Source organism: Bufo bufo, chromosome 3 (assembly GCF_905171765.1).
Source record: "Bufo bufo chromosome 3, aBufBuf1.1, whole genome shotgun sequence".
NCBI classification, from domain to species: domain Eukaryota; kingdom Metazoa; phylum Chordata; class Amphibia; order Anura; family Bufonidae; genus Bufo; species Bufo bufo.
This window is the reverse complement of record NC_053391.1, coordinates 446,759,541-446,869,051: the sequence shown is the minus strand read 5'-3', so window position 1 is coordinate 446,869,051 and position 109,511 is coordinate 446,759,541. Positions and strand designations below refer to the sequence as shown.

The following is a 109,511-nucleotide window of genomic DNA, read 5'->3' as shown; positions in this document are numbered from 1 at the left end:
GTGACAATAAAATATACACTTTCCAATGCAGAAAAAAGAAAAGTTATTTGATAAATAAGTGAAAAGTGCTTTAATAGGTAATTTCTGCTCACCTATAAAGCCCATAGGGCCACAATATTATCTGCATTAACATACAGTGTCTTGCAAAAGAATTCACCCCCCCTTGACTTTTTTCGTATTTTTTTGTCTCACAACCTGGAATTAACATGGATTGTTTGAGGATTTGCATCATTTAATTTACAGAACATGCCCACAACTTAGAAGATGTTTTTTTTTTTTTTATTGTGAAGCATACAACAAACAGCACAAAATAATAGAAAAAGTCAATGTGCATAACTATTCACCCCCCTAACGTCAATACTTTGTAGATCCACCTTTTGCGGCAATCACAGCTCCAAGTCGCTTTGGATAAGTCTCTATGAGCGTGCCACATGTTACCACTGGGATTTTTGCCCATTCCTCCTTGCAAAACTGCACCAGCTCCTTCAAGTTGGATGGTTTGCGCTTGTGAACAGCAATCTTTAAGTCTGACCACAGATTTTCTATTGGATTGAGATCTGGGTTTTGACTAGGCCATTCCAACACATTTACATGTTTCCCCTAAACCACTCAAATCACGCACAGAGTGGTACAGGTTTTGCTCAAGAATATCCCTGTATTTAGCACCATCCATCTTTCCCTCAACTCTGACCAGTTTCCCAGTCCCGGCTGATGAAAAACATCCCCACAGCATGATGCTGCCACCACCATGTTTCACTGTGGGGATGGTGTTTTTTGGGTGATGTGATGTGTTGGGTTTGCGCCAGACATAGCGTTTTCTTTGATGGCCGAAAATTTTAATTTTAGTCTCATCAGACCAGAGCACCTTCCTCCATACATGCCTTTTTCGCAAACTCACAATGTGCCTTTTTGTTTTTAGCTGAAAGTAATGGCTCTCTTCTGGCCACTCTGCCATAAAGCCCAACTCTATGGAGCGTACGGCTTATTGTCGTCCTATGTACAGATACCCCAGTCTCTGCTGTGGAACTCTGCAGCTCCTCCAGGGTTACCTTAGGTCTCTGTGCTGCCTCTCGGATTAATGCTCTCCTTGCCCGGTCCGTGAGTTTTGATGGGCGGCCGTCTCTTGGCAGGTTTGCTGTTGTGCCATGTTCTTTCCATTTGGTTATGATAGATTTGATGGTGCTCCTGGGGATCATCAAAGATTTGGATATTTTTTTATAACCTAACCCTGACTTGCACTTCTCAACAACATTGTCCCTTACTTGTTTGGAGAGTTCCTTGGTCTTCATGGCAGTGTTTGGTTAGTGATGCCTCTTGCTTAGGTGTTGCAGCCTCTGGGGCATTTCAAAAAAGGTGTGTATACCCCCCCCCCCCCCCACACCCTCTTTCCTTCTGTGTCCTATATGTCTTGTACGAATTGGGAATTCATTTGATACAACTGTATGCCAGATACTTTCGCTCATAAGATTGCAAGCTTATGGCGAGTTTAATATTACTAGGAGGTGATTTTCTTCCTTATTTAAGGTCCCTGGTTATACCCGGGACGATACAAGTTTATGTAGTTATATTACTTTGTAAATTTATAATATGGCTGTATTATATGGGTCCTGCGTGACCTATTGTTGGGCTTGGCCCATACCACGTGTTCTGCTTTATTTTGCTGTAACATGTCACTTGGATAAGAAAATTGGAAAAAGTCAATAAAATCAGATTACAAAAAAAAAAAGGTGTGTACAGTACAGACCAAAAGTTTGGACACACCTTCTCATTCAAAGAGTTTTATTTATTTTACTGCTTTGCACACTCTTGGCATTCTCTTGATGAGCTTCAAGAGGTAGTCCCCTGAAATGGTCTTCCAACAGAGATGCTTAGCACTTATTGGCCCTTTTGCCGTCACTCTGCGGTCCAGCTCACCCCAAACCATCTCGATTGGGTTCAGGTCCGGTGACTGTGGAGGCCAGGTCATCTGGCGCAGCACCCCATCACTCTCCTTCATGGTCAAATAGCCCTTACTTTCAAAGTTTTCCCAATTTTTTGACTGACTGACCTTCATTTCTTAAAGTAATGATGGCCTCTCGTTTTTCTTTACTTAGCTGCTTTTTTCTTGCCATAATACAAATTCTAACAGTCTATTCAGTAGGACTATCAGCTGTGTATCCACCTGACTTCTCCTCAACGCAACTGATGGTCCCAACCCCATTTATAAGGCAAGAAATCCCACTTATTAAACCTGACAGGGCACACCTGTGAAGTGAAAACCATTTCAGGGGACTACCTCTTGAAGCTCATCAAGAGAATTCCAAGAGTGTGCAAAGCAGTAATCAAAGCAAAAGGTGGCTACTTTGAAGAACCTAGAATATTACATATTTTCAGTTGTTTCACACTTGTTTGTTATGTATATAATTCCACATGTGTTAATTCATAGTTTTGATGCCTTCATAGTCATGAAAATAAAGAAAACTCTTTGAATGAGAAGGTGTGTCCAAACTTTTGGTCTGTACTGTATATCTAATGACAGATCATGTGACACTTAGATTGCACACAGGTGGACATCATTTCACTAATTATGTGACTTCTGAAGGTAATTGGTTGCACCAGAGCTTTTTATGGGCTTCCTAACAAAGGGGGTGAATACATACGCACATGCCAATTTTTTGTTTTCTTTTTCTAAACAATAGTTTTATTTATATATTTTTCTCATTTCACGTCACCAACTTAGACTATTGTGTTCTGGTCTATCACATAAAATTCAGATTAACAAAACATTGAACTTAAGTCTGTAATGTAACATAATACGAAAAAAGTCAAGGGGGGTGAATACTTTTGCAAGTACTGTACAGGGCATCCATAGAACTTAGCAATTTTGATGCCATTTCTCGCTCGTATCATTGGGGGACACAGGACCGTGGGTATAGCTGCTTGCTGCCACTAGGAGGCGACACTAGGCTGAAAAGTGATAACTCCTCCCCTGCCGGCTATACCTCCTCCAGCCTGGAGAGAGCATATCAGTTTTTAGCTTAGTATCGTAGGAGGCAGACCTCCCTGCTTTTGCAGGGCGGCTTCCCTTTCTTATTTTTTATTTTATCTTTTCCCATTTAGGTAGGGGAAACAGAGGCGCTTGCCCCTCTGTCTACCCCGGGAGCTAGAACGGTGTCGGATTCCCTCACCGCTCGCCCTCCCCAAGAAGCAAAAGTGGACCAGGGAAGCCAGTTCCCCTGCTTCCCGCCAGCCAAAGGGTCACCTGACTCCAGCGAGACCCTCCACCATTCCAGTCTCCTGCCACTTCGGGTGACAGCTGCTGAAGAGGTGACTGGTACTCTGAGAAGGGGTGAAGAGAAGAAGATGAAGATGGGGTGAGTAGTCCGGATTGGGTAAGTATTCTCAGCTCTCCCCCCCTCCTCCTCCCCCCTTGGTCACCTCGTCCTAAAATAGAGGACATTTTTGCCCCACGTTACCTCAGCCCCAGATGTACGTTTTGGGCCTCTGTCCATATCTGGGGCCTGGGTTCCCCTATCTAGCTCTTTAAAGGGGTATTATCATCTGGGTAACATGTTTCGTCGTCCCCCCCCCCCCCCCCCCCCCCCCGAGGCTTTTCCTAAATATAATCCTTTTTCTAAATCCTATAGGTTTTTAATAAAATTTAAAAATCATATAACATTGTTTATAGTCTCTGCCCATGGATACGGCCATCGATCGCCGGCCGCATCCATGGGCCACGCCTGCGCACCGCTTATCCTGGTGATCTAGTGGCCGGCCTGTATTAGATGATGTGAGCGCGCACGTCGGGCGGCCGCGCATGCGCAGATCAAGTATACTTCGTGCCGCGGCTCCAAACAAAGGAAGATACTTATGCGCAGGCGCCGAACACTTCGGTGGATGAAGAGAAGAGTCGGACGTCTTTCGAACAGCCAGTGCAGGACATGGGTAAGTATTATTTGTAAATGCCCCACCAATTCCACCAACGATTTACTAATAAGAGCATCATCAATGGGGGCATTATTCTTACTGGGGGGGGGGCACTAATGGGGCATTATTTTACCTGGGGGCATAACTGGAGGCATTATTGTGGCGAAACCAACCTCGCCACTGGGTTTTGGAGGGTCCTGGCTACTAGCCTCTTGCCCCAGGATTATGGGCCCTCTCATCAGCCAGGCCTCATTTGTTCACAAAGGACTTGGACTAACTTGAACTCCTGGTCTAATTCATGCCATTTTGGGATGCTAAATGTCTGTGTATTGAAAAGGGTGGGACATTGTATACGTTGAGTAGGGAGGTCTGTTACATTGTCTCTCTGTGTGTATTGGCGATGTCCTTTGTCCTGAGAGATAATTGAATTACTTCTCGGTTGTCTCCAGGACAGAGGATATTGTGTATTCGCCTGCCTGTGATGATTGCATCAACCCAGTGTGAGGTAATTCTATCACGGGCAGAGGGGAGGATTTTGTGTGGGAGTGTCTGAGTGTATTGTACGTGGTTATTGGCTCTTTTTACAAAACCCTGTGGGTGGTAACCTTGTTGGAAGATGTGTATAAAATGCTTGTGTGTTAAAATAAAGAGGTTGCTTTTATACCTTCATGAAGTTTTGGCTCATGTTTGGGGAATGCAATAACTACACTCTTGGGGATTGCTATATCACAATACTCCCCTGAGTATAAGCTCTTGTAAGAGCTTGTTCATGGTTCCTGCTCTCTGCATTTAGGAGAGGTTCACCCACTGGAGCCTGGAGCCTTGTCGTAGGTCCAGGGTGGGTAGGAGACGGCGAGACCTCCACCAAGCTTCGGCGGTTCGTGGGGTCTGCAGTGCTGACGGTGTCAAGTGGAGTGCTTGGAGTCCTCTGGAAGCACTAGGAGCAACTATCGACGGAGGTACCCGGTCGGGGTGCTAGGCGTTCCGTTACAATTATTATAACTGGGGGGGGCACTAATGGGGTCATTATTTTAACTGGGGGCATAACTGGAGGCATTATTCTAATGGGAAATGCAAATGTGATCGCACACTACATCCAGCACTCTGCCTTCCATGCTGGATGAGACATTGGTGTACATTTTGGCCAAAGCGTAATAAGCCACTCACCGCGTCAAGGTCGTCTCATTTGAGTGGTCCCTAACTCTTGTTCCTACCTGTTTATGGGCCATGACAGCATCCCTGGATCCGATGAAAGCTGTAATGGCACCGGACGGGGTTAAAAGCAGAGTGTACTTGGCTTGCATGCTGACCTGCATTCCCTAGACTTTATGTGGCTGTCATGGCCCATAAACAGGTAGGAACAAGAGTTAGGGACCACTCAAATGAGACGACCTTGACGCGGTGAGTGGCTTATTACGGTTTGGCCAAAATGTACACCAATGTCTCATCCAGCATGGAAGGCAGAGTGCTGGATGTAGTGTGCGATCACATTTGCATTTTCCGTTTGTATATGTATTTCGCCATAGTGATCTGCACCTACAGGCAGGTTGTGCGGGCTCAACCCCCCACAATTATTCTAATGGGGGCATTATTTTACCTGGGGGCACAACTGGAGGCATTATTCTTACTGGGGGGGCACTAATGGGGGCATTATTTTTCCTGGGGCACTAATGAGGCAGTATTATTCTTAGGGGCACTAAAGGGGGCATTATTTTACCTGGAGGCATAACTGGAGGCATTATTCTAACTGGGGGGGCACTAACGGGGGCATTATTTTACCTGGGGGCACAATTAGAGGCATTATTCTTACTGGGGGGCACTAATGGGGGCATTATTTTACCTGGGGGCACAACTGGAGGCATTATTCTTACTGGGGGGTACTAATGGGGGCATTATTTTACCTGGGGGCACAACTGGAGGCATTATTCTAACTGGGGGGGCACTAATGGGGGCATTATTTTACCTGGGGGCACAACTGGAGGCATTATTCTTACTGGGGGGGGCACTAATGGGGGCATTATTTTTCCTGGGGGCACTAATGGGGCAGTATTCTTAGTGGCACTAATGGCATTATTCTTCTTGGGGGCATTCTTCCTGGGGGCACAACTGGAGGTATTATTCTTACTGGGGGGGCACTAAAGGGGGCATTATTCTTCTTAGGGGCACTAAAGGGGGCATTATTCTTTTTTGGAGCACTAATGGGGTCATTGTTTTAACTGGGGACACAACTGGAGGCATTATTCTTACGGGGGGGCACTAATGGGGGCATTATTTTTCCTGGGGGCACTAATGGGGCAGTATTCTTCTTAGGGGCACTAAAGGGGGCATTATTCTTTTTGGGAGCACTAATGGGGGCATTATTTTACCTGGGGACACAACTGGAGGCATTATTCTTACTGGAGGGGCACTAATGGGGGCATTATTTTTCCTGGGGGCACAAATGGGGTAGTAATCTTCTTAGGGGCACTAATGGGGCATTATTCTTTTTGGGAGCACTAATGGGGGCATTATTTTACCTGGGGACACAACTGGAGGCATTATTCTTACTGGGGGGCACTAATGGGGGCATTATTTTACCTGGGGACACAACTGAAGGCATTATTCTTACTGGGGGGGCACTAATGGGGGCATTATTTTTCCTGGGGGCACTAATGGGGCAGTATTCTTCTTAGGGGCACTAAAGGGGGCATTATTCTTCTTAGGGGCACTAATGGGGGCATTATTCTTTTTGGGAGCACTAATGAGGGCATTATTTTACCTGGGGGCACAACTGGAGGCATTATTCTTACTGGGGGGCACTAAAAGGGGCATTATTTTTCCTGGGGGCACTAATGGGGCAGTATTCTTCTTAGGGGCACTAAAGGGGGCATTATTCTTCCTGGGGACACATATCTGTCAATAAATACTGTGAGGAGGCACATATCTGGCAATAAATGATTGAAGGGGCCACATGTCTGGCAATAAATACTGTGAGGGGGCAAGAATGTTGGCATTAGTAACATGCGGTAGCACTTAGGTGAAATGTCATAGATTTCACTACCATATATTGACATGAATAAGTCTTATTGGACCAGCACAGTGCCCCGTGCTAGTGATTTCACAGGGGCAGTCAAAAAGTCTTAGTAACGTGATTATTTTTATTTTATTTTTAACAAAGGGACTTTTTTCTGAATCCAGTGGACCATCTCACCATCGCCAGAAACACTCTGGAAGAGGTAGGACCAATTTTTATTATGAATGGTAAAGTTTAGACAAGCATTGGGCTTAGGGCTCTCCCCTAGCGAATGCCATCCGGGTAAACAAGAATATGACGTTGTGCTGGAGTGCTGGTATAATTACACAATGCTATGTGGCTGGTATGTAATTTTTTAAAAGGCCGGTTTTAATACCCAGTCCGGCACTGCAGATTTATATAATAGAGGGACACAGAGGGGAGGACATTATGCATTCCAGGGACAATTTTTAACAACAATATAGAGTGGAGGGACCAAAAGGGACTCTTGTATAAAATTTAGAAACAGCCAGGGGAGGACTGGATGAATTTGAGTGCCCATGGGTAAAAAAACTATGCATACTAGGGACAAAGTGTGACCCCAGTATGGATTGTCATGTCCACTGTAGGAGAACACTATTCATTAAAATGCAAACTACGGAGCACTATATGCATTGAAATAGACACTTGGGCCAATTCAATTGACTGAATGGACTATAGGGACAGTTATATGTAATGGAGGGCTCTTTGGGGTGGTGGAAGTTGGTAGACAGAAGTTACGCTAAACTACATTCTATGGAATGTATTGACGCTGGGGGGGGTGACACTCTGGAATCTATTGACGCTGTGGGAGTGAGACTAAGGAATGTATTTACACTGTTAACAATTCAATGGAGTTCAGTGTAGATTTTATGAATGTAATGAACAAAATTTTGGATTTTAATTCAATGAATATTGATAATATTACTATAACAAATAATATAAATTTTTCTTTTTTTTTCTTTTTATGCAGGATCAAGATTTCTGTGATTCCGACTCACTTTAGAGTGTGTCAACAAGTTGAGTTGTGAAACAAATCCACTAACTGACATCGGTTGCAGAAAGAATTACTCCGGTTTCCTGCTTTTTAAAGGTAAGTTATTAAAATGTTTGTCGGTCTGATTGCGCACTAACGTGTGCACTATGTGACATTATTGTGGACCGGTATTACGCAATTTCAGGCCCCAATGCACGGGCAACATCCCTGCGGAGGCCTCTTACCAATCCATAACCATTCTACTTGATAAGGCCATGTTCACATCACCCCATTTCCCCTTTTCCGTTCCTCTGCTCCGTATAGAATCTTAAAAACTGAAAGGATGGATTCTGCAGATAACTGAGACAGAACTGAGCCAAAATAACACATAGACTATAATGTGGTCCCTTAGGGGTCCGCTCAGAACATGATTTTTTAACATAGACTAAAGTACTTCATGTAGCACTTTCATATCACAGCAAAAAAAGGCCTAAGTCCATAGTGAATTTTGTTTGGTCTAGGCACGGTTAGAAACACAACTAAAGCACTCTGTGGTGCTTACGCACTGCATCTTCCGGATCGTGGACCCATTGTAGAGAATGTGTCCGCGGTCCATGATGCGGTCTACATAAGTCCATTGACGGTCTATTTTATCAATTAGGAGTTTATCAATAGGATAGCAATTGTATCACCAGTAAAGACAGACTTTACATACAAAGACAGTTATGTCCGCGGGGCCTGCCGACAGTTGACTCCAGCCCCTCCACCAACCCCGCACTGTCACCCACATTGTGTCTTATAAAGCAATTATTTATTGCAGCATTTTTTGGTCAGTAAAATCACCTTTTTGCAATTGCCAATTATCACGATTAGATTGCTTTGGCGATATATAACGTGCAGGCTTACAATTTATATTGTGTATTTGTTTCTCAAGTAAATTTTTTAATAATATTTATTTGGTTTATTTATATTATAGATAACAAAATTTACAATTTGAAAACATGCCCTCGTGCATAATCAAAGGTTGTTCACACATCTGGAGGGATAAAGTAAAAAATATTATAATGCATGTTTTTCCAAAAGATCGTCGAATAGTCAGAAAATGGATTGAACAGGCACCCCAGCATTTTCCAAACGTAGAAGAATGGGTTGAAAAAATCATGGAATAAAAAAAAACACATGACAATTATCGACTTTGCTCTAAGCACTTTGATTTTTTTTCTTACGAACCTGGTTTATTACGCCAAAAATTACGTCCAGATGCAATTCCCTCCATTTTTCCAAAAAATATGGACACTACAAAGGAGTCATCAGATACAAATGAAGGAACAGCAGAAGAAAGCCAATCGACCTCTGAATCATTCCAGAGTTTGGACTTGCGATCGGATACCCCTTCTGAACATATTTCAGAAGAGACAGTGAGTGGAGAAAATCAAGGTGCAGCTGTAAGAATGCCCACGTTGCAGACTACACCATCTGTGAGAAGGAGAACTAAGAAAATAAAGGTTGCAAATATGCCTTCTACACAAGTTCGGTCTGATGCTGTTATTTCAATGTAATTTTTACTGGTGAAATGAATTTGCTTGGAAGCACAATCCAACTCCACCTTCCATTGACTGCTACTATAACCGATACGGATTTGCAAATTGAAACTCCAAGTCAGCCATCAAAGAAGGACAAATCAACCAATACAGACTTGTGTTGGTTCAAAGACCATAATACATTTTTTTTAGATACAAGTTTTGTAAGAAAAGTAAATATTGGCAATCAGACCAACAAAATAAGGCATCGTCAACGTGGAACACAGTGCCGTTTATTGGTGGACAAGCTCAAAATTGGGAAGGCAACATTTAAAAAAAAAATGTTACCATCAGTGAAAATACAGCAATGGAAACAGAGAAAGCACACTTGAATGAATCCAACATTTTGGATAATGGGCACAGTGAACTTTCTTCGGAAGAAGATAAAGAACATTCAAACCAATCCAAAAAAAGAAATAATGATTCCATGAATGAAGACATAGAAGCCATAGACAGATCACCATTTATTTTTTTTGTCCACCCCAGTGTGTGAAGGCAAAAATGTGAACAAAGTAGAAATAAAAAATATGTCACCTTTAAATATAAAAAAAAATACAATTTTACAAAAAATAGAGATGACAAAAACATATGAAGTCCAAGATGAAATACATGAAATAGAAGAAGATCCACAGTTTAATCCACTTGACCATCCAGAATCCGAGGAAGAGGAAGATGAGGATTTATCCGCATTTATTGATGATTTTGAAGATGAAATTGAACCACTAGATGAAGTAACAATAGATCCTGATCAAATGGATATTATCTGTGGAGATCTAAAAGACCCTGTTTTAGATTAAAAAAAATTATTGTTTTTCAAAGTTGCCTTGAAGGTTTGGTCTCTATGATTCCTTGCCAATACCGAAAAACCTGTGGATCAAAACTTACTCATCTGAAGATCAGGGAGATTGGATCGGCAATTAATCTGGATGTAAAATGTGTACGTGGACACATTCAACAACTGTGGACCAGCCAGCCGAGAGTAAATCGAATTGCGGCTGGCAACCTTCTATTGTCCAGTGCTATTGTTCTAAGCGGTAGCCATTTCACTAAAATAAAAAATGTCTTTCAGCTGATCAATGTGTCGATGATATCACAGGCGACACATTACCGGAACCAGCCAAAGTATATATTCCCGATGATAAGTGAATAGTGGCAACAGATCGGCATGTAGGCATACGCAAACTAATAAGAGAAGAATATCCCAGGATCAGGCATCAGTTCGATGTATGGCATCTGGCCAAGTCTGTTGGACAGAAGCTACTAACTGCTTCCAAAACAAAACATTGTGCATCACTGTCACCATGGATACCATCGATTAAAAATCATCTTTGGTGGTGCTCAAGAAACTGTGACGCAGACCCAGCTGAATTGATAGCCAGATGGAAGTCCATTTTACAACACATACTCAATATTCACGAATGGGAATCAGACAATACCTACTCAAGGTGCCATCATGAAACCGGGATAACGGATACAAAGTGGCTCACAAACGACTCCGCTGCATATGATAAACTAAAAAGCATTATTATTAATCAGTCACTTTTGAAGGACATTCAACATTTTTTTTGCCACACCAGTGAATTGGAGGTTTTTCATTCGAGTGTACTAAAGTATCGCCCAAAAAGGGTAAAATTTTATTATGATGCCATGGTTGCTAGAACCACGCTAGCTGTTTTGGACCACAATTCAAATGTGGGCAGAGTACAGGCTGTTTTAAAAGAATTTGTAGACACAGAGGGTGAGGAGCCACAGAAGAGATACAGATTCAAGTACAGTAAAGCGAGAAAAGCATGGGTGGTGAAAATCCTATATGAACCACGTTCTCAAGAATTTCTACTGCCAATACTAAATAAAATTCTGGAATTTGCAGAGGGAAAATTCAAATCGACATGGCAATCAGCCTTGCCAGCTTTACCAAAAAATATTGCACCAATTGAATATCCTCCAAAGGAAAACTTGGTTCGAAGACATCTCTTTAGAAAATAAACATTTTTGTCAAGTAAATTAAATATAAGGCTACTTTCACACTAGCGTTCGGGGCTCCGCTTGTGAGTTCCGTTTGAAGGGGCTCACAAGCGGCCCCGAACGGATCCGTCCAGCCCTAATGCATTCTGAATGGATGCGGATCCGCTCAGAATGCATCAGTCTGGCTCCGTTTGTCCTCCGCTCCGCTCAGCAGGCGGACACCTGAACGCAGCTTGCAGCGTTCAGGTGTCCGCCTGGCCGTGCGGAGGCAAACGGATCCGTCCAGACTTACAATGTAAGTCAATGGGGACGGATCCGTTTGAAGTTGACACAGTATGGCTCAATTTTCAAACGGATCCGTCTCCCATTGACTTTCAATGTAAAGTCAAAACGGATCCGTTTGCATTATCATGAACAAAAAAAAAAATATATATATATATATATATTTTTTTTTTTTTTTTGTTCATGGTAATGCAAACGGATCCGTTCTGAACGGATCTAAGCGTTTGCATTATAGGTGCGGATCCGTCTGGGCACATACCAGACGGATCCGACCTAAACGCAGGTGTGAAAGTAGCCTAACATTACTATTCTAATTTTTCTTATTTTATACTTGTTGATTTGAAGTTTATTTTAAAATAAACATGTTAATTACGTTCACAATAAAGCTAAATTTCTTTACAAAATTTGGTTTTTCTGTATTTTTTTTTTTTTTTTATGTCGTGTGGGTATGCCACCATGTGTGAAATCCATCGCATGCGCAGATCCGTTTTGGACGCAGCACAAAGAAATAAAGATCAGCGCCGGGCAGCCGCGCTATTCCTTTGTGCCTTCATCTGCAGGAGCAGAGAGGGGTAGGAGCAGATGTAGCACAATGCTAGTGCTGGAGGGGGAGACAGATGTAGCAGTGCTGTATAAGAAGTTGATCAGCCACAGTGCTAGTGGTGGAGACAGATGTAGCAGAGCTGTATAGGTAGCGTTTCATCCAAAATGCTCGTGGTGGAGGGGGAGACAGATATAGCAAAGCTGTATAAAAAGTTGTTCAGCAACATTGCTAGTGTGGAAATGATTATATATATATGTAGCAGAGCTGTATAAGCGGATGGTCAGCCTCAGTGATGGTGAAAGAGAGAGAGATGAACTCGAACTGTATGAGGCTGTTCAGCAACATTGCTAGTGTGGAAATTACTATATATATATATGTAGCAGAGCTGTATAAGCGGATGGTCAGCCTCAGTGATGGTGAAAGAGAGAGAGATGAACTCGAACTGTATGAGGCTGTTCAGCAACAGTGCTAGTGTGGAAGTGACTATATATATATATATATATATATATATATATATATACACTCACCTATAGAATTATTAGGTACACCTGTTCTATTTCTCATTAATGCAATTATCTAGTCAACCAATCACATGGCAGTTGCTTCAATGCATTTAGGGGTGTGGTCCTGGTCAAGACAATTTCCTGAACTCCAAACTGAATGTCAGAATGGGAAAGAAAGGTGATTTAAGCAATTTTGAGCGTGGCATGGTTGTTGGTGCCAGACGGGCCGGTCTGAGTATTTCACAATCTGCTCAGTTACTGGGATTTTCAGACACAACCATTTCTAGGGTTTACAAAGAATGGTGTGAAAAGGGAAAAACATCCAGTATGCGGCAGTCCTGTGGGCAAAAATGCCTTGTGGATGCTAGAGGTCAGAGGAGAATGGGCCGACTGATTCAAGCTGATAGAAGAGCAACGTTGACTGAAATAACCACTCGTTACAACCGAGGTATGCAGCAAAGCATTTGTGAAGCCACAACACGCACAACCTTGAGGCGGATGGGCTACAACAGCAGAAGACCCCACCGGGTACCACTCATCTCCACTACAAATAGGAAAAAGAGGCTACAATTTGCACGAGCTCACCAAAATTGGATTGTTGAAGACTGGAAAAATGTTTCCTGGTCTGATTAGTCTCGATTTCTGTTGAGACATTCAAATGGTAGAGTCCGAATTTGGCGTAAACAGAATGAGAACATGTATCCTTCCTCTGATGGCTACTTCCAGCAGGATAATGCACCATGTCGCAAAGCTCGAATAATTTCAAATTGGTTTCTTGAACATGACAATCAGTTCACTGTACTAAAATGGCCCCCACAGTCACCAGATCTCAACCCAATAGAGCATCTTTGGGATGTGGTGGAACGGGAGCTTCGTGCCCTGGATGTGCATCCCTTAAATCTCCATCAACTGCAAGATGCTATCTTATTAATATGGGCCAACATTTCTAAAGAATGCTATCAGCACCTTGTTGAATCAATGCCACGTAGAATTAAGGCAGTTCTGAAGGCAAAAGGGGGTCCAACACCGTATAGTATGGTGTTCCTTAAAATTCTTTTGGTGAGTGTATATATATATATGTAGCAGAGCTGTATAAGCGGATGGTCAGCCTCAGTGATGGTGGAATAAAGAGTTGTAGCAGAGCTTTATATGCGGACCGTCAACCTCAAGGATGGTCGGAGAGTATAATAAAGATGTAGCTGTGCTGTTTAGGAAGCCCTTGAGCCAAACTTATGATAGGAGACTGGATGTCAGGATTCGAACCCGTGACCAGCCATGTTACAGGCGGTAGCTCTAGCCACTAGGCTACCAACCCCTTTGGACTTTTCCTTCTACTGAACTCTTTGATCTACCTTGTTAATCTCGGTGATTCCTTGCACCTGCTACTTCCTCTTTATAAGCCCAGCCTCTTGCACCTGACCCCTGCTGGTTATTGTTCTTCTGAACTTGATCCTGCTGTATCTACCGCTGTTCCTCTGTTGCTACTACTACCAACTCGACTGCTGCCGACCTCGGAATCGTCCCTGACTACTCTCTTGCCTGATCCTCTACTACCGTCTACCTGTCTGCTGCCAACCTCGGAATCGTCCCTGACTACTCTCTTGCCTGGTCCTCTTCTACCTGTCTGCTCTCGACCCGGACGCCTCCACCCCGCCTCTCTCCTTGTGGTCTCCCGCTACTGGACTCCACCCGGTACACTGCCCGGTGCCTTCCCACGCAGGTGAGCTAGCACCCTTAACAGAATAACCAGCCCTTAAAATGGAGTCCGCGATGGCCACCCTGCGCAAACAAATCTCCGAACTTCAGGAGTTTGGCGCCACTGCCCAAAAGGAAATGGCTCAACTTCAAGGCGCAATCCAGAGCCAACAGAGGGAAATTATCGACTTGCAGCGTCAACTACTAGACGTATGCGGCGCGGTTTAACGGCGATCGGCGCTAATTTCGGGGGTTCCTCAACCAGTGCCGTATCTACTTTCAGATGCAGCCGGGCTCCTTTTCCTCAGACAGAAAGAAGATCCTGTTCATCATCAACCTTCTAACTGACGAGGCCCTAGCATGGGCATCCCCATATGTGGAATCCCACAGTCCCTTATTGAATAACCTAGACAACTTCACTGCAGCCATGAGCCAAGACTTTGACGACCATAACCGTTGCGCGACTGCCGAGGCTAGGCTGCACAGTCTACGGCAGGGAAGACGCTCTGTAGCCGAGTATACCTCCGAGTTCCGCCGCTGGGTCACCGACACCACCTGGAACCCAGCTGCCCAGAAAAGTCAATTTCGCCGCGGACTCTCCGAACTTATAAAGGATGAGTTCGCCTGGGTAGACGCCCCAGACGATCTGGATGATTGATGACTTTTGTGTAATCTGACAGCAGTGCAATGCTTCTGTCAGAATGCACATCAGTGCTGCAGCTGGTTGATCGCTTGGTCCACCTAGAAAGTAAAAAAAAAAAACAGGCAGCAACGCAATAAATTTATTAACATTAACTTTATATAACAGTGCTGGTACTAGGTCCAGGATGGGCTGCGATGCTGATGTATGCCTCACCACGTAATCCGACAGCGCCAGCCCCACTCTGCTGCCCTTGAAGCGGATCCTGCGCAACCTGTGGTCTAGCAACATGGGGCCGGGTACGCCTGGTGGTATCAGGGACCTCAACCTCATCGTCCGAACTTTGGGTCAGACTGCCACTGCTTTCTACAGGTTCGTATTCTGACCCGCTGGATTCGTCAGATGAGGGTTCCCATTCCTCATCTGACTGGGTCAGAAGCCTGTAGGCCTCTTCAGAAGAATACCCCTTCCTTAGGGGGTATTCCCTGAGACTACCCAAGAAAAAAAAGCAAGCCTGTCGTACAAATGGGAGGCTAGTGAAGTACATGAAGCCGCTGCGATTGATTAAAAAATATCAAAACTGGTTTTTTTTATCGCCGCAGCGCTTGTGTAGTGATTGTGTAGTAAAAATTTTGTCACTGCGGCGGGGCGGGCGTGGGTGAACGCACGTGTGGGCGACCTGGGCGCTAACTGAAGCTAACTACCTACCAAAGGGGCCTAAACTAACCTAAACCTAACAGTCAATACTGGTGAAAAAAAAAGGTGACAGTTTACACTGATCACTTTTTTCCCTTTCACTAGTGATTGACAGGGGTGATCAAGGGGTTAATTGGGGTTATGGGGGGGTGATCTGGGGCTAAATGTGTTGTGTATGGTTTACTCACTGTGATCTGTGCTCTCTGCTGAGACCAACCGATGAAAAGGACCCAGCAGAGAGCACAGAAGCCATTTAACACATTATATTTATAAATATAATGTGTTATATGGCGGGTGTTTCGTTATTTTAAAAGACCAACTCCTTGTGCGCCTTTTGCCGACCCGCACTGCGCATGTGCGAGCCTCATATGCGCTTCATCTCGTGTCTCGCGAGATGACGCGTATATGCGTCCAAGAGGAATAACCCGGCCGCCCGCAGGACGCATTCCTGCGTTAGGCGGTCGGGAGGTGGTTAAGTCCTGTGGCTTGCGCCTATTCCTCCCTGATGCGGGGTCCGTGACCGCTATCTGACAAGGCGCATTCCTATAATTCCGGGGGCCTCACGTTATCCGACCTGCGGGCTGGGCAGCCGGTATGCAACCAGGGCGCCTGACAGTGCCGCTCCGGACCCTCTGCTCCCTAGCCGGCTATTCATTCGGCCGGTCGCCGAAAATTTAGGCCCCGGCTTCTCTTCGGGCCTACCTGTACTCGGCCCGCGCTGTTTCTTGCGGCCCACGGGGTGGACTCCCGCGGCCGGTGGATGCAAGCAGGCACATCCCGCACATCGATCCAAGTCGCTCTGTTTGAAGCCGACCTGCAGTATGTCCCGGTTGGCCGTGCGCCGAACTTTATGTCCCGGCTTTGCGGCCTACAGGGCCGCAACTTTCATTCCCGTTATGGAGGGGGCGGGTTTGTCCCCCAGGTGCGAATTCTTCCCGCCTAGCTGTCCCCCTCCCCAGGTGCCTGCTGAGCTCTGCCTCCGGTCCTCTAAGTTGGGTTATCCCTTCATGGTAAGCCGCCTCTTTGCAGCTGGCACTGGATTATCCAGTGTTTTCTCTCTGCAGGCCAAATACCTTAAGTTTAAGGAATTTAACCCCTCAGGGGGCATCACAGGTAGTCCAGCCCCCCTCAGCCCACATCACCGCAGGACTACCCTGATGTACTGTTATGGGGGATCTGTGGATGACACACTGTTATGGGGGATCTGTGGATGATGCACTGTTATGGGGGGATCTGTGGATGATGCACGTTATGGGAGGATCTGTGGATGATTTTGGGGGGGAAAAAGTGTGTCTTATAAAGCGAAAAATACGGTTTATATATATACAGTACAGACCAAAAGTTTGGACACACCTTCTCATTCAAAGAGTTTTCTTTATTTCCATGACTATGAAGGCATCAAAACTATGAATTAACACATGTGGAATTATATACATAACAAACAAGTGTGAAACAACTGAAAATATGTCATATTCTAGGTTCTTCAAAGTAGCCAAAGTAACCACCTTTTGCTTTGATTACTGCTTTGCACACTCTTGGCATTCTCTTGATGAGCTTCAAGAGGTAGTCTCCTGAAATGGTTTTCACTTCACAGGTGTGCCCTGTCAGGTTTAATAAGTGGGATTTCTTGCCTTATAAATGGGGTTGGGACCATCAGTTGCGTTGAGAAGTCAGGTGGATACACAGCTGATAGTCCTACTGAATAGACTGTTAGAATTTGTATTATGGCAAGAAAAAAGCAGCTAAGTAAAGAAAAACGAGTGGCCAAGGTCAGTCAGTCAGCCGAAAAATTGGGAAAGTAAGGGCTATTTGACCATGAAGGAGAGTGATGGGGTGCTGCGCCAGATGACCTGGCCTCCACAGTCACCGGACCTGAACCCAATCGAGATGGTTTGGGGTGAGCTGGACAGCAGAGTGAAGGCAAAAGGGCCAACAAGTGCTAAGCATCTCTGGGAACTCCTTCAAGACTGTTAGAAGACCATTTCAGGGGACTACCTCTTGAACTCATAAAGAGAATGCCAAGAGTGTGCAAAGCAGTAATCAAAGCAAAAGGTGGCTACTTTGAAGAACCTAGAATATGACATATTTTCAGTTGTTTCACACTTGTTTGTTATGTATATAATTCCACATGTGTTAATTCATAGTTTTGATGCCTTCATAGTAATGAAAATAAAGAAAACTCTTTGAATGAGAAGGTGTGTCCAAACTTTTGGTCTGTACTGTATATATATATATATATATATATATATATATATAAAAGAAAAACAATGGCGGCACCGGAAGAACAATACAGGAAGGGTGCTATGTCCTGGGATGTAGCAGCTTACCACGTCAATAGTAGATGAAAAACGGACAGCACTCCAAGTAAAAGTAGATGGTGTTTATTCACCCATGTGGATGGCCATCCACATGGGTGAATAAACACCATCTACTTTTACTTGGAGTGCTGTCCGTTTTTCATCTACTATATATATATATATATATATATATATATATATTAGTACAAGAAAAATGGCGGCACTGGTGGAATGAATATGGAGAGTAGGGTGCACGTCCCAAGGGGAATAGGCTTCTTACCCCAATGTATAAATCCGGAAAAACGAGCGGCACTCCGTTAGATTAAGAAAAGTGAACCTTTAATCACCCAGGTGGTGCAACGTTTCGGCTCTGCTCTTGAGCCTTTTTCAAGCAGCACTAGTCCAATAGCAAGGGTGCTAAATCCTCCCAGCCGCAGGCTCAACAGCTAACAGATAGATATAAGTTCAAAAGATGAGGCAGCACTCCAGAAGTAAAGTGAAAAAATAATGGATCCTTTATTGACCCCTCTGCAACGTTTCAACTGCTCAATGCAGTCTTTATCAAGCATAAAACATGGTGTCTCACAGGGATATATATACCCAGAATACATAGCAGCAAATAAAGTGACAATCAATTAATAAACAATGCAATCATAAAAATAAGTGTTAAAATACATACAATATCTTCATACAGTGATCAGTGTATCAATATTATTAATTGATTGTCACTTTATTTGCTGCTATGTATTCTGGGTATATATACCCCTGTGAGACACCATGTTTTATGCTTGATAAAGACTGCATTGAGCGGTTAAAACGTTGCAGAGGGGTCAATAAAGGGTCCATTATTTGTTCACTTTACTTCTGGAGTGCTGCCTCATCTTTTGAACGTATGTATGTATATATATATATATATATATATATATATATATATATATATATACACTGCTCAAAAAAATTAAGGGAACACTTAAACAACACAATGTAGCTCCAAGTCAATCACACTTCTGTGAAATCAAACTGTCCACTTAGAAAGCAACACTGAGTCACAATCAATTTCACATGCTGTTGTGCAAATGGGATAGACAGGTGGAAATTATAGGCAATTAGCAAGACACCCCCAATAAAAGAGTGGTTCTGCAGGTGGTGACCACAGACCACTTCTCAGTTCCTATGCTTCCTGGCTGATGTTTTGGTCACTTTTGAATGCTGGCGGTGCTTTCACTCTAGTGGTAGCATGAGAAGGAGTCTACAACCCACACAAGTGGCTCAGGTAGTGCAGCTTATCCAGGATGGCACATCAATGCGAGCTGTGGCAAGGTTTGCTGTGTCTGTCAGCGTAGTGTCCAGAGCATGGAGGCGCTACCAGGAGACAGGCCAGTACATCAGGAGACGTGGAGGAGGCCGTAGGAGGGCAACAACCCAGCATCAGGATCGCTACCTCCGCCTTTGTGCAAGGAGGAACAGGAGGAGCTCTGCCAGAGCCCTGCAAAATGACCTCCAGCAGGCCACAAAAGTGCATGTGTCTGCTCAAACGGTCAGAAACAGACTCCATGAGGGTGATATGAGGGCCCGACGTCCACAGGTGGGGGTTGTGCTTACAGCCCAACACCGTGCAGGACGTTTGGCATTTGCCAGAGAACACCCAAGATTGGCAAATTCGCCACTGGCGCCCTGTGCTCTTCACAGGTGAAAGCAGGTTCACACTGAGCACATGTGACAGACGTGACAGAGTCTTGAGACGCCGTGGAGAATGTTCTTCTGCCTGCAACATCCTCCAGCATGACCGGTTTGGCATTGGGTCAGTAATGGTGTGGGGTGGTATTTCTTTGGAGGGCCGCACAGCCCTCCATGTGCTCGCCAGAGGTAGCCTGACTGCCATTAGGTACCGAGATGAGATCCTCAGACCCCTTGTGAGACCATATGCTGGTGCGGTTGGCCCTGGGTTCCTCCTAATGCAAGACAATGCTAGACCTCATGTGGCTGAAGTGTGTCAGCAGTTCCTGCAAGACGAAGGCATTGATGCTATGGACTGGCCCGCCCGTTCCCCAGACCTGAATCCAATTGAGCACATCTGGGACATCATGTCTCGCTCTATCCACCAATGTCACATTGCACCACAGACTGTCCAGGAGTTGGCAGATGCTTTAGTCCAGGTCTGGGATGAGATCCCTCAGGAGACCGCCACCTCATCAGGAGCATGCACAGGCGTTGTAGGGAGGTCATACAGGCACGTGGAGGCCACACACACTACTGAGCCTCATTTTGACTTGTTTTAAGGACATTACATCAAAGTTGGATCAGCCTGTAGTGTGTTTTTCCACTTTCATTTTGAGTGTGACTCCAAATCCAGACCTCCATGGGTTGAAAAATTTGATTTCCATTTTTTTATTTTTGTGTGATTTTGTTGTCAGCACATTCAATTATGTAAAGAACAAAGTATTTCAGAAGAATATTTAATGAATTCAGATCTAGGATGTGTTATTTTTGTGTTCCCTTTATTTTTTTGAGCAGTGTATATATATATATATATATATATATATATATATATATATATATACACACAATAATGTGTTTATTGTAATATTTTAATTTTTTATTATTATATAAGAAACATATACAAAATCAGAAAAATTCAAAGATCCATATTACATAGATCAATAATGGAATAACATTTTGCCCCGATACCCACCCCCCACCCTTTGGAGAACGAGAGAAAAAAAATAAAACACCACATCCGGCCCTAGTTCAACCATTTTTTCCATATTTTATAAATTTTTTCTGCTCTCTCACTATATCTCTCGGACACCCCTTCCAATTTAATCAAATTAGCAACTGCTTCTTGCCACTGTCCCACTGTAGGGGGATCTACATTTACCCATTTCTGAAGTATGAGAAGTCTAGCTTGAAATAGTACTTTACCTAAAACCAATTGTATCTCTTTATTTAGTTTAAGATGTTCTGTAGCCCCTAATATACAAACTACTGGGTCTTTAAAGACTTAAACACCCAGAAATACTAATACAATTTCTGCAATTTCTTTCCAATACCTAAAAAGTTTAGGGCATCTCCAAAAACAATGTATAAGATCCGCCTTCTCTCCTTTGCATTTTGGGCACTTATCAGAAGTTCTCACACCCATTCTCTTTAGCGCCCAAGGAGATCGATGTAGCCTATGGACTATAAAAAACAGAGAGATCTTATGTGAGGCCCTTTCCAACACTATAATATAACTTCTGAGAGCATCATTCCATTTTTCTTCCGTAAGAGACGGGAGCTCTTTTTCCCATTTTCCTCTGGCAAGTATTGTAATCCGTTTTTTTTTTCCCCTTCCATCAAGATCCCATATCTTTTTGCCGTTGTTCCTCTTTTTTCTCTTCCATTAGTAAATTTATCTATTCTATCTGATTGTTCCTTTCTATATTTATCTAAATTCGCCGATGTCCTCACAGCATTTTTAAGCTGAAAATATTTATAAATATCCTTTTGGGGGATCCCAAACTCCCTTACTAAGGTGCCAAAATCCTTCAGTTTATCTTCCTCAAATTCTTGACCGGGATATTTCACCCCCTTTTTATCCCAGTCTATGTAAGACCTAATCATTTGCAATTCCTTTAAATTAATATTTTTCCAAATAGGTGTATACTGCAAATAACCTTTAATATCTAATATTTTTTTAACTTCCACCCATATATATTCCATTGAATTCAATATTCTATTTTCTGTGGTATTTTTCCCAAGCGTTCCTGACTCCAAAACCTCTAAGTGATTCATTTCCCCTCTCCACCCCATTTTTGTTAATTCCTCCCTTCCCGCTAAACCATTTAAACTTCCCTTTATCTGACTATATTGTGTTATTAAATAATTAAAAAAAACAATTAGGAACTGCTAATCCACCCTCTCTTACTGGGAGCTGAAGCACTTCTCTCTTTAACCTAGGTATAGCACCTTTCCAAATAAAATCCCCCATTAAACTATCTAATAACCTAAGGATTTTCTTTGGCAACCTTATTGGGGCATTTTGTAAAACATACAGTATTTTTGGGAGAAAAATCATTTTTATTAAATTCACCCGACCCTGAATTGACAACGGTAATCTTTTCCAAATATGTATTTTAGTTCTAAGTTTTTTTTATTAAGGGGAGTACATTTAACTTTTCGTATTCTTCTATATTTCTAGAAATTTGTATACCTAAATATTTAAAACTCTTGTGTTTCTCAAGCACATGCACCCTTGAGCCATTCTGTAATTGAATAATAATGGGAAGAGAGGGCATCCCTGCCTGGTGCCCCTGTAAAGGGCAAAAGGCAGGGACAAGCTCCCATCCACCATCACCCTAGACCTCGGATTGGAGTATATAAGTTGAATCCATCTTATAAATCCCTCCCATAAACTGCCCATAGATACTCCCACTCAATACAGTCAAATGCCTTTTGGGCATCCAGTGAGAGTATGGCTTTCTCACCAGTTTCTGTTTTATTAGCTTCAATATTAAGGTACAGCCTTCTTATATTTGAATATATCGTTCTTCCGGGTATAAAACCTGTCTGATCTTCGTGAATTATACCTTTAATCACCTTAGAAAGACTACCCGCCAAAACCTTTGCCAGAATTTTTACATCCATATTTAACAGAGATATTGGTCTATATGAACCAGGGTCTAGTTGTTCTTTACCCTTTTTTCAATGTAAAGTCAGGAGTCCCTATTATACCATCGGATCAGAGTTTTCTCCAATCCGATGGTATATTTTAACTTGAAGCGTCCCCATCACCATGGGAACGCCTCTATGTTAGAATATACCATCGGATTTGAGTTAGATCGTGAAAACTCATATCCGACAGTATATTCTAACACAGAGGCGTTCCTATAGTGATGGGGACGCTTCAAGTTAGAATATACTACGAACTGTGTACATGACTGCGCCCTGCTGCCTGGCAGCACCCGATCTCTTACAGGGGCTGTGATCCGCACAATTAACCCCTCAGGTGCCGTACCTGAGGGGTTAATTGTGCGTATCATAGCCCCCTGTAAGAGATCAGGTGCTGCCAGGCAGGAGGGGGCACACCCCCCTCCTTCCCCAGTTTTAAATTCATTGGTGGCCAGTGTGCCCCCCTCCCCTGTATTTAACTCATTGGTGGCCAGTGCGGCCCCCCCTCCCTCCCCTGTATTACTGTACATTTATTGGTGGCCAGTGGGCCCTCCCTCCCCTGTATTTAACTCATTGGTGGCCAGTGCGGCCCCCCTCCCTCCCCTGTATTACTGTACATTCATTGGTGGCCAGTGGGCCCCCCTCCCTCCCCCTCCTAATTAAAATCCTTCCCCCCATCATTGGTGGCAGCGGAGAGTTCCGATCGGAGTCCCAGTTTAATCGCTGGGACTCCGATCGGTAACCATGGCAACCAGGACGCTACTGCAGTCCTGGTTGCCATGGTTAGTTAGCAATTTTAGAAGCATTATACTTACCTTCGCTGTCTGTGACCGGCCGGGCACTCCTCCTACTGGTAAGTGAAAGGTCTGTGCGGCGCATTGCTCATAGCACAGACCTGTCACTTACCAGTAGGAGGCCGGTCACAGACATCGCAGGTAAGTATAATGCTTCTAAAAATTGCTAAGTAACCATGGCAACCAGGACTGCAGTAGCGTCCTGGTTGCCATGGTTACCGATCGGAGCCCAAGCGATTAAACTGGGACTGCGATCGGAACTCTCCGCTGCCACCAATGATAGGGGGGGGATTTTAATTAGGAGGGGGAGGGAGGGGGGGCCCACTGGCCACCAATGAATATACAGTAATACAGGGGAGGGAGGGGGGGCCCACTGGCCACCAATGAATGTACAGTAATACAGGGGAGGGAGGGGGGCCGCACTGGCCACCAATGAGTTAAATACAGGGGAGGGAGGGGGGGCACACTGGCCACCAATGAATGTACAGTAATACAGGGGAGGGAGGGCGGGGCCGCACTGGCCTCCAATGAGTTAAATACAGGGGAGGGAGGGGGGCACACTGGCCACCAATGAATTTAAAACTGGGGAGGGAGGGGGGGGTGCCCCCTCCTGCCTGGCAGCACCCGATCTCTTACAGGGGACTGTGATCCGCACAATTAACCCCTCAGGGGGCAGTCATGTACACAGTTCGTAGTATATTCTAACTTGAAGCCTCCCCGTCACTATGGGAACGCCTCTGTGTTAGAATATACTGTCGGATCTGAGTTTTCACGAAGTGAAAACTCAGCTCTGAAAAAGCTTTTATGCAGACGGATCTGCGGATCCGTCTGTGTGAAAGTAGCCTACGGCCATGGATCACGGACGCGGATGCCAATCTTGTGTGCATCCGTGTTTTTTCACGGACCCATTGACTTGAATGGGTCCGTGAACCGTTGTCCGTCAAAAAAATAGGACATGTCATATTTTTTTTACGGACAGGAAACACGGATCACGGCCGCGGATGAACAACGGTGCATTTTCCGAATTTTCAACGGACCCATTGAAAGTCAATGGGTCCGCAGAAAATCACAGAAAACGGAACAACGGCCACGGATGCACACAACGGTCATGTGCATGAGGCCTAACACTGACATGGAAAAGGATCTAGGAATTTTTATGAACAGCAAACTAAGCTGCAAAAACCAGTGTCAGGCAGCTGCTGCCAAGGCCAATAAGATAATGGGTTGCATCAGAAGGGGCATAGATGCCCGTGATAAGAACATAGTCCTACCACTTTACAAATCACTAGTTAGACCACACATGGAGTACTGTGTACAGTTCTGGGCTCCTGTAAACAAGGCAGACATAGCAGAGCTGGAGAAGGTCCAGAGGAGGGCAACTAAAGTAATAACTGGAATGGGGCAACTACAGTACCCTGAAAGATTATCAAAATTAGGGTTATTCACTTTAGAAAAAAGACGACTGAGGGGAGATCTAATTACTATGTATAAATACACTGCTCAAAAAAATAAAGGGAACACTTAAACAACACAATGTAGCTCCAAGTCAATCACACTTCTGTGAAATCAAACTGTCCACTTAGGAAGTAACACTGAGTGACAATCAATTTCACATGCTGTTGTGCAAATGGGATAGACAACAGGTGAAAATTATAGGCAATTAGCAAGACACCCCACAATAAAGGAGTGGTTCTGCAGGTGGTGACCACAGATTACTTCTCAGTTCCTATGCTTCCTGGCTGATGTTTTGGTCACTTTTGAATGCTGGCGGTGCTTTCACTCTAGTGGTAGCATGAGACGGAGTCTACAACCCACACAAGTGGCTCAGGTAGTGCAGCTTATCCAGGATGGCACATCAATGCGAGCTGTGGCAAGAAGGTTTGCTGTGTCTGTCAGCGTAGTGTCCAGAGCATGGAGGCGCTACCAGGAGACAGGCCAGTACATCAGGAGATGTGGAGGAGGCCGTAGGAGGGCAACAACCCAGCAGCAGGACCGCTACCTCCGCCCTTGTGCAAGGAGGAACAGGAGGATCACTGCCAGAGCCCTGCAAAATGACCTCCAGCAGGCCACAAATGTGCATGTGTCTGCTCAAACGGTCAGAAACAGACTCCATGAGGGTGATATGAGGGCCCGACGTCCACAGGTGGGGGTTGTGCTTACAGCCCAACACCGTGCAGGACGTTTGACATTTTCCAGAGAACACCAATATTGGCAAATTCGCCACTGGCGCCCTGTGCTCTTCACAGATAAAAGCAAGTTCACACTGAGCACATGTGACAGACGTGACAGAGTCTTGAGACGCCGTGGAGAACGTTCTGCTGCCTGCAACATCCTCCAGCATGACCGGTTTGGCATTGGGTCAGTAATGGTGTGGGGTGGCATTTCTTTGGAGGACCGCACAGCCCTCCATGTGCTCGCCAGAGGTAGCCTGACTGCCATTAGGTACCGAGATGAGATCCTCAGACCCCTTGTGAGACCATATGCTGGTGCGGTTGGCCCTGGGTTCCTCCTAATGCAAGACAATGCTAGACCTCATGTGGCTGGAGTGTGTCAGCAGTTCCTGCAAGACGAAGGCATTGATGCTATGGACTGACCCTCCCGTTCCCCAGACCTGAATCCAATTGAGCACATCTGGGACATCATGTCTCGCTCTATCCACCAACGTCACATTGCACCACAGACTGTCCAGGAGTTGGCAGATGCTTTAGTCCAGGTCTGGGAAGAGATCCCTCAGGAGACCGTCCGCCACCTCATCAGGAGCATGCACAGGCGTTGTAGGGAGGTCATACAGGAACGTGGAGGCAACACACTACTGAGCTTTATTTTGACTTGTTTTAAGGACATTACATCAAAGTTGGATCAGCCTGTAGTGTGTTTTTCCACTTTAATTTTGAGGGTGACTCCAAATCCAGACCTCCATGGGTTGAAAATTTTGATTTCCATTTTTTTATTTTTGTGTGATTTTGTTGTCAGCACATTCAACTATGTAAAGAATAAAGTATTTCAGAAGAATATTTAATTAATTCAGATCTAGGATGTGTTATTTTTGTGTTCCCTTTATTTTTTTGAGCAGTGTATATCAGGGGTCAGTACAGAGATCTCTCCCATCATCTATTTATCCCCAGGACTGTGACTGTGACGAGGGGACATCCTCTGCGTCTGGAGGAAAGAAGGTTTGTACACAAACATAGAAGAGGATTCTTTACGGTAAGAGCAGTGAGACTATGGAACTCTCTGCCGGAGGAGGTGGTGATGGTGAGTACAATAAAAGAGTTCAAGAGGGGCCTGGATGTATTTCTGGAGTGTAATAATATTACAGGCTATAGCTACTAGAGAGGGGTTGTTGATCCAGGGAGTTATTCTGATTGCCTGATTGGAGTCGGGAAGGAATTTTTTTTTCCCCTAAAGTGGGGAAAATTGGCTTCTACCTCACAGGTTTTTTTTTGCCTTCCTCTGGATCAACTTGCAGGATGACAGGCCGAACTGGATGGACAAATGTCTTTTTTCGGCCTTATTTACTATGTTACTATGTTTATGTACTATGTAATGTCCTGGTATATAGAGATGTATCTGTAGATACCAGTGCCTTGTACACGAAAACTAGTGAAAGTTTTTAATTTAGTTAGAGAAATTTATTCAAGTGATAACAGGTGCTCTGTAGCACACTGGTGAAGGTGTCAGTCTTCCATACAGAAATCATGAGTTAACTTAGTAATCACAAAAATGTAATGGAGCTAAATACATTACAATAAACATATTTTTACATATATACTACATACAATATATATATAAATATATATATATATAGAATAAAGAATGACACCGCAGCACGTCCGTTTAGTGAAAAAAGTAGGACCCTTTATTCACCTGTGCGACGTTTCAGTCCGCTTACTGGGACCATTTTAAAATGGTCCCAGTAAGCGGACTGAAAAGTCGCACAGGTGAATAAAGGGTCCTACTTTTTTCACTAAACGGACGTGCTGCGGTGTCATTCTTTATTCTATATTGCACACCTTGGTAAGGTGTTGTCGCCGCTGGCACCCTAACAGCTTTACTAGGAGTGCTGCCTTGAATTTTCCTATATATATATATATATATATATATATATATATATATATATATATTGAGAGAGCTAAAATGTGTTTAAATTTGACTTATCTGTAGATTTCAGTGCACTGTACATGAATACTAGAGAAGGTTTTTAGAGAAATTACTCTGTCAGTGACTTCAAGCCTGTGGCTCAGCTGGTAAGATTTTTGGCTCCAATACAGAAGGTCCTGGCAGTGACAATTTGGATAAAAGGGAAATAAAAGTTTTTAAATGCACAGGGGTCTTCTCAAGCATTATTATAATGGTGGAGGCCCTAGTTATATGGGGGAATAACTTTCATTTTAACCCCTTCCCAACCTCTGCTATACATTTACAGTGGAAGTTAGAACTTCAAACATGGAAGCTAAGCGGCCGCCATAGCTGCTGGGTGCATGCTGCTTTATACAGCAGACACCCAGAGGCATTGTCTGGGATCTGCAAATCATGGACATTTAAAGAAGCATTTCCACAAAATGTTTTCTTCTCTGACCTGTTAGAAAGATAAATGATGTAATCTGTAGTGAAGGTAATTTTCTTACCAGTATTTCTGAGTTATTCCCTTTCTTCTTATCCTCAGCTGTGTCATGTGACCAGCACTCTGACTTTTCAAATAACACAATATCTTATGTGTGGACAGGAAGCCAGTTTCTCTATGTATTTCTATGGAATACATAGGACATTTAAAGAGGCACTCCCACAAAACTTTTTATTCTCTGACCTGTTAGAAAGGTACATAATGTAAACTGTAGTGAATGTAATCTTCTTACCAATGACTGTATTTGTGAGTTATCCCCTTTCTTCTGATCCTCAGCTGTGTCATGTGACCAGTACTCTGACTTTTCAAATAACACAGCATCTTATGTATTCCTGTATTCTATATGTATTCCTATGGAAGCCTCAATGGTCAGTCTCAGGAATGAATATAGAAGTTACTGACTTGCTGTCCGGTGTCATTTGGAGATCAGAGTGTTGGTCACTGGTAAGAAGATTGCTTTCACTGCAGTTTACATTATGTACCTTTCTAACAGGTCAAAGAAAACATTTTTTGTGGGAATGCTTCTTTAAGGGTACTTTCACACTTGCATTGTTTGATTCCGGCAGGCAGTTCCGTTGCCTGAATCATGCAAACTGTATGCAAAAGCATGTAATTTTTTCTGACAGATCAGGCATTTTTCTGACTGATCAGGATCCTGATCAGTCAGAAAAATGCATTGCAATACCGGATCCGTTTTTCCGGTGTCATCAGGCAAAACGGATCCGGTATTGATTGTTTTCACATTTTTAAAGGTCCGAGCATGCGCAGACCGGAATACCGGATCCGTCAATGCGGCAATTTGAATGCCGGATCCGGCACTAATACATCCCTATGGAAAAAAATGCCGGATCATTCAGGCAAGTGTTCCCGTTTTATTCGCCGGAGATAAAACCGTAGCATGCTACAGTTTTCTCTTTTGCCTGATCAGTCAAAATGACTGAACTGAAGACATCCTGATGCATCCTGAACGGATTACTCTCCATTCAGAATGCATGGGGATATGCCTGATCAGTTATTTTCTGGTATAGAGCCCCTGTGACGGAACTCTATGCCGGAAAAGAAAAACGCTAGTGTGAAAGTACCCTTACGCCTTCACATGCTGTGGTCAATTATGACCACGTCATCTGAGGTATTGTTCTCCTGGAGGTCTGCACTCCTGAGGCTGAATGTGCTGAGATCAAGGTTTCCTATGACAGTGTTGGCCCTTTGGAAGACTCCGGTAAATCATTGCGGTCTATGAAGAAGCAATTAGATGATCACATGTTAGAGTCCCCTAGGGAAAAAATAAGTGGAAAAAAGTTTTTTAAACTACAAAAAAATTCAAATCAGCCTCTGTATTAAAAACAAATAAGAATAAAAAATATGAATTATTGTCCTTGTTGCACACACAATGCCTTTACTATTAAAATCGAAACTTATTTATTCCGTACAATATATGCTGTAATGGAAAAAAAAAATCTAAATTGTGGATTTGCTGTTTTTTGTCACTTTATCTAAAAAAAACGGAATAAAAAGTGATCAAAATGGCACATAAATTTCAAAATGGTATCAATAAAAATGACAGATTGCCCCTCAAAAAAAGGGGCGCAAACTACAATATCAAGTACAGTTTTTACTGTGTCCATCTCAGTAAGGCCTCATGCACACGACAGTTGTTTTTCTCCGCCTCCGTTCCGTTTTTTTTGCGGATAGGATGGAGACCCATTAATTTCAATGGGTCAGCAAAAAAATGCTGATAGTTCATCCATTTGTGTTCCGCGTCCGTTGTCCGTGTTTCCCTTCAGCAAAAAAAATAGTGCATGTCCTACTTTTTTCACATTTGCGGACAAGGATAGGCATTTATTACAAGGGACCCGTGAAAAAAAACGGATCCTCCAAAAAAAACGGATGTTATATCCGTTTTTTATTTGCGGAAGCACAATTTGCGGACGCAAAAAACAACTGTCGTGTGCATGAGGCCTAAGGCTGAGTTCACATTTCAGTTATTTGGTCAGTTATTTCCATCAGTTATTAGGAGCCAAAACCAGTAGTGAAGCATACTCAGACATAAGGTATAATGTAAAGATTTCCTTCTGTTCTTTATTTTTGACCCGCAGCTGGTTTGGGCTCACAATAACTGATGGAAATAACTGACCAAATAACTATAGTGTGAATTCAGCCTAAGGCCTCATGCACACGACCGTTGTTGGGTTCCTTGTCCGTTGTTCCGTTTTCCGTGATTTTCTGCGGACCCATTGACTTTCAATGGGTCCATTGAAAACTCGGAAAATGCACCGTTTGTCATCCGCGTCTGTGATCCGTGTTTCCAGTCCGTGAAAAAAATACAACCTGTCCTATTTTCTTCACGGACAACGGTTCGCGGACCCATTCAAGTCAATGGGTCCGTGAAAAAACACGGAGGCACACAAGATTGTCATCCGCGTCCGTGATCCGTGTCCGTTTTTTTTCTATCATTTTCAAGGCAAACTTGACTTAGATTTTTTTTTTCACTTTTCATGTCTGGTGATCCTCCAAAAATCAAGGAAGACACACGGAAAAAAAAACGGATCACAGAACAACGGAACCCCGTTTTGTGGACCGTGAAAAAATCGTGTGCATGAGGCCTTAATGTGCCAAGGTGGACACACACGCTCAGCATTGATTCTCTGCTCCAATGGCATTTATCTAAAGACAACAATTTTTTTTTTTTATCATGATTGAAGTTAAACTAAGATAAAAGTCTTTGGAGTAGAAATGTATAATTTATGAAATCTGTGAGAAATCCATTAATCATTTTACCTGCAGTGAGGGGCTGGCCAGAGGAACACACAGTTTAGATGCATGGGGTAAAGCAAATTTTTTATTAGACTCAGAATACAATAAAACTCAAGTATTATACTGTTATACCTTAACACATGCATAAGAAAAATACGGTAAGTCGCTCAATCACGGAACCTGTCACCTCTACTGTGCTATCCTCGTTGAGGGCAGCATAGTATACTGACAGACCTGCTGCATTCAGTGGGCTGTCACTTCTGGGCTAGTAATTAGTACTTTTACAGTACTGAAAGGGCGAACCGCACAAATCATGCCAGCGTTAGGAGCCATGACTAGCAGGATTCATGTTACGCATAAGAAAGAAACCTGCCAGTCATGGGTAGAAGGTGGGGAATGCTAACCCAGAATGGACAGCCCCTGAAATCACTGGGTCTGTCACAATACAATGCTGCCCTGAGTGAGGGCAGCATAGTAAAGGTGACAGTTTGCCTCTAAATTTATACGGGTGACATTTGATCATTTAACAGAATTTAGGATCTATTGAAATATCTAGATTATCATTTGCTGTTTTACGCAATTTTCTGTGTGTTTTTAATTTTCTGCACTTTGGAATCATTTCCTGATGCTTCATGGAAACAGCCAACAAAATGCTGTTGACAAATCTGAATTCATATTATTTGTATTTATTTGGCTCTTCAATTGCTGTGAATGGACTGCTCTGCATTGCGTCCCATCCATTAATACATGAATTTTCAATGAAAAAAAATAAGCTATTCAGTATAAAATGATGGTTTATATTAATATATTAACAGAGCAGCAAGAAAGCTTCGATTTTAAATTTACCAAATGTTAGACAACGGTGGAGAAAGGAATAACAGAAAGGGCACAGAACTGCTTCCATGTGAGAAATGTCGAGGCAGCTTGTACAGAGCCTGTACAGATTACTGTCCGTGTCCACTGCAGAATATAGGTAAATTCCAGTTAATACAAGCCATGTCTTGCATTTTACTAAAATAAGGTGTTTCTTCTTCTTCGCATCCACACTGGACCTTGCACCTTCTGACTGAGCTGTCTCGTCTTCGTAGAAACAGAATTGTTATTCTTGTTAACAGCATTAACACATATTTCTGTTCTTGGTTTCATTTTTTCCCAAAATTCTTCACTGCTGCAAAACTGTAAAGAATATGCAACACTCCATATAAATGCTTGACAGTATACATTACATAATGTGTGAAAATCAGTTCTTTCTACGTGTTTGTGGTGTTGTGTGTTGTTGTGATTTACATGAACAATTGTGGCCTATATATTCCATTAGTCAATAGTCCATGTTTACACTGCCCATATCTTTGTACACACTGGTCCAGATTTACTCATCTTATAGATGGTGTAAGCTTATACAGGCTGCCAAGACCTGGACCAGATTTCTCACACTTTTGTCTGACTCAATACCAACTATTGGTTGTCTTTCTTTGAGATAGAATTCAAAACAATGCTCCACCCTTTCTGTTAAAACTGCAGCCTTTAAAACAATTCAGGAAAAAAGTAAAAAAATCGTAGTTGCTCCAAAATTGTTCCACTTTTTAGACAGATTCTAGGCCCAGACACTTTAGTAGATTTGGGCCAATGTATTAGACATACAAAGAAGGAGTATGCATGATAGTATTTTTTTTATCACATTTATAACCGTTTGAAACCATCTACTTTTCTACTAAAATATTGCTTGGGATAAGTTGTCTGAAAGTTGTACACTTTCAGACAACTGCAAATGGGGGCCCTTCCCTGAACTGGTTGCAAGGATCCCCCTGCCAGGAATCCCCTTCAATCTGCTGATTGAGGTTTTAAAGAGAAAAGAAAGCATACATTTAGCACAATATATGTGTTATGGAGGTACATGCGCAAATACTGATGAAAAAAATGCTTAATATTCAAACAATGAATTTTTTTTTAAGAGGCTTAGAAATCACCTACAACAGAAATGTATTAACAGCTAGAAATCATTGATAGAAAGCCTGGTTGAAGCATTTTCTGTTTTTAGCACTGGCTAAAATATTATACTGTATTTAAAGGGGTTCTGAACCCAGACATAACCTGTTCTTCACCGCTCCAGCCCCTCTGAGATGAGCATCGGGTTTAGCTCTGAACCCAGTCAACCCCTTAACTTAAAAGTTACATTTAAATAGGAATTATACGTTCAACAATTGTTGCACACAAGTGAATATAAAACTGTAATATATCACAGAGAACAATGCCTCTTTTTCCACTTATGAGCTATACCCTCTTCCCCCAAGCTAATAAATCACCTTCAATTAACAGCTAAAAAACATCTTGAGAGATGAGATAGGGAAGGAGGAGGAGTGAGAGCTGGAGGGAGACAGAGACACAGCCACACATAGAGACTCTGCTGCAGCATCTGGTAACTTTTCTGTCTCACCCCAGTACCTGATTCACATCTATCTGATCAGTACTGCAGTATGATGCTTCTGAGGGTGTGCTGAATATAGATTGAACAGCAATATCTCCTCTGTGTGTGCTGTTTATGTATCATAGCAGCTTGTCTCCACCTACTGGAGCTGAGCTCAGGCAAAACATACAATTAGATATGGAGCCAAGAGAGGAAACCAGTGTTAAATGCTGAACACAACTCAAATAATGGTCATAAATAGAATTATTTCTCATTTACACACACAACAGCTTATTCTGAAAAGTCACCTTAAATGATAAGTCTTGCTTTCCTTTCATCCAATCCAATCAGCACGCTCCGCTCTTAGCCAGGGAGAAGAAGATCCAGTTCTCGCGAGATTCGCGAGAACTGGAGCGATTTCATCCATCCTGAGCCACCACCTCCGACGCTGCTCCAATGCTCGCCACGGGAATCCAAGATGGCGCCGGCTCAGGATGGATGAAATCGCTCCAGTTCTTGCGAATCTCGCGAGAACTGGAGCTTCTTCTCCCTGGCTAAGAGCGGAGCGCGCTGATTGGATGCTCGGGAGAACTTTTGCAGGCCCGCCCAGTTGAGCCGAATGGCTCATTAGCATAGAAGGCGGGAAATATTGTGGGGGGGCACCGCGGACAAACAGGGGGCCGGCAAGTAAGGGTATATCTTTAGTTTAACTTGCATTTTCAGATGAAAGGTCCTCTTTAATATTTTTATCAGAAATATATTTCCACATCTTTACTTTATTTTGGCTGTACTTACAAAAAATTTTTACTTTTTTTTATTTTTATTTAGGAGACTTACCATTTCAACATAAATTTGAAAATTTTTTAAGTACATATTTTTTCCTGCAACAAGCCAAGTTTGTAGTGGCTTATAATAATAGAACGCCCCCAAAAGTGACCCCATTTTGAAACTAGACCCCTTGACGTATTCATCTGTGGGTGTAATGAGTTTTTTGACCTCCTAGTCTTTTAAAGAAATTAATGCTAAGAAGGTGAAAAGAAATAAAATTTTAAATTTTTACACAAAAGTGTCAATTTAAAGGGGTGTAGTAAGCATGCTGAGTGTAAAATTATTATAGGATGAAATAATGAGTATAAATGGTTTTATTCAAATTATTAATAAAATCTTTACAGGAAATTGGAGAAAAAATATTTTTAGATGGGTAACCCTGTTACTGTCTTAGAAATCCGCCGCATTCTTATCTTTGTGGCGCGTACAGATGAGAAGTGAAGCTGTGCACTTATAAGGGAGGCAGATTTCTAAAAAGGCATTTGCCTGTCTTGCCAAACTGAAAAAAAAGGAAAAAAACTGAACTGTAGTGAAAGGCAACAAGTCCAAGAAAACTGAGCAAAATGTCTCCAACTATGTTGCAAATTCCAGTTTGTTCACAAGATACAAGAACATCGATAGGGCTATAATGACAAGCTGGCATTCAAGGACAGTGACTGGTCGTACAACGTCTCTTTAGCCCCATCAATCCCTATATGAGGGACGAATGTGCTAAGTGACTCGGTGCACCATAACAGGCCCCTGCCCGGCAAGGTAGAAACCGCTATGCATCCAGGGCCGGACTGGGGATAAAAACCATCCCTGGAAAAAGTTGCACACCAGCCCCACAGCATTGCGTCATTATTTACTTGTTTATAATAGGAGAAAGCATTCATTTTAAAACACGTGTGTAAACACGAATATGAACTTTGCCCCACGATAGCTCTTTTGTAGAACCCCCATAAAAACTTACAGTTACTTGACTTGGCCCTTGGGGATCTCGGACGCCACTTCAACACTTTGGTCGGGGGCTCGGCGGAGCTGATGTTGTGCTTTAACCTAATGAGAAAGATTTCATAATAAGGATTCGGAGAAAGGGCAGAGGGATAGTAGAGCAGGGAGAGGCTGGTGCTGCTACTAGGGGGTCATACCATGGGGGAGTAATAAAGCCCACCATAATGCCCCCCCAGTAGTAATAATTCTCCTTATAATATGCAAAACATACCCCTTTGTAATGCCCCCAGTTGAGCTAATGTTCCCATAATGTGCCAATATAAAATACCCCTTCTCAGTGCCCCCGTAGATGACCCCCATAGTGCTCCCCCCCTTCCCCATAGTACCCACCATAATGTGTCCCAGTATAAAATGCCCCTATACAGAGCCCCCATATAAAATGTCTTCTTTTTTAGCCTCAGTAGATGCCCCTATAGTGCCCCCCAATAATCTGCAGTAAGATGTGCCCCCAATCATGTGCCAGTAATAAGAGCCCCCCCACCATCATGTGGCAGTAGCCAGAGCCCCCCATATCATGTGCCAGTAGCCAGAGTGCCCCCAATCATGTGCCAGAAATAAGAGCCCCCCACCATCATGTGCCAGTAGCCAGAGCCCCCCATATCATGTGCCAGTAGCCAGAGCCCCCCATATCATGTGCCAGTAGCCAGAGCCCCCCCATATCATGTGCCAGTAGCCAGAGCCCCCCCATATCATGTGCCAGTAGCCAGAGCCCCCCCATTATCATGTGCCAGTAGCCAGAGTGCCCCCATATCATGTGCCAGTAGCCAGAGTGCCCCCATATCATGTGCCAGTAGCCAGAGTGCCCCCATATCATGTGCCAGTAGCCAGAGTGCCCCCATATCATGTGCCAGTAGTCCCCCCATATCATGTGCCAGTAGCCCCCCTTATGGGCCAGTAGCCCCCCTTATGGGCCAGTAGCCCCCCTTATCATGTGCCAGTAGCCCCCTTGTGTGCAAGTAGCCCCCCTATGTGCCAGTAGCCCCCCTTATCATGTGCCAGTAGCCCCCCTTATCATGTGCCAGTAGCCCCCTTATCATGTGCCAGTAGCCCCCTTATCATGTGCCAGAGCCCCCCCTTATCATGTGCCAGTAGCCAGAGCCCCCCCATATCATGTGCCAGTAGCCAGAGCCCCCCCATATCATGTGCCAGTAGCCAGAGCCCCCCCATTATCATGTGCTAGTAGCCAGAGTGCCCCCATATCATGTGCCAGTAGCCAGAGCCCCCCCCATATCATGTGCCAGTAGCCAGAGCCCCCCCATTATCATGTGCCAGTAGCCAGAGTGCCCCCATATCATGTGCCAGTAGCCCCCCATATCATGTGCCAGTAGCCCCCCTTATCATGTGCCAGTAGCCCCCCTTATCATGTGCCAGTAGCCCCCCTTATCATGTGCCAGCCCAGTAGTCCCCCCTTATCATGTGCCAGCCCAGTAGTCCCCCCTTATCATGTGCCAGCCCAGTAGCCCCCCTTATCATGTGCCAGCCCAGCCCAGTAGTCCCCCCTTATCATGTGCCAGCCCAGTAGCCCCCCTTATCATGTGCCAGCCCAGCCCAGTAGTCCCCCCCTTATGTGCCAGCCCAGTAGCCCCCCTTATCATGTGCCAGCCCAGCCCAGTAGTCCCCCCCTTATGTGCCAGCCCAGTAGCCCCCATTATCATGTGCCTGGCTGCCTGCCCAGTATTGTACCTATATAAAAAAAAATATAAAAATAATACACTTATACTTACCTCCAGCAATGCGATGCGATGCAGGCCGCCTCTTCCGTCTGTGTCCCTCGCTATACGGCTCAGCACTAAGCCGGCAGCCTATCAGAGGAACAGGAGGGGACACACCTCTCCCTCCTCTGCCGCAGCACAGGCATCTGTATTGCAGTCCTGAGGACGGCAATACAGATGACTATGGAGATGAGCGCTTCTGCAATGGAGGCGCTCATCTCCTGCTCTGCCCTGCCGCCGGCCGCGGCCGCCCCCACTTGTCACCAGGGCCGCGGCCTTGCGGCACTCAGGCTTGCCGGCCCACCGGGAAATTTCCCGGTATCCCGGCAGGCCAGTCCGGCCCTGTATGCATCCAATCAACCAGTAACTTACAGACAGGCTCGGACTGGCCCACAGGGGTACAGGTGAATACCCTGGTGGGCCCCTGAGCAAGGTGGGCCCCTAGTCTCCCACCCCCTGCACAAGTGACACATAACACAGTAGACTTATTGCACTACATACATATATATATTCCATGTACAGCACCTCAACCTGCCTATGTTCATATAAAAAATGCGATAGATTATTAAAGAAACTCCCCAGTTTATTATTATAGACACAATCAGAGCTGAGATGACTTCTAGGTATAGAGGGAAGCTGCCAGTGTCCACTTCTCCCCAGGACCTGCCTTCTCAAAGTAGCTGCAGGGACCCCCATATTCCATCATCTAGTAGAATCTTGCTGCTGTGTGAGCAGGTAATATTTGAATGTATCTGTACGGTGGGCCCTGTGGGGATTCGCTCTGGTAGTTAGCATAAGCGGGCGCAGTACTTTAGTGTTTATTCACACATGGTGCCAAAAACAAAACGTCACTTTTGCAGTGTTGGTGTTACTTCACACCCAATGGCAAGTTAATATAACAGAAAGTCACCTTGGTGGCAGTTCTGCCTCAGAAAGTCCAAATACAGGTTTTAGGCAGCCTGTTCCCCTGACACACGGGTCTCAGCTTTCCAGCCCAGCTCAGGCCTTAGATCCCAGAACGCAGACATGGCTTCTGAGCCCAGTTGCCTATTTAAGTACAGCCAGGTGCTGCCAAAATAAGGACCGGCACTTAAAATCCGGTCCGGTATTTTACCTCACCTGGGTGTAAATCAGCCCAGCAGCATATCCTGGAAGGAAAATACCTGTTTTCCCAGACCAAACCTCTCACTGTGTCACAGCCCCCAAAAATACATTTTACTGGTGGGCCCTAGGCACCCCAGTCCGACACTGCCTACAGAATATACAGTGTCCAGAACCGTATGTAGGAGCAGTAATGGATCACTAATTCCCAAAATTATGTCAATATTTCTAGACGTGTTGTGGGGTGTCTACAAAAAAAAAAATCTTAATAAAGCCCTTAGGCCCCTTTCACACGGGCGAGTATTCCGCGCGGATGCGATGCGTGAGTTGAACGCATTGCACCCGCACTGAATCCCGACCCATTCATTTCTATGGGGCTGTGCACATGAGCGGTGATTTTCACGCATCACTTGTGCGTTGCGTGAAAATCGCAGCATGCTCTATTTTGTGCGTTTTTCACATAACGCAGTCCCCATAGAAATGAATGGGGTTGCGTGAAAATCGCAAGCATTCACAAGCAAGTGCGGATGCGGTGCGATTTCCACGCACGGTTGCTAGGAGATGATCGGGATGGAGACCAGATCATTATTATTTTCCCTTATAACATGGTTATAAGGAAAATAATAGCATTATGAATACAGAATGCATAGTAAAATAGCGCTGGAGGGGTTAAAAATAAATAAAAAATAATTTAACTCACCTTAATCCACTTGATCGCGCAGCCCGGCATCTCCTTCTGTCTTCATCTAAGCTGTGTGCAGCAACAGGACCTGTGGAGACGTCACTCCGGTCATCACATGTTCCATCACATGATCCATCACCATGGTAAAAGATCATGTGATGGATCATGTGATGACCGGAGTGACGTCACCACAGGTCCTGTTGCTGCACACAGCTAAGATGAAGACAGAAGGAGATGCCGGCTGTGCGATCAAGTGGATTAAGGGGAGTTAAATTATTATTATTTTTTTTTTAACCCCCTCCAGCGGGTCTACAGAACACCGATCCCAAGCCCGAACTTCTGTGAAGAAGTTCGGGTTTGGGTACCAAACATGGGCGATTTTTCTCACGCGAGTGCAAAACGCATTACAATGTTTTGCACTCGTGCGGAAAAATCGCAACACACCCGCACATTTTCCCGCAACGCCCGTGTGAAAGAGGCCTTAGTGTACTGGTGAGGAACAACTCAATCACTAGAGATCCTCCAAATAAAAAAATATTATGCCAATATCATGATACAGTAATGTGAATGGAATTAATAGCTTTGTGTGGCAGGACATGAAATTAGGAAAATTAAAAAAACAAATCAGAAAAGGTAAAATTTGTTCCAATGTCTGGGGAAAAAAAATTAGCTCCACAACCCATCCCAAAAGGATCCCTCCCTCCCTCCCTAGAAAGCCCACAAACTAAACAGAAAATGAGAATAAATTGACTTCCCGAAAAGACCCCCCACCCACCCTTTTTGGTATTAAAGAGGACCTTTCACCATAATAAAACCTCTAAACTAACTATACAGACGTGTAGAGCGGCGCCCAGGGATCTCCCTGCACTTACTGTTATCCCCGGGCACCGCTCCGTTCTCCGGTTATAGCCTCCGGTATCTTCATAGTTAGGCTCCACCCAGGGGAACCTGACGCCGTCTCTTTCTCCTATGCTGTAGCGCTGGCCAATCGCACCGCTCAGCTCATAGCCTGAGAGGTTTTTTTTTCTCTCAGGCTATGAGCTGAGCGCTGCGATTGGCCAGCGCTACAGCATGGAAGAATGAGACGCCGGCAGGTTCCCCTGGGTGGAGCCTAACTATGAAGATACCGGAGGCTATAACCGGAGAACGGAGCGGCGCCCGGGGATAACAGTAAGTGCAGGGGGATCCCTGGGCGCCGCTCTACGCGTCTGTATAGTTAGCTTAGAGGTTTTATTATGGTGAAAGGTCCTCTTTAAATAAAATTAATAATTAGCAACCGTATGGTACGTCTCAAAACAGGGGTAATTGCAGAGGCCTGGTTGTAATGGGCAACTGGGGCAGTAAATTCGGGTGTCCCTCCTCCTTCAGTATTTGCTACACACCTCACATCGTTTCTGAGGATATGTCTTGCTGGTAGTGGCAGGGACGGGGTGAGGGAAGTAGCGTTCTGAAAGTCTTCGAGCATCCTCAGATTCAAAGGCTTGCTCAGGTGCGGGGGACTCAAACAGGAGACTCTCAACCACCTTCTCCTGGAACTCAAGGAAGTTTAGGGTTCCTTGGGCCTACAGACCCTCCTCACTCATACATCGCAGTCTGCGATGCTGCAGCATCGCAGACTGCGAAGCAAATTGCCAGCATTCGCCCCATAAGACGCAGGGGCACTTTTCCCCCACTTTGGGGGGGGAAAAAGTGCGTATTATGGGGCGAAAAATACGGTATTATAGGTAGCAATCTGAATGCTACCTTTTTATACCAGGCCCTGTTTTTTCGCTTCACCTGGTAGGGTTGAAGCACCTGGTCTGAGAGGTCTACACCTCCCATAAATTTATTGTATTCTGTAACACAGACCGGTTTGTGCTCGTCAGCAGTAGCCCCCCTCTCCCTAACTGCCACTGTGGTGTCTGCGTGCATGGTGGTGAGCATGTAGACATCCCTCCTGTCCTTCCACTTCACTGCAAGCAGCTGGTCACTTGCAAGGACGAATGATGCTCCTTTCTCCAAACGCTTGGACACCAGCAGTTGTGGGTATCCCACTCTATTTTTATGGACTGTCCCACAAGCCCCTGTGTTTGCAGCATGGAGGGATTTATAAAGGGGTATACTAGTGTAAAAATTATTGTGTACACGTTGTACCCTTTGTGAAGGCAATAGATCCCACACAATTTTTCCCAATGTCCCAATATTTTCAGGGCACCCTGGGGGGTTAAGTTGGTAGTCTCTGCCATCATATACAGACAGACCACAGATGTAGCCAGTTGTGCTCACACACAGTGGCGTACATAGAAATCATTGGGCCCCATAGCAAAAATCTGAATTGGGCCCCTAACCCCACCCACTACCCACCCGTGGCCCATTCTACTACTAATTAAACCGTTAGGGATAAATAACTAAAAAACGAACAAAAAAATAATATTTTCCCATAAGGTTTTGCTCTGGAAATTATTAACGTATATTTAACCCCTTAAGGACTTAGGACGTATCGGTACGGCATGGGTCCCGAGTCCTTAAGGACCCATGACGTACCGGTACGTCATAACTTGAAATCTGTATTCCGGCGCCCCAGGGGTTAATCGGAACGGGATTTCGGCTGAAATCATTCAGCCGGCATCCCGTAACAATGCAGGGGGGGGCTCATTTGACCCCCCCGCATCGGCGATCGCAGAAAACCGCAGGTCAATTCAGACCTGCGGTTTGCTGCGCTTTGTGCAGTTTCTGATCCCCGCGGGCCCTGACCGCGGGGATCAGAAGCTTTAGTGTCCCTAAAATATATATTTTACACCCCCCCCCTGCACCCCTGCATGATTTTTTGCCGGCGGGTGGTGCAGGGGGGGGAGTTGTGGGCGGTGGGGGCGGTGCGGGAGGCGGGCGGTGCGGCAGGCGGGATCGCGATCCCCCGCCCGCCTCCCCTTGTATAATCGTTGGTCTCTAGTGGGTATACCAGGGTGCCATCACATTGCTGGCACCCTGGTATAAACGGCTGACATCGATGATGCGATGTCAGCCGTTTAACAGAAAGAGGGAGCTCCCTCCCTCCCTCTCCCATCGGGGGGCTGCTGTGCCTTTGCAGCCCCCCCCCCGATGGAGAGGGAGAGAGCCCCCAGACAGCCCCCCTCAGCCCTGTGCTTACCCTTCCCCGTCTGCGAAGTTCTGACAACTACTGAGCAGACGGGGAAGGTTCCCATGGCAACAGGACGCCTCTCAGGCATCCTGCTGTCCATGGTGCTGAACAGATCTGTGCTAAAGGCAGAGATCTGTTCAGACAAAGTGTAAGTAAAATACAATACTGTACAATATATATTGTTCTGTACTGTATTATACAGACATCAGACCCACTGGATCTTCAAGAACCAAGTGGGTCTGGGTCAAAAAAAAAGTGAAAAAAAGTGAAAAAAAAGTAAAAATCCAAAAACACATTTATCACTGATTAAAAATGAAAAAAAATAAAATTCCCTACACATGTTTGGTATCGCCGCGTCCGTAACGACCTGATCTATAAAACGGTCATGTTACTTTCCCCGCACGGTGAACGCCATAAAAATAAAAACTATTAGGAAATTGAAATTTTGCTCACCTTACTTCCCAAAAAAGGTAATAAAAGTGATCAAAAAAGTCGCATGTACGCCAAAATAGTACCAATCAAACCGTCATCTCATCCCGCAAAAATCATACCCTACCCAAGATAATCGCCCAAAAACTGAAAAAACTATGGCTCTTAGACTATGGAAACACTAAAACATGATTCTTTTGGTTTCAAAAATGAAATCATTGTGTAAAACTTAAATAAATAAATAAAAAGTATACATATTAGGTATTGCCGCGTCCGTATCGACCGGCTCTATAAAAATATCACATGACCTAACCCCTCAGGTGACCACCGTAAAAAAAATTAAAATAAAAACGGTGTAAAAAAAGCAATTTTTTGTCATCTTACAAACGGAAAATGCAAATGTGATCGCACACTACATCCAGCACTCTGCCCTCCATGCTGGATGAGACATTGGTTTATATTTTGGCCAAAGCATAGTAAGCCACTCACCGCGTCAAGGCTGTCTCATGAGTGGTCCCTAACTCTTGTTCCTACCTGTTCATGGGCCATGACAGCCACATAAAATCCAGGGAATGCAGGTCAGCATGCAAGCCAAGTACACTTTGCTTGTAACCCCGTCCGGTGCCATTACAGCTTTCATCGGATCCAGGGATGCAAGTACCAACATGCATGCTGAACCTACCATATACTTCTCCTGGAGCCAGATGGCTAATGGTAGGTTCTATACAAGCAGACTCAGTTTTATACTGACTTTAAAACCAGCCTCAAGGACAGATTAACTGGTCAGGTGTGCAATGACTCCAAGGAGATCGCCACGCCTCCAATATATACTACAAAGAAAAAAAATAAGGGGTTGGGTCAGCACAACCTGCTGCAGGTGCACATCACTATGGCGAAATACATATACAAACGGAAAATGCAAATGTGATCGCACACTACATCCAGCACTCTGCCCTCCATGCTGGATGAGACATTGGTTTATATTTTGGCCAAAGCATAGTAAGCCACTCACCGCGTCAAGGCTGTCTCATGAGTGGTCCCTAACTCTTGTTCCTACCTGTTCATGGGCCATGACAGCCACATAAAATCCAGGGAATGCAGGTCAGCATGCAAGCCAAGTACACTTTGCTTGTAACCCCGTCCGGTGCCATTACAGCTTTCATCGGATCCAGGGATGCAAGTACCAACATGCATGCTGAACCTACCATATACTTCTCCTGGAGCCAGATGGCTAATGGTAGGTTCTATACAAGCAGACTCAGTTTTATACTGACTTTAAAACCAGCCTCAAGGACAGATTAACTGGTCAGGTGTGCAATGACTCCAAGGAGATCGCCACGCCTCCAATATATACTACAAAGAAAAAAATAAGGGGTTGGGTCAGCACAACCTGCTGCAGGTGCACATCACTATGGCGAAATACATATACAAACGGAAAATGCAAATGTGATCGCACACTACATCCAGCACTCTGCCCTCCATGCTGGATGAGACATTGGTTTATATTTTGGCCAAAGCATAGTAAGCCACTCACCGCGTCAAGGCTGTCTCATGAGTGGTCCCTAACTCTTGTTCCTACCTGTTCATGGGCCATGACAGCCACATAAAATCCAGGGAATGCAGGTCAGCATGCAAGCCAAGTACACTTTGCTTGTAACCCCGTCCGGTGCCATTACAGCTTTCATCGGATCCAGGGATGCAAGTACCAACATGCATGCTGAACCTACCATATACTTCTCCTGGAGCCAGATGGCTAATGGTAGGTTCTATACAAGCAGACTCAGTTTTATACTGACTTTAAAACCAGCCTCAAGGACAGATTAACTGGTCAGGTGTGCAATGACTCCAAGGAGATCGCCACGCCTCCAATATATACTACAAAGAAAAAAATAAGGGGTTGGGTCAGCACAACCTGCTGCAGGTGCACATCACTATGGCGAAATACATATACAAACGGAAAATGCAAATGTGATCGCACACTACATCCAGCACTCTGCCCTCCATGCTGGATGAGACATTGGTTTATATTTTGGCCAAAGCATAGTAAGCCACTCACCGCGTCAAGGCTGTCTCATGAGTGGTCCCTAACTCTTGTTCCTACCTGTTCATGGGCCATGACAGCCACATAAAATCCAGGGAATGCAGGTCAGCATGCAAGCCAAGTACACTTTGCTTGTAACCCCGTCCGGTGCCATTACAGCTTTCATCGGATCCAGGGATGCAAGTACCAACATGCATGCTGAACCTACCATATACTTCTCCTGGAGCCAGATGGCTAATGGTAGGTTCTATACAAGCAGACTCAGTTTTATACTGACTTTAAAACCAGCCTCAAGGACAGATTAACTGGTCAGGTGTGCAATGACTCCAAGGAGATCGCCACGCCTCCAATATATACTACAAAGAAAAAAATAAGGGGTTGGGTCAGCACAACCTGCTGCAGGTGCACATCACTATGGCGAAATACATATACAAACGGAAAATGCAAATGTGATCGCACACTACATCCAGCACTCTGCCCTCCATGCTGGATGAGACATTGGTTTATATTTTGGCCAAAGCATAGTAAGCCACTCACCGCGTCAAGGCTGTCTCATGAGTGGTCCCTAACTCTTGTTCCTACCTGTTCATGGGCCATGACAGCCACATAAAATCCAGGGAATGCAGGTCAGCATGCAAGCCAAGTACACTTTGCTTGTAACCCCGTCCGGTGCCATTACAGCTTTCATCGGATCCAGGGATGCAAGTACCAACATGCATGCTGAACCTACCATATACTTCTCCTGGAGCCAGATGGCTAATGGTAGGTTCTATACAAGCAGACTCAGTTTTATACTGACTTTAAAACCAGCCTCAAGGACAGATTAACTGGTCAGGTGTGCAATGACTCCAAGGAGATCGCCACGCCTCCAATATATACTACAAAGAAAAAAATAAGGGGTTGGGTCAGCACAACCTGCTGCAGGTGCACATCACTATGGCGAAATACATATACAAACGGAAAATGCAAATGTGATCGCACACTACATCCAGCACTCTGCCCTCCATGCTGGATGAGACATTGGTTTATATTTTGGCCAAAGCATAGTAAGCCACTCACCGCGTCAAGGCTGTCTCATGAGTGGTCCCTAACTCTTGTTCCTACCTGTTCATGGGCCATGACAGCCACATAAAATCCAGGGAATGCAGGTCAGCATGCAAGCCAAGTACACTTTGCTTGTAACCCCGTCCGGTGCCAGCTGTAATGGCACCGGACGGGGTTACAAGCAAAGTGTACTTGGCTTGCATGCTGACCTGCATTCCCTGGATTTTATGTGGCTGTCATGGCCCATGAACAGGTAGGAACAAGAGTTAGGGACCACTCATGAGACAGCCTTGACGCGGTGAGTGGCTTACTATGCTTTGGCCAAAATATAAACCAATGTCTCATCCAGCATGGAGGGCAGAGTGCTGGATGTAGTGTGCGATCACATTTGCATTTTCCGTTTGTATATGTATTTCGCCATAGTGATGTGCACCTGCAGCAGGTTGTGCTGACCCAACCCCTTATTTTTTTCTTTGTAGTATATATTGGAGGCGTGGCGATCTCCTTGGAGTCATTGCACACCTGACCAGTTAATCTGTCCTTGAGGCTGGTTTTAAAGTCAGTATAAAACTGAGTCTGCTTGTATAGAACCTACCATTAGCCATCTGGCTCCAGGAGAAGTATATGGTAGGTTCAGCATGCATGTTGGTACTTGCATCCCTGGATCCGATGAAAGCTGTAATGGCACCGGACGGGGTTACAAGCAAAGTGTACTTGGCTTGCATGCTGACCTGCATTCCCTGGATTTTATGTGGCTGTCATGGCCCATGAACAGGTAGGAACAAGAGTTAGGGACCACTCATGAGACAGCCTTGACGCGGTGAGTGGCTTACTATGCTTTGGCCAAAATATAAACCAATGTCTCATCCAGCATGGAGGGCAGAGTGCTGGATGTAGTGTGCGATCACATTTGCATTTTCCGTTTGTATATGTATTTCGCCATAGTGATGTGCACCTGCAGCAGGTTGTGCTGACCCAACCCCTTATTTTTTTCTTTGTAGTATATATTGGAGGCGTGGCGATCTCCTTGGAGTCATTGCACACCTGACCAGTTAATCTGTCCTTGAGGCTGGTTTTAAAGTCAGTATAAAACTGAGTCTGCTTGTATAGAACCTACCATTAGCCATCTGGCTCCAGGAGAAGTATATGGTAGGTTCAGCATGCATGTTGGTACTTGCATCCCTGGATCCGATGAAAGCTGTAATGGCACCGGACGGGGTTACAAGCAAAGTGTACTTGGCTTGCATGCTGACCTGCATTCCCTGGATTTTATGTGGCTGTCATGGCCCATGAACAGGTAGGAACAAGAGTTAGGGACCACTCATGAGACAGCCTTGACGCGGTGAGTGGCTTACTATGCTTTGGCCAAAATATAAACCAATGTCTCATCCAGCATGGAGGGCAGAGTGCTGGATGTAGTGTGCGATCACATTTGCATTTTCCGTTTGTATATGTATTTCGCCATAGTGATGTGCACCTGCAGCAGGTTGTGCTGACCCAACCCCTTATTTTTTTCTTTGTAGTATATATTGGAGGCGTGGCGATCTCCTTGGAGTCATTGCACACCTGACCAGTTAATCTGTCCTTGAGGCTGGTTTTAAAGTCAGTATAAAACTGAGTCTGCTTGTATAGAACCTACCATTAGCCATCTGGCTCCAGGAGAAGTATATGGTAGGTTCAGCATGCATGTTGGTACTTGCATCCCTGGATCCGATGAAAGCTGTAATGGCACCGGACGGGGTTACAAGCAAAGTGTACTTGGCTTGCATGCTGACCTGCATTCCCTGGATTTTATGTGGCTGTCATGGCCCATGAACAGGTAGGAACAAGAGTTAGGGACCACTCATGAGACAGCCTTGACGCGGTGAGTGGCTTACTATGCTTTGGCCAAAATATAAACCAATGTCTCATCCAGCATGGAGGGCAGAGTGCTGGATGTAGTGTGCGATCACATTTGCATTTTCCGTTTGTATATGTATTTCGCCATAGTGATGTGCACCTGCAGCAGGTTGTGCTGACCCAACCCCTTATTTTTTTCTTTGTAGTATATATTGGAGGCGTGGCGATCTCCTTGGAGTCATTGCACACCTGACCAGTTAATCTGTCCTTGAGGCTGGTTTTAAAGTCAGTATAAAACTGAGTCTGCTTGTATAGAACCTACCATTAGCCATCTGGCTCCAGGAGAAGTATATGGTAGGTTCAGCATGCATGTTGGTACTTGCATCCCTGGATCCGATGAAAGCTGTAATGGCACCGGACGGGGTTACAAGCAAAGTGTACTTGGCTTGCATGCTGACCTGCATTCCCTGGATTTTATGTGGCTGTCATGGCCCATGAACAGGTAGGAACAAGAGTTAGGGACCACTCATGAGACAGCCTTGACGCGGTGAGTGGCTTACTATGCTTTGGCCAAAATATAAACCAATGTCTCATCCAGCATGGAGGGCAGAGTGCTGGATGTAGTGTGCGATCACATTTGCATTTTCCGTTTGTATATGTATTTCGCCATAGTGATGTGCACCTGCAGCAGGTTGTGCTGACCCAACCCCTTATTTTTTTCTTTGTAGTATATATTGGAGGCGTGGCGATCTCCTTGGAGTCATTGCACACCTGACCAGTTAATCTGTCCTTGAGGCTGGTTTTAAAGTCAGTATAAAACTGAGTCTGCTTGTATAGAACCTACCATTAGCCATCTGGCTCCAGGAGAAGTATATGGTAGGTTCAGCATGCATGTTGGTACTTGCATCCCTGGATCCGATGAAAGCTGTAATGGCACCGGACGGGGTTACAAGCAAAGTGTACTTGGCTTGCATGCTGACCTGCATTCCCTGGATTTTATGTGGCTGTCATGGCCCATGAACAGGTAGGAACAAGAGTTAGGGACCACTCATGAGACAGCCTTGACGCGGTGAGTGGCTTACTATGCTTTGGCCAAAATATAAACCAATGTCTCATCCAGCATGGAGGGCAGAGTGCTGGATGTAGTGTGCGATCACATTTGCATTTTCCGTTTGTATATGTATTTCGCCATAGTGATGTGCACCTGCAGCAGGTTGTGCTGACCCAACCCCTTATTTTTTTCTTTGTAGTATATATTGGAGGCGTGGCGATCTCCTTGGAGTCATTGCACACCTGACCAGTTAATCTGTCCTTGAGGCTGGTTTTAAAGTCAGTATAAAACTGAGTCTGCTTGTATAGAACCTACCATTAGCCATCTGGCTCCAGGAGAAGTATATGGTAGGTTCAGCATGCATGTTGGTACTTGCATCCCTGGATCCGATGAAAGCTGTAATGGCACCGGACGGGGTTACAAGCAAAGTGTACTTGGCTTGCATGCTGACCTGCATTCCCTGGATTTTATGTGGCTGTCATGGCCCATGAACAGGTAGGAACAAGAGTTAGGGACCACTCATGAGACAGCCTTGACGCGGTGAGTGGCTTACTATGCTTTGGCCAAAATATAAACCAATGTCTCATCCAGCATGGAGGGCAGAGTGCTGGATGTAGTGTGCGATCACATTTGCATTTTCCGTTTGTATATGTATTTCGCCATAGTGATGTGCACCTGCAGCAGGTTGTGCTGACCCAACCCCTTATTTTTTTCTTTGTAGTATATATTGGAGGCGTGGCGATCTCCTTGGAGTCATTGCACACCTGACCAGTTAATCTGTCCTTGAGGCTGGTTTTAAAGTCAGTATAAAACTGAGTCTGCTTGTATAGAACCTACCATTAGCCATCTGGCTCCAGGAGAAGTATATGGTAGGTTCAGCATGCATGTTGGTACTTGCATCCCTGGATCCGATGAAAGCTGTAATGGCACCGGACGGGGTTACAAGCAAAGTGTACTTGGCTTGCATGCTGACCTGCATTCCCTGGATTTTATGTGGCTGTCATGGCCCATGAACAGGTAGGAACAAGAGTTAGGGACCACTCATGAGACAGCCTTGACGCGGTGAGTGGCTTACTATGCTTTGGCCAAAATATAAACCAATGTCTCATCCAGCATGGAGGGCAGAGTGCTGGATGTAGTGTGCGATCACATTTGCATTTTCCGTTTGTATATGTATTTCGCCATAGTGATGTGCACCTGCAGCAGGTTGTGCTGACCCAACCCCTTATTTTTTTCTTTGTAGTATATATTGGAGGCGTGGCGATCTCCTTGGAGTCATTGCACACCTGACCAGTTAATCTGTCCTTGAGGCTGGTTTTAAAGTCAGTATAAAACTGAGTCTGCTTGTATAGAACCTACCATTAGCCATCTGGCTCCAGGAGAAGTATATGGTAGGTTCAGCATGCATGTTGGTACTTGCATCCCTGGATCCGATGAAAGCTGTAATGGCACCGGACGGGGTTACAAGCAAAGTGTACTTGGCTTGCATGCTGACCTGCATTCCCTGGATTTTATGTGGCTGTCATGGCCCATGAACAGGTAGGAACAAGAGTTAGGGACCACTCATGAGACAGCCTTGACGCGGTGAGTGGCTTACTATGCTTTGGCCAAAATATAAACCAATGTCTCATCCAGCATGGAGGGCAGAGTGCTGGATGTAGTGTGCGATCACATTTGCATTTTCCGTTTGTATATGTATTTCGCCATAGTGATGTGCACCTGCAGCAGGTTGTGCTGACCCAACCCCTTATTTTTTTCTTTTGTCATCTTACGTCACAAAAAGTATAATAGCAAGTGATCAAAAAGTCATATGCACCCCAAAATAGTGCCACTCAAACCGTCATCTCATCCCGCAAAAAATGAGACCCTACTTAAGATAATCGCCCAAAAACTGAAAAAACTATGGCTCTTAGATTATGGAGACACTAAAACATTTTTTTTGTTTTAAAAATGAAATCATTGTGTAAAACTTACATAAATAAAAAAAATTGTATACATATTAGGTATCGCCGCGTCCGTGACAACCTGCTCTATAAAATTACCACATGATCTAACCTGTCAGATGAATTTTGTAAATAACAAAAAAAAAAAACGTGCCAAAAAATCTATTTCTTGTTACCTTGCCGCACAAAAAAGTGTAATATAGAGCAACCAAAAATCATATGTACCCTAAACTAGTACCAACAAAACTGCCACCCTATCCCGTAGTTTCTAAAATGGGGTCACTTTTTTGGAGTTTCTACTCTAGGGGTGCATCAGGGGGGCTTCAAATAGGACATGGTGTCAAAAAAACCAGTCCAGCAAAATCTGCCTTCCAAAAACCGTATGGCATTCCTTTCCTTCTGCGCCCTGCCGTGTGCCCGTACAGCGGTTTACGACCACATATGGGGTGTTTCTGTAAACTACAGAATCAGGGCCATAAATAATGAGTTTTGTTTGGCTGTTAACCCTTGCTTTGTAACTGGAAAAAAAATATTAAAATGGAAAATCTGCCAAAAAAGTGAAATTTTGAAATTGTATCTCTATTTTCCATTAAATCTTGTGCAACACCTAAAGGGTTAACAAAGTTTGTAAAATCTGTTTTGAATACCTTGAGGGGTGTAGTTTCTTAGATGGGGTCACTTTTATGGAGTTTCTACTCTAGGGGTGCATCAGGGGGGGCTTCAAATGGGACATGGTGTCAAAAAACCAGTCCAGCAAAATCTGGCTTCCAAAAACCATACGGCGCACCTTTCCCTCTACGCCCTACTGTGTGCCCGTACAGTAGTTTACGGCCACATATGGGGTGTTTCTGTAAACTACAGAATCAGGGCCATAAATAATGAGTTTTGTTTGGCTGTTAACCCTTGCTTTGTAACTGGAAAAAAAATATTAAAATGGAAAATCTGCCAAAAAAGTGAAATTTTGAAATTGTATCTCTATTTTCCATTAAATCTTGTGCAACACCTAAAGGGTTAACAAAGTTTGTAAAATCAGTTTTGAATACCTTGAGGGGTGTAGTTTCTTAGATGGGGTCACTTTTATGGAGTTTCTACTCTAGGGGTGCATCAGGGGGCTTCAAATGGGACATTGTGTCAAAAAAACAGTCCAGCAAAATCTGGCTTCCAAAAACCATACGGTGCACCTTTCACTCTACGCCCCGCTGTGTGGCCGTACAGTAGTTTACGGTCACATATGGGGTGTTTCTGTAAATGGCAGAGTCAGGGCAATAAAGATACAGTCTTGTTTGGCTGTTAACCCTTGCTTTGTTAGTGGAAAAAATGGGTTAAAATGGAAAATTAGGCAAAAAAAAGAAATTTGCAAATTTCATCCCCATTTGCCAATAACTCTTGTGCAACACCTAAAGTGTTAACGAAGTTTGTAAAATCAGTTTTGAATACCTTGAGGGGTGTAGTTTATAGAATGGGGTCATTTTTGGGCGGTTTCTATTATGTAAGCCTTGCAAAGTGACTTCAGACCTGTAGTGGTCCCTAAAAATTGGGTTTTTGTAAATTTCTGAAAAATTTCAAGATTTGCTTCTAAGCCTTGTAACATCCCCAAAAAATAAAATATAATTCCCAAAATGCTACAAACATGAAGTAGACATATGGGGAATGTAAAGTAATCACAATTTTTGGGGGTATTACTATGTATTACTGAAGTAGAGAAACTGAAAGTTAGAAATTTGCTAATTTTTCTAAATTTTTGGTAAATATGGTATTTTTTTATGCAAAAAAATTTACTTTTTTGACCCAATTTTAGCAGTGTCATGAAGTACAATATGTGACGAAAAAACAATCTCAGAACGGCCTGGATAAGTCAATGCGTTTTAAAGTTATGAGCACTTAAAGTGACACTGGTCAGATTTGCAAAAAATGGCCAAGTCCTTAAGGTGAAATAGGGCTGAGTCCTTAAGGGGTTAAGTAGACATGGTTCCATACGTATGCAGCCTACTACTGACAATATAAAGCCTTAAAAGGGTATTCTCGTTTCAAACTATTCCCTATCCACAAGATGTGTACACTGCTCAAATATCTCTGGAATTTCCATAGAAATTAATAGAACGGCCGTGCACATGTGCGACTGGCCCCTCTGATCATTACAGGCTTCAGGGGATACAGGGCCTCCATTCTCGTGGATAGGGCATAACTTGAAAGAACCTGAATAACCCTTTAAAGTAGGGATGTCCAACCTGCAGCCGTCCAGCTACTGCAAAACTGCAACTTCCATCATGCAACAGCTGTAGGAACGCAGGTTGGACATCCCTAACTTAGAGTACATGTAAACTAAATGAAGTTTATTAGAAACTATTTTAAGTGACTTAGGCTACTTTCACACTTGCGGCAGGACGGATCCGACAGACTGTTCACCATGTCGGATCCGTCCTGCGGCTATTTTGCCGTGCCACCGGACCGCCGCTCCGTCCCCATTGACTATAATGGGGACGGGGCGGAGCTCCGGCGCAGCACGGCAGTGCACGGCGAGAGCCGCTGGACTAAAAAGCCTGACATGCAGTCAATGGGGACGGAGCGGCGGTCCGGCGGCATGGCGAAATAGCCGCAGGACGGATCCGACATGGTGAACAGCCTGTCGGATCCGTCCTGCCGCAAGTGTGAAAGTAGCCTAAATGACTTTTTCTACGATTTTTTTATTTTTTTTGTATGAGAAACAGGCACCTGAAATTCAAGTGCCTATAGTGCTTAACAATCCATACTTTCGTACACCGCTGATATGACAGTGGTGTACAGAAGTACAGATTTCACTAGGGCTGCAGCGAGTGATGTACAGCACACATCACTCTTCCTGCCTGTCTGCTAAAGCCTGGCACAGTGGGCACAGGCAGGAAGAGCGATTTATATGCGAGTAGAGCTGAAGGAGGGCAAGGCAGGAGCTTGCATAGCATCGTTCCTCCTGCTTGTGCCCACTCTGCACAACACCCCCCTCCCCCTCCATGAACTCTTCTTAATGCTAATGTGACAGAGTTCACTGTAATGGGGGGGGGAGCTGCTAGGGCATCGTTGTCTATATAAGCATCAACAGCAAGCAGTGTTAATGGGGGGGGGGGGCTGCTTGAGGCACATTGTTCTGTATATGATAAGATTATGTAGAGGACAGTGTGCCCCCCCTCCCCTCGAACTCTGCTTGCTGCTGCCCCCTCACACTAACCATTCCCCCCTCCCCCACACTTCCCCATTAACTTTTTTTTTTACTTTTGACGGTGCACAGCTGCACACTACTTACTTCTTCTGTAGCTGTGCAGGGCACGCTCTCTGGACACATTACCAGTCTCTGGGGATTGGAGTTATAAATCACTGAGCCGGGCAGGCAGCGCAGTGGAAGACAAGTCTAGCATCCCGCCCGCTCAGTCCTGTCTCTGTCTACTGAGCTAGGCTAGCCAATCAGCATCAGGCTATTAACGCTGCTAAATGCTGATTGGCCGGTTCAACACCCAGCAGACAGACAGAGGAAAGCGCACTGGCATAGGCTGGCTGGGCACTGTCTGTCACTGCAGGAGCCGGCAGGAAGATTGATAAAATAAGTAAGGGGAGGGGGGCCCTGAGCACAGGGGAAGCAGGGCCCGTCTGAGCCCCAGATAGGGAGAAGTGATAGTGGAGCCACAGCAGCTATGTCAGTGTAATTAGGGGCGGGGCCTTCCATCCACTCCAGGCCCCCCCCCCTTCACGGGCCCCATAGCAGCCGCGTGGTCTGCCGCTATTGTAGGTACGCCACTGCTCACACACCTTATATAATTTTACCCCATATCTGGCACGCTTGGAGGGAATAAACTGACGGAAGGAAAGGCGGCCTTTAAAACAAAAAAAGGATTCATCGACGGATAGATTTTTTTCAGGGGTATATAATTTTAAGAATAAATCCGTAAGGAGGGAAATAAGGGGTCTCAATTTATTTAGGTGGTCGTAGGCTGGGTCAGTTCTGGGGGGGACTAGGGAATTGTCAGAAATATGCATAAACCATAGAAACATAGAATGTGTCGGCAGAAAAGAACTATTTGGCCCATCTAGTCTGCCCAATATACTGAATACTATGAATAGCTCCTGGCCCTATCTTATATGAAGGATGGCCTTATGCCTATCCCATGCATGCTTAAACTCCTTCACTGTATTTTCAGCTACCACTTCTGCAGGAAGGCTATTCCATGCATCCACTACTCTCTCAGTAAAGTAATACTTCCTGATATTACTTTTAAACCTTTGACCCTCTAATTTAAAACTATGTCCTCTTGTAGCAGTTTTTATTCTTTTAAATATTTTCTCCTCTTTTACCTTGTTGATTCCCTTTATGTATTTAAAAGTTTCTATCATATCCCCTCTGTCTCGTCTTTCTTCCAAGCTATACATGTTAAGGTCCTTTAATCTTTCCTGGTAAGTTTTATCCTGCAATCCATGTACCAGTTTAGTAGCTCTTCTCTGAACTCTCTTCAAAGTATCAATATCCTTCTGGAGATATGGTCTCCAGTACTGCGCACAATACTCCAAATGAGGTCTCACTAGTGCTCTGTAGAGCGGCATGAGCACCTCCCTCTTTCTACTGGTAATGCCTCTCCCTATACCCAAGCATTCTGCTAGCATTTCCTGTTGCTCTATGACATTGTCTGCCTACCTTTAAGTCTTATGAAATAATGACCCCTAAATCCCTTTCCTCAGATACGAGGTTAGGACAGTATCGCAGATTTTATATTCTGCTCTTGCATTATCTTGCACTTATCAACATTAAATTTTAGTTGCCAGATTTTTGACCATTCCTCTAGTTTTCCTAAATCCTTTTCCATTTGGTGTATCCCTCCAGGAGCATCAACCCTGTTACAAATCTTTGTGTCATCAGCAAACAGACACACCTTACCATCGAGGCCTTCTGCAATTTTGCTGATAAAGATATCAAACAATATGGGTCCCAGAACAGATCCCTGAGGTACCCCACTGGTAACAAGACCATGGTCTGAATATACTCCATTGACTACAACCCTCTGTTGTCTGTCCCTCAGCCACTGCCTAATACATTCAACAATATGGGAGTCCAAGCTCAAAGACTGCAATTTATTGATAAGCCTTCTATGTGGGACAGTATTACTGGCCTATAGTTTCACGATTACTCCCTACTACCTTTCTTGTGAATGGGCACAACATTTGCTAATTTCAAATCTTTTGGGACGACTCCTGTTACCAGTGATTGGTTAAATAAATCTGTTAATGGTTCTGCTAGTTCACCGCTGAGCTCTTTTAATAGCTTTGGGTATATCCTATCAGGCCTCTGTGACTTATTCGTATTAATTTTAGGCAGTTGACTTCGAACCTCTTCCTCTGTAAAGACACATGCATCAGAAGATTCATTAGTCTTCCTCCCTGAGGTCCTTTTCCTTCATTTTCCTTTGTAAAAACTAAACAGAAGTATTCATTGAGGCAGTCAGCTAGTTCTTCTTCTTCCATATACCTTCCTTCTTTTGTTTTTAATTTGGTAATTCCTTGTTTTAGTTTCCTTTTTTCATTTATGTATCTGAAGAATGTCTTATCGCCTTTTTTCACTAACTGAGCTAATTTCTCTTCTGCCTGTGCTTTAGAAGCTCTTATAACTTGTTTGGCCTCTCTCTGCCTAATCTTATAAATTTCTTTCTGCTATCTTTTTGTTTTTAATGATTTTGGTCACTTCTGCTGAGTACCACAGTGGTCTCTTCCTTTTTTTGCTTTTACTGACTAGCCTAATGCAATTATCTGTTGCCTTCAATAGTGCCACTTTTAAGTAGTCCCATTTCTCCTGGACTCCATTGAAACTGTTCCAAACCGAATAGGGACTCGTATACCACTAATCAAATTTTAGAAAAGTAAGTTTTTCTAAAATCTAAAACTTTTGTTTTTGTGTGGTGTGACTCAGTCACTGTACTTATAGTAAACCACACTGACTGGTGATCACTAGATCCAAAGCTTTTCTCCGCATTAGGGCTTCATAGCGGTTTTGGGACATAACTGCTGCAAACACAGGGTGAGTGAGTGGTACTCACAGCCCAATACGATCGGACAGATGGCTTTTTTTTTACAATGCCCATGTCCAGGGTTAGCCCCAAAAATGTTTTAATTTCAGGGACACTTGTGGGGGTCCACCGTCTTATATAGATAGACTATGGCTTTTGTACAGCAAACTGTGTGTCATACAGATTAGTTTGCTGCACAATTAACTCCAGGATTTTATCGTCCACAAATAAATGAAAAAAATCATAAAGGGTAAAATTGGTGATGTCCACATTAAATTGGGGAGTGGATTAAAATTGGGATACTTATTTATTTTTTTCACAGTAAATTGCACAAATTGCACAGCCAGGACAGAAATCTGATCTCTCTATCTCCTCACAGAACAACTGCACCGAGGGGAGAAAGAAACACAGCCCATGTCCTGGTTATGTTTAGTAAATATAATGGATGTGATCTCCATGATTGGTTTATCATGGAGATCACATGATCAGGGACCATTACTATTGGTCCCTGATGGTTACTGTGCTGAAGGCAGATATTCAGCACAGTAACCAGTGCGCATGTCTGCTCCATTTTGTTTTTGTATTTTTTTACTGGGGGTGCTCCTGCCCTTTATTAAATACATTGGGGGGCATATTGCCCCGATCAGGGTGCTGCCGGACCTGATCAGGGCATAATTACTTATTATCTCTCCTCTACTGAGGAGAGAGACATACTGCAGGGGCAGCGGCGGCCGGCTTATAGTGTGTGCATGCGCCGGGACGCCGCCGTCATCTTTCTTGAGGGCGGGGGGAGAGGATCGGGAGAAGCTGGGGCACCCGAGCCCTGCACTGGAGACTTTCTCCCTCCTCTCTTACATGAGAGGAGGTAGAAAGTTTACTGCCGGCAGCTCTGATCATTGCGATCACGTGATCAGAGACTGCTTGTCACGGTCTCTGATCACTGCCCCGAGCCCTCATCTACCTCCAGTAGCTGCGAGCATGGAGCTCCAGCGCTTGATTGAATTGCTAATTTGGGCTAAAGCCCAAGGCCGCTTAGTGACCACCGTAAAAATACGTATGGGTAGTCACTAAGGGGTTAATATAACACAGACAAGCCCTTGGAGGAGGTGTTAGATATCTTCCTTATAAACCCAATATACAGGGTTACTGGTGTTAACCACCTCCTTACCATAGTGTTTACCCACCTTCATTACCGGGACAGTTTGTCAGTTTTAGCAATGGGCCTGGCAATGGCCAAATAACTATTTCATTTCTGAGCCAACCTACATGTATTTGACATTACTTTTCACAGGACAATATTTATTTTTCTAAATTTTTTTGTTATAAAAGATTTCAAGACAAAACATTTCTAAAACCATCACTGTATGTTTGTACTGTGAAAAAGGACACTATTTGTGTAATTTATCTACTGGTTGGGCTCACCGCAAGACTTAAAAATGACTTTTGGCGGCCTATTTTTATTTTGCTGGTCCTATAACACCGTACTGGTAATTGAAAGAAAAAGAAAAATGTGTATATTTACACACACACACACACACACACACACACACACACAAAGTCCACTATTGCTAAAACTAATACATATATTTTTTTATTTTGTGTACTGTAACAGGCAGTGGGTGTGGACCCACTGTGCCAACTAACCAGTTTGACTTTGGGCTAAACCTAAGGGTGTTGTTCTGGCTGTTCCCTGATATTCACCATTTAACAGGGATCTGGACTTCACCACAGGGAACCAACCAGGCCGCTACCGCCTGTAGTAGTCCTGGTGTTGTTGGTTGCTGACCCATGGTGGTGAGAAACACTAAGGAATTAGGCAGAAGACATAGTCTGAATACAGTCTGGGCAAGCTGAGTACATGCATATTCCAGATAACAATTCCAAGTTTAGGGCAGGCTGCAAGGAGCAGAATAGATAATTAGGCTAGGTACGGTACATGGGTGGTCAGACGAGAGATCACACCTTAGCTAGCTCAGGCGTGGAGGTGCTAAATAGGAAGGTTGATCAGTTCCTTAATCAGCAGCTGGGCTTGGAGCACTGGGAAGGGATTAACTCTTGCAGTGCTAAAAGACAGTTCACTGAGCACTAGTCCCAATTCACACAGGGGAGGGTACAGTGACGTCCGCTCCTGCCCAGGATACTATTCAGGATCACAGTCAATGTTATAGTCAGCAGGGGTTGCTCTCACATCAAGGATCTTCTCTGAGCATGCCCATTCCAGATTTTCTTCACTGTAAATACCTGTGACAGCGTGTCACAGGATTCACATGCTCGAGACCCCTTTAAGGGTCTTCACTGTGACCGCAGCTGTCTAATGACAGCCGGCAGATCGTAATGTAACCCAACGCTTTTGTACGTCGATACATATAGTCGTGCAGCAGTAAGCAAGTGGTTAATATACCCTTCTGAACTTTCAAATTGCAACACTAAGAAGGAAAAGTTGTGGAATTATGGCAATCACAGGATCAATAGTCATGTTAATCGTATGCAAATGATAGAAAAAGGGTAACATGATGTTCCAGATATGCTCAATGGGAGACAATTCTGGAGAAGCTATATGCTATGCTAGCATGTTTAAGCCACATAGGCTCCTCACAGTAGCACAAGCAATGTGTGGCCTAGCATTGTCCTGTTTAAAAAAAGGCTCCTGGGACACTTTGGAGCAATGAACGTACTACTGGTTCCACGACCAAATCAATGTAGCACTGAGCTGTTATTGTACCTGAAATGAAGACTAGAGGGGTCTGGGTAGAATACCTTATGCCACCCCACACTATAATCCCAGGAGTGGGACCGGTATGATATTTCTTTGTAAAGCCTCTTCATGGCACTGCCCATGTGGTCCCCAGACCCGTCTCTGGCTATCACTGCATCTTAGACGAAAGTAGGACTCATTGCTGTAGAGGACTGACCTCTATTATTGCCTCCATTGCAGTCTTGCTGTGCACATGATAGCCTATAAGAGCGGTGGCGTGAGTCCAAGGAAACACCTGTAGATTGACGTCAAGCTTGTAGCCCAATATTGTGCAAACACCTTCTGATGGTTTATGTAGAAACTTTTTGCCACCCTAGGCTTGAGATATCCCATTTCTCTTGCAGTACAGAAATGGATCACGTGGTGCCATTTTTCTAATCAGATGATCTGTACGTGCAGAAGTTTGCCTATGTGCACCTTTTGCTGTCATTCCAGTTCATTGTTCTCCCAACCACCAGACACACAATGTTCAACAGTACTGGGATCTCAGCCTAGGAATGCAGCGATCTACTGGAGTAATAAACCAAGGTCTCTCAATTCAAGCATTCTGTCCCTCTCAGTTTGCGACAAGAATTGATAACTGTCATGTCAACTAACAGGAGGTATCACACAATCATTCCACACAAGTTCATCTATTTTTTGAGGTTTCACGTGGCTAAACATTTTTCCATTCAAATCTAATTTTTATGCCCCATACATGCCAGATATTGGAGCTAGGTACTTGAAAATGTGATCATCTGCAGATGTTAGCGACATCTGTTACTTCCTTGATTTGCATAATCTTACAGCATGTCCTTATTGGTTATTGGAGTTTCAAAGTTAAGGAGTGTAGAATGTTGATCCAGGGATCTGTCCAATTGCTAGTGTGGGACCCACTTTATGGTGAATTGGGTATTTGCATTTTGCAGTGTTTTTTTGTCTTCCCCTTTATCAACTTGGGTTTGTAAGGATTAAACAGTTGAACCTTATAGACTTAGGTCTTTTTCTACCGATTACCTATGTAGCATCTTACAAGCTTACCTTGTGGAATGTTTTGCATGTTTCTGACAGCTGCTTAATGTCTTGTGTATCAAGGAATAATAAGATACGTATCTTGAGGCTATCAGGTATCCGAACAATGAAATCAAATTGTCCTCTGCACAAATTTAATACATATTCTATTGTGTCCTTGCCAAAGATCTTTTCTAATGGTCCTAGTTAAAAAAAAAAAAAGCAAAAACAAAAAAACTATTAATAATTTAACATGAAACTGAGACAAGGAAAAATCATTTTTTTTCAGAATGAACTATGTTCTTAATAAATTAAATATTGATATGGTACTATGTAAAGGTTACCCTTGCCCTGACCCACCAATGTAATTTTTGTCAAAGGATAAAAAAGATTGTTCAATGAGGGTAAAATCACCTCAGAGTATAACATTATTACTATATGTGTAACTTGCATTTAAAGAGGACCTGTCAGCCTTTAGTCATGTCTGTTCTAAGAAATATTTTAAGGATCAAGTATTTTTTAAAACTATGCATTGTGCGGTTTCCCCATGTCAGTAGGACACATCCCTTCATACTGGCACTAACAAATCAGTGATGATAGTGTCAGACTGTGTAGGACATACCCTGCTGACAAGGGGAATTGCAACCAAGTTTTCAGCTTATTTACACATTCCCAAGGGGAAAAACTGAGGAATGGCAGTATTTGCATGCTCCAATATTGTTATTTGGGAATACAAGTATTTATTAAAACATGGCATGGGGCTGACAGGACATTTGGAAAGTTGATCACCATTGGTCTTGGTTCTATTAATTTACAGTAGCCACTATGCATTCTGGTAGGTAGCATTTTCCGGGCATCTCCAAACTCAAGTTATGCAATCATACTGCCAGAAATGTGACTCCTCATTCTAGAGAACAAATTACTACTGTGCTTTATATCACTCAACCCAATAGCTAGCATTGTGCATGGTGATCTTCGGCTTGGGCCCAGTGGCTTGATCATAGATATCCATCTCCTAAAGGCAATCTGGAACTCGTAGTGAGCGACTGAACAGAAGATATGTGATTTTTGCATGACATGTTCTTCAGCAATTGGCTACCACATGGTTTAACTCTTTGTGGCTGAGCTTTTCTAATTCCTAGATATTTCCACTTCACAGAAACACCACTTGAGAAAGATCTAGGCGCTCAGATATTTTACAAACTCACTTTTGGTAAACATAGCATTTTATGACAGTGCCACATTTAGAATCACTGCATTGCACACAGCTGTCCTTGACAAGTGTGGAAAACCACTAGCATTCATCACTATTTCCAACCAAATCCCATGGAAACCATTGCAACTTTATATACTAACTTCCTATTCAGGAAGAACCAATATCTTTGAATACCCAGTCTTGTCTGGTGCATAAAGCATCATACAAGTTGAGGCCTGATATCTAACCATCTGCTATCTTGCTTCCAGCTCTGTACTGGGGCACAAAGGAATACTTTTTCACCTTTTTCTAGCCCATCTCACAGGCTCATGAAGACTTTTAAAGGACCAGGGGCCAAATACTTCCATTAACCCTTACCAAAGAATGCTAAACCGACTCTTAAGAAACCACCTATCTCACCAGACCTCCTCAAAGAGTGTTATACAGACCTCCTTTTTATTTTGCCTGCACCGAAGATCTTAGACACACCATGCTGTCCTGTCGCCCTAGTAAACAGCTACAACAAACAAGAGTCTTGATAGCCACCTATTACTCCTCTGGGCAGTCGTTATGTAACTGCCTTGCTCTTATTCTGGGTTGGTTATTACCTAGGTTTGCTAGTTGATTAGAGTGGAGTTTTGATTGCTGATCCTATTTACACTACCGGAAAATAAAAAAAAAAGAACACATGGAAAACTTAATGTGATTGAGCTGAGATTGACTAAGTTTAAACTGTTAGTGGTGGTTGCTCAATGATCACACAACCAAGTTGGTGCAGCCTTTATTTTAGGTTCGGCAACAGGATATATGTTGAATTCCATTAATACTGGGTGATATTCTCCCTTTCTGCGATACAGGATGCCACTCTGGCATGGTAACAGTCATACAGATTCTGGATATACTCTTGTGGTATGTCATTCCAAGCTTTTTATCTTGGACTCGTAGTTCAACCAAGGTGGTTGTTGGCTGCTGTGCATGAAAGATCTGTTGCCCTATCCAGTCTCAGACATTCTCAAGAGCTGGTGATCAAGCTGACCAAAGCAATTTCCCCACCAAGTAACTGGTACAACAAGTGAGTTGCATATTGAGGGCAGGCTATGGAGGATAGAAGCCTTTCAGAGACACATAGTAGCACAGTAGAGTGGGCTCTGAGCCAACAGTCACTTTGGTTCAGCCCTACTTTGGTTCATCTTCAACTCAGGTTTTAGAACAGCAGAAGAAAGTTATGCCAATTAATAAAAATATTTGTTTAACTGCAATATCTTTGTCAATCTTCACAGTTCCTCTTACATATGTGCAACACTTGCGTGGAAAATAGAAGGCACCAGGATGCACGAATGAGAGGAAGGCAAGCTGGTGGAGGTGTGGTGTGATGCTCTGGGCAATGTTCTGCTGAGTAACTTTGGGTCCTGGCATTCATGTGGATGTTACTTTGTGACATACTGCCTAAGTAAACATTGTTGTAGATCAAGTGCAATCCTGTATGGCTAAGGTATTCCCTAATTGTAGTGTCCTCTTGTAGGATAATCTGCCCTGCCACTCTGCAAAAATTGTCCTTAAAGAACATTAAAAAGTTCAAGCTATTGACTTGGCCTCTAAATTCCACATATCCAAATCGGGAAAAAGAAGTTCAATCCATAAAGGTACCATCTCTCAACTTACAGGACCTAAAGGGTCTACTGTTAACATTTTGGTGCCAGATTTCACAGGCCATCTCCAATGGTCTTATGGAGTTTATGACTTGAAGGGTCAGAGATCTTCTGGTGGCACCAGTGGGACCTACACAATATTAGGCAGGTAGTTTTAATATAATTGTTCAATGGTTTATACCAGTGATGCCCAACCTACGGCTCACGGGCCAAGTGCGGCCCGTGAAGCCGTGTCATGCGGCCCGCGCAGTAACAAGACTTTATCAGCTCAGGGCGTGCTGCGAACGGCACAGGCAGCAAAGCGATGCTGCCTGTGCCTGCAATCTCCCTGCCTAGCACCGCCTCCTAGCTAATTTATTCACTGCACTTGCCTCTGTGAAATTAAAGAGAAGCGCCGTAATCTCTCACAGGCGCACTGGCAGAGGCATGGAAGTGCGCATGCACTGTCTTCCTGGCCTCTGCCAGTGCGCCTGTGCGAGATTACGGCGCTTCTCTTCAATTACACAGAGGCAAGTGCAGTGAATAAATTAGCTAGGAAGCGGCTCTGGGTGGGGAGGAGATCTGTGGATGACACTGAGGGGGAGATCTGTGGATGACACTGAGGGGTGAGGAGATCTGTGGATGACACTGAGGGGTGAGGAGATCTGTGGATGACACTGAGGGGGGAGGAGATCTGTGGATGACACTGAGGGGTGAGGAGATCTGTGGATGACACTGAAGGGTGAGGAGATCTGTGGATGACACTGAGGGGGGAGGAGATCTGTGGATGACACTGAGGGGGGAGGAGATCTGTGGATGACACTGAGGGGGGATAACTGTGGATGACACTGAGGGGGGAGGAGATCTGGTGATGACACTGAGGGGGATATCTGTGGATGACACTGAGGGGGATATCTGTGGATGACACTGAGGGGGGGATCTGTGGATGACACCGAGGGGGGATCTGTGGATGACACTGAGGGGGGATCTGTGGATGACACTTACGGAGGGATCTGTGGATGACACTTACAGGGGGATGTGTGGATGACACTTACGGGGGGATCTGTGGATGACACTTACGGGGGGATCTGTGGATGACACTTACGGGGGGATCTGTGGATGACACTTACGGGGGCATCTGTGGATGACACTTACGGGGGCATCTGTGGATGACACTTACGGGGGGATCTAGGGAGGGGTGTGGGGATGTTGGGGTGGGAGGTCCTGGAGGGGTGTTTGGGTGGGAGCTCTGGAAGGGGTGGGAGGTCCGATAGGTATGTGGGGGTGGGAAATACGGGAGGGGGGCCCAAATTTTTTTTTTGCTATGAGGCCCAGTCATTTCTAGCTACGCCCGTGATTTGTAAGATTGGGCGGGTACTGGAGCGATAGAGCGCCCTGCTGTAGGAGAAGCTGGCTGGAGATGAAAGGAGGAGGGGCCAGGTCCTGGTGGTGTCGGGCACACGGCACAAGCATGGAGGTGGAGGATCTGACTGAAGCCTAAAGACCAGACATCAAGGTAGACCTGCAGAAGAAGGAGACAGCGCAGTATGTGATGTATACATGTGTGTAATGTGAGTAGTGCAGTGTGTGATTACACACATATATACATCACATGCCCCCTCACAGTAATAATGCCAAGATATGTGCCCTTTTCACAGTAGTAATGCTCACACATGCCCCCTCACAGTAGTTATGCCCAGATATGTGCCCCCTCACTGTAATAATGCCAAGATATGTGCCCTCTTCACAGACGTAATGCTCACACATGCCCCCTCACAGTAGTTATGCCCAGATATGTGCCCCCTCACAGTAGTTATGCCCAGATATGTGCCCTCTTCACAGTAGTTATGCCCTGATATGTGCCCTCCTCACAGTAGTTATACCCTGATAAGTGCCCCCTCACAGTAGTTATACCCAGATATGTGCCCCCTCACAGTAGTTATGCCCAGATATGTGCCCCCTCACAGTAGTTATGCCAGCTATGTGCCCTCTTCACAGTAATAATGCTCACTCGTGCCCCCTCACAGTAGTTATGCCCTGATATGTGCCCTCTTCACAGTAGTTATGCCCTGATATGTGCCCTCCTCACAGTAGTTATGCCAGATATGTGCCCTCTACTTAGTAATGCTCACACGTGCCCCCTCACAGCGTTTGCATTTCTTTCTGGCAAAGCTACCTGTTTCTGGCCCGCAAAATTTATACCAAGTCTAGTGCGGCCCTCAGACGAAAAATGGTTGGGCACCACTGGTTTATACATACACTGCTCAAAAAATAAAGGGAACACTTAAACAACACAATGTAACCCCAAGTCAATCACACTTCTGTGAAATCAGGACAATCCCTATAAAGGAGTGGTTCTGCAGGTGGTGACCACAGACCATTTCGCTGTTCTCATCCTTTTTGGCAGTTGTTTTGGTCACTTTTGCATTTTGTCATTGCTCTCACCCCTAGAGGTAGCATGAGGCGGTGTCTACAACCCACAGAAGTTGCTCAGGTAGTGCTCATCCAGGATGACACATCAATGCAATCTCTGGCAAGAAGGTTAGCTGTGTCTGTCAGAACAGTGTCCAGAGCAAGGAGCAGAGACCAGCAGACAGGACAGTACACCAGGAGACGTGGAGGGGCCATAGGAGGGCAACAACCCAGCTGCAGGACCGCTACCTTCTCCTTTGCACAAGGAGGATGTCACGGACACTCCCGTGACAGGGGCCAGGAGATCACAGAGACTGGCAACACGTGGGTTAATCTGAATGGTTCCTTGTGGATCATTTGTGTTGTTTTGGTAATGACCGCACCTCTGGCAGGTGTTGGTTTGGTCATTTAACTTCCCATGTCAGCCATGTCTGGATTTCCGTGAACTTAATTGGATTACTGTCCGTAAACCTTACCCTCTTCCTTTGATTCCCGATTTGTTTAACCAGATTATTGGCGCCAAGGTGTTCTCCAAGTTGGACCTAAGGGGGGCATATAATCTGGTTAGGATCAAGGAAGGGGATGAAAGGAAGACTGCTTTTAATACTCCTGAGGGGCACTTTGAGAACCTGGTCATGCCTTTTGGGTTGACCAATGCTCCTGCGGTGTTCCAACACTTCGTGAATGACATTTTTCCTCACCTGGTGGGGAGGTTTGTAGTCGTGTATTTAGATGACATTCTAATTTATTCTCCAGATGTGGAAACACATCAGGATCATGTGAGACAGGTGTTACAGATCCTAAGAGATAATACATTGTATGCAAAAAGTGTGTTTTTGCTGTACAGGAGGTGCAGTTCTTGGGCTACCTGTTGTCATCTTCGGGTTTTCGAATGGATCCAGAGAAAGTCCATGCTGTATTGGACTGGGATCGACCCGAAAATCTGAAGGCTCTTATGCGGTTTTTAGGGTTCATCAACTATTACCGAAAATTTATTCAGAATTATTCGACAATAGTAAAACCCTTAACTGACATGACTAAGAAAGGGAAGTATGTCTCGGTGTGGTCTGATTCGGCGTTGTGAGCCTTTTCTGCGATTAAGGAATGCTTCGCTTCTGCCCCTATAATGGTGCATCACAACCTTTCATTGTGGAAGTGGATGCGTCCGAGGTGGGGGTAGGAGCAATTTTATCGCAAGGCCCATCACCTGGTAAATGGCGACCATGTGCATTTTTCTAAAAAAAAAAACTCTCTCCCGCTGAGAGAAATTATGATGCGGGTAAGAAAGAGTTACTGGCCATTAAGTTGGCTTTTGAGTAGTGGCATCATTGGTTGGAAGGGGCGATTCATCCAGTCACGGTGTTTACTGATCATAAAAATATGGCTTACCTGGAGTCGGCCAAAAGACTGAACCCGAGACAAGCCAGATGGTCATTTTTCATTAGATTTAATTTCACTGTCACCTATCATCCTGGGGTTAAGAACGTCAAGGCCGATGACTTGTCACGTAGTTTTCCTGGAGGTGGTGATTTTGAAAATCTGAGTCCCATACTGTCTAAAGGGGTGGTAATATCCGCTCTTTACCCTTACCTTGAGGTGAAGGTGTGAGAGGCTCAGTGAAACTGGTGGCCGTGGTGGCATAAGTGTGTTAAGGACTATGTGTCAGCCTGTACCACCTGTGCACGTGCTAAGGTGACACATACTCGGCCTTCCGGATCTTTACTTCCGTTGCCTATTCCGTCCAGACCATGGACTCATGTATCCATGGATTTTATCACTGATCTACCAAACTCTTCAGGACAAACTGTTATTCTGGTTGTAGTTGATTGCTTTACTAAAATGGTGCACTTTATTGCTTTGCCGGGCCTACCTAATGCTAAAACACTTGCACAAGTATTTGTTGACAACATTGTAAAACTCCCTGGCATTCCCTCTGACGTGGTCTCAGATCGTGGGACTCAGTTTGTTTCCAGATTTTGGAAAGCATTCTGTACAGACGGAGCGCATTAATCAGAGTCCGAGATGTTTTGTATCTGAGAACCAGGAGGAGTTGTCTTCCTTTTTGTCTTTGGCAGAGTTTGCCATAAACAATCGTAGTCAGGAGTCCACTGGTGAGTCGCCATTTTTTGTGGCATATGGGTTTCACCTGCAGTTTGGCACATTTTCTGGTTCTCTTACTTCTGGTATCCCTGAGGAAGAAAGTTTTTCATCATCATTGTCATCGATATGGTGAAAATTTCAAAATAATTTGAAGAATATGGGCAACAAGTATAAACGTGTGGCTGACAGCAAACGTATGAATGGTCCGGACCTAAGAGTAGGTAATTCTGTGTGGCTGTCCACAAGAAACATTAAGTTGAAGGTACTTTCTTGGAAATTGGGTCCAAAATTTATTGGTCTATATTAGATCACTGCCATCATTAATCCTGTAGCGTTTCGTCTTGAACTTCCTGAAAATTCATAATGTGTTTTACAAGTCTTTGTTGAACAGATATGTTGACCTTTGGAGCCGTCTTCCTTGCCACCCTCTCCTGTCATGGTTGATGGTAGTTTGGAATTTCAGATCGCCAAGATAATCGACTATCGAGTTTTCCGTGGATCTCTTCAGTATCTTGTCCACTGGAAGGGTTATGGACCAGAAGAGAGGATGTCCGACGTGAATGCCAGTCGTTTGGTGAAAGTCTTTCACAAGTCTCACCTGGATAAGGTTGGTCCTGGGTGCTCGGAGGTCAACCGTAGAAGAGGGGATACTGTCACGGACACTCCCGTGACAGGGGCCAGGAGATCAGAGACTGGCAACACGTTGGTTAATCTGAATGGTTCCTTGTGGATCATTTGTGTCTGTGTTGTTTTGGTAATGACCACACCTCTGGCAGGTGTTGGTTTGGTCATTTAACTTCCCCTATTTATTACTGCTTACCCCTTCTAGGGGTGCGGTTTATAGCTTCAGTTTCTGGACTCTGGGCTAGCTGGTTGTTAGTTCTCGGTTGAGCTCCTGGCGCTGCCTTTGCTCCACATGAAGTTAAGTGTCGTCTTTACTATTTGTATTTTGTTTGTTGTATTCCCCTGTCTGTTGTATCCAGGCCTGAGGGAGACTCCTGTGCATCCTACTGGTGGAGGAATAGGTTGTCTCAAGTCCTGTCATTATACCAGGGCCCTACAGGGTGTGTTAGGGATATAGGTTACTGTGTATGAACTTTCCTACCATCAAGGTCAGTTCATACTGATATTTAGTCAGGATTTGGATTAGGGTTGTTCTAGGAGGTGACCTTCTCCTTTACCCTAGTTTCCAGGCCTGGTTCCTATCCCCTTCCCTCCTGTGCTCGGTGTGGAGTTTTCCACCCACACCGCATCCGTGACAGAGGAGCAGTGCCAGAGTCCTGCAAAACCAACAACAGGCCACTAATATCCATGTATCTGCTCAAACTGTCAGAAACAGACTCCATGAGGGTGGTATGAGGGCCCGACATCCACAAGTCGGTGTTGTATTTACAGCCCTCTATGCAGGGCGATTGTCATTTGCCAGAGAACACCAAGGTTGGCAGATTCAACATTGGCGCCCTGTGCTCTTCACGGATTAGAGCAGGTTCGCACTGAGCACATGTCACAGACGACACAGAGTCTGGAGATGCCGTAGAGAGTGTTCTGCTGCCTGTAACATCCTCTAGCATGACCGGTTTGGCAGTGGGTCAGTAATGGTGTGGAGAGGCATTTCTTTGGAGGGCCGCACAGCCCTCCATGTGCTAGCCAGAGGTACCCTGACTGCCATTAGGTACCGGGATGAGATCCTCATACCTATTGTGAGACCATATGCAGGTGCAGTGTGCCCTGGGTTCCTTCTGATGCATGGCAATGCTAGGCCTCATGTGGCTGAAGTGTGTCAGCAGTTCCTGCATGATGAAAGCATTAATGCTATGGACTGGTCTGCCCGTTCCCCAGACCTGAATCCAATCGAGCACATCTGGGACATCGTGTATTGTTCCATCCACCAACGCCACATTGCACCACAGACTGTCCAGGAGTTGACTGATGTTTTAATCCAGGTCTGGGAGGAGAACATTCACCACCTCATCAAGAGCATGCCCAGGTGTTGTAGGGAGGTCATACAGACACGTGGAGACCACACACTACTGAGTCTCATTTCCTTGTCTGGAGGCATTTTCACTGAAGCTGGATCAGGCTGAAATTACATTTTCGACTTTGATTTTGAGTATCATTCCAAATCCAGACCTCCATGGGATATTAAGTTTGCTTTACATTGATAATTTTTATGTTTTACTAGCAGAAGGACCCGGATTTGCACGAGTATATTTCATCTATTACATTTAATGTTTGTGTGTGTTGTTAAAAGATATCGACCGAATCCCCCATAAAAGTGACCTCTACAGCACCTCGCCCCTTTAACAGTGAATTCTACAGTCCCCCACCCTATAACCCTGACCCCCTTACAGTGCCCCACCACTTTAAAATGGGACCTCCACAGCAGCCCACCCCCTTAACTTTGACCTTCACATCAGCCTGCCTCTTTAACAGTGAGTTTCACAGCACCCCACTCACTTGACAGTGACCTCCTCAGGGCCTGCCCCCTTAACAGTGACCTCCACAGTAACCTGCTCCCTTAACAGAGACCTCACAGTAGCCTGCTCTGCCTTAACAGTATTATCCACAGTGAACGCCTCTTTAACAGTGACCTCCACAGTGCCCGCCCCTTTAACAGTAACCTCCACAGCACCCTGCCCCTTTAATGCTAGGGCTACACGATGACATGTGTCGCGCAATATTTTGTCGAAACAATTTTTATAAGATGGATTTTTCTGCGACTGCCATGTCCAATACCATAGACGATCATTATAAAAATTGTCGCTCAACACATGTAGCAGTGTAGTTGTGCCCTATGTGTCGTGCGACTTATTGTCGTGCGACACATGTCGTCGTGTAGCCTTAGCCTAAAGCTTACCTATAGCAGTGAAGAAAAATAGCTGGGTTGTTATGGAAACCTTTAGTAAAACTGTGTGTACGTGTAGACTAAGGGCCAGCGAACTTCTATTGGCTGATAAGGGACATGTGACCGAGTGTATGGCAGTTGGGATATGAAGAGAAAGACTTGCAGGCTTGTATTGGCTAATGCAGATAATTTTGGGGGAATATCTAAGGAACGGTACGTCCTAGAGAGCTGAGACCTGGTCTAAAATCTTCCCGGACACCTGATGTACCTGTGTGCCAAATTTGGTGAAGATCGGTCCAGTCGTTTGGTCGCGCATAAAGAACAGACAGACAGATGTCAGGACAGACAGAAACTCATTGTGTACTGGCATATTACCTCGACAGTATTCCTTCCCAGATAGTAAGTGATATGTGTACCAAGTTTAGTAGAAATTGGTCGAAGAGTTTTTGAGTTACAGAGCAATATGTGTGTAGCAAAAACAGTTGGAGCATACAAACTCCATGCATCTGCTGTGTAGGGGTGTATGACCCCCACAAGTTTTCTTTCCAGGTAGCAAGGGATGTGTATACCAAGTTTCGTTGAAATCGATGGTTGCATTTTTGAGTGATCGCGGAACATACATACACACATATATATACGTCCTTCTTTACATATATAGATTGTTCTCAGCGAATTCCACTATGTAATGAATAAAGATTTGCAACTGGAATATTTCATTCATTGAGATCTAGTATGTGGTATTTTAGTGTTCCCTTTATTTTTTGAGTAGTTGTATTTCAAAGTAACAAATAGTTGTAATTTTCTGAATAGTAACTGATGATTACAGTAACTGCACATGCAGGGAGTAGACCAAACAATGCCCAGGCTTGCCTGAGTAATTTATTATTTGCCATTAGAACCTGGTTAGGCTATTTGAATAGACAAGAAGAACATATTTTCTTGAATAAACAATGACCGCTCTTGAAGTTATAACTGTGTTCATTATAATGTAGTGCGTATGAATACTGAGGAAGAAATTTGAGTCACTGATGTTGTAATTTTCTGCTTTAATCGTTGCACTATGGTAACAGATACACTAGAGATATGTGGCTAACGTTATACACAAAACTACATGATTCACTTGTCAAATGCTCATTCAAAGTATGTTGTGCTTGGCACTTAAATAATAGCTTAAATTAATTCAAGGATGAACAATACAATTTACACCTGAGCTCTAGGTACAAGCCAACATCTTCCAAAATGCAGAATCTTTTGGACAGTGTTAAAGTATTATGATTCACCTAGTAGCTGAGTAACACGAATGTCGTCCTCCAAATTTCTTGATGTTTTTAACGTTAAATTCTATTCATTTCTGGAATTGATTGAATATTTAGATCTACAGTTGTATGTATTCATCTCTGTTAAAACTGGAGTAGCATCCCAATCCAGCCACATTTTTTAGTGGGTAAAAGGGACAGCGTTCGGCTATCTCAGGAGCTCCCATAAAAATGAAGTGGCTGTCTGCTTCGTTCATTTAAGGAGGCTTCCTGGGGCACGGTGGGGGTCCCTGCAGAGCATAACTTAACATAACTGGAATACCTCTTTAAAATGTAACTGAGTTTCCCCCAAAAAGTTTGCATAATGGCTCTGCTTCTTTGTACAATCATAACTATGAAGGAACGTGTCTTTTTTGGGCTTCTCTAAAATCGTTTTCAGCCATATTATTCCCCGTTTCAGCTGCACAGCTAGAGGCATGTCACACAGAAGCAGGGGGTGTATCCCTTCTGTGAAATCTGCCTGCACTGCTGTGACATCCTTTCCCTTTCTTCTCACTATGTTTGTTTTTATCTCCGAAACTCACAGAACAGATAAGGAGTGGGAAATCACACTTACAGAAAGGCAGGAGGCTCCTGTGAACTCAGAAGTAGTGTAGACGCAGTTCTTTCAGGCACAGGAACTCAGCTAGCTCTGACATGCCCCCTTTTGCTCTCTACCTACTCTTACTAAGGACGGATCTTGCCTGACAACAGGCAGCGGACTGAAAATTAGGTGGAAATGAGACCCCTAGTGACCAAGGCTATACAGCTTTTTTTCAGGTGGATGCAGGCATATTTTTTAAATGAAGTTATTTTTAAATTTGCTAGGTGCACCATTCTCTATTAAATTAAATGAAATTGAGTGAAAGTACAGTGACTGTTTAAGTTTACTATAAACAAAAATTTCTACATTTTATCTTGTGTTTTACCATTTAGTCTGTACTGGTGACATGTATTTTTCCTTCCCATAAAATTACATTTATCAGTGTTAAACCTCATTTGCCACTTCTCTGCCCAAGCCCTTAATCTATCAAGATCTATTTCTATCAGTATATTGTCCTCTTCTGTGTTAATTACAGTACTTTACACAGTTTAGTGACTGTGACCCAATCTGAGTGTGTACCAATAATAACCACCCTCTGTTTTCTATCACTGAGACAGTTACTTACCCACATACAGACATTTTCTCCCAGTCCAAGCATTCTCATTTTATATATTTTTATATACTAACCTTTTATGTGGTACAGTGTTAAATGCTTTGGAGAAGTCAATATATACGACATCCTTTGATTCACCACAGTCAAGTCTAGAACTTACCTCCTCACTATTTAGATTAGTTTAACAGGATCAATACCTCACAAACCTGTGCTGACATGGCATTATACATGTAGGTGGATATTTATCAAGGCTAGTGTTTTCTTTGCAGGTTTTTATTTATAGGGTTTGCAACCGGCAGAAAACTGGCATGAGACGAATGATAAATTCCCCCACTTATTTTCAAAGAGATACCTCAGGATAGCATTTGTTAGAAAACCTTCAAACAGTTTACCGATGACAGATAATAGACTTACCGGCCTTTAGTTTCGGGGCTCAGTTTTTGACCCCTTTTTGAATGATGGCACCATATTTGTTAAGTGCCAGTTTGGTGGAACAGACCCTCTATTACATTACCCAATTCTCTATGGAGGTGTATGCCATCAGGATCCGGTGATTTGTCTATTTTAATATTTGTAAGCATTTGTCTTAGTAGATTTAGTATTCTGCGGTCTATTACAGTTCCACATGGTGTAACCCAGCTTCCCCAGGATCCTGAAAGGCAAATCTGCATCGATATGGCACTATTTAGGAGTGAGGTGGAAGATTTAAGCTTTTTGCCATTTATATAATTAAAGAACATTTTAGGGTTAGTTTTATTCTCAGTGGCAATGAGCCTCTCTGTCTCCAGTCTTATCGATAGTAAGGGCCTATGGACACGGTATTGTTTGCTCAAAAACCCTGTATGGGTCCATTGTACCATATTCTCCAGTAAAAGCAATGTCTCTGGGGGAGATTGGCTGCGTGATATGGTATGAAATAGAGCATGCAAGGATTTTTTTATTTCGTGGTGTGAGCTGAGTACTTGTTGAGTTATCATTTCTCAATGGATTTATATAGGTGAAATAAAATCATTGTGGTCCATATAAAGTTGGAGGCATACAGAGTTACGCTATGGGACCATAGAAGGATATGGTAAAAATATTATGGATCCATAATACAACAGTGTAATGCTACTTTAACATCTGTGTTTTCAATTCCGGTTTTGAGATCTGGCAGAGGATCTCAAAACCGGAATTAAATGATTCAGTTTTGTCCCCATTCATTGTCAATTGGACAAAACTGATCATGATGCATATGTATACATCTGTTCCGTTTTGTTGTGTTTTGGTGTCGGACATCTGCGGTTTTGAGTCCGGTTTGGGAAATGGAACAAACCAGATCCGGCATGAAAATCAATGTAAGTCAATGGTGCTGGATCCGTTTTTTTTTTTCTTGTTAGCAATTTGTTCAGCTTTAATTTAATACAACCGGATTTGGCCAAAATGGATGCATCTGGATGTATTAAATAGCATGGATCAGTTTAATTCTGGTTTTGAGATCCTATGCCGGATCTCAAAACCGGAATTGAAAACACAGATGTTAAAGTAGCATTACACTGTTGTATTATGGATCCATAATATTTTTACCTCAACAGAGAGTGGGTGGTTCGTTAATGGAAAAGGGCCTAAGATGCGTCATAATTTTGGCTCAAGTTCTGGCGTAAAAATCTGTCTCAAATTAAGCCAACCAATAATTGGTATCTAGTCAGTGAAAAGTGTCTATCCCTGCACCAGCCTGACGAACTGTGATAAACCTGGTGCAGGTCTAGACAGCCTGTCTAAGCTTATGCCACCTTTAGGGTTAATCAATCTGGGCCGCTGTGTTCTAATGTTTTTGTTATATTTCACATAATGTAGTCTACTTCAACTTACTGTGCATCAAACTTTCTCTTAAAAAATCATTGTGCGTTTTCTTTACTTCTCTTGGTAGAATTTTCCAATGTTCAGCCCTGGCTGAAATTTTCCAAGATCTTAAGGTAACCTAGAAAGGAATTACATGCAGACTTCCAAATGTTAGTTTTCATTTAGTGAAAGAATGAAATAAAAAGTCATCATGTAGATGCTGCAATGTCAATAGCAAATGGTGTACTGAAGCACGTATTTCAGATTATATGATGTACTTGGTTATAAAATGCAGTAAACAGGGATTTTCATGCAGCAATGTTGTGTTAGAGGGTTTTTCACCACATATATACTATACTCAGTAGCATAACCTCAGCAAATTTTTGAACGGGCCTTCCCCCAGCAACTTCTTCACAATCCCCTCCTCCTGTGCAATCCCTACTCCTGCAGCTAGTCAAGATCACGCTTTTAGACCAGGCCAGCAGCTGTTCTGTCCGTTTATTAGGCTTCGTTCACGTCACCGTTCAGCCTTTCTGTTCTCCTGCTCAGTTTAGGAGCAGGAGAACGGAAAGGACGGATTAGGCACATAACGGGACGTGAACGCATTGCACCCGCACTGAATCCGGACCCATTCATTTCAATGGGGCTGTGTACATGAGCAATGTTTTTCACTTGTGCGTTGCGTGAAAATCGCAGCATGTTCTATATTCTGCGTTTTTCACGCAACGCTGGCCCTATAGAAATGAATGGGTCTGCGTGAAAATCGCAAGCATCGGCAAGAAAGTGCGGATGCGGTGTGATTTTCACGCATGGTTGCTAGGAGATGATAGTGATGAGCAACCCCGGACCCCATTAAAGTAAATTCACTGTATTATTTTCCCTTATAACATCGTTATAAGGGAAAATAATAGCATTCTTAATACAGAATGCTTACTAAAATTTCGATTGAGGGGTTAAAAAAATTATAATATTAACTCACCTTATCCACTTGATCGCGCAGCCGGTATCGTCTTTTTTCAGGACCTGCAAAAGGACCTGACGTCACCACGTGGTGAGCGCGATTATGTCATCAAAGGTCCTTTTGCAGGTCCTGAAAGAAGAAGAAAGAAGACGATGCCGGCTGCACGATCAAGTGGATAAGGTGAGTTAATTTTTTATATTTTTTAACCCCTCAATCGACATTTTAGTAAGCATTCTGTATTAAGAATGCTATTATTTTCCCTTATAACCATGTTATAAGGGAAAATAATAAAATCTACAGAACACCTAACCTAGACCCGAAGTCTTCAGTGAAGAAGTCCGGGTTCAGGTCTGGGTATCACATTCAGTTTTTTATCGCGCGCGTGCAAAGCGCAGCATTGCACCCGCGCGATAAAAACTGAACAACGCAATCGCGGTCAAAACTGACTGAAATTGCGTGCGCACTCGCGCAGGTTTCCTGCAATGCACACGAGACGCTCCAGAGCAAATCCGGGACGCCCATGTGAAAGAGGCCTAATAGAGTCCGTTAGGATTCCGCTCAGAGGAAGATTTTTGAAGTGGAGACAAAAGTCCGGCATGCACTACTTTTGTCTCTGCTCCAAAATCATCTTCTGAGCGGAAACCTAACGGACCCCATTATAGTCTATGGGGTCCCTAGGATCCATTCGGCTCAGTTATGTGCCAAATCCGTCCTTTCCATTCTCCTAAACGGAGCAGGAGAACGGAAAGGCTGAACAGTGATGTGAACGAGTATATAGTTGTCACTGTATATAATGTCATGGTATAATACTGTTGCAGTGAGCCCTGACAATAAAATCTTTTAGTCCTCCGCCTGGATGGACCCCTTCTAAGTTTAGGCCCTGCAGCAGCCGCTTCTCCTGCTTCCACTATAGCTACTCCCCTGACTGTACTTATTGCCTCAGACGTATAACTAGTCTTCCCTGCGATTCCATATGGTAACCTCCCCCCCCTTCGTAGTTAAAGAGGACCTTTCATCAGTTTAGCCCTAGTTTAATTATGGTCTTATCTCATAGGACGGCCCCCACTGATGTCATGGCACATTTTTTTCCCCAAAGACCCCCCTGTTCGTCCACTGTTGGCCCCATTGTTTTCGGCACCTTATATTATAATGAGCTGACTCGGTTATACTAGGCGGAGACTCGCAGTTTCGCTGGGGGTGGTTCTTATCTCCCTGGCTGTGTGCGCATTTAATCAGAGCCCACTGCTCTTAGGCAGGGAGAATGAACTCCTCCTGGCTAAGAGCGGTGTGCTCTGATTGGATGCGCTCACAGCCAGGGTGAAGAGTACCGCCTCTAGCGAAACTGCGAGTCTCCGCCTAGTATAACCGAGTCGGCTCATTATAATATAAGGAGCTGAAATCAACGGGGCCAACAGCGGACGAATGGGGGGGTCTTTAGAAAAAAAGAAAAGTGCCATGGCATCAGTGGGGGCCGCCCTATAAGGTAAGACCATAATTAGACTAGGGCTAAACTGATGAAAGTTCCTCATTAACTCCCATTTTTAATAAATCAGAAAGAGCAAACGGTAACTTTTTTTTTATACTAACCATGCCTCAAACTCTCCCCAATGCATAACCATACTCACCCAATCCCACCCAGTCCCCTTAGGGTTATGGGTGAATAGCTTAACCCCTTAAGGACTCAGCCCTAATTCACCTTAAGGACCAGGCCATTTTTTGCAAATCTGACCAGTGTTACTTTAAGTGCTGATAACTTTAAAACGCTTTGACTTATCCAGGCCATTCTGAGATTGTTTTTTCGTCACATATAGTACTTCATGACACTGGTAAAATGAAGTCCAAAAAATTCATTTTTATTTATAAAAAATACCAAATTTACCCAAAAAATTTAAAAAATTGCAAATTTCGATGTTTCAATTTCTCTACTTCTATAATACATAGTAATACCTCCAAAAATAGTTATTACTTTACATTCCCCATATGTCTACTTCATGTTTGGATCATTTTGGGAATGATATTTTATTTTTTGGGGATGTTACAAGGCTTAGAAGTTTAGAAGCAAATCTTGAAATTTTTCAGAAATTTTCAAAAAACCCAATTTTTAGGGACCAGTTCAGGTCTGAAGTCACTTTGCGAGGCTTACATAATAGAAACCACCCAAAAATGACCCCATTCTATAAACTACACCCCTCAAGATATTCAAAACTGTTTTTACAAACTTTGTTAACCCTTTAGGTGTTCCACAAAAATTAATGGAAACTAGAGATACAATTTCAAAATTTCGCTTTTGGCAGATTTTCCATTTTAATAATTTTTTTCCGGTTACAAAGCAAGGGTTAACAGCCAAACCAAACTCAATATTTATGGCCCTGATTCTGTCGTTTACAGAGACACCCCATATGTGGTCATAAACCGCTGTACGGGCACACGGCAGGGCGCAGAAGGAATGCCATACGGTTTTTGGAAGGCAGGTTTTGCTGGACTGTTTTTTTTTACACCATGTCCTAATTGAAGCTCTCCTGATGCACCCCTAGAGTAGAAACTCCATAAAAGTGACCCCAACTAAGAAACTACACCCCTCAAGGTATTCAAAACTGATTTTACAAACGTCGTTAACCCTTTAGGTGTTCCACAAGAGTTATTGGCAAATGGAGATGAAATTTCAGAATTTCAATTTTTGGGCAAATTTTCCATTTTAATCCATTTTTCCCAGTAACAAAGCAAGGGTTAACAGCCAAACAAAACTCAATATTTATGGCCCTGATTCTGTAGTTTAAAGAAACACCCCATATGTGGTCGTAAACAGCTGTACGGGCACACGGCAGGGCGCAGAAGGAAAAGAATGCCATACGGTTTTTGGAAGGCAGATTTTGCTGGACTGTTTTTTTTTACACCATGTCCCATTTGAAGCCCCCCTGATGCACCCCTAGAGTAGAAACTCCAAAAAAGTGGCCCCATTTTAGAAACTACGGGATAGGGTGGCAGTATTGTTCGTACTAGTTTAGGGTACATATGATTTTTGGTTGCTCTATATTACACTTTTTGTGAGGCAAGATAACAAGAAATAGCTGTTTTGGCATCTGACAGGTTAGATCATGTGATATTTTTATAGACTAGGTTGTCACGGATGCGGCAATACCTAATATGTATACTTTGTTTTTATTTATGTAAGTTTTACACAATTATATAATGTTTTAAACAAAAAAAAATCATGTTTTAGTGTCTCCATATACTGAGAGCCATAGTTTTTTCCGTTTTTGGGCGATTATCTTAGGTAGGGTCTCATTTTTTGCGGGATGAGATGACGGTTTTATTGGAACTATTTTGGGGTGCTGGTGACTTTTTGATCGCTTGCTATTACACTTTTTGTGATGTAAGGTGACAAAAAATGGTTTATTTAGCACAGTTTTTATTTTTTATTTTTTACAGTGTTCATCTGAGAGGTTAGGTCATGTGATATTTTTATAGAGCCGGTCGATACGAACGCGGCGATACCAATTATGTATACTTTTTTTTTATTTAAGTAAGTTTTACACAATAACAGCTTTTTTCAAACAAAAAAAAAAGATGTTTTAGTGTCTCCATATTCTGAGCCATAGTTTTTTTATTTTTTGGGCGATTGTCTCAGGTAGGGGCTCATTGTTTGCCGGATGAAGTGACGGTTAGATTGGTACTATTTTGGTGGGCAAACGCCTTTTTGATCGCTTGCTGTTGTACTTTTTGTGATATAAGGTGACAAAAAAATGGTTTATTTAGCACAGTTTTTATTTTTTATTTTTTACGGTGTTCATCTGACGGGTTAGGTCATGTGATATGTTTATAGAGCAGGTCGATATGGACGCGCCGATACCTAATATGTATACTTTTTTTCCCCCCCCTATTTTTTACCAATTTTTTTTTACTTTATTTGGGGAAAATGACGTTTTTGTTTATTTTTACTTGAAACGTTAATTATTTTGGGGGGAAAACTTTCTTTTTTCAACTTTTTTTCACTTTATTTTTTGTCCCACTTTGGGACTTGAACTTTTGGGGGTATATTCCTTTACAATGCATTCCAATACTGCTGTATGAGTAATACTGTGTGTATTACTCATACAGCTTCCGGGGCCTGTGAGATCCAGGGGGCTGGATCTCACAGGCTCTTCACCGGAAGGCAGCGCAGATGCCTCAGGAAGGCATCGCGCTGCCTTCCATGCCATCGGGTCCCCCCCACAGCCCCATGGGGACCCGATGGCACTGCCGCTGCACTATAGAAAGCCAACACGGGGGGGGGGGGGGGGGGTGTTACGGGACCCCCCCACGCATTTAGCCGAGGTGCCTGCTCAATGATTTGAGCAGGCACCTTGTTCCGATCACCGCCCGCCGGGCGCGGGGATCGGAACAACACATGACGTACCGGTACGTCATGTGTCCTTAAGGACTCGGGAAACATGCCGTACCGGTACGTCATGTGTCCTTAAGGGGTTAAAATGTCACTTTTAGAATATTGGGAGGCATGTGAAAAGATGTTGGGCCTACTACTCCCACAAAAGTTGGTATGGTCACCGCAACTTGTCCTACTATTGATTGGAGTGGCGGATCTCCAGGTGGAAAACAGGAAATTGGTTTGTGTTTTCAATGTCCAGGCTAAATTGATGTTATTACAGAGATGGAAATCTCGGGATATTCCACATCTGAGGGACCTAGTGTCAGCAATTAATACCACTTTTGCCTACGAAAGAATTATAGCCTTAGGGAATGGCACTTATCAAAAATTCTTGAAATTGTGGCAAGTTTGGATGTCGTCTCCATATTGCAAAAAGTGATGGGAAGGAAAGAGGAAAAACATTCCCTGAAACATACCTTGAAATTTAACTAGTAGATTTAGACTCACACGAGTGTTGGACAACCAATAAAGAATAAATTTTCAGATTCATAAAGTATGTCGAGTGTAAGGGGGAGGTGGTGGATACTTTCTTTTAGATACTCTTTTCGCATGCTCCTACAGTGGGGGCCTATGGTTCGGAAAACATTAAGTTTTCGGTTTATGGGCTGAATAGGCTTCAACATGGATGTCATATATGAAAGTTTGTTTACTTTGACAATGGTTATGTCACTGTACTATATTTGTTATTAATAACTCAACTGACAATGCAAGTATTGTAATGCATTTTTATTGTATTGTGTATTACATTGAAATACCAATAAAAACGATTGAAACAAAATGTCACTTTTAATAATATCCTTACAAATATTTTTACGCCTGATTTAGGTGTAAAAATTGGTGCAAACACCCTTTCTGCATTTATTTAGGTGTGGCAAGTGCATGAAAGGGGCTGGGACTTCCAGTCTTAACACATTTGCTACATTTTACACAGGAGCAAGAGGAGTAAAAACTACTCCAATCAGGGCCCCAACTAGTTTTTACTCCAGGGGCACAGACTGCCTGAGGTACACCTAATTCATAAATTAGACTAATCCTCCGGCAGTGCAGAGCGGGAACAAAGATCAGTGTAAAAAGCTGGTCTTTGTAAATGACCCTTAACCCCTTAAGGACACATGACGTATGGGTACGGCATGTTTCCCGAGTCCTTAAGGACACATGACGTACCGGTACGGCTGTGATCGGAACAAGGTGCCTGCTCAAATCATTGAGCAGGCACCTCGGCTAAATGCGCGGGGGGGTCCCGTGACCCCCCCATGTCCGCGATCGCAACAAACCGCAGGTCAATTCAGACCTGCGGTTTGTTGCGCTTTCTGCTGTTTCTGATCGCTGCGGTCCCTGACCGCGGCGATCAGAAACTTTAGTGTGCCGAAAATATATTTTTATCACCCCCCCCCTGCACCTCTGAATGATTTTAGCCCGGTGGGAGGTGCAGGGGGGGTGTTGCGGGCGGTGGGGGCGGTGCGGGAGGCGGGCGGTGCGGCAGGCAGGATCGCGATCCCCCGCCCGCCTCCCATTGAATAATCGTTGGTGTAGAGTGGGTATACCAGGGTGCCAGCACATTGCTGGCACCCTGGTATAAACGGCTGACATCGGTGATGCGATGTCAGCCGTTTAACCCTTTCCATACAGCGGTCCGTACGGACCGCTGTATGGAAAAAGTTAACAGTAAGAGGGAGCTCCCTCCCTCTCCGATCGGGGGGCTGCTGTGCCTTTGCAGCCCCCCGATGGAGAGGGAGAGAGCTCCCAGACAGCCCCCCGCCAGATCCCATCCTTACCCTTCCCCGTCTGCGAAGTTCTGAGCAGACGGGGAAGGTTCCCATGGCAACAGGACGCCTCTCAGGCGTCCTGCTGTCCATGGTGCTGAACAGATCTGTGCTGAAAGCATAGATCTGTTCAGTGTAAGTAAAATACAGTACAGAACAATATATATTGTACTGTACTGTATTATACAGACATCAGACCCACTGGATCTTCAAGAACCAAGTGGATCTGGGTAAAAAAAAAAGTGAAAAAAAGTGAAAAAAAAGTAAAAATCCAAAAACACATTTATCACTGATTAAAAATTAAAAAAATAACATTCCCTACACATGTTTGGTATCGCCGCGTCCGTAACGACCTGATCTATAAAACGGTCATGTTACTTTACCCGAACGGTGAACGCCATAAAAATAAAAAATAAAAAACTATGATGAAATTGAAATTTTGCTCACCTTACTTCCCAAAAAAAGGTAATAAAAGTGATCAAAAAAGTCGCATGTACGCCAAAATTGTAGCAATCAAACCGTCATCTCATCCCGCAAAAAATGAGACCCTACTTAAGATAATCACCCAAAAACTGAAAAAACTATGGCTCTTAGACTATGGAGACACTAAAACATAATTTTTTTTGTTTCAAAAATGAAATCATTGTGTAAAACTTACATAAATAAAAAAAAAGTATACATATTAGGTATTGCCGCGTCCGTATCGACCGACTCTATAAAAATATCACATGACCTAACCTCTCAGGTGACCACCGTAAAAAAAAAAAAAAAAACTGTGTAAAAAAAGCAATTTTTTGTCATCTTACATCACAAAAAGTGTAATAGCAAGCGATCAAAAAGTCATATGCACCCCAAAATAGTGCCAATCAAACCGTCATCTCCTCCCGCAAAAAATGAGACCCTACTTAAGATAATCGCCCAAAAACTGAAAAACTATGACTCTTAGACTATGGAGACACTAAAACTTTTTTTTGTTTTAAAAATGAAATCATTGGGTAAAACTTACATAAATTAAAAAAATGTAATACATATTAGGTATCGCCGCGTCCGTGACAACCTGCTCTATGAAATTACCACATGATCTAACCTGTCAGATGAATGTTGTAAATAACAAAAAAAAAAAACGGTGCCAAAAAAGCTAATTCTTGTTACCTTGCCGCACAAAAAGTGTAATATAGAGCAACCAAAAATCATATGTACCCTAAACTAGTACCAACAATACTGCCACCCTATCCGGTAGTTTCTAAAATGGGGTCACTTTTCTGGAGTTTCTACTCTAGGGGTGCATCAGGGGGGGCTTCAAATGGGACATGGTGTCAAAAAAACAGTCCAGCAAAACCTGCCTTCCAAAAACCGTATGGCATTCCTTTCCTTCTGCGCCCTGCCGTGTGCCCGTACAGCGGTTTACGACCACATATGGGGTGTTTCTGTAAACTACAGAATCAGGGCCATAAATAATGAGTTTTGTTTGGCTGTTAACCCTTGCTTTGTAACTGGAAAAAAAATATTAAAATGGAAAATCTGCCAAAAATGTGAAATTTTGAAATTGTGTCTCTATTTTCCATTAAATCTTGTGCAACACCTAAAGGGTTAACAAAGTTTGTAAAATCAGTTTTGAATACCTTGAGGGGTGTAGTTTCTTAGATGGGGTCACTTTTATGGAGTTTCTACTCTAGGGGTGCATCAGGGGGGCTTCAAATGGGACATGGTGTCAAAAAAACAGTCGGCGCACCTTTCACTCTACGCCCCGCTGTGTGACCGTACAGTAGTTTACGGCCACATATGGGGTGTTTCTGTGAACAGCAGAGTCAAGGCAATAAAGATACAGTTTTGTTTGGCTGTTAACCCTTGCTTTGTTAGTGAAAAAAATGGGTTAAAATTGAAAATTAGGCAAAAAAATGAAATTCTCAAATTTCATCTCCATTTGCCAATAACTCTTGTGCAACACCTAAAGTGTTAACGACGTATGTAAAATCAGTTTTGAATACCTTGAGGGGTGTAGTTTCTTAGATGGGGTCACTTTTAGGGAGTTTCTCCTCTAGGGGTGCATCAGGGGGCTTCAAATGGGACATGGTGTAAATAAACCAGTCCATAAAAATCAGCCTACCAAAAACCAAACAGCGCACCTTTCACTCTACGCCCCGCTGTGAGGCCGTACAGTAGTTTACGGCCACATATTGGGTGTTTCTGTAAACAGCAGAGTCAGGGCAATAAAGATACTGTTTTGTTTGGCTGTTAACCCTTGCTTTGTTAGTGGAAAAAATGGGTTAAAATGAAAAATTAGACAAAAAAATCAAATTCTCAAATTTCCTCCCCATTTGCCAATAACTCTTGTGCAACACCTAAAGGGTTAACAATGTATGCAAAATCAGTTTTGAATACCTTGAGGGGTGTAGTTTCTTAGATGGGGTCATTTTTGGGTGGTTTCTATTATGTAAGCCTCGCAAAGTGACTTCAAACCTGAACTGGTCCCTAAAAATTGAGTTTTTGTAAATTTCGGAAAAATTTCAAGATTTGCTTCTAAACTTCTAAGCCTTATAACATCCCCAAAAAATAAAATATCATTCCCAAAACAATTCAAGCATGAAGTAGACATATGGGGAATGTAAAGTCATCACAATTTTTTGGGGTATCACTATGTATTACAGAAGTAGAGAAACTGAAACTTTGAAATTTGCAAATTTTTCCAAATTTTTGGTAAATTAGGTATTTTTTTGTGCAAAAAAAAAAATTTTTTTGACTTCATTTTACCAGTGTCATGAAGTACAATATGTGACGAAAAAACAATCTCAGAATGGCCTGGATAAGTCAAAGCGTTTTAAAGTTATTAGCACTTAAAGTGACACTGGTCAGATTTCCAAAAAATGGCCTGGTCCTTAAGGTGAAAATGAGCCCGGTCCTTAAGGGGTTAATACAGTCAGGTCCATAAATATTGGGACATCGACACAATTCTAACATTTTTGGCTCTACACACCACCGCAATGGATTTGAAATTAAACGAACAAGATTTGCTTTAACTGCAGACTGTCAGCTTTAATTTGAGGGCATTTACATCCAAATCAGGTGAACGGTGTAGGAATTACAACAGTTTGCATATGTGTCTCCCACTTGTTAAGGAACCAAAAGTAATGGGACAGAATAATAATCATAAATCAAACTTTCACTTTTTAATACTTGGTTGCAAATCCTTTGCAGTCAATTACAGCCTGAAGTCTGGAACGCATAGACATTACCAGACGCTGGGTTTAATCACTGGTGATGCTCTGCCAGGCCTCTACTGCAACTGTCTTCAGTTCCTGCTTGTTCTTGGGGCATTTTCCCTTCAGTTTTGTCTTCAGCAAGTGAAATGCATGCTCAATCGGATTCAGGTCAGGTGATTGACTTGGCCATTGCATAACATTCCACTTCTTTCCCTTAAAAAACTCTTTGGTTGCTTTTGCAGTATGCTTTGGGTCATTGTCCATCTGCACTGTGAAGCGCCATCCAATGAGTTCTGAAGCATTTGGCTGAATATGAGCAGATAATATTGCCCGAAACACTTCAGAATTCATCCTGCTGCTTTTGTCAGCAGTCACATAATCAATAAATACAAGAGAACCAGTTCCATAGGCAGCCATACATGCCCATGCCATGACACTACCACCAGTGGCGTACACAAAATCCATGGGGCCCCGGTGCGAAACTGATCCATGGGGCCCCCCCCTGTCGCGCCCCCCCCCCCCAACCTGCCGCAAGAATTTACTTGGGCCCCCTGGATTGGGATTGATAATGCTCCGTGCCTCTCTGTGACCTTTTTACTACAAAATCACAATGAGATAAAGTTGTCACTGTGATTTTGTAGAAAATAGATCACAGAGAGGCAAAGAGCATTATCAATCATGTTAATGCTCCGTGTCTCGGCTGTCCGGGACGGGGCTTGGCTCTCTTTCAAGCAGCAGATTACTCGCACGGCATCCGCTCATGTGAAAGAGCCCTAAGCCCAATGCATGACTACACTCACCCAGTCCTAACTAATAAAATCTGGTCCTACCTCATCCAGGGTGTCGCTGGCGTCGGCGTGATGTCCGCTGGATCCAGAACAAGGTCCCTGTGGTGATAGAGAAAAAAGAATAATCACATAAGGAAGGGATGGTGACTGCCCCAGTCAAATTACCAGCAGGGGGCGCTGTGCTGGCCTGTAAGACTGAGCCATGCCAATGTATAGCATACATTTCCCCTAAGTGCTACTACACAGTACTAATGCCCACCTTGTGGCCTCTTACAGTAATTAAGCCCACCTTGTGGTCCCTTCAAAATAGTTATGTCCTCCTTGTGGCCCCTCACAGTAGTTATGGCCAGATATATTCCCCCCCTTACAGTAGTTATGGCCAGATGTATCCCCTTCACAGTAGTAATGCCCAGATATGTGTCCCCCTCACAGTAGTAGTTATGTCCAGATATGTGCCCCCTCACAGTAGTTATGGCCAGATATGTGCCCCCTCACAGTAATTATGCCTAGATATGTGTCCCCCTCACAGTAGTAATGCCCAGATATGTGCCCCTCTCACAGTAGTTATGGCCAGATACGTGTCCCGCTAACAGTAGTTATATCCAGATATGTGTCCCGCTAACAGTAGTTATATCCAGATATGTGTCCCGCTAACAGTAGTTATATCCAGATATGTGCCCCCTCACTGTAGTTATATCCAGATATGTGCCCCCTCACTGTAGTTATATCCAGATATGTGCCCCCTCACTGTAGTTATATCCAGATATGTGCCCCCTCACTGTAGTTATGGCCAGATATGTGTCCCCCTCACAGTAGTTATGTCCAGATATGTGTCCCCCTCACTGTATTTATGGCCAGATATGTGCCCCTCTCACAGATACAGGGGGCAAAATGGAATATATATACAGCGGAGGCAAAAAATTGAATATATACACAGGGGACAAATGGAATATATACAAAGGGGGCAACATGGATATATATACAGGGGCCCTGTATATATATATATATATATATATATATCTCCATATCCATTTTGCCCCCTCTGTATATATTCCATTTGTCCCCTGTGTATGTATTCTATTTTTTACCCCCTCTGTATATATTTAATTTTTTGCATTTTGCCAAATATTTAATTACATTTGCCCCCGGGGTCGGGGGATTTGCTGCGATTCCCACTCTGCCAGATGCTCCCTGTGTTATAAAAAAAAACTTACCTACTCTGAACCTGCTCTGCTCCCGCCGTCTTGTTCATAATCCCGTCTTCTGGCGTGCGTCGGCCGCGTCATCCCGTCAAGCAGCGTGATCCCGCGAGACCTGGTGCGAGGGTCACGGGTCTGGCAGCAGCCCTGGATGGAGGAGGGGCCGCCGCGTAAGTTACTCACTGCGAGTGCGCAGTGCTGCACCACCGGCCAGGCACAGAGGCCGGGGCCCGACCAGCCATATACTATTAAAGCTTTTAAAATCTGCGGGCCCCAGCTGCCTTGGGTACAGCACTACTGCAGGGGTCCACAGGCGGCCGGGCCCCCTGGAGTGCCGGGCCCGGTCGCAACTGCGACCGCTGCGACCCCTGTATGTACGCGCCTGACTACCACCACCATGCTTCACTGATGAGGTGGTATGCTTAGGATCATGAGCGATTTCTTTTCTTCTCCATACTCTTCTCTTCCCATCACTCTGGTACAAGTTGATCTAGGTCTCATCTGTCCATAGGATGTTGTTCCAGAACTGTGAAGGCTTTTTTAGATGTCGTTTGGCAAACTATAATCTGGCCTTCCTGTTTTTGAGGTTCACCAATGGTTTACATCTTGTGGTGAACCCTCTGTATTCACTCTGGTGAAGTCTTCTCTTGATTGTTGACTTTGACACACATACACCTACCTCCTGGAGAGTGTTCTTGATTTGGCCAACTGTTGTGAAGGGTGTTTTCTTCACCAGGGAAAGAATTCTTCGGTCATCCACCACAGTTGTTTTTCGTGGTTTTCCGGGTCTTTTGGTGTTGCTGGGCTCACCGGTGCGTTCCTTCTTTTTAAGAATGTTCCAAACAGTTGTTTTGGCCACACCAAATCTTTTTGCTTTCTGTCTGATGTTTGTTTTTTTTTTGCCTAATGATGGCTTGCTTCACTGATAGTGACAGCTCTTTGGATCTCATCTTGAGAGTTGACAGCAACAGATTCCAAATGCAAATAGCACACTTGAAATGAACTCTGGACCTTTGATCTGCTCATTGTAATTGGGATAATGAGGGAATAACACATACTTGGCCATGGAACAGCTAAGAAGCCAATTGTCCCATTACTTTTGGTTCCTTAATAAGTGGGAGACACATATGCAAACTGTTGTAATTCCTACACCGTTCACCTAATTTGGATGTAAATACCCTAAAATTAAAGCTGACAGTCTGCAGTTAAAGCACATCTTGTTTGTTTCATTTCAAATCCATTGTGGTGGTGTAAAGAGGCAAAAATGTTAGAATTGTGTCAATGTCCCAATATTTATGGACCTGACTGTATGTACACCTGATAAAATCTAACTGTAGTTAGCCCACATTGTTCCCCCTCACAGTAGTAATGCCCACATTGTGCCCCCTCACATTAGTAATGCACATATTGAGACCCCTCATAGTAGTAATGCCCACATTTTGTCCCTTTTAGTAGTGCTGCCTTCATTAATAAAGTAAAAATACAAAACAAAAACAATAAATACTCACCTGTTTCCCCAATGATTGGGCACATCCGGCAACAGCATGATGCGGTCACACACAAATTGCGCTGCTGGGCTGTGTAGGAGGAGTGCACAGGCTGATTCCCGGACCTGTACACGTCTCAGATACAGCCCAGCATTGGGACGTGTGGACTGCTGAGGAGCAGTCTAGCTGAGCTGAACGGTGAAGCAGGGAGTGGATCGCTTTCTGCTTCACCATCTAAATCAACAGCCCGGGTGCGCCCTCAACCATCTGCACTTCTGAGCCTGGGGCATATGCCCCGCTTGCCACCTCACTATGTCCCTGTATTGCTTATCCACAGGATAGGGGTCTGATTGGGATCCCATGTTCTCCAATCTGAATGGAGCAATGGTCACGCATGTCCTCTGCCTCTTCATTCAACTTCTATGGAACTACATAAGTTTCTGAATAGGTACTTTTAGGGAATTCAGTTTGTTCTTGTGATATTTATTATCTTCATGAGAACCAGATTCACTCAGCAGATGATGCATTACTAACATTCAACAGTTTGCATATTCCAAAGTTGAGGATACATGATAACAACATAATTTGTAAAGAATGTTTCCTTTGTAAAATTATTGCAAAGGTAATGATGTTTTCTGTAAAAATCACAACACCAATGCGTTACTTACATGGCAACAGTGATATTAATCATGCTGACCGGACTGTAGGCGCATGTTAATGTATTCTTATAGACACACCAATATATGCTAAGACTTTTAGAATTTTATAAAGTATAGACATTATTTTTTATTAAATTTATGTGTGTATTTTTCTGTACCCTGGTAGAGGTGGCCTCTTGGAAAAAGCCTAGCAGAGTTGACATGAGATGAAGAGGCATGGAGTTTTCATACTACTTCAGGACATTGGTGGCTTATCCTAGAGATGTGCCAGCAATATCTTTAAAAGGAAAACTCATGAAAAAAAACAATAGCTGACAAAATATGGGTATGAAAATCACAATTACCTCACTCTTTGTGATGATGAGATGGTGAAAATCTTTGCTTGGAGAAGGGGCTTGACCCTGGATTTCGAACAAGGTTTCTTGCAGAAGGGATGCCATAGTAATGATGTGCAACGTCCTGAAAGTTTGTTATCTTTTAAACTTCTTCTGTGACCTGTACAAAACTCCTTCTTATTTACGTGGTCAGGCAAATTGATCTTAATTAGAGAGCATCATATTCTATGATTCCACCTGTTGAATGCAAGTGCTAATCTTTTATTCACTAAGCAAACCAGCCTTTGTTTACACAGTCACCTGCTCAGTTTCTGGCAGGGGAACAATAAGTGTAGATCCAACCTTTGAATGAAAAGCTGCAGGAAGATTAATCCCTACAATGTAACAGCTTTTCGATTTATTGTAAATGGGTCATTATCCTTAGTCACAAAGAATAACAAATTGCATAGAGATATACTTGCGCATTAATGTAAACATATTTCTGATTTAAAGGAATTGTACCATACGATGCTTACAGGTATTACAGGAGCAGGTCTTTGGGCTCTTCAATGCAGGAAAATGAAAATATTTAGGTTGTGTGAAAGGAAAAATTGCAATCACAAAAAAAATACAATAAAAAAAAAACTATGATTAAAGGAGTTTTCTGGGAGTAGAATATTGATGACCTATACGCAGGATAGGTAATCATTGTCTGAATGGTGGGGGTCCAACTCCCAGCACTCCCGTTGACCAGCTATTTAAAGAGGCTCCAGTGGACACTTGTTGATCATAATTTCAACAATCTTTTGATTGCTTTTATAATGTTTTCTAATAGCATTCCAAAGCATTATGGCCTGTCAGTGCCAAACTATCAACGCCTAAAAGGGCTTTCACCCATGGCAGACCAAGGGGCCTTTGTTAGCCCTGGGCTGTCATGGCAACCCATGAACAACACCCGATTGCATTGCAGGCTGCCGACAGCAGATGAAGCCCCCTCCTGTCAAACAACTTAGGTTTCATAGTCGCTAATGACTGAGGCATCTATGGGGCTAAACTGCTTAGATTGGAGTTAGCTCCAGGCCCAGCATTTGTAAAGAACCCTGGCTGTGCATATCAACCATGTTTCACATATTTTTAACACAGATATAAAGTCGGTATTAGTGCTTTGGCATATCATATGGGTGGTCCTTACAAGGTCTTTTGGGTCACTGTCAGAGGCTTTTAGAAGTCTGGAAGCTGTTGTCATATCTGGACACATCAGTGGGTCTCTCCTGGATGTGTAGCAAGTTGCCTCTCTTAATCACTTAGCTGTGTGGCCGCACCAATATTAAATGTTTTTTTTTTCTGCCCAGGTGTGTCACTGTTCCACCAGCTCCGTATGTGAACAGTGTCCAAAAGAATCAAAATCACACCTTCCTCTGGGCTATCAATCATGCATAAGTCAGACTACTCACATTTAAATAGACCAAACAGGAAACTCCTTTATTCAGATCTTGCCCATAAAATCAATGCATTTAGTGGGAACTCTTTCAAGCTGAAGTATAATCCATCAGATCCTGCAATGCAATATTTCTGGGGCAACGCCCCCTTCCTCGTGCGTAACAGACAGGATCCTCTATATCCTAAATATACCTCACATATCAATCTCACGTGTTGCATAAATACTTACATATAAAATGTTGACTTTATTGTGCGTGAGAATATTACATATGTTCCATCCTTTATACATCAATCATATAAATCCAGTGATTATAGAAACACTCTGAAATTGCAGGCTTTATTGAATCCCTGTGGCTGCATTGTTTCCAAATATACCTCACAGTGGTGCATCTACACCAACAGATTATCTGACCAATTTCTGTCCATCAGACCAATAGTTGGTGAGTATAACAAAAGATCTGTGTGTGTAAACGGCCATCTGACCAATGATTGGTCAGAAAATCTGTCAGATATTCTGTTGGTGTAAATGCCCCCTACTGAGCGCTGAAGACACCTTTGTGTAACAAGTCAGATAGGCAGAGTAATGGGCAGTAGTAGTTAGGACACATGGACATAGTCAGGGACTAGGGTAGTGACAAGAGGTAGGCTGAAAGTCTTTGTATGTTACACACAGGTGTCTTCAGCGCTCAGTAGAACTGAAGATTGAAGACAGACTCTCCTTAGCTATGCTCAGTTAAAGCTTTACTAAGAAGGCTCTTTACACCGTTTTCTAGTACAAAGAACCATCTTTCTCTAATCAAGTATATTACACAATTGTAATTACAGAAACACGCTGTATTTAAAATAAAGTCATACGAAGGTTGCACTTTAACTTTCACCCAACAAACGATCATTTGGGTTGAACCTGTCTGTTTTGATCAACTTTAGACTAATGTGTATGGCCACCTTAACTCTATGGATGGCTTTGTACACTGAAATCTACACAACTAGGGTGGATCTATTCAAGTTTTCTGTCACAGCATCATGGTTTTCATTACAAATGGAAGCTATGACACTAATGTAAATCGAAGCCAGCTTATAGATCATAATTCCCCTTCCACAGTTCTCCCCAGGGCTTAGCATGTGTATGTTGTTACAGGCTTATTAGCGTACAGTAACTGAAAACTGACAATATCATGTCAGTAAACACATATAGTTGCCAACAATCCAGAATTTGCAGGGACTGCCCCTAATTTTCAGAGACAGACCCCGCAAATCTGGGCCGACTTCTTAACTCATTTCTATAAGTTCTGTTGTGAAATCCGATGTAAAGTGATGTTTGTGCATACAGAATAATAAGGCGATACTGGTGTGTCAACTTCAGATGTGATTCTTCATAAGCTAAAGCAGAAAAGTGATTGCCATAAAGGATGACTGAGGTTAGGCAATTGTGGAAGGATGTGCCTGACCATGGTGGCAATCTGACAAGAGAGGAAAGGTTGGCGTAAAAGCATTAAAAAGATGATTCTATAATAACAAAAAAGGCTGAAAAAGGTAGTGTATTTGTAATTATGGATCACACAATGACTGTTGTTAAGAGACAAGTCACAGATGTCGGAGGGCGTGCATATAGAGTGTTCTTAGGTGATCCCACATCACAGTTCAAGAAGGAAATTGATTCTTTTTTGAATGATTGTCTCTTGGATAGAGCGATAACCATGATGCTGGGTAAGAGAACTTGTAGTACATCTGAGGGTTATGAAATAATTATGAGGACGATTGTTGATAAATTTGTTACTATGGGTTATTCCAGGCGGCAGAAAGAAGGAGAAATTTGTTGCTGGGGATTATCCCAGGCAACAGATAGAAAGAGAAGCGCAGAACAACATGAGGATTGTGGAAGAAGTAATAGAAAAAAGATGGAGGACAGATTTGTGTTTTCTTCTCAATATGACAAACATGTTGGAATGATACGTGAGATTGTATGCAAATACTGGTGTGTGCTGAAACAGGACTCAACATGTGTAGGTCTTCTCTTCCGGGTGTAGGGCTGACGTCATCGGCGCAGGCGCACTGAGGAAGGAGCGGCCGTCCTTCTCTCAGAGCACCTGCGCCGAATGACGACCGGTACGGCGCAGGCGCGGGATTTGAGGCTGCAGGCAGGTCCAGCGAGAGGAGGAGAGCGCTCGCTGGCCCTGTCAATCAAGTGGAGGAGGGGGCGTTTTTTTCAAACAGAGGATGTGGCGGCTACCAGCAAGTCCGCCCAACTTGCTGGTAGTGAAGAAATTTGCATATAATAAAAGTAAGTTTTTTACTCTAATTACTGCACAGCCCGAGGTAAGAGGGGCATATATGGAATCTGCTTACATTAACAAATATAATAAGTCAAAAACTGAAAATTGGGGGTTGGGGGTGACAGAAGCCCTTTAAGGACATGACAATGTTTTCTCACAGAAAAGGACATTTTTTTGAATTATGTATTGGTGACAGGGGATGTGAGGAAAAAGAAGGTAGACAATATTTTGTAACAATTCAAAGAAGGGGAACTTACACCTGTATAAGCTGCCAGAATTGCAATTTGCTAATAAAAGGTAGATTTGTACATCATCCAGGGGTGGACTGGGAACTTAAAGTGGCCTCATGTTGTAGGTGAGTCCAATAGACAGAAGGCTGGACAATAGAAGTAGGCGGGGCCAGCAAAACTGTAGTGCAGCACAATATACCGCCCCAGCAGAACCAGATACCACAGTGCAGCACAATATACCGCCCCAGCAGAACCAGATACCACAGTGCAGCACAATATCCTGCCCCAGCAGAACCAGATACCACAGTGCAGCACAATATACCGCCCCAGCAGAACCAGATACCACAGTGCAGCACAATATACCACCCCAGCAGAACCAGATACCACAGTGCAGCACAATATACCGCCCCAGCAGAGCCAGATACCACAGTGCAGCACAATATACCACCCCAGCAGAACCAGATACCACAGTGCAGCACAATATACCACCCCAGCAGAACCAGATACCACAGTGCAGCACAATATACCACCGCAGCAGAACCAAATACCACAGTGCAGCACAATATACCACCACAGCAGAACCAGATACCACAGTGCAGCACAATATACCGCCCCAGCAGAACCAGATACCACAGTGCAGCACAATATACCACCGCAGCAGAACCAAATACCACAGTGCAGCACAAAATACCACCCCAGCAGAACCAGATACCACAGTGCAGAACAATATACTGCCCCAGCAGAACCAGATACCACAGTGCAGCACAATATACTGCCCCAGCAGAACCAAATACCACAGTACAGGACAAAATACCACCGCAGCAGAACCAGATCCCACAGTGCAGCACAATATATCACCCCAGCAGAACCAAATTCCACAGTGCTGCACAAAATACCACCGCAGCAGAACCAAATACCACAGTGTAGCACAAAATACCACCCCAGCAGAACCAGATACCACAGTGCAGCACAATATCCTGCCCCAGCAGAACCAGATACATGTCACGAGGGTGTTAAGAGCCACGTCTGACCCCGTTATACCCGGGGTCAGGAAGTCGCAGCAGGTAGCTGCGCGCTCTATGTCTAAAGATCGTGCTGTTACTTAATGGTAGCTTTCTGTGTTTGCATTGCAATCCTTTTTGTCTCAGTCAGGGATCTGTAGCTTCTTCTCCTCAGCTGTTTCTTGTCTGTCACTCCCAACCTCCTTATATTCCCCTATCCCACTTCTCTGGTTGCCAGATATAGAGCTTCCTGCCTGGACTTCTATACTGACCCACTGGAGCTGTGTAGATGTTATTCCTGGTTGTCGCACCAGAGCATTACCCTCCGGATCCCTGTTGGTCTTTTGTTGTCCGCTGTTGTCGCCCGCCTGGGATTATATGTTTCGTCAGTATTGTCTGTCCTCTCCTTGGTGTTTTTCTTTAGTGTTAGTGGTGCAGACTAGTCTTCCCACCGCCCTATTCACTACTTAGGGCTCATCTTAAGGAAAGCCAGGGTTTAGGCACGTAATCGGTGTACGGGTGAAAAACCCGTCTAGGGACGTCAGGGCAGTCAGGTGCCAGCCTCAAGGTGAGTTAGGGGTCACCACCTTTCCCTCTCCCTTGGACAGGGCCTTCCCTTTTCCCTCCCTTTGCGTCACGTATGTGATCGGCACGCCGGTCATGATAATACCACAGTGCAGCACAATATACTGCCCCAGCAGAACCAAATACCACAGTGCAGCACAAAATACCATCCCAGCAGTACCAAATACCACAGTGCAGCACAAAATACCACCCAGCAGAATCAAATACCACAGTGCAGCACAAAATACCACCCAGCAGAACCAAATACCACAGTACTGCACAAAATACCACCCCAGCAGAACCAAATACCACAGTACAGGACAAAATACCACCCCATTAGAACCAAATACCACAGTGCAGGACAATATACCACCGCAGCAGAACCAGATACCACAGTGCAGCACAAATATACCACCCCAGCAGAACCAAATACCACAGTACAGGACAAAATACCACCCCAGCAGAACTAGATACCACAGTGCAGCACAATATACCACCCCAGCAGAACAAAATACCACAGTACAGGACAAAATACCACCCTAGCAGAACCAAATACCACAGTGCAGGACAAAATAGTGCCCCAGCAGAACCAGATACCACAGTGCAGAACAAAATACTGCCTCTGGGAAACCAAATATCACAGTGCAGCACAGCACTGCCACCCACCCTACAGTTTGAAGCTGTATCATCGTCCTGAGGATGGCAATATAACTGAATTCATGAGGGCACCTGCAACAACAGACCAGGTGCATTAGTTCCTGATGCTCCTATATTATGTACCTTGCTGATGGCCAAGAAGAGGGATTAAGTGGCCTCCTGGGCATCAGCTCACCAGGAGATTTCCCTGTACGGTCCATGGCCAATCCGTCCATGACATCATCCTACTATGGGTACTAAGATTTCTGTGAATGGATTTTATACATGTGACAGTAAGAATCTGATATATGTTCTGAAAGGCCCATGTGATAAGGCCTATGTGAGTCAAACCAGTAGGCCAATAAAAAAGAGGATTGATGAACATCGATCAGTGATAAGGAATTTTGAGGACAGAATAAGGGCTCCTGCACACAACTGTAATTTGCAGTCCGCAAAACACAGATCCGCAAAAAAAAAAACGAATGACATTAGTGTGACGTCCGTGTTGCATCCATTTTTTGGAGGATCCATTGTAACAATGCCTGTCCTTGTCCGCAAAATGGACAAGAATAGGATATGTTCTATTTTCTTGTGGAACATACACGGAATGCACACGGAGTCATTTCCGTTTTTTTTTTAAGCCCCATTGAAATGAATGGTTCTACATATGGACCTGTAAAAAAGCGGAGCGGAAACGGAAGAAAAATAAGTTTGTGTGCATGAGCCCTACAGCAGAGGATTCATTGGAAGGGGTAAAACATATTGTCAGGAATCGAACCAGAAAACTCCTGTGTCCCAGGCGGTAGTCTTGCTCACTGAGCTACCGGCTACTCAGGAGATCGACATCATTATCGGGGGTTCCTTAATCAATGCCGAATATATTTTCAAATGCAGCCAGCTCCTTTTACCAGTGACAAAAAAAATGTATTGTTCATCATCAATCTTTTGACTGACGAAGCTCTTGCATGGGCTTCACCATACGTGAAAACAAATAGTGATCTTTTGAACGAATTGAATAGCTTTGTCTCTGATATGAGTCAAGTCTTTGATGAACCTAACCGTTGTTCCACAGCTAAAGCCAAATTACACAATCTACGACAAGGGAAACGTTCAGTTGCTAAATACACTGCAGAATTCCGCCGCTGGGTAGTTGATACTACTTGGAATCTAGTAGCCTAGAAAAGCCAGTTTCGGCGAGGACTTTCAGAACAAGTAAAAGATGAGCTTGCTAGAGTGAAAGCCCCAGATGATTTGGAGGACTTCATTCAATTGTGTATCCGAGTTGATCAGAGACTTTCTGAAAGGGAAAAACTCTGGGCATTGGGAAATAGACCTACCTATTCTTTCAGTCAATCAACTCAGCAAAACATTGAGTCCACATCTGAACCAATGCAGATTGATGCTTTACGGAAATCTCTAACTACAGCAGAAAAAGAGAGACGGTTTACAGAAAATCTTTGTCTTTACTGTGGGGAGTCAAGGCATTATGGTATAAAATGCCCAAACAAGCTTCGCAGAACAATTGCTGTCACGGAAGTGAAAGAACAGATTAAACCAGAAACATCATATCTTTTGCACTCAACTACTGAGTCTCATTTTATTGTGCCAATCCACATCTGCACTGAAACACATGAGATTTCTTGTTCTGCTATGCTAGACTCTGGGGCCGGTGGTAACTTCATGGACATAACCTTTGCTCATGAAAATAATATTACACTGTTAACTAAGACAGCACCTACAGGGAGTGCAGAATTATCAGGCAAGTTGTATTTTTGAGGATTAATTTTATTATTGAACAACAACCATGTTCTCAATGAACCCAAAAAACTCATTAATATCAAAGCTGAATATTTTTGGAAGTAGTTTTTAGTTTGTTTTTAGTTTTAGCTATTTTAGGGGGATATCTGTGTGTGCAGGTGACTATTACTGTGCATAATTATTAGGCAACTTAACAAAAAACAAATATATACCCATTTCAATTATTTATTTTTACCAGTGAAACCAATATAACATCTCAACATTCACAAATATACATTTCTGACATTCAAAAACAAAACAAAAACAAATCAGTGACCAATATAGCCACCTTTCTTTGCAAGGACACTCAAAAGCCTGCCATCCATGGATTCTGTCAGTGTTTTGATCTGTTCACCATCAACATTGCGTGCAGCAGCAACCACAGCCTCCCAGACACTGTTCACAGAGGTGTACTGTTTTCCCTCCTTGTAAATCTCACATTTGATGATGGACCACAGGTTCTCAATGGGGTTCAGATCAGGTGAACAAGGAGGCCATGTCATTAGATTTTCTTCTTTTATACCCTTTCTTGCCAGCCACGCTGTGGAGTACTTGGACGCGTGTGATGGAGCATTGTCCTGCATGAAAATCTTGTTTTTCTTGAAGGATGCAGACTTCTTCCTGTACCACTGCTTGAAGAAGGTGTCTTCCAGAAACTGGCAGTAGGACTGGGAGTTGAGCTTGACTCCATCCTCAACCCGAAAAGGCCCCACAAGCTCATCTTTGATGATACCAGCCCAAACCAGTACTCCACCTCCACCTTGCTGGCGTCTGAGTCGGACTGGAGCTCTCTGCCCTTTACCAATCCAGCCACGGGCCCATCCATCTGGCCCATCAAGACTCACTCTCATTTCATCAGTCCATAAAACCTTAGAAAAATCAGTCTTGAGATATTTCTTGGCCCAGTCTTGACGTTTCAGCTTGTGTGTCTTGTTCAGTGGTGGTCGTCTTTCAGCCTTTCTTACCTTGGCCATGTCTCTGAGTATTGCACACCTTGTGCTTTTGGGCACTCCAGTGATGTTGCAGCTCTGAAATATGGCCAAACTGGTGGCAAGTGGCATCTTGGCAGCTGCACGCTTGACTTTTCTCAGTTCATGGGCAGTTATTTTGCGCCTTGGTTTTTCCACACGCTTCTTGCGACCCTGTTGACTATTTTGAATGAAACGCTTGATTGTTCGATGATCACGCTTCAGAAGCTTTGCAATTTTAAGAGTGCTGCATCCCTCTGCAAGATATCTCACTATTTTTGACTTTTCTGAGCCTGTCAAGTCCTTCTTTTGACCCATTTTGCCAAAGGAAAGGAAGTTGCCTAATAATTATGCACACCTGATATAGGGTGTTGATGTCATTAGACCACACCCCTTCTCATTACAGAGATGCACATCACCTAATATGCTTAATTGGTAGTAGGCTTTCGAGCCTATACAGCTTGGAGTAAGACAACATGCATAAAGAGGGTGATGTGGTCAAAATACTCATTTGCCTAATAATTCTGCACTCCCTGTATAGACATGGAAACTGTTGATGGGTCACCACTTTCATCTGGGCCGGTTACTCATGAGACTGTGAAGCTTCAAGTCCTCATTAAACCTGATCACTGCAAAAACATTCATTTTTTTACTAATTGCTTCCCCAATGTTTTCAGTAATTTTGGCTATCCCTTGGCTAACTACTCATAATCCATCTGTTGACTGGGAAGCACATCGTATACAGTTCCCATCTGAATTTTTCCAGCTAAATTGCCTGCATAAACCCACCTCTTCATTGCCTCAGGGCACAATAATCTCTGAACTGTCTGATAAAGAATTATTACCTCCACAATACAGAGAATTTCAGGATGTCTGTGGTAAGAAAAATACAGATAAACTACCCCCACATCATCCATATGATTGCCCAATAGAACTGTTACCTGGAGCTGAAATACCCTTTGATAATATATACTCTCTTTCTGAACCAGAACTAAAGGCCTTAAAGGAATATCTGGATGAGGATTTAAAGAAAGGCTTCATCCAGCCATCTACTTCTCCAGCTGGAGCACCTTTTTTCTTTGTTGAAAAGAAAGATTCTACCTTGCGTCCCTGCATTGACTATAGAAGACTTAATAATGTCACTGTAAAATACTGGTATCTTCTTTCTTTAATTCCAGAACTACTTGAAAGGCTTCATACTGCTAAAATATTTACTAAACTTGATCTCAGAGGAGCATATAACCTTGTCCGAATTCGTCCAGGAGATAAATGGAAGACTGCCTTTAGAACACGGTATGGACATTTTGAGTATCTTGTCATGCCTTTTGGACTATGTAACTCCCCAGCCACTTTATCAGTGATGTTTTCAGGGATATGCTGGATCAATTTGTAATTGTGTACTTGGATGATATCCTAATCTTTTCAGAAAACTTGGAACAACATCACAAACACGTCTGCAATGGCTTTGAAAACACTGTTTATACATCAAAATGGAGAAATGTGAATTTGAGCAGACAACCATTCAATTTCTTAGATACATTATTTCCCCGGAAGGTCTGAGCATGGATCCTAGAAAGATCAAGGCTGTAGTGGAGTGGCCAATTCCAAGAAATGAAAAAGATGTACAGAGATTTATTGGTTTTGCCAACTTCTACAGAAAATTCATCCGAAATTTTTCCTAGTTCATTGCACCAATTACACAACTTACTAAGCAGGCAGTATATTTTGCTTGGACATCAGAGGCTCAGGATGCTTTGACTAAATTGAAGACTCTCTTCACATCTGCACCGTTATTAATTCACCCAAATCCAGAACTACCATTTACTGTTGAGGTTGATGCATCTGATTCTGCAATAGGAGCAGTCCTGTTGCATCCTTGTGCCTATTTTGCTCGCCAAATGTCCTCATCTGAAAGGAACTATGATATTGGGAATAAAGAACTGCTAGCAATTAAAAGTGCATTTTCTGAGTGGAGGCATCTCTTGGAGAGAGCTACCAATCCTTGAACTGGGCTGACTGATCATAAGAATCTCAAATTCATCCGTAGTGCCAAAAAACTATCTTCCAGACAAGCAAGATGGAGTTTATTCTTTTCTCGGTTTAAATTTTTTCATTACCTACCGACCTGGATCAAAAAACGGTAAAGCAGATGCTTTATCTAGGATGTTTTCTGAGCCTACACAGAAAGACAAAGGTCAAACCAACATTTTATCTGAAAAGAACTTCATAGGGGCCAATCATTCTAGGGAGCTCTTGAGTTTAATTAAGACTGGATATGAGAATGATTCCTTCCTTAGTCATCCTACAAGGAATGTAAATCTCTGCTTCAAAGATGGTTACTGGATGCAACTGGATCATCAATTTTACAGTATGTACCAGAAACAGCTCAACTTGATGTTCTAAAACTAATCCATGATTCTAAGCTGACTGGACATTTGGGCATTAAAAAGACTCAAGAACTTCTATCCCGTTCTTTTTGGTGGCCAAGTTATAAGAACGATGTCAAATAATATGTTCCCTCATGCTTGATTTGTGCTCACAATAAGACTCCACTCTGTTCTCCTTTAGGTTTGTTACAGCCACTTCCTGTTCCTTCTCGCCCTTGGGGCTCAGTCTCAATGGATTTTGTGGTCGATCTACCTCCTTCTAAGGGAATGAACACCATCCTGGTTGTCGTAGACCGTCTTACAAAGATGGCCCATTTTATTCCCACTAATGGAATATCCACTGCAAAACAAACTGCAGAACTAATGGTTCGGGAAGTATTTCGATTACATGGGATCCCTGACAACGTGGTATCGGATCGAGGTGTACAATAACTTCTAAATTCTGGAAAAGCTTTTGCTCTGCCTCGGGGATAGGAATAAATTTGTCATCTGCCTTTCATCCTCAATCTAATGGACAAACTGAAAGAACTAATCAAACTCTTGAACAATACCTTTGATGCTTCATAACTTATCTGCAAGATGATTGGATAGACTCCACGGCTGAGTTTGCATACAATAACTCTGAGCATAGCTCAACTTCTCATAGTCCTTTTTATGCTAATACAGGCCATCATCCAGTTTTCATTTCATATTTACCAATCACAACTACTCTTCCGGCAGTAACCGAACGCTTGACAATATTACAGAAGGTTCAAGAAAAATTTGCAACATGCTCAAAGACGATTCAAATAAGCCGCAGATGAACATCGGAAATCAAGTCCTGTTTTTTATATAGGAGACAAAGTATGGCTTTCCACAAAGAATCTAAAGTTGAAGGTACCTTCTCCAAAATTGGGCCAGAAATATATTGGACCATTTCAAATTTCTGCTCAAATTAATGAAGTCACCTTTCGATTAAAACTTCCTGAGTCTATAAAGGTACATCCTGTTTTTCATTGTTCTCTCTTGAAACCATTTATTGAAAATACTTTTCCAGGCTGCCATTTGCCTCCTCCACCACTAGTATAAGTGCATGGTGAAAAAGATTTTAGAGTTGAAAAGATCTTGGACTCCAGAATCCATTGGAATAAGCTACAGTACTTAATCAAGTGGAAGGGCTATGGCTCAGAAGAAAATTCTTGGGAACCAGAATAAAATGTTCATGCTCCTAGACTCACCAAAGAATTTTATCGGCAATATCCTGATAAACCAGTCTCTAGGATGCCCAGAGGTCAGGAATCGAACCAGAAAACTCCTGTGTCCCGGGCGATAGCCTTCCTCACTGAGCTACCGGCTACTCAAGACAGCTCTGCTCCTGAACCTAGTGAATAGTTTCCTAGTCTTGGACAATCTCTGCTCATTTAGCCATATCAGCCACACCTTGGAACTTCCTATATAAACCAGACCTTGTCACTTCCTCCTTGCCAGATTATTGTGCTTTCTGCCTCTATCTAGCTCCTGAGCCATATTCTGAACTGCTGTGTTTACTTGTGTACCGAATTTGGATTGTTACCTGACCACGCTTCTGTCTTATCCTGAACTGCTGTGTTTACTTGTGTACCAAATTTGGATTGTTACCTGACCACGCTTCTGCCTTATCCTAACTGGTGTGTTTACCTGGTACCAACCCGAACTGTTATTCGATACTGCTTGCTTCCGCCACACCAGTGCTCCAGATTGTCTCAGCCATTGGACTCCTTACCTACCTTCCTGGCCTGGACGATTCCTAATTTCAGGTGAGCAATGGTGACATCACTCTTACACATATATTTGTTAAGAAAGGAGTAGATAGGCATTAAGTGAGTTGTGTTGGCAGGCAATTGAACAGATTAAGGGAAATGAGAATGAAGGGGTTAATTGCAAAAAGAACTGCAAACTGAAGACAGACTCTCCTTAGCAATGCTCAGTTAGAGCTTTGATAAGAAGACTATTTTTTAGTACAAAGAAACATCTTTCCCAAAAAATGATACTAATGTATACTTTCCGTCCATTAAGTGGTACAGAAGGTACATAAAGGATTTGGGATTCTACAGTCTATTAGAGTTTGTTCATTTTGTGCAATATTCAAACAAGAATAAGATAACCCTGCGGTTTACACATCATGTATTTTGCGAGGGCATCTTATTTTTCACTATAAAGCTCTCCAAGGGCTCATGCACACGATGCTGACGGATGCAGACCCATTCAACTTGAATGGAAAATCCGTCCGCACCGCAAAAAAAACAGAACAATTTTTTTGCGTTGCTGAGGCATGGGCCGAAATGCTACGGAAGCGCTCCATAGTGCTTCCATGGCCTTCCGCTCCGTGAATAAATCCGTATCCATGATATGGTAAGCACGCAGCAAGCGCCTGTATTTTGCCAACCCATATAGAAAAGAAGTGGAAGGTAATAGTATATGTGACGATACATAGTCAACAGTATAATCAAATACAGAGGATTACTCAGAAGTACCTCCCATGTTGTAGCAAGATGACTAGTTGTGTGATATTTACAATTCTGGAATTAGAGTTGCATGTAGAAAGGCTCCAACTTTATGCACAGTGTTGTCTATAAGTTTGTTCTTATGTGCAAAACAGAGTCAATATACATGGTTGATGACCCAGGGAGTCAAACAAATGTGGCCATAGAAGGTGTAAATTGTGTTCATTTATTAAGGTTAGTAAAAATTTTATGTCAGGGATTACAGGTAACAAATATGAAATGTTCTATAAATAATAACATGGATCTGTAAGATCCAGTATGTGGGATGTACTACTGATTCACTGAAAACTTGTCTGAGGAGTTCAGTTGATGCGATTAATGAAGCTGCAGTAAATTTATGTTGTCATGACAAAAAACTACATATGGTAATTTGACAGGTTTGGAAATATCTGCTATAGAGTATCTAAACCACATAGAGACAGTAATATGAAAAGAAAGGTCCTGAATTGTGAATCATTTTGGATCTTTGTCTTGGATAGTAGGTGCCTAAATGGCCTCAACCAGCGACATGATTTGATTTATGAATATTGAAGAGAAAAACTTTCCCTAAGGTAAGATGAGGTTCCAGGTTGCTGAACTAGGCTTTATTAACACCTTGAACATGTATACATTACTGCAATGTACTTATGGTATTCACTATACCACTGTTCTGTGCATTTATATACCTGAATAGCAATGTTCCAAATGTGACACGCATCATGCCTGTTAAGGGTCCATTCACACGTCTGCAAAATGGGTCCGCATCCGTTCTGCAATTTTGAGGAACGGGTGCAGACCCATTGATTTTCAATGGGGCTGGAATGTGCTGTCCGCATGCCGTATCCGCATTTACGGATCTGCACTTCTGCATCCGTGCTTCCGTTTCCACAAAAAAATAGAACATGTACTATTCTTGTCCGCAATTGCGGACAAGATAAGGCATTTTCTATTATAGTGCCGGCGATGTGCGGTCAGCAAATTGCGGAATGCACATTGCCAGTGTCCGTCTTTTGTGGATCCGCAGAACACTTACGGACGCGTGAATAGACCCTAAGTCTTTGTTTTTGTGATATATTTACAAAAAATTTAAAAAAAGATTATATACAAAAAAAATATATAAGGGTTCCAGCTCTGAACTTATTTTAGTTTAGCCCTAGTTTTGAGCTCTTTTTAATTGCTTAGTTATGGAGGCATATGCATGATATTGATCATGTGCTGATTACATGTCTTTAAGAGAACTGATAGATGAGAAAAATCACTTGTGAACTGATCCATTGACTTTAATGGGGCAGTGTTTAGCCCAGGCCTTGTCCTCCCTACACCCGGACAGTACCAATTTATCTGAATAAGGTCTAAGACATGACAGCAAATTGGTACAACTGCCTGGTAACAGGAACAGTTAAAAAAAAAAAGAATGTAAACTTGTTCTTTTTTTTTCTTTCTAGGGATATGGCTACACGTAGAATGTTTATTGCCAACTTTCATCTAACCCACACACTGTGGAGAGTGTCTACACTGGAATCCGAATGTAACTTACATATACAGTACAGACCAAAAGTTTGGACACACCTTCTCATTCAAAGAGTTTTCTTTATTTTCATGACTATGAAAATTGTAGATTCACACTGAAGGCATCAAAACTATGAATTAACACATGTGGAATTATATAAATAACAAACAAGTGTGAAACAACTGAAAATATATCATATTCTAGGTTCTTCAAAGTAGCCACCTTTTGCTTTGATTACTGCTTTGCACACTCTTGTCATTCTCTTGATGAGCTTCAAGAGGTATTCCCCTGAAATAGTTTTCACTTCACAGGTGTGCCCTGTCAGGTTTAATAAGTGGGACTTCTTGCCTTATAAATGGGGTTGGGACCATCAGTGGCGTTGAGGAGAAGTCAGGTGGATACACAGCTGATAGTCCTACTGAATAGACTGTTAGAATTTGTATTATGGCAAGAAAAAAGCAGCTAAGTAAAGAAAAACGAGTGGCCATCATTGCTTTAAGAAATGAAGGTCAGTCAGTCAGCCGAAAAATTGGGAAAACTTTAAAAGTAAGGGCTATTTGACCATGAAGGAGAGTGATGGGGTGCTGCGCCAGATGACCTGGCCTCCACAGTCACCGGACCTGAACCCAATCGAGATGGTTTGGGGTGAGCTGGACCGCAGAGTGAAGGCAAAAGGGCCAACAAGTGCTAAGCATCTCTGGGAACTCCTTCAAGACTGTTGGAAGACCATTTCAGGGGACTACCTCTTGAAGCTCATCAAGAGAATGCCAAGAGTGTACAAAGCAGTAATCAAAGCAAAAGGTGGCTACTTTAAAGAACCTAGAATATGACATATTTTCAGTTGTTTGACACTTGTTTGTTATGTATATAATTCCACATGTGTTAATTCATAGTTTTGATGCCTTCATAGTCATGAAAATAAAGGTGTGTCCAAACTTTTGGTCCGTACTGTACGTATGGTGCGGACTTTAAAACCACACGTCAATTTAAATGTGAACCCTTTGGAATTATATGGATTTCTGCACAAATTGGTCATAAAATGTGATCTGATCTTCATCTAAGTCACAACAATAGACAATCACAGTCTGCTTAAACTAATAACACGCAAAGGATTGTACGGGGCGTGGCCGAGCCAGCATGGAGTGAGGAAGCAGGATTGCAGTGCTCCTACAAAATCCTGTGAAATATCCTTTATACACCTGGCATAATCGGGGGTTTTTGAGCGCATTCACTATATGTTGGACCCCTTCATACTTGGGGACACTCTGCCCGGAGCTGGATTGCTGAGTTTTGGCTGTGGTGCTGTGGATGCCGACGGATTGAGGGAGAGGAGCAGAGGGACGCAAACTGAGGAGAGTGTGGAGTGAGGCCGGGACACGATCCGCCACAAGGTACACAGTGCAGGTACGGCTTGCTGAAAGTTGCTAACAACTTACCTTGGACTGCTGCCGATACCTGCTGGAATCTTGAGCCGAAGACCGAGGCGGGAAGAAGCCGCGCGGTGGGCGCCATCTTGCCGTTAAGTGTATGTGCAGCGGCGCTCCTCTCTGCCCCAGCAAACGGAGTGGATCGGCGAAACGCTCTGTATCTCCCTACTTCCACTATTATCCTGAAGTCCTGCAGTGGTAATCCTGTTAGGAGTCCCTATATATGAAAGCTGCAGAGTTCACCACAGTTTATATGAAAGTTTAATGGTGGTGCTGGTGTACTTATCCCCCTCCCCCCTGAGGAATGTAAAGATAACTGGCAGTCTACTTGGCTGTGTGGCAGGACTTGCTGAATTTAATAAAGCCTCATCTTGCTTTGCTGCATGAGTGACAAACCCCAGCAGATCTTTAAAGTGTCTGTGGACTATTTCTATGGGCCGCAAAACTTCTTCTGTGGCTCCATCATCTGTTAAACGATTCATGGACGCCATGAGTCAAACTGAACAGGAAAGTGAGGGGTCTCCTGTCCCTGGTTCCTCTGCTGAAGCCTCTCAAATTATGAAAGCTATAGCTGCCTGTCAAGCTGCTCTTACATCAAAGATAGACCATCTACAGTCTGACCTTAGCTGTTTGCGACACGATTTTGACAAAATACGTGAAAGAACATCTGCAGTGGAGCAAAGAGTGAGTGAGGTGGAAGATGCGTCCAGAGCAGCTGGAAATGAGACCAGGCAGCTGCTGCAACAGGTACAGATGCTGCAAGCCAGGGCGGAGGACGCTGAGAACCGCAATAGACGTAACAACGTCCGTATCCTGGGCTTACTGGAGCGAGCAGAAGGGTCTACCCCAGAAATTTTTGCGGAACAGCTCATAAAAGAAGTGTTACATCCCATCTCACTTTCCAGTTGCTTTGTTATAGAAAGGGCACATCGGATTCCAACCAGGCCCTTACCGCCGGGATCCCCTGCTAGACCTTTCATCATGAAGATCCTGAACTACAGGGACAGGGACGCTATTTTGCTAGCTGCTCGACAGAAGGGGAATGTCAGCTATGAGAATGTCCGTTTGTCCTTTTACCCGGACTTTACTGCAGAGGTCCAGAAGAAAAGGAAGCAGTTTACTGAGGTCCGAGCGCGGCTGAGGGACAAAAATGTGAAATATGCCATGATCTACCCTTCTCGCTTGAGGGTGCAGGATGGTGAAACAGTCAGTTTTTTTAGTACTCCTGAAGAGGCTACTGAATGGATTGAGAGAAATCTAAATGCAAGGCCTCACCGCTGATGGTTTATACTATAGTGTTGGCAGCTGGAGCAAATAATACATGATTAAATGTTAAATTGTTTTGCTGACAAGATGGTTGGGGGAGGGGGGGAGTATCTGGTTTAAATGCACCATTATTACTCCTGTTAGATTCCCTGTTCTTTGACTTTGTCTATTGATCAGATGTTTAACCCCATATTGGTATGCTGGGTGGCAACACCCTGTATGACTATGCACTGTTGTGGGTAGACGTATATACTTGCTTCCTATCACCAACGTACCTATATGGTATATATGTTCTAATGAGTTAGGGTAGGTTACTGTACCCAGGAGTTGCTAGTTTGGGGTGTCAGGCTCAACCATGTTAGGGAGGTTTGGGCAGGGTGGGTTGGGGAGGTTGGGAATGGGTGGGTTGGAGAGGGTTTCTCTGTTGAGGGGTTCTTTGATGTGGATTGTGTGTGTGCGTGAATGTGCCTTCATTGGTCGGAAACTATGGAGATGTTATCTTTGGAAGAATAAATGGCGGTAATCAAGCTACTTTCGTGGAATGTTCGGGGTCTGAATGATAAGATTAAACGGTCTTTAGTGTTCAATTATCTGAAGAGGTATAACCCTGACATAATGTTATTGCAAGAAACGCACCTGCAGGGCCAGAAAGTACTAGCTTTGCGGCGCCCATGGATAGGCCCCACATATCATGCGGTTTACTCAAACCACGCTAGAGGCGTGTCTATTTTAATTGCTAAAAGTCTTCCGTTTCAAATACTATCTGTGCAGCTAGACCCTTATGGTAGGTATGTGATTTTACATGCTTGTGTCAGAGGCCTGCAGTACCTATTTGTGGGACTATATATTCCTCCGCCATTCCGCAGAGAGGTCCTAGACTTAATTACAGCTAAAATAGCAGGATTTCCAGCAATACCTTATATTATTATGGGTGACTATAATGCCACTTTAGATCCTATACGGGACAGAAGGGTTCCCCAGGCCTCATACAACAATGTCCTATCACATTGGGCTAATACTTATGATTTAGTAGAGACGTGGAGCTATTCCCACCCCACAGATGCGCAATTCTCTTGCTATTCGGCTTCTACTGGCTCACTCTCTTGTATAGATCTGGCCTTTGTCAGCAGAGATTTATCCCCCTATATCAAGTCTAGTGATTATCTACCGAGAGGAGTTTCAGACCATGCCCCCCTCCTTCTGATACTGTCACAGCCGCTGGCTTCGACTGATAAGCAGTGGCGGTTAAACCCTATGTGGCTCGAGGTATTACCTGTGGTGAGCGAGAGTCTAGATGCAATGGGGAACTACTGGGCAGAAAATGAAGGGTCTACGAATCCTCTGGTAGAATGGGATGCTTTCAAATCAGTAATGAGAGGGGCATTGATTGCTGCTATTGCAACTCATAGAAAGGAACTGAATATCAAACGGATAAAACTAGAGACGGAACTAGCTGATAAGGAGAGGTTATATATACTAGATCCGTGCCCTGAGAAGCAGACTTTGTGGCTTGAGGCGCAGCGTAGGTTTACTTTGCATTTAACTGAATATACTGAGAAGAAACTTTGAAATCAGAGGCAAAAATTTTTTCAGATGGTGATAAGTGTGGCAGGGCCTTGGCGTACTTGACTAGATCTGAGACACAGCAAACGGTGGTGGCGGGAGTTCTGAATGACCAAGGGATCTTATTGAGGGAGCCCAGAGATGTCTGCCGACAGTTTGCCTCCTATTATGAGACATTGTAGGCCCCCAAGATCACGTGTACTTCGGAGGAAATTGTCAATTTCTTAGCAGGTATTAATATTCCTTCTATGGACAGAGATGACAGGGGAGCCCTGGTGGCAGACATATCTGACCTGGAGATTGAAACGGCCATTAGTTCCTTAGCAACCAAGAAAACCCCGGGACCCGATGGATTTCCTGCTGAATGGTATAAGCGATTTTCTAAAGACCTGGTTAGTAGATTTGGGAAGCTGTTGAGGTATGCACTGGAAAGTGGTTCGTTGCCACCGTCCTTTCTGGAGGCAACGATAGTAGTGATTCACAAGTCGGGGAAACCATCTGACCAGTGTAGCTCTTATCGACCTATCTCACTTCTGAATCTTGATGTCAAAATCTTTGCGAAGGTACTGGCGTTAAGATTGCGGGGGGTAATTCTCTCCTTGGTTGGGGTAGATCAATCGGGTTTTATGCCAGGGAAAACCACAGATATTAATTTAAGGCGATTGTTCACTAATCTTCAGGTCAAACATGATAACAGAGGTATGAGGGCTCTTGCGTCCTTAGACAATGAAAAAGCATTTGATTCAGTAGAATGGGAATTTTTGTGGGTAGTGCTGACTCAAATGGGCTTTCCGGAGAAATTTTTGTGCTG

The 109,511-nt window shown here is 43.7% G+C and overlaps 1 protein-coding gene across 1 annotated transcript; it reads right to left on the bottom strand.

Moving 5' to 3' along the window:
• Positions 1 to 31,814: 31,814 nt before the first annotated feature.
• Positions 31,815 to 89,323, bottom strand: LOC120993469 (F-box only protein 36-like). Its single transcript, XM_040421969.1, has 4 exons — positions 89,168 to 89,323; positions 74,371 to 74,479; positions 59,918 to 60,090; positions 31,815 to 32,113 (listed from the first exon to the last, which is right to left on the bottom strand). The coding sequence occupies exons 1-4, from the start codon at positions 89,261 to 89,263 to the stop codon at positions 31,949 to 31,951; spliced, it is 543 nt and encodes a 180-aa protein (XP_040277903.1). The 5' UTR covers positions 89,264 to 89,323; the 3' UTR covers positions 31,815 to 31,948.
• Positions 89,324 to 109,511: the final 20,188 nt, after the last annotated feature.

What these genes read in the sequence shown, in the direction of transcription:
- LOC120993469 (XM_040421969.1), bottom strand. Translation starts at nt 89,263, where the DNA reads ATGGCATCCCTTCTGCAAGAAACCTTGTTCGAAATCCAGGGTCAAGCC. An exon ending in TCATCATCACAAAGAGTGAG is followed by an intron (nt 74,480 to 89,167) that starts GTAATTGTGATT and finishes ATTCCTTTCTAG; the next exon opens with GTTACCTTAAGATCTTGGAA. An exon ending in CATGCAAAACATTCCACAAG is followed by an intron (nt 32,114 to 59,917) that starts GTAAGCTTGTAA and finishes TATTCTTTACAG; the next exon opens with TTTTGCAGCAGTGAAGAATT.